Source organism: Micromys minutus (genome assembly GCF_963924665.1).
Source record: "Micromys minutus genome assembly, chromosome: 1".
Lineage (NCBI taxonomy): Eukaryota > Metazoa > Chordata > Mammalia > Rodentia > Muridae > Micromys > Micromys minutus.
In genome coordinates, this window is record NC_137969.1 from 25732004 (window position 1) to 25853899 (window position 121896).

Here is a 121896-nt window from a genome sequence, read left to right on the forward strand (position 1 = left end):
GACAGCATCTATCTTCATGCTGGCCGGTCCCCACGGCTGTTCCTGTGCCAAACTCCCAGTCACTAAACCACTGGCAAGCTGAGCCCCACTCAGGAGCAATTACTGAACAAAATATTTTCCCCCCTTAAAAAAAAGTTATACAGAGCCACATAATGGCCATTTTTATTGCCATTCTGCAAGCCAGGGTGACAGCTGATATTTAGTGATGTGAGTCACGGGGATGTTTCTGCATCCATCAGAAAATCAATCGTCTTCCTGGGGACAGAGAATCCGTCAAAAACAGCATCTGACAGACAGTGTTTGTCAAAGTCTGCCTCATGTCCTCTCAGTAGAGTCTGCACCGTGTCTCAAAATCACCATATGCAGAAGATCTTGGTGGCTTCAAACTATGTATAAATTCATAAAAATGATCTAGAAAGGCTTCCTGCCTAGTCAGCTTGTGTTGCTGAAATAAAGTGTCTGGGATCAGTGTCTTAAGGCCAAAATTGTTTATTTTGGCTCACAGATTCAGAGGTGTCAGCCTGTGACTGGTGGCCCCTCACTGTGCATCTGTGATTAGCAGTCCAAATCTGCAAGTCTTGGTGGCCAAGGAACAGGAGAGACAATTCTGTGCCAGGGCACACCTTCAGTGACCTGTTTCCCCAACTAGGCCCCACCTGCCAATAATACCACGGTTTTATGATCTCATCAAAGGATTAATCCATTGATTGTCGAGGGCCCCCAGAATCTATTCACTTCTGAAAAAGACAATGGCCTGCAGTGATTCCTACACAGTAGAGGATTTGCCCTTTTCCTCCCCATCTTCCTTCCTCCACACCTGCCTTACATCCCTTTCCCTCTCTTCCTCTCCCTCCCCCAAGTCCTCTCTCTTTCTGTCTCTCCCTCTCTTTTCTGTGGTTTTCATGTGTGTGTCTTTGTCTACTCTGGTGCCTAAAATAGCTCAGTCTGGGGCTAATCGACCTCAGACACTGACTTCTCGGGGTCTGGTGTCTGCCATTAAGACATTGGCAGATCCAGTCCCTGGCAAAGGTCTTGTCATGCCCAACCCTCTCCCCACTGTATCTTCATGGCAGCTCTGAGGCTCCTTATGAGGACACTGATCCCATCCAGACAGTTCTGCTTCATGGCCTAATTGTTCATGGTAAAGGATTTTACCATGTAGGTCTCCCTGCACTGGCTCTCAACAGCTCTCTCTCTCTCTCTCTCTCTCTCTCTCTCTCTCTCTCTCTCTCTCTCTCTGTCTCTCTCTCTCTCTCTCTCTCTCTCTCTGTGTGTGTGTGTGTGTGTGTGTGTGTGTGTGTAAAACAAGAAATCTGTTCCATTCCACCTGAGCTAGCCATGATGGAACACACAGTAGGCAGGTTTCTGAGGGGGATGAGTTTAAGGGGGATGAGTTTAAGGAAGAAAGGGGGACATGATGTAAATGCTGAGCCACAGCTGTGCCTGTTTGGTGGTGGACACCTACAATTAGTACTCATCATTCCAGTGACTGAGGCAGGGGAATTGTGCTGGGATTACATGGTGGTTGTAAGGAAATGAAGTCATCCAGTCAGGACTGGAGACAGGATGGCCACATTTTCATGGATCTGAGAAACTTCATCTGCAGTGTCTGGGCTGGTCCTAACAAGTCCAGCTGCAGTTTGCAGTAGCTCCTGGAGCCAATGACACCTTTACCACCTGGTTCCCACCGAATCGTCTGTCTGCACTTAGCTTTGGTTTAACAAGCACCGTTAGTTCTAGCCTTTTCAGTGTATAGTGAATTCATGGCAGAGCTAAGTTCTAGTGCAAAGCGGACCCAAGTGGTTACAGCAAAGAAAGGACAGGGTTTCAAAAATAGCAGTGGGTGAGAAGACTGGCAGATGCTGCACATTTGACAGGGTGAATCATTCAGTGGCAGCTTGGTCCCCCAGGATGAGTGTGAGTCACATGCAAGAGGGGCTGCCTGCGCCTAGTCTCAGGGGACAAGGTGGACACAGGTTGGCTTCAAGAGTGAGAGAAGGCCATGGGAATTGGCCTGGACAGACCTGGATTCAGTCAGACCTTAGGGGACAGGCAGGGCCCAGGTAACATCAAGGGGATCAAAGGGTTTTAATCATGACCAGGTTTGTACACTATGGGAGTGAGCCTCTCTGTGGGAAGACAGACACCATCAAAGAACAAGGCAAGCAAAACAGAGCTAGCTGTGGTTCACAAACAGTCTTATTCAGGGACATGAACTTCATCAGCTCTGCAGGGAAGGTCAGAGCCTCAGAGAACATGGGACCCGAGTCCCAAGAGCTCCTGGACCCCAGAAAGATGCTGACTAGTTCCTGAGACCTGGGATGATGGACAGCAGCAATCAGACAGGACCAGCTTGTGGGAAGATAGTGGAGACCAGCATGAGCAGGTACTGTTTAACCAATCCCAGGGGCTCCCGAGAACCCAGCCTACCACATCCCACATATAGCTGGGCAGGACCAGGTCCTAGCTGGGCCAATCCATTTCTTGGCTCCATGGACAAAAACTTCAAAGAAGAATTCAACCTCACAGTAGTTGGAGTAGTCTAGATTGACATGGAGTGACAGACAGCCATCTCCTTTCCAAGGCTTTAAAGGACTTTTCTGCTTCTTCAGATCCTGGCTTCCTGCTGGACCTTGGCTAAAGGCTGGTTACCTCAGATTTGCTGACCATAACCTCAATGAGAAATATAGGCATAATTTTTTCCTAACCTACTTTAATAAGGATCCAAGCTCTCCTCTAGCTCAACACCCACCAGAAGAAGTGAAAAAGAGAGGTTATTCAGACACGGGGGAAGTAAGCCTGCTTAGAAATAGTTCTTTGGGGTGATTCCAATCTTTGCTGCTCTCAGTCCAGTCCACTAGCAAACACCAAACACAAATCAGCAGCTGTGGACTGGTCCACTCAGCAGACACCACACACGAACCAGCAAGGGTGGTTCAATTCAGAAATCCAGATTAACTCGCCAAGTGGCCAGAGTCTGAGGAAGCAGCAAGAGGCAGCAGGAACCTCACTAGAAGTGTTTTGGTGAGTTTCTATGATGTCACCACAAGCAACGCTCAGCAACTCAATGTAAGATGAACCAATACATGTATGTTGTCAGTGAAGAGTAGTGAGGCAGAGCAAAGCGAACCAATGCTCCAGCTCCCACTGTGTGGGGTCATATTTATGTTCCTTATAAACACCACACATCCTTTCACGTGTGTGCCCCAGCAAAACATCTTTTTCATATAACTGACAGAAGTTTCCACTTCATAGGAGAAAGGCTTCTGATCGCATAGCCTCCTCTATCTTCTTGCTTGCCATGGGACATAGGACCCACCCAAGTGATCCAGGGACAGCTCATCTTGAGATTTTTATGGGTTACTAAAGACCTTTTATCTCCAGTGAGGTCAGTGAAGCTTCAAGGCTTGTGAACATGTCTTTGGGGGGGCTACAATTCAGACCTTTCCCAAGTCCTGGTTTTCTCAACCATCTGAGTTCTCCCAACACCATATCTGGCCCAAATTTGTCAGACAAGTACCTTATAGTCTGTTTTGAGCCACTACCCAGCACTCCTTCGGGCCTGCATGGACCTTCTGCATATCAAGCTTTATAAGGTTTCAAGTCACAATGACAAATGTCCCAAAGAGCATTGGGTTCCTTCCCAGATGTACAATGTTAAGGTAGTGTCTGCCCCTTTCTGAGTCAGTTTGCCCCTCCATAAATTGGCCATGGTACTATGCAATCCCCTGTGGTAGGCAAGAGGTTGAATAAGGTGTAAAATGCCTGAAGAGCAAACTAGGGAGAGACTGGGCTCAGGGTAAGGTCTGGAGAGACCTTGGAACTATGGTCCAGCTGTAGCAATGCTAAGCTCACCTGGGAAGAGGAGGTTGTTTCCTGTGATTCAGGGAGGGGTCTAAGTGTTGGACAGAGATAACGATAACAGAGAAGGATGGATATCCTCTGGGGTGATTGAGCTCATGTGTGTATGTGTTCATGTATACACACACACACACACACACACACACAGATGGAGAGAGACAGAGACAGAGAGAAAACACAGACTCACTCATAAAAACACACACAAGCATGCATACATAACAGACACACCTAGTATATACATAGAGAGAAAACAAATTCACACATAGTACATACACAGAGAGAAAACACAGTCGTACATATACATGTACATGTACACACACATGACTTCACCTATGTGTTCATGTACACACACACACACACACACACACAGACACACACACACACACCACTCCCTCTGTGTATAAGAACTCAGATCTTCTCAGTCAGGCTTGTTCTTGAAGCTGAGGAAAGAAAGTGAGGACTGGCTTTCAGAGTCCAATTCAGCCTTGGGTGGGGCGTGTCCTGGGAGGAGATGATGGCTGGTTCTGACAGAAACTCCAACCTTGAGGTGCACATTTTAGAAGGAAGTAGAGGAGTGTGTTGAAGGCTCATCCTCACCCACCACAGGAGAATGTCAAATATCTCCACAAAATCTCCTCCCTCCAGAGCTGACAGGATAATTGTGTGGTCTAGAGATGAGTAGCTATGAGAGGTGCAGACAAGAAAGGCGGGTCAGCTGCTCATCTCGTCGCTGTGACAGGCCACCTGACAGAAACGGCTGTGGGGGAGATGGGTTTATTTTTGGCTCTCAGTTCGAAGAAGGTCTCACTTCATCGTGATGCATGACACGGAGGCAGGAGTGTGGGGTCATATGATGGCAGTCAGGAAACTGATCCGTGGAGCCTGGGCGGGGCTATAACCACAACTGTAGCACGTGGGTCCTCCAGTTAGGCCCCATGCTCAGAGTTCCCCACAACCTCCCAAAACAGCTCCGTGAGCTGGGAACCAATGTCTGCATTCGAGGCCTTCAGGGGATGCTCTACATTTAAACTAGATGAAAGGATGTAGCTGTTCTGAGAATGGGCTACAGAGGTTCAGCCCTGGTAACATCTTGACCTTCAAATTGAGAAATGAGTTGCTCTTGGATAAAAATCAAAATGTTTTGTAACAGGAACACTGTCCATCCACTCCCCAGGGTTTCCCTAGGACCATAAAGGGGCTACACTTTCTCCCTCTCTCCATCTGTATCCCCCCCATCCCATGCCTACTGACTTCCTCCCTGTGGAAGGTGAGGCTACGAGCTGAGGCAGGACCACAGCTCAGTCAGGTGGCCCTTCTCATCAGTCTGTTCTCATCAGCTCAACTCTTCTCCCAGGCTGCCCTAGAGCCACCCAGCATCGCAGCTGCTGGGGAAACTGAGGCTCAGGAAAGTGGATCCAACCCAACACAGCAAAGCCCTTTCAAAAATGGCTGACATACCCTGACTTGGAGAATGACCAAACAAGACCCTCTTCAGAGACTCCCAGCCCCACTTTGCCAGTCAGACCCCTCCAGGCTGGTGCCATCTTCCCAACCCTCAGCTTCTTCCAAGCCCCTCAGTTTTTTCACCATCCCTTGGCTTCTCCCCAGCTCCAAAGCTTCTTCCTATACCCCCAGATTCTCCCCTGGGGCTGAAGAGAGGTGGCTCCTCTCCCAAAGCCTTTACTCATACCCCTCCGCTTCCTAGATCCACATGCTCCTGGCATCAGGCCCTGTCCAACCAGGCCTTATAGGTGCCTTTCCCTTACCCCAGGCTACCCTCAGGAGCCACTCTGACCTCCTCAATTTCTTTCCCAGTACCCTGCTCCTGAGATATGTAGGTGGATGTATGTCCCCGCAGTCCTCCCTACCACACCTTGTCTTCCTCCCAGGTCTTCTTAGCCATGCCAACTATAACCCAGAGTCTCAGCAGGCTCACCATGACCTCCTAATCCATTGGGACCTGAGCTGCACCTAATACCTCCTGTGGTGAATCCTATTATACCAAGCTTCCCATTCTGTGCCTCACTAAGTTATGTCCTAACAGCTTCCTTGTGTTCCTACCTGACTCTTGGCCACAGCTTTCCTTATCTCTCCTAAGCCAATATGTCACAGAACTCAAAGACCCTCAGCAAACCCCACAACCGCTGTCACAAGGAGCATGATGGGCTTAAACAACATGCTGGGAATCCTGCCTCACCTACGCGCTGAGGATCAATGTCTGAGTCACTTCAGATTTCTGTACCTGGGTCTCTCTATCTCTAAAGTCAAGAAAAATTTTTTCAAAAGACAGGCTGGTTCTGAAGACTCAGGAAGGTTCGTAAGCCTCACCTGGAACAGAGGTTGGGACAAAATGGAGCTCACTGAAGGGAATTTCCTAACTTTATAACCAATCCAACAGTGAATGAAGACCTCGAAAGCTTCTGCAAGAACCTTGACTCTTCGTCACTTTGTGAACGCCTTGAGGATGGTCACTATGCCTTTCCTGGCCACCGCTCTCCAAAGCTTCATGCAGTTTAATACACGGCAGAGTCCCAGGACACATGGAAACTGTTTCTCCCTATTTGGTTTCCTAAAAAACAGTGAGTGGATTTGGTTGTCCCCCCTCCTTCAGTGTTTTCTGGAAATCACTGTGGAAGTCCCTCCAGACCTGGGGGTGACTCTGTGTTTTCATTTCTATCACTGAGAATGGCTGCGCAGAGGTTCCACTTCTGAGAATGTCTTTTGTGAACTGTGTCCATGTCCCCCTGAGTTGTATTTATCACCTGAACTTGTCCATAATCGATCTTCCCTCATTAAGACACCGGTATTTGTGGGATTCCCACAGGGGCCCCTTGTTCCTAATTCTGGCACTTAGCATCTCCCTCCTCCTTATGACCTAACCAGAGACACGGATTTCATCTCCCTTCCAAAGAGCCATCTGGGGCTTTGGTAGCACATGGCTTTAATCCCAGAGACCAGCACTCAGGAAGCAGGGCAGGCAGATCTCTGAGTTCAGGACAGCCTGGTCTACAGAGTGAGTTCCAGGACAGCCACAGCTTCCCAGAGAAACCCTGTCTTGAAAATCAAACCAAAGAGCTATCTGATGAGTTTGGTGGTTTTCTCTGTTGTTTCTGTTTTTCTTTCCTTTCTATCATGGTTCTGGGTCTTCTGATCACTCAGGACGCAGCCTGTTCATCTCTCTTCCTGCTCATCAAGGAGGATGATAATGCATAGAGACCCATCTCCTTTCTGTTTTTTTTTTTTACTTTCACTACATTATTTTACTCATGTATATAAGTGTGTATGTGTGCATGCACATGTTCCTAGGAATGTGCATGCACCTGTGGAAGTCAAAGGACAATTTTCATGAATACATTCTCTCATATGTGTCCTGGGGAATCTAACTCTGGTCATGTGCCAACCTCTAGTTTATTTCTTATTTATGTCTCGTGTGTGTCAGTATACCATGAGCATGCAGGTACCTGCAGACACCAGAAGAAGAGGTCATTGTCTCAGTCATGAACTACCTGGCTTGGGCACTGAGAACCAAATCCAGTTCCTCTGAAGAATGGCAAGTGCTCTGGCCCACTGAGCCATCGCTCCGCCCCCATCCCCTTTTCTAATCCAAAGGTTCTAATGCTGCAGAATTCCAGTTTGTACATTTCTAGCTTTTATTAAGTCCAAACCCCATTCTAATTTTCCTCTCCCTGACTCCAGTATGGAAATGTGTTGGTAGATTAACAAATCTCTAAGGATTCCTCCAACATCCTGTGCTGGCATAACAGATTCCTCATCTAATCCCACTGAGGACAGAGAACACACGTGACTGTGGACCTGGTCTGTCATGAACAGGTCTCTGCACAGCTGCTGAGCAAAGCACCTTCAAAGTCACCAGGATTCTGTCCTTGCTGATTTCCTGTTACTCGGTTTCCTAGTGTTTTAGGGGATGATTATAACCGTATGTTTCTTTGTCTCTCTTGAACACCTCTCACTCCCCAAGTCGCTGGAGGCTCTGGCTGAACAAAGGCACATCGGGTCAGGACAGTTCCACTCTTTGTTAAGCCGGCCTGGGTGTCATTATGAGGTGACCCCAGTCTCTGCAGATGCTCTGCAGTCTGAGACCTTTGCTGCCTGGTCCCGAGTCACCTGTCAGCAGTCCTTGGATCACAGATCCACTCTCTGCCACTGTAATCCTTGGTGACTGCCACCACTTGGACAGCCTCTCCCACTCGTTCACACATAACAGTAACCAGTGGCAGGTGGCAGACAGCCGCCATTTTGCCAGCCCTTGACTGCGTCCATGCCTTCTTTGGGGTGAATTGAGCTGTGGTTGGATCCTGTCTTATATCTTCTTCTGGTCTACAGGCAAGCACATCTTGGTTGGTTCCTGGGCAGTGACCTGGTTCTCACTGGTCCCTGCCCTCCATGGTAGCTCTCCATGCTGAGTGATACTTTTGCCCTGAAAAACATGGGCTTGTTCGTATGCTTCACTAGAATTGTAGTGTTGTTGGTTGTTCCCTGAGATGCTTCACCATCAAGGCTGGAAGTGGAAAGCCCCTTAAAGCCTTTCTTAAAACTGAACTTGAGTGAACTGCCCACCATCCATATCCTTTAAAGAACACACACACACACACACACACACACACACACACACACACCTCTTCATCCACCACCCTCTTCCAGTCTTCCTTTAGACCTCAGCTGCTTGTGGGCACCTCCATGCTCCATCTAAGTGTGATAGCTTTTTACTTTATGAGCAGCTCACCATCTGTTCCCCGACCACACCAGACTTGGGCTTCACCAAGAGTGTAGCAGTGCCCACCACCTGGTGCAGGACACGGTGAGCGCTGAGAATACGTGGGCTTGTTTTGACAGGTTGGCTGATCCATGTGACCTGGGACCTTTCCTTCCTGGTGGAAAAGGAAGTGCATGGGAAGCAGAGTCCCCTGGGCTAAACAGGCTCATAAGCCAGTGCTGGTGTCACAAGGTCCCAGCTATGGAGGCAGGAAGACACAGTGTGAGTGCAGGTGGGCAGGATGATCCATATGGGCCCCAGTCAAGTGACATGAGAAGCTTCGTTATCTGTGTTATCTTCACATCACTAGGGGCCACATCCCTGGATTTCTCTGCAGAACCAATAAGCTGGTGTGTGTGTTGGGTTCCCTCCCTGTTCCCCTTGACTGTAGCTCACTCATATCCTGCTCTGGGCTCAGTGACTAGGCATCTGACACAATCAAGCAGTAAGTGATTGGACGGGAGAAGTAACAGGTTATTTGGGTTTGGGAAGGATAGGAGAGCCGATCTAAGCAACTATATAGCCTGCCCCACAGGGCCTTGGGCACAGAGCTAAGGAAGTAGCTATGGTTACACTTGCATGTCAGAAAAGGTGCCTATGAAGAGGGGATGGGGGCACTACTTGGGGCAATGGTGGGGGAAGGAAATATATATATATATTTCCCAGTATCAAATATACTTCATTTAATATGTTTCATATATAATACATATACTCTCTTCCTTAAAAGGAAGTATTACATATATATCACATATATTACATATATTACAGTATTACATATATATTTCACATAATATATATTATACATAATATATTATGCATATGTAAATAATATATTTTCACATGAATAGGGGCTCTCAGACCCTATTTCCTTAGAGTTTGGGACTTGCTCTAGAAAATTAATCCTGGAAAAAAGCCTGGGAGCCCCAATATGTACATAATATATTTTTTATATAATATAATGTATAATATAATATATGTGACCTTTTGCCTTTGGCACAACCCTTCTAAAGTCTTTGCAATCTCCAGAGAGGCAAGAATGCCTTGAGTGACAGGGAGGTGACTGGGGGCTGAATTTAAAGTAGTGTTGGGATGGGGCTGGTAATGAGAAAGACCAAGACAGGAGCACAGGACTGCATGTTGAACCCCTCTTCCTCCTAGAGGGTCAGGAGCAGGATGGGTGGATCTCCCAGGTCACTAATATAATCCTTGAAATGAAGCCATAGGAAAACCCAAAGCACCGGTTCCTGTGAGCATTAGGCTGGCTGAACAGCTGGAGGTGTCTGCAGTGGGGCCCAGGTGGGCGTGGCCTTACTCTGTCTCCTTTGCCAGGTCCTTAGCAGCCAACTGGTGAAGATAGCTAAAGTGTTTCCCTGGAGTTTGGGGCCTGCTCTAGAAAAATAAACCTGGGAAAGGGCCTGGGGACCCGTTTGTTTGTTATATGTGCTGCAGGAGAAACTGACGCTCACCCTGTGATGCTTGGCATTATCTCAAGCGGGTGGTGCTGGGCGCTGATGGACAGCGGCTAGACACCGTGGTTTGGTGGCCAGGCAAAAATGGGAGCAACAGCTTGGTTTTTATCTTCACCATCTGAAGGGCCTGCGGTTCATCATTCTAGGAAAAGTCTAGCCTCTCCCATCGGCTTCTGCATCTCAGGTAGTTCCTTGGCCTCTTCCTTCATTGTAAGGTTAAGAACCTGGGCTTTGCATATGTTTTGTTTGGGCCTTGGTTGAACATGCCTTTCAGATTTATAGAGGCAGATTTATAGAATTTTACAGCTTGTTCCTAGAAATGATTGTATTTTGTTACATAACACAGAGTCAGCATCTTTAGACAAAGGCGGCAGCCTGCACCTCACTCTGGGCCTACACACCTACCTCCTAAACCCTCTCTGTCTAGACCCCATCTCTAGCTTCTAAAGCGGCTCCAGGTACACACCTCAGTCAGAACTCAGAGATGAATGTGAGGACCCCAGAGGATGCAGAGAACAGCCCCTTCGCCTCCTCAACAGATGAGCCAGACGGAGGCAGAGGGTCTGCACACAGCCCTCATCAGCATAGCACCCCTGGAGGAGGGGTCCTGCCTTGCCACTGGAGACTCCTTAGAGTTCCCTGCAGCAGCTGCAGCCTCTGAGAGGGCCAAGTCTGCAGAAAGGACCCTATGGGAACAAAGTAAGAGTGACCAGAGAAGTGCCTGGAAGCCCCCAGTGTGCCACCAAAGGCCTGCCCCAAGTGTTTCCTTGTCCAGCTCTCTGCCTCTGACCCCCCAGGAAGTCCTCTAAAGTCTCTTTAACCCTTTGAGTCCATTCCATAACCTACACATGCATACATAAATTCCTTTTGTGCGTGTGTGGCCTGTCACGTGTGATGAGAGAGTTCATATTAGAAATGAAGGTTGGACTAAAAGAAACTCACGTTCTCCTCAGCCAGTAATCAAGGAAAATTGAGACGACTTGGCGCCTTGCCACAGTGGAAACCTGGAAGCCTGTGAACTTATTGTTGCTCAATTAATGTTGACACCGTGGAAACAAACAGATGTGTCTTTATTTCTGCCACTGTGCACTCAACAAATTTGCTCGTTGGTCTTAACACCCTTTCCTGGGGTGTTTTTAGGAAAGTGAACATTGCCTCTATCAGCAGTCTTGGCCTTAATTGGCCATGTTGAAATTCCTTGGCTTTCAGTCAACAGCAAAGGCTGCCCATGTCCCTGCCCCCCAAGGCTGGTTTTTCTGCTCTGCCTAAAGAGCACACCTGTACCACATCAGGGTCACCTCTGCTCACAGAGCTGGCCAGGGTGAAGAGAGCCTTGGAGAAATCACATACTGCATGGCTGACCACACAGAAGCAGCAGCCTAATCTAAATCTGGCCAGGACAGTACAGTCACCTGACACATGGCATGGACTAACACAGATGGCCGGTACCCGATTCTAACTTCAAGAAACAAACCCCACTTGGCAAGGACAGAGCTGATAACCAGAGCCAGGTGAGCCAGTTCCTGCCTAGAGCTTCGTAGTGACATCTGCTGGGGTTGACACAAGCTTCTTCCCCTGCTGTTCTAGAAGTTGAAAATTCAAAATCAAGGTGTCTGGCAGGACTGCCTGCCTTCTGGAGATCTGAGGAGCCCCCCCCCCACAGCCCTGAGGAGCTCCAGGTGTTCCTGGCTCCCCGCCACACTCCTCCTATCTCTACCTCTGTCTGCACATGGCCTCCTGCTTCTCTGTGACTCTTGTCTAATTCCCCCTCCTGTGAGGACATCTGTCACTGGATCTAGAGCCAGCACAGGCTGATTTCTCATTTTTACTCATCTCATCTGAAAAGACTAAATAAGGTCCAGTGTGTTTGAGGGATACACGAATCTAAGGCCAAGTTGGCTTCCATCTTTCTCTAGTTCTTATGTAGCCTGGGAGCTATAGGGTGCCACCTAATGCCCTGCTAAGCGGGAACCCTGGGCAGAGGTCCTGGCAGGACAGACAGAGGCTGGGGGCAGAGGCTATCTTCTCCTCCACCCTTCCTCTTCCTCCTCCTCCTATGGAAAGTTCCAGGTGGGTTTCATTTATAGGTGAGCCAAGACACCTTGGGGAAGCTTCTCCTGGAAATGAAGGCCAGGGAAGGAGCCTGCAACCCACTCTGTGCCCTCAAGAGATTCGCAGGAGTGAGGATGTCTGGGAGGAGAAAGAGACTATTTCCAAAACAGTAGAACCCTCCAAGGACTTGTTGTTAAAGAACAGCCACTTTCCTCCAGCTCCAGACTCAGCCTGAGGAGGCCAGACACTCGGAGCCATGTTTATTTTCTCTCTCTGGGCCATAGAGTCTAGAAGCATGGGTAATGTTGGGGCTCATGGCCGCTATGCCCGGGCCAGCTGTGTAGGGTGCATGGGGCAAGGCTCAGGGACCTTACATCACCGCACAAAGGAAGCTTTGATCTCAGTGAGTTATTTCACTGCGAGACTGGATCCCCCATCAGGAAATGCCAGTGCCAATGACTTGCTGTGAAAATTAACCTCTTGGTCTTATTGGTTTCTGCCCTAAATAAACAGTGACCACTGGCTTGGACCACAGTCAGGTTATGATCCAGGTTTGTGTGGGACCAGGACAAATGTCCCTACCCTTCACAGAGGAGGCAATCTCACCTTACACAACCCAGCTTACCCTATTTCCCGTATGATCACCCTGTCTTGGGGTCCAGCTCCTCTCACATTCACCTAGTCACCCTCTAGGTCCTGGCCTGTCTCATCTCTCCTTGGGACAGAGTTGCCTGTGTGCCTGTGATGGGTGGGGCAGGAACCAACTGCTGGCTAAGGAAACAGTCTCTATTCCCAGGACCCACCTTTGCCCCCAGATGGTTGCCCACTCCAGATACCCAGCATTCTCCAGGCTCCAGGGAAAACCATGCTCCCTAAAAGTCTGGCCACCTCTGATAATGTGATAGAAATGCCCGCTCAATGCTTCAGAGGGCAGGGAAGGGGAACACCTACACAGCGAAGACAAAGCCAGGATGGGTAGCTAGTGCACCCAGCTGCTGCCCCTACCCTCTTAGGGAGAGACAGCTAGGCAGCCTGCCTCCCACTCCCTCTGCCCCAGTGGTTTCAAGACTCCTGCCCCATGGCAGAGAAGCAACCCCACCCCTGGCCAGAGCTCCAGCAAATGAGGCAACCCAACAACTCCATGCTGGAGAGTTTACCCTCAGCCCTATCCTACTCCAAGACTTCCCATGAGATCCACCCCACTTTGCTCTACCCCGCCAACCCCCAGAGGATTTTAAACACCCACAGATAAAAACATGGCTGTCACTTAGTGCATCCAACTTGGGCAAAGACTGTTCTCTCTAGATCCAGGAGCTGTGTGACAGGAAACCCTCATCCCTTCCCATCACCCACCTTCACCCTTTACTCTGCCTCCTTTGCACCTCAGTTCCGTCCCTACGAGGGTCCTGCCCTGAACCACTGCCTAGAACAATCCATACATCCCCATAGGGGTGCCTCTGCAATCCGGGACTCCCAGGCCTGTAAAGGACAATCCACACACAAGCAGAGTAAGGCAGGGCAGCCAGGGCCAGTGCTCTCTAAGGGCCATGACCTAGGATGACCCTCTCCTTGGGCTTGTCTGTCTAGGCCATAGAAGCTCACCTGCCACTAATCGTGTTAGGTCTGGGAACACCAAGCCTTTATTAAGAAGACAGTTGAGACATTTCCGTAGGGCCTTGGTGAGTGTAAGGGTTTTGTCCTGATTTCATGGCCACTTGCATTTTGGTGGGATCCCTGCTCTTTGCACCTCTGCATGTGTTAGATGTGTCCTTTGCCGACGATGGGTCCTCGAAGGCTTCTGTGGGCAATTCCAAACCTGCTGTCCTATGCGCAGGAGCAGCTGGCTGGTATTTTCAATCTCTACACACATATACACAGAGACAGGTTTTTTTTCCCTTACAGCCCACAAACTCTTCTTTGACAGTTCTGACCTCCCAGAGTTGCCATGCCCACAGCTGGGTCTATTTTTCTCTCCCAGCAGACTGGGGGCTCTTGGGAAGTGGGGAACAGCCTTCACCGCAGTCCTGAAGAAGGCCTAGGCCAGGACAGGCTCCGGGAAGGAATGCTATGGAGCCCCACTCAAAGCTGCGTGGTTGAGTCAGCACAGCTTCTGGGACTCCGAAGTTTAAACTCCATCTGGGGAATAATTCTCTTTCTGCTCTGGCCCAGTTACGTCTCTGGTTCCTGGGCAAAGCTGCTGACTGATGTTCTGAAGGCTGTGTTAACAGGCTGATAGCTGGCAAGATGTAGGAGCCTCCACATGCTGCCTGGCAACACCTCCAAGTCTTCTCTTCATACTCCTCTGCCTCTGCCTGAGCCACCTCTGCTGCCTGGGGCAAGAGACCAGCCTGGCGGAACCCCTGTGTCTTAAAGACAGGACCGGTGTTGAGGTCATAAGATTGTGCTTCTATGAGAGCACGCCAGACCCAAGTAGGGATCTCAGAAGTGGACTCTCTGGATCCAGACAGATGGACACAGGTCGGCTGCTTCTACCTACTAGGTGTTTTGTCTGAAGACAACAATGTCCCCAAGCCGAACCTTGGCTTCCCCAGCTGAGAAGATTCAAAACCACAGCTCAAGAACCATCGAGAAACTCAGAGGGCTGGAGTAGCTGAGAGGTTGCTCCTGGAGCACAGGTTGTGTCTGTCCTTCAGACACTTCAAGCCTCATGAGTTCCAAGACAGACAGACATAAGAGGCACATGAGTAGTCATGTACACAGGCACATGATGCACACACACATGCGCACGCACACACATGCACACCCGCACAAGCCTCACCTAGACCTAATAGGTGAGAGCCAGCCTCCCACCAGCCTTGCTTGGCCAGCCTGGAGGAATATGTGAAAACAAGCTGAGAGGACCCAGCCTCTCTAGGAGTCAGGTACTTAAAGCCCAGAGCATTGTCTGGGACTAGGCCAACACACTCTGGTCAAAAGGGGATACAACAGGGGCTGAACAAAGTCTCTATGATCTAGGCGAGGTGGCAGCTCAGAGACAGCCACACACAGGAAGACGGGCCTCCAACACCCCAAAACTCTCTGACTGCCAGAGAGAATCATTTAAGAGCCCCCGAGAGCAGGTACTGGACCCTCAGGCCACTGTGCAGTAAGATGACTTTAGTTTCACTCCTGAGTTCTCAGGCAGACCTAGGATCACTACTTCTGGGTAACCAGCAGTCACCTAACCTAGCCACAGCTGTCTACATAGGTCCGCTCCCTGGAATGCATGCTGGGTCACACTCTCTTGGGTCAGGACCCTGCTGGAAGATAAGGAAAGGGAGCAGGAGGCAAAATGTCCCATCCAGATCCTGTAAGGCCTGAAGTGCAGCAGCCAGGTAGACTCCCAGGCAGCCATCTCCACAGCCGTCTCTCTGACTACCATCCACCCCCTCCAATATCTTCCTCTACACTTCCTCCTACCACTACAGCCCCTAGCCAGCTCCCCACATATCCACTTAAAGCCTACATACTGAGCTTTACCTGACAGACACCCTCCATCAGCCCTGCTTCTGCCACCTATATGGTTACATTTTTCTCCAAGCATTCCCATGCATACACACACACACACACACACACACACACACACACACACACACACACAGCCTTACATTTTAGTATGCTTTAAGCAGCTCAATAGCTGGGCCACTCCAAACCTCCATGAAGCTAGCACCTTCTCCCCTCTGATGTCCCTGAATTATTACTTACTAAAATCTACACCTATCTTTCCTGTCCTAGGCTCAATTTGGAGGGCAGGGGTGCTGGGGCCACTCTTCCCCGGCTCTTACATGATTACTATGCTCTCTTTTCTGTAGCTCTCAAGCTTGGGTCTGATTCTCTTCCCAGCATAGTGATTCTAAACCTTCCTTCCTCTCTCGGTCCCCTTGCCAGAGAATTCTAAAGTCCCACCTCTGTCTCTCTGCCCAGCCATTGGCCACTGGCAATCAACCAAAGCCAACTGGGAGCAATTGGCCTCAATGTCTTATATGTGGATTCTCATTGGGAACCCAATTAACATAATGCAAGTGTTAAACCAAATCCACAACATGCACCTAAAACAGTCACTAGACACAGCACCCACCAAGGGACAGTACATCAATCCCACCATCAAATCACCTGCTGGTTTGCGCACCCCAGTTCTGACCACCAGCCAACCATCTACTGAAGAATACAGTGGCACACCAATCAGTGCACCCCACCATTGGCCAAGCTGGTACTCCATCCTCTCGCCCACACCCATTCAGACACGTATTCATCCATCAATCTGTGTCTTTCCTATACTGGGCCATTCATTCATCCATTGTTTGTCCACCTTCCAGGACCTGCTCTCCTTATTCCCCACTGAACTGTCTCTCAGAACAAAATGACCTGCTTTCCTCTGTTAAATTCTGTGTTGGATTATGTCAGTACAAGGCGAGTTCTAAAGCATAAACAAAGAAATGTGACTGATCTCATGAAGACTTCAGAAGCAGTAAACATTAGACTTTAGCTTCAGAAATGAAAAACTGAAAGAGAGAGGGGGGAGGGAGGGAGGGAGGAAAGGAAGAGAGAGAGAGAAAGAGAGAGAGAGAGAGAGAGAGAGAGAGAGAGAGAGAGAACAGTTCTAACTACAGAAGATGGGCTTGGTGGTACATCTCCTGTCAGCCCAGCATTCAGGAGGCTGAGGTAAGAGGATTCAAAATTTGAGTTCAACCTGGGCTATATAGAGCAAACCCTGTCTTCGAGGCAGTGAAGGAGGAAAAAGGATGGGAAAGTGTAAGAGGGGGAGGAAGGAAGAGAGAAAAGGAGAGAGGGACGGAGGGAGGGAAGGAGGAAGGGAAGGAAGGAAAAAAGAAAGGGAGGGAGGGAAGGAGAAGGGAGGGTGGGAGGGAGGGAGGAAGGAGAGACAGATGAAACAGAAACTGGGGCAGACAAGACCAAGTAGAACAAAAACAATGACCACAGACATAATAGAAGAAAACTTTCTAATTCGTAGCACTGAAATCCTGAGAAGAATAATGCAAAAGGCAATGCTCAGAGAAGCACTGTGTGGCACAGTGCTTCCATTTCATGAAAAAGATCTGTGAACAATTTGAAAGCAAAGAGAAACAGATTATCTTAAAAACAGATAAAATCAAGCCTACATCATATGTCCTCCACTGAAAGGTGTCTGGAGACTGGGAGATAAATGGCCCTGGTACATCGATCCTAAAGCCTTCTAGCAGTCTATGAAGGCTCCAGAATGATGCTCGTAACCTCATTCTACAGGAGCTGTGAGACCAAGGCATCCATTTACAGGAACCCCTGGGGTGGTCACTAAAACCCCTGGGGATCCTGGAGCTGGAGAGAAAGGAGAGAATACAGCAACAGGGACCAGTAGGAGGAAGCTTGCAGCTGACACAAATTTAAATAAAATTACAACAGTAGCAAAATAGGGTTCATTTCCAAAGAGCAGGGGATTTAAATCTGAGGCAGGTTGGTTTGTAGTTCTGTGGAAATTAATGCACCTAGAAAAGGAAGGGTGGGGACAGAACAAAGAGGCGTTGACTCCCTGTTTCTTATAAAAATGGAACCCAAAATAGCTGCTTAGGTTTTGATTATTAACTAAATAAAGCTTTTAAGACTATTTTAAAAAACAAGAGTAGAGTCGTGAACAGGGAGGGGAAAGACAGGAGCTGTGAATTTGCAGGGTGTAAAGAAGGGTGGGGGAGGAAGAAGATACACACCATTGGGACAGTTTCCATCCAAATCCAACCCAAGAGCTCCCACCTGTGAGAGACACCTCAAAACAAAAGAGCTCAACGAAAAGCTGGGAAACTGAGAAGGCTGGTCAGGGAACTCATGCTGCGGAGCTGATTGACAGCAAGGGGAGCCTTGGATATTGAGGGTCCTTCTGTATGCGCCAGATAAAGGGGACAACTAACATTTGTGAGTTAATTAAGTAAGAAAAGCATACAAGTAAAGGAAGAAGGAGTGGGGAGGAAGAGGGTGATAGGGAGAGGGAGAGAGAGAGAGAAAGAGAGAGAGAGAGAGAATGTAATTATTACAGACACAGCTCCTGTCTTTCCCCTTCCTAGTCAGGATTCTACTCTTATTTTACTCTGAAGGCCGAGATAAATAAAGCAGGCGTGTGATAAGAGAGGCAGAGGCACCTCAGCGCCAACACTGCAGCGAAGAGGCCCGGGCGCTGCAGCGTACTCACACAGCCATTTAGATGCAAAGGGAATAAATATTTAAAATGAAATTTTACACAGCCCCTGCCTTCTTAATAGGACAAAGCTACAAATAACAAACATGAAAACAACACACACACACACACACACACACACACACACACACACAAAGATCCAGGCACTTAGAAAAGTAGGCCTCTCAGAGCAGGACTGACATAGAATAATACATTTGTGATAAAATAAACATAAGGATGTCCCTCAGGGAGGCATAAGAAAGGGAAGCCAAGGCTGTAACCAGGCCCCATCCGGATTTCCAGCAGCTAATGTACTTTTCAAAAGTAACATCAAAGAGACAAAACATCTTTGCTTGGTGCTGACCTTGGGAGCACAAGGAACACTTCTGGTTTAAAGGGAGTCTGGCAAGAAGGAGATCGTGACAGAGATGCCACCAGCTCCTCACAGGACCTCTGTCATCCTCAGGAATACAAATGACATGAAAAGAAACATCTAGATTCAGCAAACAGGTCCTCCATGATTACATACCACAGACAAGGGCAGAGAGCAAAATCCCCTTGACAGGGATGCTGAACAAGCCAACCAAAAGTTTTAAAGCGGGGGTGGGGGGGTTGTGGGGTAGGGGGGTGGAGAGATGGGGGTGGGAAGGGGTGGGTTTGAGGCCAGTCTGGTTTAGAGAGCCAGGGTTACACACACACACACACACACACACACACACACACACACACATGGATCCATTGCCCCTCTACTGGCCTCCATGGGCACCTGCACTCATATGCTCAGACCCACACTCAGACACATATATACACAAAAATAAAATAAAGCTTTTTAAAATACACATGGCAAAGACCTGTGAGGCTCCAGGGCCTGGGTCCCTTCCAGTGACAGATTCCTTCATTGGGCAGCAAAGTACATGACTCCCATGGTAGTTTCAACATGCAGGAGGGACAGGCGCTACAGCTGGAAGCCAGTTCCAACGGGAAGGCAGAGGGAGCACTTCCACGGGGCTTGCCAGTCCAGCTCTTGGATTAAGGGAGTCAGGACCTAGGAAGGTTAACTGATGCAGGAAGGTTATGGCACAGTGCCTTGTATCAGTCAGCTCTGCTGCGTAACAAGTACATGCAACTCCTCCCACAGTACCAGTCAAGGACTGTGCTTGCCTGGAGGCCAACTAATGCCAGCAGGTGAGGCTGAGTCCATTCCCATTTCTTCTTTTTGCAGACAATGGCCAGATGAAAAATGCTTCTCACAAGGTTTTTTAGGGTTTCTATTGCTGTCACACACACACACACACACACACACACACACAAAGAAGATCAAAAAGAAAGTTGGGAAGAAAAGGGTTTATTTGGCTTATACTTCCACATTGCTGTTCAGCAGTAAAGGAAGTCAGGACAGGAACTCAAATAGGGCAGATCCTGGAGGGTGATGCAGAGGCCACAGAGAGGTGCTGCTTACTGGCTCAATTCATAAGGCTTGTTCAACCTGCTTTCTTATAGAACCCAGGCCCACCAACTCAGAGATGGCACCACCTACAATAAGCTGGGTCCTCCTCTACCAATCAGTAATTAAGAAAATTCTCAGGCTGGAGAGATGGCTCAGCGGTTAAGAGCACTGACTGTTCTTCCAGAAGGTCCTGAGTTCAATTCCCAGCAACCACATGGGGGCTCACAACCATCTGTAATGGAATCCAGTGCCCTCTTCTGGTGTGTCTGAAGACAGCTACAGAACCCACAAACCTAAAACAAATAAATAAATCTTTAAGAAAAGAAAAAAGAGCTGAGCAAGCCAGGGGAAGCAATCCAGTAAGCAGCACCCCTCCATGGCCTCTGCATTAGTTCCTGCCCTGTATGAGTTCCTGTCCTGACTTCCTTCGGTGAGGAACAGGAATATGGAAGTGTAAGCTGAATAAACCCTTTCCTCCCCAGCTTGCTTCTTGATCATGATGCTTTGTGCAGGAATACAAACCCTGACTAAGACAATATGTCGACTGCCACACCAGCCTGGGTAAAGTTGGGTTTGATCCTAGGGGTAAGCATTAGCAGATGCCACGGGGAAAGAGTGGCAAAGCAGAAAGCTGGGGGGCAGGGCATCATCCTGAAGGAAGATAAAAGAAGCCTGAATTGGGGTAATGAGCTGAGTGAAGGACATAAGGTGAGGTGCTTAGGAGGTGGGGGCCTCTGTATTCAAGAGTTGTTGGAGGCCAACTGGTGCAGGCGGAGCCAGACACCGGCTGTGTTGTGGCACAAGGGGACAGGGCACATACAAGAACGGCAGGAGAGGTGAACAGCCCCGTTTTCTGGTGCCGGCCTTGAGGTACCCAGTTCTGCAGTGGTGCCTGCACTATGTGTAGAAAGAGGGCAGAGGTAGTGTTCCCTACCCAGGACATCATTCCAGAGCCTGCTGGGTCTCAGAGGAACCCCATCCCTAACTACCTCCTCAGAGACATATCTGGAAAATCAACAGTGGGTTTCCACAGCAACCTGAAAGCCAGCTCCTACCCACCCAGCAGCCTGTCTGCCACATCCTAGGTGAGCAGGGGAAGGCGCACACAGGTCCCCATCACTAGGGAACATACAGTGTGTGTGCCTTGCCAAGCTCTGATAACAACTGGGTCTCCAGAGCTACTCAGTCTCATAGAGAAACAGAGCCCCAGAGTCCCCTGCATCCATAGCCAAGGGCAACTCTCTGCCCTGGTCACCTGTACACACCCAAGGTCCTGCCCTCTGTTCATATTCCCAACCCACAGAGCCAGTGCATGCATGAACATACACACACACACACACACACACACACACACACACACACACACACACACAACTTTAAAGTAACTCAAAAAGTCTTTATGGTTATTTGTGGCAAAACAACCCTAGGTCTTGAGTGGTCTATGGGACCCTGGGGTTCCCTACATGTAAAATATGACACTGAGGAGCCCAATGTCCCCTAGAGCATCCCCTTCCACCAAAAAAGGTCCCTTTCTCCAAGTCCATGTAGACCCAGTGTTTCCATAGCTACAAGGTCCTTTTTTGACCAGGCAGTCTCCTTGCCAGATCTCTGCCTTGGTTTGCTTTCTATCGCTGTGACAAAGCAATGACCAAGTTGGGGGTGGATATATTTTCTTACATTTGTCTTACAAGATCTATCACTGAAGGAAGTCAGAGCAGGGACTCAAAAGGACCCTGGAGGCAGGAACTGAAGCAGAGGACATGGAGGGGTGCTGCTTACTGGCTTGCTCTCCACAGCTTGCACAACCAGCTTTCTTATACAGCTCAGGATCACCTGCCCAGGGATGCTGCTATTCATTGTGGTTTGGACCTTCCCACTCCAACCACTAATCAAGAAAATGTCTCCATTGATGCGCCCCCAGACCAATCTAATGGAGGCTACTCCTCAACCGAGTCTTGCTCTTCTCAGGAGATGCGTTCTTGTCAAATTGACAAAAACTAACCAGCACACCCCTAGCACTGAGGACCCCTCTCACTACCTCAGCCTCCATTTCTCCAATCTGCATTCTGACCTGTCTGCCTCTTCAGGCCCTGGGTCTGGTGCCTGAATCAGCCCCATGGGAAATGCCTCAACACAAAAGAGGACCCAACGCCTCCCGTTCTCTTCCTGGCTTTCACACCCTGCAGATTTTCCAATCCTGCCCACGCCCCTTCTCCATCATGTCCAACCCTTGGTGCAGTAGCACAGTGCCAAGAGGGCTCTGCAGAGCAGCTCTAGACTTGGCTCTGATTTGGAAAGGCCATCAAGAGACCTGCCTAAGAGCCAGCACAGCAAGCTCAATATGGACTCCTTCCAGACCCACGTGGGGTCATTCCTGGTAGTGGAATTTAAAAAATAGGTAGTGGTAGTTAGCGGGGGATTGGTGTGAGGGAGGATGAAATGTGTAAATGGCGGGGAATGGACAGACGGATGGATGTATAGTGAGTGGACAGAAGTAGACAGATTGAATGATGAACGAATAGTGAATGGGAGGGTAGATAGACAGGAGGGCAGGAGGGGGTGGAGACTGAATAGACCATGCATAAGTGATAAATGGTTCATGTGTAAGGACACACTTGGCAATGATTCCTTCAAATGCCCAGACTGAAGCTGAGATCCATCTGCCCATGTTATCTGTTTGGTCAATGAGCAGGGCCAAGTCCCGAAAGCTCTGAAGGGCTGGCTGGCTGTCAGAAACCCTCCAGAGAGAGAGAGAGTTGCGGGCTAAAGGAATCCGGATGAATGGCTGAATTTCACCTGCTAGAGTGTTTCTGTGCTTCCACGTGGGGTGTGTGAATGGGTGAGTGTGTCTTCGTGTGCACATGAGCATATCTGTGTGTCTTGCCCATGTGCGTACCTATATCTGCAAGGGTATATGTGTGTGTGCTTGTGTGTGTCTCCCTGTGTCTAGATGTCTCTGTGGGAATTTGTGCATCTTGGTGAATCTGTGTCTGCATATGTCTGTCTGTCTGTGTCTATTTGTGTTGCTGTCATTGTCACACCCTATAGCTGTGATATCTGCTGTGTTTCTTGCTGGTTCCTGCCAGTACTCAGTGCTGATAAATGTTTGACAATTGGCTCTCAGAGTGAGGGCTGAGGATCCCTGAGCCTTCTGTCTGCTGATTTCCATGAGTCACCACCCTCCACCAAGCTGCGGTCACTGCACCCAGAAGGCAGTGTTGGCGGTCAGAGCAGGTCCTGCCTGGCTCCTGGGTATTTTGGCCTAGTTTGGCTCCCTGTTTGACAAGCCTCCATCATCCCAGTCTCCCCTGCTCACTCCATTCTCCATTGGCTCTCTGCCCAAGCAGATCCTCCTGTAGTCTCTGGCAGCTCCTAACTGTGCGGTCAAAACCAGTCTAGACAATTCTTCCCAGCCTGTCTGATGTAGTAGGCTGCAGAACCCTGCGTGAGTGCCCGGCGACAGGCTGCAGCTCGGCAGTCAAACCAGAGGCTCCCGGAGGCCTGCATCTGCTGACTCTATGTGGCCATAGAGGAGGGTGTCACCCTGGCCATTCCCCCACTGGCTCCAGAAGCCCTCCCTGCTGCTCCACCTCTTGTCAGATAGCAGAACTTCCTGTGGAGCACGTGCAGGAAGGGGCATCCTGAGTTGGTGCCTCCTCTCACCCAAGTCTCCTCCCTGATCCCACAGGCTGTCCTGGATGCAGAGATGCAGAGACAGCTAAACAGATGCACACCGGCACACGGGCACACAGAAGACAGCCTTGGCTCAGACCAGCCCACCCACATGGGAACAGGGACATTAGGCTCTCTGTCCCCTGACCACACTGATCAGGAGCATGCCCACTCTCAGCATGGAGACAGGAGGACCAGACACGAATGGAGGAGAGCCCTCTTGCTCCTCCCCTTTCGGGCTAGTTTCTCACCATCTGCACTCTGTTGGCTGCCAGATCTGCTGCCTTAGCCTACCCGGGTGAGCTAGGTCCTGTCCTCCCTCTCCAGCCACCTTCAGTAGCCACCTTTTACACTGGGGGTGGCCTTATGTGCCTTCCCATAGCCCTCCATGGCTCCCCAGGCCCAGAAACTCACGGCTTCTCTCCTGAGCCCAGGCAACGCTACCCACCCTGCCCAGGCTCTGACTCTTCATTCTTTGGTCTCCTTATTCCTTCACTCATTCACTCACTCACTCATTCACTCACTCATTCCTTCACTCATTCACTCACTCATTCCTTCACTCATTCACTCACTCATTCCTTCACTCATTTCTTCACTCACTCATTTATTCATTCATTCATTCACTCACTCACTCATTCACTCACTCATTCCTTCACTCATTTCTTCACTCACTCACTCATTTATTCATTCATTCACTCACTCACTCATTCCTTCATTCACTCATTCCTTTACTTACTCCTTCCTTCACTCAGTCATTCATTCATTCACTCATTCATCCTTTAATTCACTCACTCATTCCATCACTTCCTCCCTCCCTTACTTATTCAGCCCCTGCCTCATTCTCTCCATCCACTTACTTGCTTGTGCCTCATGATCCTGTCTCCTTGCCTCTGGGCCCCTATTCTTCATTGTCCTTGATGAGTGGTCACATGTCCCTTGTCCCTAGAGGGACTGGGCCATGAGGGGTTTGGAGATGATAGGCTGCTCTGAGCTGTAATCTCAATGTATGAGTCCTGAAGAGTCCTGAGCTGTGAGTCTAAGGATCGAAGTGGCAACTTGCAGTCAGGAGGTCAAGGTGTTCAGTCCCCACTTCAGACACACCTTGTCACAGAACTGCTGCTGCTACCCCGAATAGCACTGTGCAAGGAAGGCTCCCTCTGCCTTCAGCTTCTGGCCTGCCTGGTGTCTAGAGCCCTTAGTGCCTTGGTGAGATAAACTTAACTGTGGCCCAGCTGATTTCCACCTTTGCTTTCCTGTTGAGTGGAGGCCAGGTCACCTGCCCCCTTCCCATGCCCAGTTGTCCTGACTGTGAGGTTGGCTCAGTCCCTGCCTGAGATCTGACCTAACCAGACCCTGCCCTCGGGGATCTATCCAGGGTCTGCCAGGGCTCGGGGATCTATCCAGGGTCTGCCAGGCCCTCCTGGACCTACCTGTGCTTGGATTCAGCGATTAGCAAATATCTGGTGCACAGGGACTAGATGCTATCACCGTATGTGGTGGCTGTGTGGGGCCAGACTAGGGACATGGAGGAGAATGCATTTGAGGCCTCAGGTGGCCTCAGAGTCTCTAGTATGCCTTAGACACTGGAAGGAGAAATGGAAGGTCTGGAACTAAAGATGGGGAAGGTACCCACTCCACACATCAGGGCCGTGCTCTTTGAACTCTGTCTGGAGGAGAGTCTCCTCTTGTAGATTGTCCTGAAGCTGTTTGTATTTTAATGTTAATTCCACTACCCCAAGAAGGGTTGCCTAGCCACATACTCATGAGGTGACTTCATCTGAACCTTCCCATTTTAATTGATAAAATAAAGGAAAGCCAGTGGCTGTGTGGGGTGGGGGAGGTGGAGAGAGAAGATCAGGGAGAGAGGTCAGAGGATGAGGGAGGAGGTCGTAACATAGATGTCCGAAAAGACCAGCTAGACCCAGGTGGAATTGATTGGGGTTAAATAGCTATAAACATCAAGGATTTTACAGGTCTAATATCTCATATAGAAGGGTAGTTTGTATCTTTGTCTATTTGATGTAATCTTGTTGTGCAGAGGGTTTTTGGATTGAGAATTGAATACATAAACCTGTATGAAAAGCTATGGGGCTGTAGAAATGATGTGTTTGTATTGGTTTTGGAATGAAAACAGGTGGTGGAAAACCACCAAGGGACCAGGCAACAGAGGTGTGTGCAGCTCCTTACTAAAATCGAGCCCTCAGAGTGAGGCCTCAGGGCCGGTAGAGATAAACCCTTTTATTATTTTTTTTAATTTTACTGCAACATCCTCTGACTTAGCAACATCATCTGAACTTTCCTTCCAGTTGTCCTTGTCTGATGTCACCAGACTGGGGACAAGAATGATGTACCCCAGTGTCCTCTGCTAACCCCAGAAATGGATTAGGCCAGGATGGGCTAGAAGAATGAAAGATGAGCAAGTGAGTGAGTGAGTGAGTGAGTGAGTGAGTGAGTGAGTGAATGAATTAATGATTGAGAAAGTGAATGGGTGAATGAGTACATGAGCAAATGAGTAAGTGAATGAATAAATGATAAAGTGGATAAGTGAATGTATAAATGATAAAGTGGATAAGTGAATGGGAGAATGAATGAATGAGTACAAGAGTGAACAAGTGAGTGAGTGAATGAATGAATGAGTACATGAGCAAGTGATTGAATCAGTAAGTGAATGAATGAATGAGAAAGTGAATAAGTGAATGGGTGAACGAATGAATGAGTACAAGAACGAGCGAGTGAGACAACCAGTTGGCATGAGAAAACAGATCGTCTGTTCAGAGATGCAGAACCAGCTCTGGGTGACCCACCAGGCTCCAGGCAGGCAGCTGTGCATGTTCTGCCCACGAACCCTTCATCACTGGCCTGGTGCCAGCTGGGGGCTTTGGCCCAGGGTCCCTCCTCCTACTGTTATTTTGTACAGATCACCAAAGAATTGGGGGTGTAGGAGACCACAGCTCTGAGAAAACACAGCAGGCTCTGACCTAGGGGCCCTAGCCTTGGAAATACCAATTTGATTTTATGCACACGTCCCTGTTCACGCTCTGGCTCCTTCTCCCACAGCATCCTCCCTCTGCCTGGAGGGACTTCAGACTTCAGTCCAGGGGGCCACCTCTCCCAGGAAACCTCCCCTGACCTCCTGTCCACACGGGGCTGCTTGGGCAGCAGTGTCTCACGCCCAACCCAGAAAAGGCCTTTCCAATGACAGTTTCTGGTTTGTTGGACACAGTGTACACCATGCATGCCTCTGCTTCCTGGACACCTCCTGTGCACAACCCGCTGGCACCCTGCTGGTGGCCCTGTCTGATTTGTCCTGGTCTGGATAGCTCCCATCTTTGGATGGCTGTAAGTTTCCGAACCCAGTTTTCAGCCAAAAACCTTTCATTAGCTCTGTTTGTTTGGGCTGTTTTTGCCCTTTTAAAGTGAAAATAGTTTATTTTTAACATATGGATGCTTTTGCTTTCTTTTTAAGATAGTGGGGGGGAGCTTTTCTTGGCCAGCTTGTCTGAGCAGCCCTCTTCATGAGACACCCTGTGCTCTTTTAGCCCCACCCTCACCCCTGCTCCACCTCCACCCACGGCACCCACTGCTCCTCAGAGAGGAACTACAGAGGTGCAGAAAGAGGTGGGATTAAGTTCTGGAAACAAACCAAAGGGGGCCAGCAGATGACCCAGGGACAGAGGCCTACGAGCAAAACTAAGTATGGGAGCTGTTGAGTGACTACCACAGCTCAGAGTCCAAGGGAACAGCCCTGTCTCTGCCCTCCAAACCACAGGGCAGAGGGCAGAGGGGACAGCAAAGAAGAGAATAAGAAGAGGAAACAGAAGAGACAAGAGGGTGAAGGGGGCAGCTTCTGAGCTGAGCCCTGAAGGTTTAGTGGTGTAAGTGGACCTGCCAGGCTCAGAGCCAGCCCAGAGGGAAAACATTGCCCTGACACGGTGGAGCATGATTGTAGTGCCAACCTTTGGGAGGCAGAGGCTGGAGTTTGATGCCAGCTGGGTTATGTACATACATACATACATACATACATACATACATACATACACGCATACATACATACATGGTAACAAAACAGAAGGACACAGATGGGGGTGGAAGACAAAAGACAGAAACATCCAGAGAAAGGACCGTGACCATGCACACATGTGCCCCTCGTAGCCAACAGGGTTCACCTGGTTTCTAGGGTGGCACTCACCTGACAGCGTAGGGAGGGGATGCTACAGGGACAATCAGCCATGTGTGACTGAAGCACAGTCACAGAGACCCCTGCTCCTGCCCTCCCCAGATGCGTGGCTTCAGTAGGGAGAGCCAAGAATAGCCATGGCCATGTTATTAGTGACAGCGCAATGAATATCCCTTCGCTGTCCTTCAGCAGGTGATCAAGATCAGACACACGAGGCTCTGGGCATTCATGACAGAGGGAACATCAGCCCTCTGTGAGTCCTCCAGCTGTTTTCCCTGGGATGTTCAGAGACATGCAGAATGCCGCCAGCTGAGAAGGGGAACACACCTGGCTTTCAGCTTCTGCTGTGACAGATAGTGGTGGCTCCCCCCAAACACAGTCATAAAACGCGACAGTCAGTTACAGGCGCTGGAGACCATGCTCACATCCTACCCAGAACACTTTCTGAAACATCAGAAGGGAAGGTGACCCCACGGAGGCAGGGTGGCACTAGTAGATAGAACAGGGAAGAAGAAACACAGCTGGAATCCACGTGTAGAAACCCCCAAAGGGGAGATGAATAGGTTGGGGATTTTGATATATGCACGAAGGCCCCAAAGTCCTCTACACAAAGCTGCCTGAGCAAGGGGACATGGAGTGGGTCTCCCCATGTGTTCTGGGAGCAGGGGGCAGTCTGGAGGCTGCACGGTGCTGGCTGGGAGGCCAGGCATGAGGAAAAGGCCACTGGGTCCCAGAGCAAGAAACAACTTCAGTTCATCCACGGAAGAAGCTGCAAAACAAGCCTCCAAGGGGCCAATGCTGACAGAAGGGCAAACAGCCACCTGCGGGACTTGCTGCAGGCAAATCAGTACCATAAGGCATCACCCAGCAGCCCGGCCACAGGAAAGACCAACTGTGAAGACCCAGAAACCGTGAGCATTCCAGGGAGGATCACTGCCCAAGAGGGGCACTCAGAGATGTGGGGAGGAGCGACTTGACGTGGAACATTTTTTCAAAGAATTCAGAAAACCAGATGGTCACAATGAGTAAGCAGATGGAGGCTGTCAGCGGAGACTCGCAAGGCCCCATGGAACAAAACAGGAATTCTAACCTGCAAAGTTCAGTAACTGGAATGGAAATATCACTGGGTGGGCTGCAAGCAACAGACAGTACGGCTGGGGCTCGGCGGCAGCAGAGGGCAAGCTTAGAGGGCGGGAAGCCACCAAGTCATGGGCTGAATCCACGACAATGGAAAAGGAAAAGAGAAAAGTCAGTCAGTGAACTGAGTGGCAGAGCAAAGCCCACCATCCCGTCTTAGAGATTCAGAGTGTGCTGGGGGCTGACTTTGGCAGCACTTTGTGGTCCCAGACTGACCCTGTTAGCATCCCCTCGTGGAAAATGAAGGAGGGGGCTTAGCAGGTGCCACTCAAGACTGTGCATGAGGGCTTCTCTTCCTAGCGAAACATACAATCCGTTGGGAATTGCTAGTGGGGAGACATTTCGTCAGTGGCAGAGCCTCCTGTAAGTAACTCATTGCCCGTGTCCCACAAGTAAATCCCCACCCAAGTCCCGATAACTAATTCCAATTAAATTCATTGGTTTGTTAAGCCGGACTATGGTGGGACGGTTTCTTTTCTGTTATTGATTCTCTATCTGGGATGAAGAGATTTTCATTCACACCTCCCCAGGCAAAGTCATGCAAACCTTGGCACTCAAACAGGAGTGCTGAAGCACCGGAGAATCAATTCCCACGTGTCCTCCCATGCGGAGTGGAACGGCATGTTTTCTTGCTGCAGGAATAACAGTAGTATCCCTGCAGAGTATCTGTGGAGAGAACCCCAGGAGTGGCCATCTTCCTCTTTGTCAGTGTGGGGTGGCACACCCCCTTGTGAACAGGGTTCACGCCATGTGAGCGTGGAGGTGCTCCACACTTGCTAATGGAGCAGAGACGATCGTGTATGAAGAGGTTATTAGGTCAGCCATGGAGTCGATTACATCGTTTGCTCTGAGTGCGAAGATGCAGCTGAGACTCAGCTGCTGGCCAGGTAAGAACATGCCAAGAAAAGGAGGGGTTGTGACAAGAATAGGGATGCAGGTGCCATCCTCCATTCCAGCCTCTGAGATGGTGGACAGAGGAGGATGAGATGGGGGAGGGGAGGGAGGGACACTTGCCCGGGCAGCCTGTGGAAATAAGGGGAACCTGCAGAACTCGACTCTCACCTGCCTCTGAGTGGGTCCTGGGATCAGGCCGGCAGAAAAGTTATAATGAACTGAAGCCTTGAGGACAGGAAAGAGGCCAGTGGAGACCAATGGTCGGTCATTCAGAGGGAGAAGCAACCCTGGGGTCGGGACCTGGGACAGGTGCTAACTTCTAGCCAGGGCCATACCTTTCTTCTGGCTGAACTGGGAGAGTTCCTGGAGCTTCTGTAGTTTGGTTTGCAGACACCCAGTCCCTAAGTGGTGTCAATTAGTTCTCGCCCGACACTCTTGAACTGACCACGCCCCACTTAGCAATAGCCAACTGCAAGCCAAAAGAAAAGGAAACTTTTCACTGTCCTTCCTCGCACCCCACTTCTGCCCCCCAAAACTTGTAACAACCCCCTTGCAAGTTTGTCCCCAAATAATAACCAGCACTGTCCTAAGTCACTCATTACTTCATCTCTTTCCTGCTTGGTGCCTTTTATCAATGGGCACCATGCCATACTGGAAAGGAAGCCCAGCAGCATCTGAGCAACTGTTAAAGGCTGAGAGGGGACTGTGAAGAGGTGAAATCCCTGGGGTAAGAGCCTCACCTTCTGCATCAGTTTCATTTCTTCTTGAATTGGCCGAATACCTGAACAGAAACAACCTCTGGGAAGAGTTTATTTTGGCTCTTGATTTGAGGACCACTGTGGTAGAGAAAGCGTGGTGGCAGAAGCCAGTCACAGCTACAGCAGTGGCATCTGGGCAGGTCAGGAAGCAGAAAGGGAAAATGCAGCCACTCAGCTGGCTTTCTCTTTCCCTTTGTATCCAGTCCAGGATCCTCACCCACAGGATGATGCCAGCCATATTCAGGGCAAACCTCCCTCCCCCCAAAACAGCCTCCTGGGCATTTCTTTTGTAAATATTTATTTATTTTACAGGGGCCAGGGGAGCACGTGCAAGCCATAGCACACATGTGAAGGTCAGCGGTTAAGTTTCAAGAGTTGACTTTTCTCCTTTCTGCCGTGTGAATCCTGGGGGTTGAACCCAGGTCATCAGGCTTGGCAGCAAGTAAGTGCCTTATTAACTCCCCAAGCTATCTCGCTCCCTTCACCCAGGTGATTCTTAACCCAATGAAGCTGACATCCCACTTACTTCCAGGGACCTCCCCGACTGACCCTAGGGCATAGGTAACAGCCCTGAGGACTTGGGCAACAGGAGGCACACACTGCAGCCAGGAAAGAGGTGCTGTCACACCTGAGGAGGCACACTTCTCAATACAGAATAGCCTAACGTGTGTGCCACTGGTGTCCCAGAAGGAGAATAAATAGAGAAAGGAACAGAAGAACTATCCTAAGGAGCCACGCCTAACATTTGCCAAGCTGGTGACAGACACCAGATCACAGAGCCAAGAAACCCGGAGAGCCCCAACAAGGAGAAAATACCAAGAAAATGATGGCGTGACTGCACATATTTTCAAAGCAGTGAAAACCAGACAGAAAACCTTGAGGCAGATGACAGGAAAGACCAGACTATGTACAGAGAAGCCAATACAAGACTTTTACAGATTTCTCGTTACCAACTGTGCAAGCAAACTCAAACGATGAACCCAGACTTCCCCAACAAAAGCCGGGGTGGCCATTCTCCTAAGACCCACTCCATGGGAAATGCTTCCGTCCTCCAGACGGAGTGGAAACACTGAGAACTGAAAGTAGACATGAAAGTAGAAGGTTGTCTGCTTGGGAGAAGGGGTAAGAAGAGCAGGCATGACATACATCACATAGATGCATGATTGTCATGGTGACGGCCATTGCTGTGAATAATTAATATATGCTAATAAAAACATTGTAAGTAAGCATCAAGGAAGAAAAGAGGCTGATTTTAACCTGGAGCTTTCAGTCTGGAGAAAACGGAGCTATTCTTGACTAAGACACTAGTACGACATAGCAGTGGCTAGTTTATCACTCTTGACCACATAGGACATGAAAGACTTGACCTTGTTTCTTTTTTTTAAGATTTATTTATTTATTGTATATGAGTACACTATAGCTGTCTTCGGACACACCAGAAGAGGGCATCAGATCTCATTACAGATGGCTGTGAGCCACCATGTGGTTGCTGGGAATTGAACTCAGGACCTCTGGAAGAGCAGTCAGTGCTCTTAACGGCTGAGCCATCTCTCCAGCCCCCTTTCAGGGACTTGTAATCTAGAAGGATATCGTATGAGCTTAAATAATGTATTGTTAGCCTGCTTGGATGTGGAAATGGGTCTGGGTTCTGACAGAGGTGAACTGAAAAGTTACCAAGTGTCTGAAACCGGAAGGATGCTCCACAAGAATCCGGGGAAGGACAAGGATGCTTCCTACCCCTAGTGCAACCTGGGGAGAGAGGACAATTGGTGCTGCTGTGTTACTCTTCCACAGTGTTCCAACAGCATGACAATTTTTATAATTAAGAAAAATCCTGATTTTCCATAGATCATATTTCCAGGAGGCTCAGCCATCTGGCACATAGGCATATGCCCAAAAGCAAGCAAGCGGACTGCTGAGCAGCCAACCATGCCGCCACAGTGCCCGGCAGGCTGCGAGCCTGTGATGGGTACTTACTGACGGAACCCAGCATCCGCTCATCTTCCATCTGCTCTGACTTCCATGAAGAGGTCTGTGTGGCTTGGGAGAGGCTGACTCCACCCCACCTGGAACATTCTGTGCCCCCGACCAAAGACTCAAGGACATTGTGTACTCTGAGCTAGCCCAGTCATCTCAGTCTGAGCATGAATGAAGCCCTAGTCACCTCGGCAGGTGCTGGCAAAGAGTCAGGAAGCACACGCACTTGATAAAGCCAACCCCCATACCAAAAAAAAAAAAAAAAAAAAAAAAAATAGGAGCCCAAGGGCACAAGGTTGGTCTTTGGGCTCCTTGGGAGCTCTGAGCACGCTTCACCTAAAACCAGCATCAAGTCACTTATTACTCTGTGGCAGAAGTTGACAGAGTCACAAAATGATGACATGAGGCCCTCTGAGTCTGTAGAATGTGCCTGGCAACCCTCACTGGCAGGCACAGAGCAGAAGACTGTGTCACGTGTCACACACAGACACACACACACGCACACGTACGCACGCACGGCTACTCTGAAATAACTTCCTAAGATTCAGGAGAGTCAATTCTGCAAATGAAGAGTTGAAAGGGCAGCTGCAGGCAGGCACGCCACCGCCACCGCCAGCATCCACCGGCACTGACGGCACGCGAGCAGATGGACTCCTGGCGAGGGAGGAAGCCCAGATGCCCAGCCACATGCAGAACTGGGGAAATGCAAATTAAAGCCACAACAAGACGCCTCTTTACGCCCACTGGCTGGCAGAACCCCCAAACTAGGATAATATCAAAGCGCTGGCAAAGACATCCAGCCCCACGAATGTTTCCATGCCGCTACGGTGGGGAGGGGTGTGTAGAACACACTAAGACAACAACAGTGCACGTGTAGGGGCATGTGCATCCATGTGCACGTGGGTAAGGATCTGCACATGGGTTTATACACGCTTGTGTAAATCTGTGTCATGTGTATGTGTGCATCTGTAAACATGCTGATTATGCATGATTATGGTGTATATATGAATGTGTCTGCACTTGTGTCTATTAACACATGGTATGTAAGTATCATGAGTGTGGGGATACTAGGAGATATAGGCATGTGTGTGTGCATGTATGTGTCACGAGCATGTGTAAAGAAGCAGACAAAGGCATGTGCATGTACAAGTGTAGTCATAGGCATACATATGTGTGTATATATGGTCATGTCTCTCTACAAATGTGGCAAAGCTCCAGCAATGTACACACACAGAGAGATGCACAGACATGCACACATACATACATGCACATGCATATACACCGATAGACAGACACACACACACACACACACACACAGGAGTGCACTAATAATTTTTAAGGCTGTCCTAAGGCAGGTTCAATGGGTAAAGATGCTTGCAGTGCTAGCCTAGCTGAATTCCACTGCAGAACCCATGCAAAAGTGGGAGGCAAGCCAGGCAAGGGGGCACAGGCCTTTAATCCCAAAGGGCAGAGGTAGGATGAGCACTGTACTGTGTACCAGTCTGGTGTACACAGTAAGAAACCCTGTCTCAAAACAAACAAACAAAGCTGATGGAGAGACAACCCAGCCCCACAAAATCGCCCTTTAACCTCCACACATATTTTATGGCATGCCCCCACCACACACATCACACACAGGTGCTCAAAAACATGTACACGCACTCGTACACGTACACAATATACACACTAACAAAAATAAGTAAGATAAAGTTGTTTTTAAGAAGGGTGGATGTGGTCCTCTGCAGCTGTCAGGGACATGTGCACTAGTGGGCAGACTCCTCCCAGGTGGGCATGTTTGGGACAGTTTGCTCAACTGTGACTAAAGCTTCAAAGCCAGTGAGTTCAGAAACCATGGCACCTACAGAAATTACTCCTTACTGACTCTGGACAAGCCTAACTCCTAAAACAGTCACCTAGTCAAAAAGAAGGGGTCACACCTGCATGATGCAGACACCTGGGAGTTCGAGTGCACCTGGAATAACACCTGAGATGTCAGGTGTTATTCCAGGGAGTGTCAGCTGGGAGTGCAGGTGCACCAGGGGTTGTCAGCAGGTGATATGGGCACACCCTCACGTGTGCCCTGGAGAGTGGATACACCAGGGACTCTCACTGGGAAGTTAACACACCTCACTGGAGTCATTTCTGAACCCTTTTTTACATTGTTCAGCCTGCCATGCACCACAGAGGCTCTCGCTCCACCCCTAGTCTGACCTAGAAGCACAAAGGTGCAAGCGCTCCTCCCTGCCACTCCCTGGAAAAGAACGCATGGGGTTTAATGGACACAGTACAGGGACATGGGCTTCACAACAAAGAAATTCACATGGAAAGTAAGCAGAAGCAGACGCGGAAGCTCGGTAGTTCTTGAGAATAAGCAAGCCAGAGCCACAGCCACAGGATAACAGCAGTGCTTTAACAGTTCTTCTGCCTGTGCTCAGAGGCAGAGCACGGGCTGAGCATATGTGACAGTGTGCACTTGAGCCCCGACACAAAAAAAGAAATTTTAAAAGGAATTGTAAGCATTGTAGTAGTTTATGATAACTTCAGTGTCCAGCTTCACACTATGGAAGTGAAACCTTTACATTTTTCAATATTATTTTTATTATTCTTTTAGTTGTGTGTGTGTGCACGAGAGAGTACCTACAGAGACTGAAGGCATCAGATCACTGGAGCCTGAGGCACAGGCAGTGACACGTGACATGCATTTTGGAAACTCGGGTTCTCTTTACCAACTGAGCAGCCTCTAAGCCTAAGAAGTGAAACCTTTCAGATTTTGTTCCAAATATAATTTTTGGATCCACACCTATTCACCAAAAACAACTAAGAATGGAAGAAGCATCCTGTTGGTTTGGTTTTTTTTTTTTTAAGATTTATTTATTTATTGTATATAAGTACACTGTAGCTGTCTTTAGACACACCAGAAGAGGGCATCAGATCTTATTATAGATGGATGTGAGCCACCATGTGGGTGCTAGGATTTGAACTCAGGACCTCTGGAAGAGCAGTTAGTGCTCTTAACTGCTGAGCCATCTCTCCAGCCCCCTGTTGGTTCTCTAAGGTTGCAAAATTCCACTGTCACTATCTGGGGGTTGGTATCATTCCTACCCAGTTGCATTACAGGGGCTTCATACCATGGAACTGGGTCTGGTGCCTTCTGCCCCATTGCCCCAAGAACATTGTCCTGTTCCTTCCACATGCACTGCAAGCCTTTCCCAGAATTCCAACTGGCCTTCATAATTAAGCAAAGTTCTCCATGGCTGTAATGTTCTTTTTGGTGAGACCATAGGCTAGAGATGGAAAGATAGTATCTATTGACACTACACATCTCAGAGCTCAGTTAGAATCTGTGGATGAATCATCTAAGACCGTACTACTGATGTGTGGTGCTCAGGTAGAGGAGTGGAGGGGGTAGGTGGGACGTAGGGAGGCAAATGGTGTGTAGAGAGAGGAGGGTGGATGGATAGATGGACATATTGGCTTTGCAGGGTGGGGGAGATGGATGGATGGATGGATCAATCAACTGATTGATTGGAAAATGGTTGGATAAAGATGGTGGGTGAGTGGAGAGATGAATGGATAGGTAGATGGGTGGGCAGATGCACTGGTGGGAAGGTGTGGAGGTAGATTGGTTGGTGGGTGATGAATGAGTTGGCAGCAGGTGAGTAGAGAAGTGGGTAGATGAAGGGACAGCTTAGTGTCTGGGGGATGGGTAAAATAATCAAAGTTTATAGTTTAGGAAACTAGCATCCTCAAAGAACTCTCCCAGGGACCCTGGGTACCACGAAACCATGAAGTTTGCTTTCTGACTTTTCTCCCTCTGGACTCAGTTTCTCCATCTGCTGCCCCAGGATGCCAAATCATTTGGACTGGTTAACTGGGCCCGTTCCTATTCTCCGGCCCAAGCTTAGGTGTCTGGAGTCACACTCCAAGACACTTAGCTCCTACTACTTGATGCCAAGGTCACCAGCCTCTGGCCAGCACTGTCCTCTTGGGACAGGCTCAGACTGAGAAAGCCTGGGTCCTGCTGCTGGTTGCTATAGGAACCCTTCATTTCTTGTTTTTGTCCCTGACTGATTAAGGAAGGAGACTTGTAAAATGACAGCAAGTCACCGGGCCTTGTCTCAAGCCAGCTCAGATTTATCCCTGACATTTCCCAAGAGCCAGCTAACCTTTTTGCCACAAATAGATGTAGGTTCCTCAAGGCAGCCTAACAGAGACTGGGTCCTGTCTCAGAGGAGTTGTGGACCCAGGGGACAGAGAAAAAGGGAACTACATAAGGATAATAGCCAGGCCAGAGAACAGGCTGTTCTGTGGGAGGCAGGCCACTGCTCTGCTGAACTGATGAGAAACCCATACTGGACATGTGCAAGACCATGAGACGGCCAGTCAGGGGCTGGAATACAGCTCTCAGTATGTCTGTGTCTGTGAACCTAACTTTCTCACAGAATTCTAGAGCTCTTTGGTTTTCCAATTGGAAATCGAGAATCGGACATCCACCGTCTTGTCAAGGGATGAGATTCTATTAGCTGGAGTATTCGGAGAGGTCATCCAGCAAGAGATGACATGTCAGCTAATTCCTGAAAATGTGGGGAGCCAACCAAGAGATGGGATGAGCTAATAGGTTGAGCATCGTAGGAAGAGAAAACAGTGTTTGCAAAGGCGTGTGTGGCCTGAGAGATGTCTGCCTGGGGTCTAATGGTCTGGCTCACATGGGAGCCCAAGGTGTGCTTTAGGTAGCTGTCTAGCAGTGAGCAGGAGAGAGACAGCCAGCAGCTCCTTGCCAGCTTCCTCTTGATCTGAGGATCCTCATAGGCCACAGATGTCTGCCCTCATCTGTTTTTCTTGACTGGAGGTTTGGAGTCAGAAAGCTGGAGCCTGTCCAACCCCATGTTAAGATCTGATGCCTGCTCCGTCCTGACATACAGTAAATGGGGCTCCTCCACAAGGGCTCACACCTACCACTCCCAGGGCTGTGGGGGAAGGGCTGAGCAGGGAGGGCCTCTCCTCAGAACCTTGTCCTCCAGCCCAACTTCTCTCATGACCACACCTCAGTGAGGGGGCAGACGGACATCTCTCTCCAGTGCGAGGCAAGTTGAGGATGAATTGTCCTGGGAGCTAGAGTCATTTGGGAAGAGGGAACCTCGACTGAGAAGATGCCCTGCCTGTATCAGATTGGCCTGTGGACAGGACTTTGGTAACATTTTCTTGATTGATGATTGACGTGAGGGCCCAGCTCACCAGGGGTGGTACCACCTTGGGACGGTGACCCCAGGTGCTATAGAGAAGCAGGCTGAGCAAGCTATGAGTACCTCTCCACGGCTCCTGCTTCAGTTCCTGCCTCCAGGACACTGGGCTGACCTTGCTCAGATATGCCGTGATCAGGCTTAACACCTGGTGCAGGCTCACTGGGGTGAGGGCAACATGGAAGGCAACAGCGGCCAGAAGAAAGGAAGTCCCCAGAAGGAAGTGGGTAGCGCTGCAGTCACAGCTATCTCCCAGCCTGAGGTCACAGACAATCTAAGGATGTCCAAAGGTGACAGGGACACTATAGAATCTGTGGTGACACTAGGAACTATCTCATCCAGAGATTTCTCCAGAAAATGGCCATGCTGTGATTTTGTTTAAAAGATCAGAAAACCAGACATGATCCCAGCTAGCCCAATTGCTCCTTTGACACCTTCTCTGCTCTGCCAGTCCAAATTGGGCATTTGTCATGGAAATGAAAGAGTGAGTCAGATCTGAGCCTCCCTCATAGACCCTGGCATCCAGATAAGATACTGTAACCCTGAAAGGCCTCCCTCACCATCTGCTAAGCAGATAGCCTTCAGATGGGCCTGCTGGGGGAAACAGAGCCCGAGGTCTCAAACGGGACGCCACAGGCCTCTGCCAGAAGAGGGCAGCACTGAGACAGAAGTCGGAACCCACAGAAGTCAGGACTGTGGTCAAGCTTGCCTGGGCCAGCAGAGGCTGAATCCAGGCAGGGACTAAAGTGAGGAAGTGATGGGCGTGGGGGGAGGGTCCCAAGTAGTGAGTGAGTGAACAAGGAAAAAAGAAAGACAGAATCATTCCAAAGCCAGCCAGCCAGCCCTGCAACTCTCCTGGCTGAATCCAACATTTCCTCTCACCAGATGCAAGCTTCCGTTCTGGAGGGGGTCTCGGACCACCTCGTCTGGGCCTTTGGTTTGTCCTGTAAGAAAGCAAGGCTTAGAGTCCCCACAGAAACAGAGATGCCAGCCCCTCTTGATATCCTTAGCCAGAACCACCTCTAGTGCCCACCCAGCATCCCCTGCAACCAAGTTCTAAGAGGCCATGACCCCAGCACCTGGGATTCTCAGCTCTCAGGTGCAGGTAGACTTCCTGACAAGCCTCTGAAAGGGCCTGTCACGCTTGCCTTCAGATGGGGAACATCCTAACCCTACCCGGTCCAAGGAAGGCTGCTGGGTATCTAGAGTCACCAGCAGATGGGTTCAGAGCATCCCAGGAAAGGCCCACTTCAGTATGACAAGCATTGGTGTCCCTTAGCCTCATAAGCTTTCTGCAGCTGGAGGTCCACAAGGTGGATCCCTAGGGGTGGACTGTCTTCCCTCCAAAATGGGCCCTGTGTTGGTTAGGTCCTCGTCATCACAAAGACCCACCTGCACTAGGAAGGGGACACAGTAAAGTGTTTGCTGCACAACCACAAGGACCTGAGTTTAAATCCCCAGAATCCACACAAAACTAGGCCCAGGAGTAGCAGGAGTGTGTATGATCCCAGAACTCCTGCAAGGAGATGAGAGGTAACCAGGAGAGCTCCTGAGCCCAGAGACCCTGTCTCAAACAAGGTAGGAAGCACAGAACGACGTCGGAGGCAGTCCTCTGACCTCCATAGGCATGTGCTGCGGTGTGCACGCACACGGGGTAGAGTAGTGACTTTTTTTTAAAGAAAAAAAATCACTTGAGATAACCAACTTAAAAGTAGAAACATTTCCATTGGTTCAGCTTTAGGGCTTCAGGGTGGCCTTGCGTTCCCCTCAGGACCAGCATACTATTCACTGTTCTTTTTTCTGTGAGTAAAATACTCAGAGGCTGCTCCAAGATAACACATTGCAACCAGAAAAGGGGGCTGGGTCCCAGTGCCCTCTCCATGGGATACCCAGTGAGCTAACTTCCCGCAGACCCACCTCAGAAAATTTCTACTTCCTCAGAGGACTATGACTTTGACACGGGGCCTCTGAGAGAGAGTTATCATCCAATATCACACTTCTTGGCCTGGAGCCTAGGACCAACCTGGCATGCAGGTAGAGTAGCAGGTGTGGCCCAGGAGGTCCCCATTCGATGACAGCTGCACCTTGGCTGAGTGTGGTGATGCAGACTGGTCATGCCAGGAGTGTGAGGCAGGAGGATCTCATGCTCCAGGCCTGAGGTATATGTGAGAGGCTTATTTCAGAAAAGCCTGGATGGGGTGCAACATGTGTGAGGTTCTGGGTCTCAACCCCACCACCAAACAGAACGAAGAACCTGAGTCTTTTCTTCCTCCTGGATGAAGGCTCAGCCTGTGATCACTTCGGCTAAAGGTGATACAACTGTAGTAGCAGAGCCATGGGAAGCACCTGTGCCCAGGGCAGGCTCTTCTTTGCTCCTGCCCATCCTGGGACAGCTCTCTCCATGTGAAGGTGCCTAGGACCCTCCAGCCAAGTGGTCCTCTTCTTGACAGCTGACACAGGGCCTAGGGACATGGAATTATGGACAGCAACCATCTCTAGCTGAGCCACCAGCTGACTATGGAAACCAGTGAGCCAGACTCTGCTTCTCCCACGATGCCCACACAGAGAACTGGGATGAGCGGCAAAGCAAACCACTCATCTCCCCACTCACGCAACTCCCTTCCACGACTGCGCGACAGAGAAGCCTCTCCGCGCCTTGTCTCCATTCTTCCCTTCCTCGTCTCACCTCCACACCTCTCCTTCTTTTCTCCCCTCTCTACTCCTCTTCTATTTAACCTCCCTTCCTCATCTTCCCTCTTCCCGGCTTCCCCTCCAGGACAAAATGGCCACCCCCCACTCTGCTGCCACACCCCCTCCCCTAGAGAGCTCAGTTGACAGGTTACTCAACAGTAGAGTCCCACGCTATGAGATAAACATGCTGCCACTTGATGTCCGCCATGTCTTCCCAACCGAGGACAGATGGTGTAGCGATTTCTCATTTCCCCGCTCTTCGGTGAAAGAACTGAAGAGGAAGGCAGCAGGAACAGCAGGTGGAGAGGGAAGGGCACCCCACTCAGCCATACTGGCATGCTGCGCTTGCAGAAGAGGCGAGAGGCAGCCACGGCCAAGAGAAGCACGCACACGTGGAGACAGGGTTTTTCGACAGGCAAACTTGGGCTGCTGTTTGTCTTACTAGGGTGTGGTCCACACACACACCTATCACTCAGGTTACCAGCCCTGACTGTTCTGACTAGACCTTGATCAGGTAGAGTGAACACATTAGAGACCCCTGACATGAGGGAGCCTCCTCTCCCCCTCTGCACCACCACCACCACCACAAAACATGTAGTACCCCTATGCACACCCCAACGCCTCCCTGAGTCCTCACAGCAGAGATTCTGTCCCTAGGCCTCCCAGGCTCAGGCCATTAACTATTCAGGGCCAAGCCAGAACAGAGAGGACAACTCCCAGAAAGCAGAGAGAGGCTCCAGAGAACAGCAAAAATCCACAGCAGGTTCAAGTTGGAGGAATAACCCCCAGGTCAGCACTGGGCATGAAGACCTCTACAGTGTCAAATGTCTAAACACTGGCCCATACATTACAGACAAGGCAGGAGCAGAGAATGGGGCTGTAAGCAACTTTCCACCTGTGCTCTAGTATACACCTAACACAACTGGCCCTTCATGCCTTAAGATTTCATTGCTGTGAAGAGACCCCCTGACCTGACCATGGCAACTTGTAAAGCATTTAGTGGGGGCTGGCTGACAGTTTCAGAGGTTCAGTCCATTTTCATGGCGGGAAGCATGGCGGCGTGCAGGCTGATGTGGTGCTGACAGAGCTGAGAGTCCATCTTGATCGGCAGGCGACAGAAGCAGACTGTGTGCCACACAGTGACACACTTCCTCCAGCAAGGCCACACCTCTTAATAGTGCCATTTCCTACGGGCCAAGCATTAAAACATGAGTCTGGGGGGAGGGGCATATCTATTCAAGCAGCCACACTCCCAGACACAAGTTTTGAATCTGCGGATTCAGTCAGCTAAAATCAAAAATGTAAATTAAAGATTATTAATATTCGGTATATATTAATTGATAATAGATATTAATACGATGGCAATATTCCTTAGCCAGCTTTTTCCCATATAACACATGCAGAGACCTTTTAATATTTCAAAGCCTAAGGCCTTAGCTGGGAAAACTCTCAAGTACCTCATCTAAGTTAGTCCAATACCCTAGCCCCTTCCAGATAAATGGCTAGCTATTCCTTCTAGGCCTGTGATCACATCTGTCTCCTCCTATGTCTCCTGGCCAAAAGGCCTTCCTCCTTCTCTTTCTCTTTCTCCTCCTCCTCTCCCCCTCCTCTTCCTTCTTCTCCTTCTTCCCAGAGTTCCTTTCTCCCTCCAAGGAAGTTCCACCTTCCACTTCTTGCCTGGCTAATTGGCCATCAGATTTCTTTTGAATGATTTATTTATTATATATAAGCACACGGTAGCTGTCTTTAGACACACCAGAAGAGGGCATCACAGATGGTTGTGAGCCACCCTGTGGTTGCTGGGAATTGAACTCAGGACCTCTGGAAGAGCAGTCGGTACTTTTAACCGCTGAGCCATCTCTCCAGCCCCTGCCATCAGATTTTTATTAAAGCCATCAGAAAATGCCTTAGGTAGGTGAGGAAGGACAAAGACACAACTTCAGACAGTGTACCCTAGTCTAAAAACCTTATAAAAATAAGATGTACTTCCAGGTCAAACAGGACGTCCCCACTTGTCACTAAATTGCAGCACCACTGCTTACAGGTCCCCTGTTGAGATGGCTTAGAATCTATGGGAGATGAATACAGGCTCATACAAACATGACACTTTTATTAGAGTTCTCTAGAGCCACAGAACTTATGGAATGTCCCTATATATTAAGGGAAATTATCGGAATGACTTACAGTCTACAGTCCAGCTAACCCAACAATGGGCAGCTGTGATTGGAAAGTCCAAGAATCTAGTGGTTGCTCAGTCCCATGAGGTTAGACATTTCAGCTGGTCTTCTGCATAAGCTGGAATACCAGTGCAGTAGGTTCCAAAGCAGTGCTGGCAAGTAAGTGCCAACAGGCAAAGAAGAGTGAGCCTCCCTTCTTCCTCTAGCAGAAGGTGTGGCCCAGATTAAAGATGTGTACCACCATGCCTGGACCTAAACTATTCTTTACTTGGAACTTGCTCTGTCCTAGGCTGGTCTTGAACTCAGAGATCTGCTTGTCTCTGTCTCCTGGGATTCAAGGAATATACCACCTTGCCTGGGCCTAAGCTTTTCATGGCCACCGTGCCTCAAGATCTGGATCAAAAGCCTGTTTCTTCCTGCCTCAAGATCTGGATCACAGTATGCCCTCCATTTCTGGATTATATTTCCATTCCAGATACTGTCAGGCAGACAACTGGAAATGGCCGTCACAGACACCATCTCTAGAGAGGGCTTCATTAGGTCTATGGGGTTTGGTCTCTGTGGAGGGTCCTGGACTTGTAGATTCTGAGGCATGGCTCTTCAGATTTGCAGACACACGTGAAGCTGCTAAGTCAGTGCAACACAGATGTAAGAACACCACATCTAACAGGCATTCTAACGTCTCAAGTGTCCCTTCAGCTGCAAGTGTGTATTCACAATGTGTGCGTGTATGTATGCATATTATACACAAATGTAAGTGCTTGTGTGCACATTCATGTGTGTGCTGGTGTACATGGTATGTGCATGTTTATAGAATGCACTAGTGTGTGTGTGTGTGTGTGTGTGTGTGTGTGTGTGTGTGTTTTGATCCAGATCCATCAAAGAACACTAACTGCTTGTTGGGTTACCTCAACAAGTAAGTTGAGTAACCTCAGTAAACACCTCTTCTCCTCAATTGATAGCTTCTATAGGACCAGTTCTAGAGGACTCTAGTCCACATGGGATTCAAGTTAGACATTTGGGGAGCCAACGCCTGTGAGAGCCACTGTTTCCATGGTAGCTCATCACACAGGAACACTTGACACCTCTGTGGCCTTGCAGAGAATACTAAATAGACTCCCCCAGGTGTGTGTACTCTCACTGGAGAGGTTCCTGTGCCCTCCACCATTGTCATGATTTTCTAACCTGATGGCTGTCGCTGAACTGCCCCTGTCCCTTAGCTACCCCTGCAGTTTCTAGGTTTTCTAGAGGTTGTTCTTAATTTCTATGGTCCCCAGATGGAGCCAAATGGGAGGCAAAGAGATTCCAGAAGAGCCCACAGAAAAGCAATATCTCCCTCACAGAGAATAACAAGAGTGGGGTGTGTCTCTTTGGCTCTGAAAACACTAGAAGAAGAAAAAAGACACTCTGAAGAGTTCTAGCCTCATGCTTGGGTCTATGGAGTGGGCACAATTTATACTTGCTGAGTGACCCCAAACACCAGGACACAAAGCCCAGCCTAGAGAATCCTTGACAACACAGATTTCTGGCAGAAGTGATAGCAGAGAAAAATATTTGAGACTTCAATCTTTAAAACTTCCACAGATGGGCTGGAGAGATGGCTCAGTGGTTAAGAGCACTGACTGCTCTTCCAGAGGTCCTGAGTTCAAATCCCAGCAATCACATGGTGGCTCACAACCATCTGTAATGAGACCTGATGCCCTCTTATGGTATGTCTGAAGACAGCTATAGTGTACTTATATATAATAAATAAATAAATAAATAAATCTTTTTAAAAATTTTCCATAAACTTAATTAAGTCCAAGGGATAGACTTACTATAAAAATCCATAAGCAAAAATATGAACAAGATCATAGAACCAGACCCACAGATGAAGGATGCACAGAATAAGAAAATTAGTCTGTTTGATATGTTTAAAGAACAAGAAAAGAATATTAAATATAAAGACTGTTCAAAACTCCTGAGCAGATTTAAAGGGACACAGAAGCCAAAACTAGAAACTCAAATGAGTAAAGTAGAAGATAAAAGCTAGCTGTAGAGAGAACTCGAGAACTGGAGGTTAGAACTGAGGAAATCACTCAAAAGGCAGAAGAAAAAGGCAGAGGGGTGAAAAAATAAGACCTGCCAAGGACTGATCTGAAAAGACTCTCCCTCAGGAGTTCTGACTGGGGTGATCCTTCATGGGCAGGCCTCTGTAAGGAGATTCTCTGGGTAGTTTAATTATGAAATATCTCCCATAGGCCCCAATGTTCTGGAAAACTCCCCAGTGAGTGGAAAGATAAGCGTGAGACAAACTCCTTCAATGAAAACCTTCCTGAAAACAAATGTGTGGTGTCTCTAGTGGAGGAGAGTTCCCTGAAGCTATCCTTTGGGGAATATCTTCCCAAGGAAAAGTCCCTGAAGAAATTACCCTCCATGGTACGACCGACCGCCTCCTAAGTCCCCACTCTTACCCACCCCCGTCTCCCTCCCCCTCCTCCAACCCAAGAAGCTTCCCAGATGACACCCTCTCCCAGGAGTTCCGCCTGAAGAAATATGCCTCAGGCAACCTAACTAGAATTTCCAGTGAGATAAGACCTCCCACAGGATATCATTTCTGAGGAGACTCTGGGCTCATCTCCTTGAGGAGATCCTCTCTGAATGGACATCACAGGTGGGGGTCTCTCCTGAGAATTCCCTGATAAGTCTACCCAAAGAAGACAGACATGCCTTAGGAGATCCGTTTTGAGGAGACCTGCCTGTGAGAAGCCAAACCTCCTCTATCTTGGGACCAGACTCCATCTTCAAAGAAAAGCCTGAGAACTTGACCTGCAGCTGAACCCAAACTGCACCCAAGTACCAGAAAGGACCCCATGGCTTATTCTTGGCCCATCCCCAGAGTTACTCCCTAGCTACGTCCTAGCAACAGCCAATTCAGATAAGTCTGATTGTTTCAGACGTTTTGTGATTGTTCATGGTTTTGCTTCAGAGCACCCACCTGTTGGTTTACAATAGCCATTCAATTAGAGGCTTTGCCAGGCTGGACACCCCCTCCATTGCTTGCCATTTCCTATTAAAAGAAAAAACAAAAACTTGTCCTGCTAAGGGTTCAGGGGCTGCTTCACCAAACGTCGATCCTGCTGCACCGGGGTCGGCAGTGGGCAAGCCCAAGGTTCAGCTTATAAATTAAAGACCCAAGTGTGAGTCCATCAGAGTCAGCTTCTGGGTGGTCTTTTGGGGCTCTCTAATGCTAAACGGGCACAACACCTGAAATGGTTTCTCCTTAGGGTATCTCCCTGAGGCCTCTCCCTAAGGAGGCCCTTCAGAGGCCTGCCGTCTCCATGAGGTCTCCCTTAAGGAGACCTGTCTGAGAGACTTTCTAAGGTGTCCTCGCAGAGGAAAATCAGAGGACAGCTTCAGAGGACCCTTCCCTGAGGAGACTTGTCTAAACACATCTTGGGGAGGAAGAGCTGCTTTTAGAAGGGCTGCGCAACTCCTACCTGTAGAGCCCTATGAGTAGACCCTCCATGACAAGACAACCCGAAGGGACTTACGACGTGAGCACATAATGCCCTTCATGGGCTCATGTATTGAATGCTTGGTGCCCAACTTGTGCCACTGTTTTGAACAGTCTAAAAACTTTACAAGATGAGATCTAGTCAAGGAAAGTAGGTCAGTGAGGTATGCCATTTAGGTTATATTGTATCTTCTCTCCCTCTCCTCCTCCCCCTCTCTCCTCTTCCCCTTCCCTCTCCCCCTCCCTCCCCTCCCATCTCTGGTGTGTTGTCATTCTGTATGTATGTGTCTGTCTCTAATCTCTGTATACGTCTCTCTCTTTCTCTTTTTCTCTCTTTCCTTCCCACCCACCATGAGATAAACATATTTCTTCTTTATACACTACATGATGTTCTGCTACAAAGGAAATCTCTGGAACGATGAGGCAAAATACATCTTCCCTTCTTTTAAGTGCTTCTGTCTGGTGTTTGTGTCTCACTGATAAGAAAAGCTAACACTGGAAACAGAATTGAGATCATTTCTGTGACTAAACCTGAACATGTGGCTTGTAAGCCTTTGGGGATGATGTCTGGGGGGAATATGGGACTGTTTGGAGATGCAGACTAAAAAAAACCCTGCAATAGAGCAAGTTGGTGAGTCTATTGGGAGCTCAGAAGAGAAGATGCTGATAGAAACAGGCATGACACAGAGAACCTACACGGCAGCTCACAATTGTCTGTAACTCCAGTTCTGGGATTCAATGTCCTCTTTTGGCTTCCACAGGCACAGGCACACATGTGGTGGACATATATATGCATATATGCAGGCAAAGTACTCGTACATGCAAAATAAAATGGTAAAAAAAGAATTTACCTACATTTTCCTGTGTCTTGAGTTTTTTTTAAAGATTTATTTATTTATATATTAAGTATATCTTTAGACATACCAGAAGAGGGTATCAGATATCACTAACTATGGTTGTAAGCCACCATGTGGTTGCTGGGATTTAAACCCAAGATCTCTGGAAGGGCAGTCAGTGCTTTTAACCACTGAGCCATCTCTCCAGCCGGTGTCTTGAGATCTTGAGCGAGTGAGACAGAGTTTAAAAGTCATTGACTCTTGGCTGGAGTATATTTTAACATAAAGCTCTTCTCTGTTTGTTTGTTTGATTGATTGATTGATTTTAGCCACCAATGTGTAAGAGTTTTCGGAACATGTAAACCTAGATTTCAGATGCCTGGGACACCTGGCAATGAGGAAGAGCCAGGTCAGGATTCCTACAGGCATCCCCTGAGGGCACTGCACCAAGTCCCAAGGGTAAACTCCTAAACTGCAGTGGAAACTCCAGTCAGGAACATGGAATGTCTGTTGAGAGCCAGGGCAACTAGTGGAGCCAGCCCAGGAGCTGCTGTGTGGGTGAGCAGGGCTGTCTATGCTTCTGATACCCCATGACAACACTGCTGAGAAACTGGGCTCAGAAAAAATGACAAGGGTGACATTTACCCTGTTAGGTTTTGATGTTGTTTTGGCTCTTTTGTAACAGGGAACATTTACTTTATCATGTATTGAAAATGTGCAACTTGTATACTTTTTAAAATTATAATTATAGGCATTCACAGTGTCCTTGAACTCAAACAATGGAACAGAGCCAGAAACAATGGGAAAAGCTGCTTAGTGACTTGCTCCTGGGCTTTGTTCAGCTGCTTTCCTAATACCATCTAGGATCATCTGCCTAGGGCCGACGCTGACCACAGTATCAAGCCCTCCCTCCCACATCAATCATTAATCAATAAAATGCCCCCAAAGACTTCCCTGTAAGACCAATCTAATGGAGGAAATTCTTCATTTGACATTCTGTCTTTCTTGATGACTTACTCCAGCTTGTATCAAAATGACAGAAATGAGGCTGGAGAGATGGCTCAGCAGTTAAGGAGCATGGACCGTTCTTCCAGAGGTCCTGAATTCAAATTCTAGCAACCATATGGTGGCTCACAGCCCTCTTTAATGAGATCTGATGCCCTCTTCTGGTGTGTCTGAAGACAGCTACAGTGTGCTTATATATAATAAATAAACACATCTTTTTTAAAATGACAGAAAACAAATTGGCACACATAGTTTGCCTTGATTCCGGGAGGAAACTTTGAACTTAAGCTTTTCTACAATGTCAAAACTATTAAGACAGGGGTCCAGAATGATGCTCCAGTGGTTAAGAACACTTGCTGCTCTCCCAAAGGATACCTAGTTTAGTTCCCAGCACCCACATCTGGTGACTTACAGCCTCCTGTCACTACAGCTCCAGGGGAACTCCATCCAGACAAGACATGGCCATCATCCCACCCCCGTTAGAGCTGAGAGTCACTCCTGAGTTCCTACCACAGTCAGTGTGGCCTCTCTGTGATGTCATGCAGACAGGGCCTCACAGCGCTGGCTTGTCCTGGCATCCGGCTAGCTGATATTGTACAGCAACACACCACAGCTGTAACTCAGGGGATGTGGCACGAAATTGGTCCTTTCAGTTTCCTGGTATAAGACAGGCTCCTAGACCTTAGCATAACCGACTCCATGCTAGAGACACCAAAGAGCCCACCCAGCATGTAGAGCATAGTCCATGCTCCTAGGAAAGTCCCTAAATGTACTAACCTTGCTTTTTGGCTTCTGTAGCTTTTTTTATTGATAACTGTTCTTGATAATAAAGCGGGTCCACCAGGATGTGAGGGTTTTTTTCCTCTGTGTAATAAAATCTGTGAACAGTAAGGCCCATGGCTATCTGACTTGTCCAAATAATAATTAATAAATAATTTTAAAACATTGTCTTACCTTACAACAGGTAATAAACTACAGTTGCACACCACCTTCCCTGGGCACACAAAGATATACACACCAGGAACTTGAGGTATTGGTACAGAATGATCGGTCTGGCACATGCCACGGCACAACTGCCGAGTTTTAAATGCCAAAGGCACAATCCTTTGCACAAACACACCCCATCATGTAAGGAGAGAAGACCAAATCAGACTCCTGCTCATCAGCATTCAAAACTGGAAAGAAAAGAAGCAACGCCATGAGTAGAATCCCACCCCCTATTATCTGCCCACAAAATATGCTTGAGCCCTAACCTCCAGCCCTGAGCATGTGGCCTTATTTAGAAGTGGGATCGCTGCAGATGTAATCAGGTTAAGACACAATCACACTCTATATGGTGAGTCCTGGCCTTTTACACCTGTTGTCCTTATAAGAAGAAAAAGGAGAGGCACAGGGAGACAAGCATGTGACAACTAAGTAGGTTAGAGTTTTAACCAGTAGGACCTAAATTGGGTACATATGGCGTTCAGCACCTCCAGCAAGAGATCAGAGAACAGAGCCCTGCTGGTATTTGGTGATAGATCTGTAGCCTCCAGAAGGATGAGAGGGGACAGTTCTGTGGCTTAAAACCCCTGTTGTAGGACTTGATTAAGGCAGTTCTAGAAAATCAGCACAGTTCTTATGGGAAGAAGGTGGGGGGTTCACCTGTCTCCCCTGCTACACTGTCCTCTGGCACCAGGGCTGCTGTGAGGGTGTCCTGTTTGAGGGCATGCAAGAAATAAAGCCCCAGTGCACACGCCTGCTCCTTGGGATCAAGCTGAAGAGGAGACCTCCTGCTACCTGGAGCACGGTGGGGAATTTTAGCAAATGGTCATCAGAAACCATTAAATGTAATTAATTATAGACCAAAACAAAACAAAACAAAACAAAAAACCACAAAGTAGGGATATGGGCTGCTGTGGTAACTTGGTGATAGAGCGCTTGCCTAGCATACATGAGACCCTGGGTTTAATCTTCTGCACGAGGGTGGGTTGGGGGTTGGGGAGAGGGGTGGTGGAAATAAAGAGTAGAAATGGAATAAAAGAGCATAGCAGAAACTGAGTTAAAATGTTGCATAGTCCAATGGTACCAGAATCAGTAGCAACACAGCAAAATGCAGAAGGAGGTGAACCACATTTAGCTGCCGGGCCTCCTTGAGGAGGCGACCAGATGGTCAGTTTACAGCCCAGACAGAGCACTCCAAACAGAACTGACTAATGCAGGGGAAGGGCTCAGTCTCAACTGAGTCTCCCCCACAATGCACATCAACATACACACAATGCCCAGATGGGTGAGCTTCGGACAGAATGAAATCACTGCTCAGAGAACAGCTGGGGAGGTGCAGCCAGCACAGGAGATGCACTTGGCATCCTGGGGCCTTCACCTACAAGAATGCACACAGCCCCCCTCTAACAGTGCACCAGCAACCTAGGACTACCCCTGCATCAAATTACACACACACATACACACACACACACATACACACACACACACACACACACAGACACACACACACACACACACACAGACACACACACACACAGACACACACACACACAGACACACACACACAGACACACACACACAGACACACACACACACACAGACACACACACACAGACACACACACACACAGACACACACACACACATACACACACACATACATACACACACACACACAGACACACACACACACAGACACACACACAGACACACACACACACACAGACACACACACACAGACACACACAGACACACACACACACAGAGACACACACAGACACACACAGACACACACACACACCACACACATGTGCACAGCTCTCTAAACAATGGAGAATGTCTCTCTCTTTCCTAATAACCATCACACCTGGACAGTTCTTAAACTAGCATGTCCAGTAAGAATGTAGCAGGGCCAATCTGGCCTGAACTAGTTTTGGGCATACCTGCAGCAAGACAAACTGCTTCTTTCAAGTAAACTTTTAGAAGTCCGCTGTTTGCCATCTTGTGTGTGCCCAAAGCCAGATGAATTATGGGAAAAGATATGAGCAGTGAGCAAGATCAAAACAGAGAACTGCCCACCCTAAACTCCTCAGCAGCCCACGCCCCCTTCTCCTGAGCCCCATGAGAGAAAGCCCCAAAGCAATAGCCAGCGACCTGAATACTGTCTCCCACGAGGCCTTTGTCCCTCTTGACAGAAAAAACACTTCTTTTCCGCATTTTACTTTTGTGTATGTCCGTGTGAGTGTGTTCCATGGTATGCAATACCTGAGAAGACCCCAGAGGGAGTCAGATTCCCTAGGGGTGGAGTCACAGGCGGCTGTGGGCAGCCTAGTGTTGGGACTGGGAATTTTAACTTCTGTCCTCTGCAAGAGTGGCAAAGTCTATTAACCACTGAGTCAGCTCGTTAGCCCAAGAATTCTGAATAAAGCCACTTTACTCAGCTTTTCCTTAAGGATTTTCATCGTGTGTGTGTGTGTGTGTGTGTGTGTGTGTGTGTGTGTGTGTGTGTGTGTGCATTTGTTACTTCTTTCTGATCTATATTGCTTTTATGTGAATAAAGTTTCCTTGCTACTTTGTAGTCTGTATGAGCTTTTGTTTCAGTTCCTTGACTAAGAGCACAAACCCCTGGAAACAGAGGCTCAAACCCAGATACCAGTAACATGGTAGTGGGTGAGGACCTACAGAAGACAGCGCACAGCCCCAGTTCCAACCGATGACATCTCTCCCCAGACACATTTGAATTCCAGGCTCTCTTGGCCCCATCTCTCTACATATCATCCTCAGACAAGTAATGTTGAGGGACCCATTGGGTCTCTCTTGCATAGAACCCTAACACCCTATACCTTCAGGACCCTATACTTCTAGAGTCACAGACCTTAGATGAACCAGGCATCCTCCCTGCCTGCAAGCTGGCTCTGCCACGCCAGCTGGATAACCTCATAGCCAACTCTTCTTCTTCCTCTCCAGGGGTGGTATGCTATGAGGCCCGAGAAGGAACTTGAGGTCTAAGGCCTGAGGCCTGGGGTGAAAGGTCCTGATGTGGGTAGGACTCTGTACCCCTACCCACCAGGTCCCAGGGACTGGACTTGTACTAATGAGTAGACGATGTTATGGCATGCATCCAGCTGGCACACCACACTGAGTCCCTCCAAGGACGACAACAGTTCCCAGCTCATTTCCAGAGTAGCCACTCAGGAAATCCTTGATGACAGAATGCTGGCTGGCCGTCCCAAAGCACCAGAAGGGATGGATGGCAGGGAGGGGGTGCAGATTCCAGATCCGGGTTTCCTGAGATGCACACGCTGCCTATACCCAGCTGCCTTCGCTTTAGATCAGACCATAGGAAAGGCATGAACCCCTTGAACTACAGCTCAGCCTGGGGATTAACAAACACCAAGTAGAGAGATCTGGACGCTTAAAGCAACACAGGTAGGGGACTGGAGAGAGGGCTCAGTGGTTAAGATCACTGGCTGCTTTTCCAGAGGACCTGGGTTTGATTCCCAGCAGACACATGGTGGCTCACTCTGTAACTCAAGTTCCAGCAGATGCAACAGTCAAAGGAAGACAGCTGGAGGAAAGAGCTAGGTTCTGATGCTTGAGAAGGATCCAGCCCCTCTTCTTGCCCAGCTCCTAGGGGTGTTTGAGGGCAGGCCTCTGAACTCTGTCCTGTGGAATTCTGGTCCTATGTCTTTGTCCCTGTCCCACAGGTTGACTATGCCCTACCAGAGCCACAAGGACTCTGGCAGTCAGCTTATGTGGCTATCTCAGTAGATAAGGAGGGTATCTGATAAAACTCAGGTTTGGTTGAAAAAGTCTTAGCCATCCAGAAAGAAAAAGACTCACTGTCCCTCTGATGAAGTCTATCTGCTAAAAAGCCACCGGCAATAATCACAGCTAATGAGAAAATGCTGAAAGCTCACAGGGTGAGATTGGCAAGCAAAGATGCCTGAGTCTACTGCTGCCTGGTGTGAGCCGGGATGTGGCTCACAGCTCAGGGAGTGAGCCAGGGAGAGCCTGTAAAGAAAGCAACAAAAAGCCCTTTATCCAAAGCGCGTGTCGCTGTAACAGCACAAGACCCAAAGGAATCCATGGGAGACTAAGAGGGGTTCCAGTGCCAAGGTCGTAGACAAGGTGGGGCAGTGGGTTCTCTCTGCTCATCAAGCTTGGCTGGCCCAGACTCTACTACCCTACTCCCCAGCACGGTCAGACTGTACATGGAGTCCAGCCATGCAGTTACCTAAAACCCCAAACAAAGAAAGAGGAAGAAGAGGAAGGGTGAACAGGGGGGATTGAGGGAGCGCTGGCAGAAGCCATGGAAGGAAGCACAGAAGGAGGGCGTCCTGTTCTCCATCACTCCAGGGTGAATAAAGCTTCCTTATCGTGGGAAGAGGTGCGTTTGCTGGGGGTCTTGTGAAAACTCATTAGGAGTTTAGCAAACCTATTGGATTTAAGAAACCATATGCTTGATTTTATTCACTGCTCTAATAATCGCAACAATGTTAGAAAAATAACCTTTTGGAATCTCCAGCTGCAGAGATGGCTCCATTAGCAAAGCATGTACCTCACAAGAATGAGAGGGTTTGAGTTTGAACCCCAGAACCTGAATTAAAAGAGCTGGGAGTGGTGGCATGAGCTTGGGGGTACTGTGGAGGTGGCAGGCTCTGGGGCTTACTGGCCACTCCAGACACCCTACTTTATAAATTCCAGACCAGTGAGAGACTCTGTCTCAAAAACACAAGGTGGATGGATCCCAAAGAACAACACCCTATTCAGGACTCAGTGGGGCACACCTTTAATCCCAACATTCAGAGGCAGAGGCAGGCATATAGCTGAGTTTGAGGCCAGCCGGGTGAGCATAGTGAGACAGTTTGTAAATAAATAGATACATTTTAACTAGAAAATAATCGGTGAGACACCCTGAATAGCAGAAGGCAGTAGATACTTTGGAAAAACTAGCAGTTTTGTTACTATTTTACTGCAATAAATACTTCCGAGATACGGCAGGGTGGGGCAGTTTGCAGAATGAGCCAATGAACAGGGAGATCAGATTTAGGAGTCTGGAGAGCAACTAAGACATTCTAGAAGCCATAATGGAGGGGTGTGATCTGTCAGATATCAAAGTGTATTTACGGACCTTCAGTACAGAACTGGATGGAGAAGCCTGCGACACCAAAGGAGGAGTGGCCCATCCCTGCCAGTGTGGAGGCTTGCTCAGGACAACTCAGCAGGCACAAGATTGGAAAGAACAGACTCAGCAGGGAGTGACTGGGTACAGCAGGCCACTGTATGAGGGAAGAGTGAAGCCATTCTCTGGCCTCAGAAGCCAACATTGGGGACATTAAGACTGCATCAAAGGCAGGACCATAGTATGTCTAAAAGATACAGAAGTATAGAAAATGTGCTCTCAGAAATTTCTTAAAGGTGAAAGAGCTGGGCTCGGTGATACGCACCTTTAATTCCAGAACTCAATAGGCAGAAGCAGGTGGATTCTGAGAGTTCAAGGCCAGCCTGATTTACATAGTGAATTCCAGGACAGTCAGGGTTATTTAGAGAGAACCTGTCTCAAAAAGCCATGAATACAAAATTAAATAAATAAATAAATAAATAAATGCAAGGAACAGGAACAACTCGTGGGGAAATTGCTGATAACATCAAGTGTATTAAAATATCTAGGCTAAGAGTAAAGCCCCTCACTTGTTTGGGGCTCAAGGCCCAATCTGCTGCATTGCAGAGAAAGAGAGACAAAGGTGGTTGTCTATTTATCCTAGAGAATCATAATGCAAGTGAGCCTCCTCTGGGATGGGAGTAGATATTTGCAATAAATAAAACTGCACCAACACCAGTGCCCACCAAGAGACCAACTTCCCTGAGTCAAAACAAGAGGCAGGAGCATTGCCTGGACCATTACAAGCCAGCAACCTAAGCAGCTGACATACCACAGGGTTACATTACTGTCATGGTCAATTTGAAAATCAACAGCTACAGATGAAACCTGCAGGAGGTGTGACTGTAGACAGCCAGGAAGAGACAGTCAGCCAACATCAGGGTGGAAAATAGGTCATCCATGCTCCCTACACCCGGCTGGAAGACAGCTCTGAACTATCTCTCCAGGCTGAGAAGATGCAAGCTCATGACCCAGAAATTCCATTCCTAGGTCAACAAATATTCCAGAGGAATGCAAACTCCTGCACACTGTCCTTGGGTGCATAGCGGACAACTGCTAAAGGGCCCAAAGATCCAGGGAGTGATTTGTGCCAAAGGGAAGGGAGGGAGTGTGGTTAGGGAGGTACCACAGGCATTGATAATGTTCTGATAGTCACATGCCCTAGTGACCCAACTGTATGTACACGTGTCAGATTTTACTCTACATGTTTTCCATGTCCTAGACAGGCCTGTTCTGTGTTAGTCCTTTGGTCCAGGAGCTAGGCTACCTCTCCAGTGCCCTGCATTTGATCTTAATCTAGAAGGGGCCCTGATTGAGGCCTCAAAGTTGCCTTTACCCTTTCCCTTGTAGAGTGAGTGAAAGACTCAGGATAGATGGAGGGCTGGGCCCAGGCAGGGGAAGTGACTTCTTATTGTTGCCTGTTAGGAAGCCTGCCTTGGCTGCCTGGTGCCAGTTATCCAGATGTGAAAGTAGTTCTCTGATTGTCAAACCCAGGCTCTCTGTAACCTTACTGAGGAGACCCCACCCCAGCATGTCTTGTGTACCCCAGGACAGGAAGCCGACTCTAACAGCCTCAGACCTCTTGGTAGTTCCTCCGCATTCTCAAACCTGACCCTCTAAGTGGTCAACACCTGCTCAACTCCCTATCCAGATGTAATCCACCTCATTCCTGCCTAAAATTTCTGCTATGCATAAGAGTCCTAGGACAGGCCACGCAGGCCAAAAGGAGTTCGGCCAATGACCTACGTCCCACTGTACCTCAGCATTTATGGGCCCTTAATGTTCTCTAGGAACCACCCTAGAAGTACATTCTGTTAATGTTACATTGTGTCTCCTCATTTCTCCCCGGGAGCCTTTTCGTACAGCCCTGCCTCTGCTAGAAGGTAGCAGTGTTCTGTTAATGAAGGCTCAGTCCATAGCCAAGTCATACCCACATGCCCATCACTGTCTGTAAGCTGCATTCACATCCACGGCTTGCAGATGACCGCAGACCTGGAAGTGACCTCGGAGCCAATCTGTGAGGCAGGTCCACCCATTTGAGAAGCGAGGCGTGAGATGCCACAGGATGGTCAGTGTGCTAGTGGGCCAGCACTTCCAATACTGGATTCAGGATTCCCCCATAGAGCAGCAGATACGATCATCCATGCCAAAATCAGCCCCTTAGCAGGCTTTCTGTATTTCCATACCCTGACCTTGCCAATGAGCATGCCAAGCACAAGACTGTCCTCCCTGCTTACTGCCTGACACACAGGAATGTTTGTCTAATCCAAACGTGACCCATAGAGGGGCCACAGAAATGGAGATCTTGGCACAGCTGCTGAGGTGCTTTGCGGGGCAAGCCTGGAGACATTTGTCCAATCCCTGGAATCCATGGATAACTTCCTGAGTTATCCTCTGGTCTGTATAGGGGCACCCTGGCACACAGAGGCCCACACATGCACATTGTGCACATGCACAGATAATAATAATAATAATAATAATAATAATAATAATAATAATAATAATAATAATACAAATTTAAAACTAAAAGAAATGGGACTCTCGAGCTGGGACGTGGCTCAGTTGGTAGAGGACTTGACCAGCACAGGTGAAACCCTGGGCCCCATGCACAGGAGCACATAACACTAAAATGGTGTATGCCTATGATCCCAGGATTCCAGAAGTTCAAGGTCATCCTTGGCTACATGGAGAAGTCTAGGCCAGTTTGGGTAAGAGTTGTTATCCAAAACAAAAGGGAGGGGTGTGAGAATCCACGTGGAATAGGAGGCAGGAAATGGATGAGAGAACCTATAGAGTATTCAGCCTCTAGTCTGAAAAATATCTGGCTGTTGTGGGTTCAAATCCTGTCTGACCCTGGAGGAGGGGCCTCCCCTCTCCTTCCTGTCTTTAATTTTGTCTATAAATCTGTAAAATGGGGTGAGGGCAAGCTCTTAGCAGATTCTCCTGAGCCAGCACCCCACATTGCTGCCTCTTTGAGCTGTTGCAGCCCCCGCCTGTGCAAGCAGCAAGCTCCTGCAGGTATCCACTGTAGTGTGACCTTCCTAGGGTCTTATAAAGTGATTCTTGTCATCTGAAAAGGAGCCTGCGGCGTCCATCTTAGGTACTGAAACCCTGGCTGCTTGGGATGAGAAGGCAGCCCTGGTGTAGGACAAGTTTCCCAAAGAAGCAGTGGGGAGTAACTGGGCTCCCCTCCCACCTGAGGCCCTGGCAGGGAGCAACAGCCAGAGCCTATATAACTGCAACTTTGGAAGGCAGACTCACACGGAGAAGACCTAAATAGCTGCCTCCTGGGGGAGGCTGTGAGCGGGGGAGGGCGAGCTCTCACAGACACGTCAACTTTTTTAAAAATATGTTTTCAGTAATTGCTGTTCTGTGTCAAGTTTCAGCCTGGTGGGAGTTTCCTGTCAGAATTACTAAGTAGGTGTTCCTAACAGACAAGATAATCACCCCTGTGTAGGGGTGAGATGCTCAGCACTGATCCCTGATCCCTATGCCCAGGTGAGGTGCCTCCTGGGTCTGCTAAAACAGGCAGCTCTGGGCAGGGGGAGGTGCCTGTGTGGGGCAGAGGAGGCAAGGACTCTGAGGGCAGCTACACACCACAGTGGAGGGTGCAGTCCACACCAGTCCCTTCAGGACTGCAATGCCATGTCTGCAGAATACTAGAGGGGGAGGGCTGTCTGTTCTGAGAGGCCTGGAGGGGTCTTCTCTCCCTGGCCTCAACCCTAGACTCTTTCAGCCTCAGCAGAGCAAAGCTAGCTGACCTCTGGTGTTTAAGGAGACACTGTTTTCTTTTCTCTCACTGTTACTGGGGGCCTTGGGGTTTTATTCTTTCATTTTGTTTAGATTTATTTTTATGTGTATAAATGTTTTGTGTGTGTGTGTGTGTGTGTGTGTGTGTGTGTGTGTATGTATGTATGTATGTATGTATGTATGTATGTATACTTGCCTGGTACTCAAAGAAGTCAGAAGAGGTCATTGGACATCCTAGAACCTGAGTTTCAGATGGTTGGGAGCTACCACATAGATGCTGGGAATTGAACCCAAGTCCTTTTCAAGAGCAGCCAGTGTTCTTGACCACTAAGCCATCTCTCCAGCCTCAGAATATTTTGGGGGGGGGCTTGTTCTTTTGTTTTTGAGACTGGGTCTCACTGTGTAGTCCTGGTTGTCTAGAAGCTCACTATGTAAATCATGCTGGCCACAATCACCTCCCTCTGGAGTGCTGGTATTAAAGGCATGTACCACCATGCCCAGCATGGCAAGTTATTTTTGAATCAAGGCAGCATACTCTGTGACAGAAGTGGGAACAAGAGAGAAATTGATCATTCATCTGCCATCTGTCCATATACCTATCTATCCACCCACCCACCAAACTACCTACCCACCCCTCATGGATCCATTATCTAGTCATCTATTATCTATTCCTCCATCTATTCAACTACATATCATTCACCAAACCATCCACCTACCCACTATCCATCTACCCATGCACCCATCCACTCACTCATGCATGCATCCATCGATTCACCCATGTATCCACCCATGCATTCATTCACCTACTCATCTATCTACCCATGCATGCATCCATCCATGCATGCATCCATCCATCTATTCATCCATCCATCTATCCATCATCTATTCATTCATCCATCTACCCATCCATCCATACATCTATTCATTCATCCATTTATTCATCCATCTATTTATCCATCCATCCATCCATCCATCTATTCATACATACATGCATACATCTATGAATCAACCCATGTATTAATCTTTCTAGTCCTCTCTCAACCAGCTCTTAATCTATGTACTTATTTATCTACTCATCCATCTGTCCATCCACCCACTCATCTATGCCTCATATCCCTTTCTGAGCAGCAGAAAACATAATCCCTGCTCTCAGAGAACACAAGCAGGAGGAGGAAGACACAGACAGAACCCACAGAGGAAGATGCATAAGAAATGATCACAAAGTCGATGATGTGGCTGTTGGAGAGAACTGAGTAGCTTGCAGTTCAAAACTATCAAAGGAGAGTAGGTGAGGGTTTTAGAAGCATCAACCAAGTGGACTTGAAATCAAGGGTCGTAAAGGTGTTGGAGAGAGTGACACTGTCTTTTGTATTTAGGTTTTAGGTTGTTTGAATGCTTTTTTGTTGGTGGTTTTTGTTTTGATTTTAGTTTCTTTGAGTCATGGTTTGACTCTTTAGCCCAGACTGGCTTGAAACTCACTCAGTAGTATCCAGGCTGGCCTCAAATTGATGAGCCTACCACTTCAGCCTCCCAAGAGCTGGGGCTCCAGTTACAGATGTGCGTCTCTATGCCTAGCTTGTCTTTGAAAGGTAAGATAGTACCAATTTCCAGGTATAACAGGGTCAAGGGAGGGCCCAGGGTTGAGGATATAGGAGAGCGTGGCTGGCCATGAAGAATGTGGAAATTATAGAGTACCACAGTGTCACACATTATTATAAAGGGGCCTATGATGTCTACCTGGAGTGGGGTGATCAACAGTCAAAAGGGACATACGGAGCTGTGTGAGATGGGGCAGAGGTAACCTTGAAGACCTTTACTTGACACACAGAGGGAGAAACGTCACAGAAGGGTTAGTCCCAGGGTCTAGAATGGTAAGGGGTAAGAAGCAGTGAGGGTCCTGGGTTGCCCTTGGAGGAGGTCAAGCAAGGATAGCCATATTTCAAGGATACTCTGGGGTCCTGATGGAAGGATGGAAGCTGGAAAAAGGGTAGTCAAGGCGAGAGTCTTGCATATCTCCAGATGGTAGAAATGGCTCTATGCATGTCTGGATGCTTCTGCCAGCCAGAGTTCTACCCCCAGCTGCTCACAGCTGTCCCTCTGAGGAACCTTGGCCAATGGTCTAGTCCTTCCCCATAACCCAGTAGAACAGCCGCATACAATACCTTAAGGTGCGGGCCTCCAGGTCGGGGAGGGGCAAGTGGATTTGAATTTCCTGGGCTCCTATTTGATTAGACTGAAGCTGGGTGGGTCACAACCTGGAAGGAATTTGAAGTCCTTTTTACTTCCACAAATCCTCACTCCTCCCTCTCTTTCTCCCTTCCTTACCCTCTCTCCCTTACCCCACTCCCACTTTCTTCTTGGGGAGAAATGGGCTTTGCGGTAAGGAGCTACAGGCTAACTCGGGTATTCTTTCTCAAGGTTTGGGAATTCAGCCTGACGGCAATGGCAGTATTTGATCTGTTTATCCCTTGAGTCAACTCTCTGTTGGGCCACCTTCTCACGACTACCCTCTTAAGGATTTCTTCTACCCATCTCCTCAATCCTTTCTACCTTGGGCCCTGTACTTGTCTGCTCCTTTTTTTTATTATTTATTTTTCTACTTTGGGTGAGCACTTGTGCCTGGAGTTTATTAACCTTCTCTCATGATATTCTCTCCCATTTTCTCAATAGTTTGGCTGGGTATAGAATTCTAGGTCAGAAGTCATTTTCCTTCTCATATGCACCTGTTGTTCTGCGAATCTTTTTTTTTTCTTATTAATACAAAGTTTCACTTTGCCCAGGCTATCCTCAAACTCACTATGTAGCTGAGGATATCCCTGAATTAATGATCCTCTTGTCTATAATCTTCAAGTGCTGAGATTACAGCTTCTGCATGCCTTGATACATGCCAGGCAAGCACCTTAACCACTGAGCCCCTGCCCCTCACCCACTGCCTTTCTATCTCAAGTATTATTGTTGGGAAACCTAAAGACAGTTTATGACCTTCCCGTTATTTATTTTTCTCTTTTAAAGGGGGCTGGTAAAATCTTTTTGCCTCCTGCATTATATACTTTTACAGTAATGTATGTGGCTATAAGATTTATTTTCATTCATTCTAAGAGTTGCCCCACGGAGGACTCTTCTAATCTGACAATTGTTCATCCCTTTGGGCATAGAAATTGTCTTAAATTATTAATTTTGTGGTGTACTAGCTTCCATTTCTCCTGTCCCTTCTTGCGGGGCAGGTAGGTGCGAACACTCTGGAGGGCAGGCACGCAGAGGACAACTCATGGCTAGTTCCTTTCCTCCTCTCACCCTGTGGATCCCCAGGTTTGAACTCGGGTAGTCTGGCTTGGCAGGAAGCACCCACACCTCCTGAGTCACCTCTGTGCTATCTGAAACCTCTGGTAATCAAACACTCGGTCTCTTGAGTTGGAGTTCATCTTTTCCCTCTCTGCTGACCTCCTTGTAACTTCTCAGAGTTTTCAATCGTCCTATCTTGCCTCCCACCATGTTTTATATGTTCCACATCATTGTGTGTTATTTATGTCCATCACTGTGTGTCTATGTCCGTGACTATGTGCACGGATTCATTCTACGGTTTGACGGTCTCTGTAAGGATAGCATCTCTTGCCGTTTTCTTTCACTGTGTGTATCTTAGCTCCTATTTCCACTTGTGTTTGTTTGTTTGTACCCCTGAGGACCAAAACCCCGACATGCAAGCCCCCTGCTTTGACCTTGCCACAGTCTTGCCACATCCCTCCTTTCTGTTTTTCTCCCAGTACCTTCTCTGCAGTCAGCTGTTTGTCTCTTTCTTTCCCACCAGGAGCATCCCTTGGGTTTGGGAATCCTTATCTGACAGCACATGGTAAGGAGTGTAACGTATAGGGGCTGACAGGAAGCTACTTCCATGTTACCCATGCACTGTGGGTTCTCTTCAGACTAAGAAAAGGACTGGAATCCCTCCATTCTCTCACGCCCTCTCTCTTCAGGACTGCTACAGCATTCCCAGTCTCAACCACCTCCCTCTGCCTGTGGGAGGCAGTCTTGGAACCTGTAGTGAAGGCGAGGCAGCCTGGCTTCAGCCCACACCTGGAGCGCATCTATGGGAAGGCTGGAGAAGGGTCAAGGTGAACCTCTGTCCTCTGCGGCCTTCATGCAGTGTTAGGTTTGTTATAGTTACACTAATTTGAGCAAATAAGTAAGGCTAGTGCATTAAACATTAACAGCCACGCAGCTAGGAGCTTGTGCTTCTGGAGAAGAGAGGATCCCTGGATTCCTAGAGCACCAGGCTGTCACCAGGCCACACCCCCAAGAGGCAGGCTGCGGATAAGATAGGGCTTCTATCCTTCTGTTCATTGGATAGGGCTGCAGGTGGAAAGAGACTAGGCAGGTGCACAAAGTCTTTCAAACAGAAGCCGTGCGGAAGGGAAGTGTCTAGGATGTGTCTTAAAGACGGAGCTGAGATAGCTGCTCCTGGGTTTAATGGCAAAGCCATCTCCCACCGCGCTTCTTGCGTGATTACAAGAGTGGGGCGGCGCGTAAATGCTCAGATGAGACCAAGTAGCTCCATTCGGCTGCAAGTCCCGGCTTTCCCAGCTTCGTCTCCTTAAAGTAACCCAGGAGCCGGGCTGGTGCTTTGAAGGTTGCAGCAGCCCCAGCGTGAAAACGCCTTGGCATCATTGCGGTAGGCAGGGCGGTAGGCAGGGCGGAGCAAGAGACCGAAAAGTGGGCAGTCATTTGGGCGGGGCCTGTGGTGGGCGGGATCGGGTGGGAAGGAGGCGGGGCCTGGAGGGCCTATTTGGTGGGCGGGACCGTATGTGGGCGGTCTTACGGGACGCAGGCCTGTCAGTCGACAAGCTCTGCAGAGGAAGATGGCGCCTCGGAGAGAGGGGGTTTCTAAGCTATCCCGGCTTCAGCTGCTGGTGCTGTTGTTACTGCAGCTGCTGCTTGTGCCCCAGCCTATAGCGGGCCATGGCGGCAAGTACTCACGGGAGAAGAACGAGCCCGAGATGGCAGCCAAGCGCGAATCCGGGGAGGAGTTCCGCATGGAGAAGCTGAACCAGCTATGGGAGAAGGCCAAGCGGGTGAGCTGGGGGATTGGGGGGGAGGAGATAAGGAACTGCGTGTGAAACGAAGGAGAGCAGGCCCCTGATCAAGAAGCCAGCATAGCCGATGGGACGGAGGACGGCTTACCCTTTCTACTGCCTCCCTTTAAGTGTCAGGTGGACCATCTTGATCTCACTTGCAAGAGACCCAAAAACCCAAAAGGAATTTGGTGCTGGTTGTAAGGGGCTGTGGTGCCTTTAGTGCAATCAGGGACCCCAAATAATGAGTGATACCTACCCTTCCTAGCTGTGCACACCTCTGCCCAAAAAGCCAATTTTCCAAAGAGCCAATTATTCAGTTGGAGGTAGCTGGGTGCTTTCTACATGGGGTCTGGCTTGCAAGTCTTTTATCTTTATTTACCCCTATGGAAGAAGAAAAACAGGCGACCTGAGATGAGACAGCACAGAAACAACAGAAACCTGGCTGCTGGTGAAGCTGGTTAATTTGGGTAAAGCATTTCCCAAGGGAGTTGGAATTCCTTAGTATAGGTAGACACTACACCAGACCTGGGGAAGGCTGAAGTCAGATTTAGCCCCTATGCTAATCTCTTCCTTTTGGATTGGAGATATCCTGAGCCTGAGTGCTGGCCTGGAACTTGAGTCCCTTCCCTAATTACAGCCGTAGGCCAGTACTTGGGCCTTTTGTTTAGGTATTTATTCATAAACAGACTGTCAGGGCCACTGTATCTTCCTCACCAGCTTGAAGAAGGCACCCTTTAGCTCTCCACCTTAAACATTCCTGAGTTTGGGAGGAGAGTAAATAATTTGCAGACTATGAGCAAGCTTTACAAGAAAACCCGAGGAGAACTTTGGCCCTGGAGGGTTAGGATGGAGAGGTAGTTGGGAAGTTGGCTTCTGTGGAAGGGGAGTGGCACCTCACAGACAGCTCTGCAGCACAGTGCCCAACCAGTAACTTTGACAGGCTGCTGCAAGAGAGGGACAGTGTCCAGCCTGCACAGGTTTGGGACAGCCCTGTGGAGTGGAAAAGCAATTCTGCTTTCTGGAGAAAGGGGCCAGGAGCACAGCTGGGCGTGGGTGTGTGGAGAGCGCTGGGGCAGTGGGAACCATCTAGAGTAAAAGGCTTGCTGTCCCTGACGCTGTCTCCAGGTGCCCGCTGTGATGAGTGTGCTTCCCCTGGGATTACCCAATAAGACGAGGATGGGGCCATGAGGACATTAGCAGATACTGTGTTGGAGAAAGGTAGTCTGGTGTTCATAGATCCTGGGACCCCTTTTGTTCTGAAGGTAGCCCCAAGTCCTCCACATGTAGGTGACGTTTGCAGACCTACTGTGGCAGGTCGCCTGTCCTCACTCTGTGCCTTCATGGTTCCTAGGTCCTCCACCATATCCACTGATTTGTGGCAGCATCAGCTTGTGTTTCTGATTGTCCATAGTTCCATGTCACTATTAGGATGGCTGCTCTCCTCATCCTGTCTAAGCCTTGGGCTGCATGTCCTTCCAACCCTCTAGCCCTAAAGTTCTGCAGGAGATGTGTTCACTTTTTCTGCTGAACCGAGCGGGACCTTCTTCCAGTGGCTTCCCTTATAAGATGTCTTGTCCCTCCACTTCCAAGCCTAGTCCTTGAGGACACAGGTTGAGTTCCGCTGCTTTTCCTTCTAGATGGCGTGGCTTCCAGCTTCCTACCTGCTCAGTCACCTGAGCTCCGGGGGAGAGCTCCCGGTTCTTATCTTTCATGTAAACCTCTGGGGTGGGCCTTCTGTCCTTCAGGGTGGGGTCATTATCTATGCAGTCAGCCCCCACCTGTACTGCTTTAGGTAGATAAGGTGCTTTTCCTGGGTTGTAGCCTCTTGGTTCTCAGTGGACTTCCTTCCCCATCCAGGGGAGGTGTTATGGTCTGTTTCTTTGTTTTCCAAACACAAAACTCACCACAGAGAATGGAATGTAGCTTATCAAATGTGGGGAATGTGGGGCGGAAGTAAGAGTTTGGCAGAGCTGTTTGCCTCACCCAATTCCCAATCCACCTTTAGAAGAACTGAGGTCTGTCTTGATATGCCAGGGAGTGGAGTATCACATTAGGATATGGGGGAACTCTGCAAAGGCATTGCCCATCTTGTGAGATTGGGCAATCTGAGATTTGGGGGGAGAGGAACATTGCTTCATGCCAGTCTAACCCTTCATGCCCTTACTCTGGCACTACCCAGTTCCTGTTTCATAGACATGCTTAGGATGATGAGCTGTGAGCCATTCAGTGGGGGACTTAACTCAGACTTGACATACCAATGTGGGCAATGTGGGGAGCAAAGGACTCTCCTTGAAGTTGGGGTACGGAAACCTCTGCAGGTTACCACATACTCCCAGAGACCCAGCTTCATCCCCTAACACAGAATGTACTCAGATTACAGGAGCTGACTCCCCAGGTCCCCTAGGAGCATGTCCTCCTGACTGATTTTGAGATAGGATCTCCCTGTGGTAAGTGTGCCTACTATGTACAGGGCCCTGGATCTGGTCCTAGTACCTCAGGAAGAAAAAAAAGTAAGATTATATTGGCAAGTTTTTGTAAATTTAATTTTCTACTATGTGGTAATTCTTTTATCTTCTACTTATTGTGAAAGTTACTCATTTCTTCAGCCCTTCTCTGGTGTATCCTTTACCTGTTCCATAGCTCCAGTCGTCAGAGGGGAAAAGATGTAGTACCCTGCTGCAGGAGGCTACTGACAGCCCTGGCTTCCTCCTGGATCTGGGATTTCTAGACCTTGCCTCAGCTGTGTCTCTAGCTGGCTCCTGACATAGGGTGTCAGTCTTTGAAGTTCTTGTGTGCCTTGTCAGTGACTTCCAGCCCTGTCCACTCTGAACTCCTAGTTCCCCCTCCCCCAGGTCAGCCTTGTTGCCCATGGTCTGTCACACAGTGCCTTATCGAATGTTGCTTCTTTCTTCTTGGGCAGCTTCATCTGTCTCCCGTGAGGCTGGCCGAGCTGCATTCTGACCTGAAGATACAAGAAAGGGACGAACTCAACTGGAAGAAGCTGAAGGTGGAAGGCTTAGACGAAGATGGGGAGAAAGAAGCCAAACTGGTCCACAACCTCAATGGTACCTTCTTATTCTCACATTGTGTGCAGCCACCAGCCCCCAGGCCAAGTTGAGGGATGGGAGACTTTGTGACAGACAGCAAGTGCAGCCTGTGAGGTAGCTCATCTGAGAACAGACGCCCTGGGGCATGCTCAAAGCTCCTGTGCTGTTTTATGAATGTTGGGAGGGAGTCAGGGCTACGGACTTGGTACATTGATGCCCAGGCAACCAAAGGCTCTGGAGCTGTTTGGCTAGGAAAGAGACATAGGATGCTGTCCGCCAGATGAGGAAGTAGCCAGATCTCAGAACAAACGGACAGTGCTGGCAAGGCAGGTTGTGAGCATTTCCTTGTGTGGACATTGAAGATGGGCAGAGTCTCACATGCCCTATGCATTATGCGTACTCAGTGCACACATGGATCCTTAGGTCTAGAGGATGGGTATGTACTTCACTTAGATTATCTCCTCACACCCTCAGTCCACAGTCAGGCATCTTGTGCCACCCTGTGGCATTCAGGACATAGCCCATAGACTGGCCACCAACCCTCCTGTGAGAGAGAACTAGCCCTCAGTGCTAAGGTCTCTGCTGTAACCGGAGTCGCCCTTTATAGAGAGTCCTTTCCTCAGACTTGATGCTGAATGTAGAGTTGGTCCCCCAGGAGAGGAGGCCAGGAAATGGAGGAATGCAGAAGGCCAGGAAAAAGCTAGTGACCACCATTCTCTGGCTAGCCAGTGTTTTAGGTGGGGTTTAGCTTCTTCCAGCTTGACAGGGTCTGGCCTCCATAGAGCAAGGTTTTCTGTTTGGGTGATGCTGGTGGCCTGGCTGGGGACCTAACAGGATTAGGAGCTGACACATGAAGTTGACTCTTCTAAGCACTTGGTGGCGCTCTTGCTGCTGGAGATGGGTGCCTACTGATACACTTACCTTCTGGTTGTGGTCCATGTGGGCCCTCCCTCCACTGCTCAAGTCATTGTCAATACTGGCCCCACATCTGGGGGACCAAAATGCAGAGTTCAGACCCAGATCCTGGGTGTAAGAAACAGATGCTTGAGCAGTTTGCCTATGGGCCCAAGTCTGATGGAGCTTGTGTTCCCTTCCTAAGCTCTCCTTCCCTGACATAGCTCAGGCACCAGTGCTACCCAGGTTGGGGGTGATGGTGACAGCTCTTTCCTATGGTAACAAGCAATGAGCAGGCTCCGGCTGGGCAGCAAAGCTTCAGAGGCAGTGCCAGGCACTGGCTCTGAGGCTAAGAGGTATCTGAGCATACTGATTTTACTGTGTTGCCCAGGCTCAAAGTGCAAACTCCCAAACTCCAAGACTCAAGCATTCCTCCTGCTTGAGCCTCCCAAGTATCATACATTATAGGCCCAAGCCACTGTCCACTTTTAAAATAGTTTTGTAAGATCTAAATTAGATCTGATGGAGTCCAGATCAAGTCACAGTGTATGCACCCGTGCTGCCTGCCCAGATACCTCCTGACCTGTCTATGGTCATCAGGAATGCTAGAGACCTGTCTGGGAACACATGTAGAGCAGCAGGAATGCATGCCTTGCAGCACATTATTCCAACTCCAGAGGATAAAGGGGTGTTCAAGCTTCCAGGCAAAATGAGGCACCATCATTCTTAGGCCCGGGAAAAGGGTAGACAACCCCCAAAGATGGGTGCAAACTGAGCAACAGGGACACTTGCAGGGTTGCTATGGCTGAAAGCAGAGCCCATCAGAAGGAACTGTGGGGAGGCTGCATTGTGAGCCAGGTGGCCCCTGATCCACTAGGACATGGAGACAGGGGTGCCATGTGGACCTGCCCAATGAGAATTGTTGGATGAAGGCCCCAAGAAAATGCTGGGGGATCAGTGAGTCACCAGCTTAGCTATGACAAAGTAACACAACAGAAATTCTGTGCCCTTTCTGAAGAAGATAGGGTCGCAGTTAAAGGTCAGATCCCTAGCAGATAAGCAGAAGCTTAGGCCTCTCTGCCCTTGAGAGCAGTCACCCTGATACCCCGGAGTCTGTTCAGTCCTGTCTTTTTGTTTTTGTCTTATTGTTGTTGGTTTGGTTTGGTTTTTGTTTTTTGGTGGGGTTTGGGCATATTCCAGAAATGGGAGCATCAAGATACAGTCCAAACATTAGGCCATACCCTCGCTGCCCATGAGCACCTGATTCAGGAGGGCTCACGCAGGGAGTGTCTGCGGGGAGCCCCCAGGATGCCTTGCAAGCCTCTGGCCTTGAGCACCCAAGCTAAGCTGGTGCATGCCCTCTCCAGATTTTGTGCGGCCATTCGTGAAAGGGGTGAAAGGAATCTTCTAGAAAATGAGAAACAGGCTCATATAGGCTCCTGTGGCAGCTTCTGCCGACTAAGGGAGACAGTGTCCAGTAAAAATCAAATGCCCTCTCTCTAGTCATCCTGGCCAGGTACGGACTGGATGGGAGGAAGGACACCCAGATGGCGCATAGCAACGCACTCAATGAAGACATCCAAGATGAGCTGGGGGACCCCAGGCTGGAAAAGCTGTGGCACAAGGTATCACTTGCCATTTTCCCTTCTCTTCTGACACTTGTGCGGACCTGTGGAGAGCTACCATGTGGGGCTCTGTCTCTGCTGTCACCTTGATGCCTCTTCTGTACCAGTCCAGCTTCACCGTGAGACATGACTTATACGCATATTCTCCTTTCTGTGAAGCCCGAGCTGTCCTGGTTGGTTACTCTTGCTTATCAGAACTGTTCCTAGCTATCAGGACTACAGTCTTAGATGTGCTCTTCACAGTGTGTGGTTAAATCACACAGGTGTCAGGTCAGGTAGCTGTGCGTCCTGTATTTTGTCTGGCCTGTGGTCCTGCTTCTGGGCTTAGGAAAGGGGCCCTCAGCTGTGTGCACATGTTGGTGTGGGCTCTTGATAGTGTGATTGGGAACGTGGGCAGTACTGGGTCTGGCCCATCTTTGCTTTGTGGTGCAGACCTAAGCAGAGAGCACAGGTGTGGGGTGGGCATTGGCATATGGCAGGGGTTCAGTGCCACAGGCTCACTTGGTCCAGCTCCTGGGATGGCCTGTTTGGGTTACACTGATCTGGTGCCTGCTGGACCATGGAGATGGCCCTGCTGTTCTCAATGTCTACACAGCCAGAAGAGTTAAGCAGATGTAGGCACCTTCCTCAGCATCCTTCCCTTTCCTTCTCTGGCCAGCCCTGTCAAATCTGGGGACATCGGGGAAAAGAGACACTGCCCATTCCAAGTTGATTTTTCTTTTCTGGAGCACACACCTAGTCGAGGGTCACAAGGCTTGCAGGGCATGAGAACAGCCCCAAGTTCTTTGTCCTGGAGCAAGGATGCAGCTGACAAACTCCTTGGAGTGTGCCGGTGACGGGATAGACATGGTCATCCAGGCTGTTTTCTCTTAGGCAAAGACATCAGGGAAGTTCTCCAGTGAAGAACTGGACAAGCTGTGGCGGGAGTTTCTGCACTACAAAGAGAAGATCCATGAGTACAATGTGCTGCTAGACACGTTGAGCAGAGCTGAAGGTCTGCCCATACCCGCGCCTTCTGGGCCCAGTGGAACACGGTTGTGGGGAGGAGAGGGGGATGCTTCTCTTGGGTTTCTACCCATGTTCGTGAATGCATCTGGGTTCTAGATCAGCTGTGTTTTGTCAGTACAGCTATTGGATTGCTTCTGAGGTACCCTGATGTTGCAGGCCACCACCCTAACCTAAGCCAGCCATCATGCATTCTGACTAGTGTGACCTTGCCAAGTAGGGGGCCTCAGAAAGTTGGAGCCATTAGGGACCACGGAGGACCCCGGGGCAGGCCTCTGGGTACAGATACTGAGACTCCACACTTAGGTGTTTGTAAGAGAAAAAGCACATCTATCAGCTAGCTCTGAGGGCTGCAGAGTCATGCCCTGTGGATGGACGTGGGGCCATCTTGGCCACTAGGGTGCCAATTCTTGTTAATAATTCTGTGTCTTATTCCACAGAAGGGTATGAGAACCTTCTAAGCCCTGCTGACATGACTCACATCAAGAGCGACACCCTGACCAGCAAGCACAGTGAGTTGAAGAACAGACTGCGTAGTATCAACCAGGGCCTAGACCGTCTGAGGAAGGTCAGCCACCAGGGCTATGGCTCCACCACTGGTAAGCCCTGGGGACAAGGGTATGGACCCAGAAGTACCTAGGAGACTTGTCACACTCAGGAAGAGTGGCCTGTCTTAGGCCCCACTTCCTAGAGCTGCAACATAAGTATCTGGGACAGGAACTAGGGAGCCGGCTCAGTGATTCAGAGTACTGACATATTGCAGAGGACCTGGGTTCTATCCCCAGCACATACATAGCAGCTCACAGCTAGCTGTAACTCCAGGCCCAGGTGATCCAATGTTCTCTAACGGCCTCTGTGGGCACTGTATGCCTGTGGTACACATACCTTCAGCCAAAACATTCACACACATAAAATACAGGTTAATTAAAAAAAAAAAAAATGCTCTGGGCCGGCCATCAGTCCTGTCACCAAAATTATTTTGAAGTAGCAACAGAGTGGCTATCTTTTCAGCCTTGGTAATCTCACACAGGAGTTCTCTTGGCAGTAGAGGCCAACTTTGCCATTGATCCTATGCTGGCCCATGGCCCTTGTATCAAGAAGGTGGCAGCTTCTGCTGCAAGTGATAGGGCCAGGCTTGTTGTCCATCCCTGGGGCAGCAGGGTGTGGGATTGGGGGTAGTGGTGCCTAGTTTTGTGTCTAGCAGTGGACAAAGTCCTACATGCACAGCCTTAAACAGCATGGGCCCAGGCAGAACCTCCTTCTGGGGAGCACCTGCCAGGCCATGGTATGCTCTTGTGGCGCTGGGCTTCAGGACTGCTCGAAAGTTATTGCTCCCTCTCCAGAGACTGCTTGCTGTGGAGATGACCAATCTATCACATAGATCAGCTCTGAGGACTTACTGTTGTTGGGTTAATGGGGCTATGCAAGGGGGTCTGGCCATGGTCAATGGGTTGGGTGTCACCTCTTTCTCTAACCATCATCCTGCCCTCCGTGGGCCATCTCCCAGGGAGCTACATCCAAACAGTCCCTTGGCTTTTCCTACTGGTCTGCCTATAGGAATATATAGGCCTAACTCCTATATTTTGTGGAAAATCAGGGTTCTCTTGGGTCATAGGTAGGAAGAGCCCTGTGGACAACAGAATTTTCTGCTGTGGCTCAGAGGTGGCCAGAGGCCAGGGAACCTTGCTCGGTGGCTCTCTGCTTATCCCAGTCCAGGGATCATGAGAGCTATAATGTGAATGGGCAAGCCTCAGCCTTGACTTAGTGCCAAACCTCCCCAGTGCCCAGCTGGATCTTCATGGTCCTATCTCACCGCTGCTTTTACTCAGACCCACCTTGAGACAGCCAGGAGCAGGCTGATGGTCCTGGGCAGGGGTAGCAGGTGATTCCAGGTCTAGAGGATGCTATCCCTTCACGGCCTCAGCCAGGTTTCAACCATGCTTCATCTAAGCTGGTGCTGTGAGCGCAGACCAGGTACTTAGTGCTCCCAAGATGCAACACACACTATTCCTTCAGGATGACGGGCCATTTGCTCCCCGCCCCCACACACGCCACACCAAGGTGTTTCCTGACATGCTTCCTACCTAGACAGATCGCCCTTGCTTTCTTGCAGAGTTTGAAGAGCCCCGAGTGATAGATCTGTGGGACCTGGCTCAGTCTGCCAACTTCACCGAAAAGGAACTGGAGTCGTTCAGGGTAAGGAAACTGGGAGGCAAAGCTGTGTTGCCGTCTATCGTGGTCTCCATGGGATCGTGTTCTCTGTTCCTTTTCCTCATCCCACAAAGTGTTTCTGTCCTGGCCCCTTTCCTTCCCGCCCCTGGCCTCTGCAGTCCTTGTTATCCTGGATGGCAGTCAAGTGGTAGCAGGTGGTCACACACCACTCAGGTAAACAGTCTCAGGGACTCCTGTGTGTGGCACGGCTCTGTGCTGTGAGGTGCTGAGAGGGATGTACGGCCGCACACACCTACTCAAGGGTGTGTGGTGGGGCAGAGTTCTGGAAGCTGGTGGGTGGAATATCTTCTCAACAAGATTGTTGAGAGTTGCTTGCTGTTTAGAGTAAGATAGGATCTGCTTGGGATCTGTATGGTTTGAGGTCCCCAAGTCATCCAAGGCTTCTCCAGAGTGTCTGTGACCAAGGAGTTCCAGGGGTGGCTTTCCGAAGGCTGCCCCTGACCTTCCGGTGATCACTGGATCCATGAGGTAAAAGAGAGCAGGAAGCCTGTGAGAAACAAAGGAGCCCTAAGGGGTAGGGGCAATGAGGTAGACATGAGGTCATCCTCATGGGGGGGTTAGCTTTGGGGCCCTGGGAAGAGATCTGAGATCCCAAAATCCAGCCTGCCTTAGTCATGATCTCCTGAAGGTGTAAGATGACGCGACTCTCTGGAGTCTGTGAGAAAGAAGGTGTCCAGGGATGGGAGTGCAAAGGTCCCTGCTGCTGCCACATTCTGGTGGACAATCCTGTGTAGAGACTCAGTAAGCAAGTGCCAGTTCTCAGGTGTGCAGCCGGGTAGCTGACGGCAGTGGTCAGGACCGTTGCTGAAGAGACAGGCACCTCGGGGCTCTGTGCTGGGGGAAACCGAGTTCCGGATGTCCCCTAGGAGGAGCTCAAGCACTTCGAGGCCAAGATTGAAAAGCACAACCATTACCAGAAGCAGCTGGAGATTTCCCACCAGAAGCTGAAGCACGTGGAGAGCATCGGTGACCCCGAACACATCAGCCGCAACAAGGAGAAGTACGTGCTGCTGGAGGAGAAGACCAAGGAGCTGGGCTACAAGGTGAGGCACGCCGCCTTCACTCCTCTGTCCTTGCACCCAGTCCTGGTCAGCTTACACGTGGGCCTTAGACATGGCCTCCTGACTCAGGGTAGCACAAATGTAGTCCATTGGAACCGTGAGAGGCCGGGCACTTAGTGTGGGAGATGCCGGCACTGCCAGCAGACATCATGCCTGTAGACAACGACATGTAAGATGTACATGCTTGTAGACATGTAAGACAGTAAGCATTGTAGCATGCAGGGAGCCTCTGGACGAGGAATTGTTTCCTGGCCTGCTGAGGTATATGGGCTTGAATCCCAGGCTGGCCACACTGGGATGTGACATAGGTGACCTGCAGAGGCAGGGGGGTCACCAGAAGCCTTTTAGGGAATAACCTCTGGGTTAGTTGAGGCAGAACAATATGAACAAGCAAAGGCACTCCAGCTGTCTGACCAGCCCCGAGGACCCTTGCCTCTGGAAGGATCTGGGGCTGTAGACAGCATGGGAGATTCCCTCCTGTACCTTTCCAAGTCGAGCACACAGAGTGTTAACTATGCAAAAATAAGTAAACTCTGAGAAGTGGAGTAGTATGGAGATGTTCTCACGGGGCTGAAGTTCAAGCATATTTTTGGCTGCCCCTGGCCACCAAGAGATTTGTTGCAGTGAGGGGCCCTGTGAATCTGGACAATAAACTAGGGGAGCCAGGACCACATGGTATGCTTTGAGACCTGCCAGCCACTGATGTCAAGTCACAGGTCTCATATGAAGGTTAGTGCTAGCAGCTGTTACTTTGAGAGAACTCATAAAAAACACAGATCAAGCCTGGTCCAGGTCTGATAGGGTCCAGTATGGCTCTTTATGTCCTTGTGGTATTAAGGGGTCAGAAGTGGAGTTCTCTGCAACCCCCTGCTGGCATCCAATGCTATGAGGAAGAGTCACCACCTTCATGGGCCACCATAGGGTCTTACAGTGTCATTGTCCTTTGGGGTGATCTGCTTCCTGCTGTTTGTTTTGTAGTATTCCTTTGGTTTTTAAGTCTGCACTGAGCTCTGTCCTTAATTATGACATGTTCTGGGTGGCTGTATAGTGGAAGATGAGCCAGACTGTTTAGTCCTAGTTTTCAGCTGTCTCTTGATAGCAGGCTTGCCATGTTGTCCCCACTGACAGGTGTCCCTCTTAAACAGGTGAAGAAGCATCTGCAGGACCTGTCCAGCAGGGTCTCAAGGGCTCGGCACAATGAGCTCTGAGGACCAGAAGCCACCAGCAGCAGCAGCAGCCTAGAGAGACTCTTGGAGACACGGGGAGCTGTCAGCATGTCATCAGCTTGCATACTCGTGTGGCTGACCACAGTGGCAGGGAGGATTCTTTGAAATACCAGTCTGATCCTGCTGTGGCTGGCAAGGACTTCTTTTCTTTCAAGCAAGTATAGCTGTCACCACCCTGGTTAAGGGCCTTGGCCAGTGAGAGATGACTGGTCTCCATGCTGTAGCAAAACTGTTTGCACTGAAATGACATAAATCTGCCACTGGAAATGTTATGTACAGAGTCCTTAAATACATGGCAGGATTTTGAGCCATCTAGTCCTTGCCTGGTATCTCGAGGGATGGGTCCACTTGAGCCAAAGGTGGCACCATGGCAAACTAAGTTACAGAGGAAAGAGGGATGGGGAAAACTGGTCTACCCCCTGGAAGCATTGCCCTCCCCCGACTTCACTCACCCTTCCCTCCTCCCCACCCCACCCCCGGGGGCCTGACCCCAGACAGTTTTAAATCAAGAGACTTCAGAACAAAGATGGCAGAAGTGAAAGCCTTCAGATCTTGTAGGGGGAACATTTTCTGCCTCCCAAAAGACCCTGATTGGCTTCCATATCCAGATTCAGTATCTGATCCCTCACACAGAGAAGCCAAAAGTTCATCTGACCCCAGCAGCTGATCCTTTAAGATCAGGTCACTGAGTTTATTAGCTGCTGGATCTCAGCTCAAAACAGATCTGCCGATCAGGAGTACGTAGCTAACCATGTTTATAAGAATATCAAAGCTGGAAAGATGCTCAGGGAATAAAATGCTCACCCGGCAAGCTTGAGGTCTATAGTTGGGATCTGTAGTGCCATGTAAATGTCTTGCTGTGTTTACTTGCCTGTTGTCCCAGCACTTGAGAGGAAGAGAAAGGACGGCCAGGGTAAGCTGGGTAGCTATCCCAGAAATATAAGCAAAAGTGGAGTATAATGGGAGGAGGCATTCTCATTCTGATGTGTGCACACACTTACACATATACCTATACACAAGTGAACACTCATACACACTCATATATGGGCAAAACCTCCAGGGCATTATGCAAGAAGCCTGTGGGTTAAGCATCAGCAGCAAAGAGCAGCAGGCAGTGTGTTTCCTTACCCACGCTGTCTGCCACCATCCCGGCCGGCTGGGATGTGTCCCTCCCAGCACTAGTAAATGTCTTCCCAGAGCCCGCCATAGTGTCTGAGACCCAGAGAAATTCTTATTGCTAGGGTCGCAGCTCTGCCTTTCTGGTTCAACCCAACACATGTACATCTGGCTCAGAGTCAACTGCAGAGGGAACGCCTGGCTATCAGATGTACCTTCTCTAATGTTTGTCTGCATCCCTAGAGCCAGAGGCTGTGACTGCATTCTAGGGCTTAGAAATGGGCATGCTGAAGTAAAATGTGATTGTAGTGGTACCTAGCCCAGTGAACCATCTCAGTGTGAGTGGTATACAGCCCCCAGCTAACTAGGAAGCAGGTATGACCTGCTTCTGGAGCTGCCCTCAGTCAGGAGGCTACTCCTGATGCTCTTGGAGGTCAGACCCTGCAAACATCCCTGGGTGAATGTGACTCCTATGGCAAGGGAACCTCAAGCTACAAACCTAGCTGAGGTCCTGGCTAGCAATGCTCTGTCACCTAGCAATGGTGATTGAAAGTCCTCAGGCTGGCAGGTCAAGGTATTTGCTTAAGCCTAACTTAACTATATGGTGAAGAAGAGGTTCATGCAAGTGGTCCTCTGACCCCGTGTGCTGTGGCACGTGAGTTCACACAATGAAATAAAATGTCTTTGATAAAGCGTTCTTTCTGGAAAAAATGACCTGTGTTCTATTTTTTTCCAATCCAAAGGTAAGTTCCCATGAGCAGCTCACAGTTCAAAGATTAACAGCATGCTGGTAGATAGGTAGATGGTATGGAAGCTGAGTGACCTGTGGTGGCCGACAGGGATGTAGGGATCTGAGTGCACTTGTAGATGCAAGAGAAGTATCTGGGTTGAGAAAAGAATGTCTTCATAGTAAAAGGAGCTGGATGGAGCCACTTGGCTCATTGGGGAATGATTAAGGTCCCCTTGCATTAGACACAATGCAAAATGGGTCATAAGCTAAGTATGCAAAACTACGCCAGTAAGAACTAGAACCTGATTTGGGGGTGGGGGAGGGGTGTGTGCATGTCTTTGATCCCCAGGAAGCAAAGGTAGCCTGAGTTCAAGGTCAGCCTGGTCTAAAGAGGGAGTTCCAGAAAACCTGTCTCTAACAAGAACAAACAAACAAACAAACAAAACATACAGGACAGCCCAGGGAAATGGTTTTCCTAAAGTAAGGACAAGCTTTTAAATGAGCTAAAGGGTTTACTTGAGGAAAGTTTGTTGGACTTCATGAGAGGTTGAGATCTGCTCAATAAAGGGTCCACTGAGAAAGATGGCAGAAAATGAAGGGCTAGGGCTCAGTTGCCAGAGCTGTAGTGAGTCCCCAGCACCTCGTGAATGGGATGTAGCACACACACCTGTAGTCCCAGCACTGGGGAAGCAGAAGCAAGAAGGTCAAGTTATCCTGAGCATATGAGCACATGGTTGACCAAAACTGCAAGGCTCTTCCCTCTCCAGGGAAGATACCACATGAGAAGGGGCAGCCGGCTTGTGTGGATGCTGGGAAGTGCAGTCTTCCAGTGAGATGGCTGAGTGCAGAGTCCCCAGCTATGTATGACTCTGTGTGCAGTCACGCTCGTGCAAGCACAGTGGGGTGTGCAGTGGTGAAGCCACACCACTCCACGGTACAACCTGTCCCGAGACAAGAATATCCTAGCAAGTTCGCTCCTAGCTGTAAGCAACCTGCCTGAGCAGAACTGTTGGAGTCATAACGTATGGTGTGCTGACACGCCGGGACAGTATCTGAACGTGTGAATCTCAGCACTGTGCTGAGCTAACACAGCTGAATGCAAGACCGAATTAATCTCTAGACATGGCTGCCAAAGCATCAGTTATGCACCGTTTCTTCAGTTGCTGGTGCTCCTGAAGATGAAGGCTTAAGGAAGAAAACATGGGACCCAGCCCAGGAGAGGAGCCTGTAGGCAGTGACACCAACCAATGACACTAACATTTCTTGACTGGGAACGTTCAGAAGCTTAGAGAAGAGACTCACCACCACCACCACCAACACCAACAAAAAAAAAAAAAAAAAAGGTTGTCGCAGACTGATTTGGGACATTCTAAGATGAGACCACACAACAGCTTGGGACATCTGTAAATGCCAATCTGGCAGCAGCAGACATACCCATTCCTGAACCCCTTGGCTCAGCAGCAAGATGTTCCCACCCAGTCCAGGGCACAAATCACGTGTGGAAAGCCTCACAGCTTTGGAAAAAAATATAAATTGTTGAAAATATAACAGTAGGGATTTAAAACTATTTACCCGACTGCTGGAGTAAGTCCCGACAAGATGACAAGTGGGAACGGTCCTGTCCTACCATGGCCTTCAAGGTACAGGACCTAGCTCAAGAGAGACACTGTAGGGGAAGGTAAGGGAGGCTGCAGTGTCCCAGCAGAAGAGCTGGTCAGTGGTACAGCAGTGGCATGTCACAGGTCCCTCTGAGTGCAGAACCACTTCAGAGTGCTCCGCCCTCATCATGGTTTCCGCGTCCGCCATGGGTAGTACAGCTTGCATTCCAGGCCTGAGGGACTTCCATTTCCCCTGGGTGGCTTAGCAGTGCTGTTGTGGCAGACACTGAGGCTACCGATACCTGAGATGAGCCTGTCGGTGGCCCCACGGCCTAGCAGAACTTGTTCAGGTCAAGTCTTGGGCGAGAGCCCCCACTGGCAAAGAGGGGGCTGCTACACTGCTTTCACACATTGGAATGAACTGATATGGTGTGGGCCCAGAACCTATGACCACTCATTCCAAAGTGCAGACCAACCACAGCCTTCCTGGCCATGTTGGACAGTCCAGCTGGCCAGGGGCTCAGCCAGCCCCGGGCCTGAGCTGCAACCTCAGGGCCCCTTTTTCCGCTGCTCCAGCTCAGTCAGTCGTTCCTCCCGGGTCTGCGCGTGCTGGGTCCCGACGCGATGTGCGATCTCCGTAGCTGTGATGTTGATCTGGGCGTAGCGGGAGGCAGTGGCCCCTGAAAGCAGCCCACAGTGAGTGGAGCTAGCAGCAGGCACAGCCCGCAGCCCGCCTGCCCCTGCCGGGCCCTCTGCAGATGCCTCCGGTGAACTAGTGAGCACTCTTGATCCATCTCCATCCCCATCCCAGTAATCCTGGCAGGACTTGGGCAGCAGCTCTAGGTGGGCAGGAGCTGAAGGTCTTGGCTGTTTGGGAAGGTCACTAACAGGCTCTGAGGAAGGGCTCTCTAGCCAGGGCTGATGCACCCGGGGCTCAGGTCCAAAGCTAAGGTCACAACTACCCTGTGAGGCCCCCGGTTGTAACCCACCTCGCACACCCCCGATGGCCCCTGAGAGCTCCAGGTCCATGTAGTGCAGCTGCAGTCTGGAGGTGGGGCTGATGGGGATATTCACATACGTGGACGTCTCCATGTGTGGCCGTTCAGGCCCGGGGCTGTCAGCAGTCATGAGCCCTGGAGAGCCTGTGGAGAGAAGATCCTTGAGATACAAGGGAGGTATAAGGTCTCCCAAAAGCCACTAAACAGAGCTTCCCCACTCCTCACAGGTCATTCCTGCCTCCCACCTTCCACCTCACCATGGAGACCCTACCCAGTTCTCCCATTCTCACTGGTGCCTAAGTTCCCACTGGATTTTAGAACTCAAACACTGCCCCCTACCTGGTCCAGGCACCCACCCCTATGGACCCCACAAGGTATGTTCTCTGTCCCTTCAAACCTCATCTTACACCCTCCCAGGCGCCCTTTTAGTACAATGTCTCCTCTCCTGCCTCTCCAGGACCAGCATATCCCTTCTGTCTCTGCCTGACCCTCTTCTCTGTCCTGCTGCAGGCTGCTGTTGCAGTAACTCCCAATAGATTGGGTAATTCCCACCAGGACCCCTCTGTGGGCAGAGCATAACCAACATCTCTATGTGTCCAGCAAAATGGACACCCCGCCCCCAGTTTGAATTCTCTTTTAAGAATCCACCCCTACCCCTGTCCTAGGAGTTGATGGGCCGTGTGCACATAGTCCAAGGAGCAAGGGACCCTCCCTGCCCAGCAGGCGGGGCTCTTGGTAGGCTTGCTGCTAAGTGAACTGTTTGGATGGACCCCAGCCCCTTCCCTGCAGGACCCTGCACACAGTTGGCAAAGCCAAGACCTTTCTCTGGTGGCATTCTTGTAATTCTGTCCCTATGGGGTGGGGGACAGCCATGTAGAATGGGGCACAAAGCACCATTTAGGAGCACTAGGAAAGAGCAGTCACTCCTTCTGTTCCAAACACTAGCAGCCGAGACACAGAGAGGTTGGTGAAGTCCCTGCCCCGTAGAACATGCCAAGACTGCAGGATCCAATTCAGGGCTGGGACTCAGATTGAGGACATTGAGAGTCCCTCAGATAAGCTTGTTTCTGCACCCCATGTTCAGAGAGAGAGAGAGGCCTGACTCTGCCTGTCTCCCACAGATCCTGACCACCCTGCCATGACCACCCTGACATAGCTCTGCCTGAAGGTTTCAGTCAGGACCTCCCACCTTCCTCCCCATTCCTGCTGCTGACATGGCTATGGTAGTAGGTGGCAACAGTTTGCTCTTCACGGAGAGACCGAGGCAGAGGCCCCAAGTTCCCAAGTCACATATCCATCAGCCAGTACAGCCAGATGAGACCCCAGGGTTGTGGGGGTGCATGCTCTGACCAGTCGCTGAAGCAAGTGAGCAGTTCTGGCTGGACCAGTTCCCCAGCCTAGGGGGACTCCAGGGCAGACCCCCTACTACACAGTGTGCATCTTTGGAGATCTTAAAGTCCTGTACTGTCCAAGCTACGGTGAGGTTCATCTACTGCACAGGGTCACGTGGGCCTCCAATCAGGGAGCTAGCTTTGCTTGCTCACAGAACGTTCTGTCTTAGCCCTTGGCAAGCGAAGGCAGGCTCAGCAGTTTCAATCCCCAGGAAATCTCTGATCTAAGGCGAAGGATTTCTGAGAATCTGGTGCATCTGTAGCACCGAGAATCCATCACCACAGGAGAAAACCTCCCAAAGGAGGCTCAGCCAGCAGGGTGGAGGGCCAGCTAGTACCAGTCTGCACTGCCAGTCAGGCAGCAAGAAAGTGCCCCCCCCAAGGACTGAGTTGGCAGGCTGGAGAAGGGGCATGGCTAAGGGAAGGAGGAGAGGGCATCACAGGTGAACTCTGGCCGCGGTCTGGGTGGAGCCATTGCGTCTAGAGGGCAGAAGAGGGAGAGCTTGGGTCTGGCTCCATGCTTCAGTGGGCTTGAATATGTTACCCAAGTCTGGGCACCCCCCAAGATTGTCTGGACAGGTGAGTTAAAGAGGAACAAGGAAAAGCAGGAGAAACCTGAAGCCTAAACTCAGGGAGATAGATAGTTCTGAACCAACCGACATCAAAGTCATAGGCCAGAGGGGTGCTGTTTAGACTCCGTGAGGTGCCACTTCTCCAGCTAAACTCACTGTCTTCCCAAGGGAGCATGGCCAGCTGCTCAGGAAGGTGTGGTTCTCCTTGTCCCATGTCCTTCCTGGTACTTTAATTCTGCTTTAGCTTTGGCCAGCATCGTTTTAACACTCAAATACTTAAGTAGAGCACAACAGACAACGAGACAGCATTGCCTGACCGTCTCCCTTCCCACAACTGCAGGGTGATCACCTGCTATAACCTGGCACATCTCTGGTCCTAGTCCTCCAAGAAAACCCACATGTCCCTTGTCAGAGTCAAGGTCCTACGTCCCATGTAACCCCGCCTTTGCCCTCAGAGGGAGAGGACCCTATCCTCAAGAGGTGCTTCCTCTATTTCTGCCCCTTTTGATCCTGGGATGGGGAATCCACCATATCAAAGTAAAATACCACCAGCCTTAGGTGGTAAACAGAGGTATGTGCCTGAATGGTGAGGGCCAACCCTGATATTCCATGATGTCAGGGAGGACTCTGGACCATAGACACCATATGACCCAGAATTCAGGCTGAGCAATAGAGATGTGAAACCCCAACCACAGAGGGGATTAGGACTCTCCTATTGGCCAGTATGCTGAGGCTGCCTGCCTGTGGCCCCACCCACTGCTTCCTTACATTGCCTTCTTGGGTCTGACTGGGCCCTATCTTACCTACAGGACCTTACCTACTTGACCTTCCAAAGGCAACACTCAGCTCTGAAAGAGACCCAGGGATCTGCTGTATCCACTGATGAGACAAGGGTATCTTTGGCCTCCAGCCACCCAGGACTTAGAGCCTCTCCCAATCCTCCAGGGTTGCCCTTGTCAGGGACGTATCCTCTGCTGACAGCCAGGCCTCTTCCAAGGACTCTCCGGTCCTGGTTGAGTCCTTTGAGACAGTCCCACCTCTTCCGCAAACTCGTCCTGAAAAGCTGGAACCCCTGGGCTGGTTTCCTTGTCCTGTGTACCTTCCTATCTGGTACACACTTAGAGCTAGGACCTAACCCTTCAAATCACTCCTGAGCCACAGACCATGATCTGACTGTCCACTGTCCACTCCTGTCCACAGTCATGCCCCAGAGCCATTCATTTATCTGCAGGTTGCCACCTACCCCTGGGCATCTCTTCTAGGCTCCCCAAATGCCACTGTCACTCCACTGCCCTCCCCCATCTAACAGGGGTCTCCCCTTAACTCTAAACCCTTCATCCCTACACTGAGTCCTGGGGTCCAAAGCCATGCCTACCTGGATGTGTCACAGTGAGTCCAGGGGATGAAGTAGCCATGACCTAGACCAAAGACAACAGGGGTCAGTGTGTACATCCTGCTCACCCTTTGCCCCACCCCCTGAGCCCCAAGAAATAGAATGGTAACTCCAAAAATGACTTAGGTCTGAGGATCTGGACCACCTGTAACCCGGAGGGACACAGCAGCCTCCTCTAGAGCCCTCTGTTCTTAGACACCATAGTCCAGAAGACAGATGAGCCAGGGGTCTTCTGAGGAAGTCTATAAACAAGGGTCCCTAATCTACTCCCTTCTAGCTCATGGTTCAGCTACACCCCACTTCTCCTTACCTAAGCAGCCTGTGATTGTGAAACAAAATGACCACATGGCCCACAGTGACCACAGTGTTCACTGTCCCTGGCCTGCTGTCCCATACCTTACAGAGCCCTCCTGGGAGCCCACAGGTGAGACACAGGTGAGAGTGAGTCCCAGACCTCTGTTTCAGGCAGAGCCAGACTGGGAGTAGACGGAACATGAGAGGAAACAGCCTAGAGTCAGCTGCACAGGAGGATGTGGGGAGGATAAAGGCCAGGGCTGGGCACACTCACTCTCTCATGCATAGACCTCCCCATTCCAGCTGGGGAGAAAGTAGAGGCTGACAGCCTAGGGCTTCAAACATCCCAAGCACCTGCTACGTAAGGACCTGTCAGAGCAGGTAGCTGCAGAGTCACCCAATCCCAGTAACCCTGAAGGAGAAACTTAGTAGTGGGACCTCATGATGGGAGGAAAGAAGGGAGAACTTGACAGCCAGCACTATTCAGGCCAGCCTTGAGAGGGATGGTCACATGCCCAGGGTGCAGGTGGGGATGCCCCTGGACAGAGCACACAGATCTAACTGCATCACCATTTATAACGCTCTGGTGCAGCCCTGGAAATCAAGAAGGTATAAGAGTCCCCAGGATGAGAGTTGGACACCCTAGAGCCAACCACATACAGGCCTCTGAGGGTATGCTTTGTCACTAAGCTAAAGGCTAAATCCTCAACAGTCCCCACATAGGGAGGGCATCTGCTCAGGAAGGGCCATGGCTACAGGATCAATACTAGACCCTAGGCATGGGTGGATCACAATGGGACAAGAAAAACATGTGATCAGCTTAGCCCTCTGGTGGGCTGTGTGTGAGGAGAAAGGTCTGAGACCAGTGTCAACCCATCTGCAGGCCCCTGACCTGAGGGAAGTCTCTACCCCATCTCATGAAGAAGGGTCATGGCTGGGGACTCTGGGTTCCACATGGAGCCCTAACTACCTATGTCTTTGCAAACCGCTGGGGCATATTTATATGTCTCAAGGGATGGGCTGGACAGAAGAGCCTGGAATGGCCTTCCCCTGGGGACTTTCCACCTTTTCTCAGTGTCTCACAGTGCTTCCTTTCTTCTTACCCCCATGCCAATCCCCAGCTACCCAGGCTCAGGGCCCAGGCCAGCTTTCCTCAGGTGGCAGGTGGATATCCAAGCTGCAACAGCATGGATTCCACCTTACCAGGACTACCCACCTGGGTGCCCCTCCTCCTGCTGCAGGAAGGACCTTTGGAAGTACAGAGAGCCACGTATAGAGAAAAGGGCTTGGGCCCAAGCAGTGCCTGCCTCCCTGGCTGACCAGCCCGCCCGCTGGATCCCTGGTCCAGGGATCTGCAATCTCAGACCTTTTGCAGGAAGAATACTTGGCTCCCTCTAGTAAACACACATCAGCTGGATGCTTATATAGGGATCCAATCAGACCCTCAGGCCAGCCCATGAGGTGAGACGATTACCCATCAACCGAGGAGGAAACTGAGGCTCCCAGAGGTACCCAGTCAGTGGGTAGTGAATGTGGCCAAGCCCCAAACCCTGCTCTTCCCTACACAGAAGCTTGGGGGGAAGGGGGGAGCCAGGCTTCCAATTTCCACCAGGGCTGCCAGCAAGAATGGAACTGGGCAGGTGGGGAGGGAGGGGCTGCTCCTTGGAGTACTCTCTGCACAGGGAAAATGAAATGAGTTGGGTTGGGTTTGGGGTTGGGTGAGTCTGAGCTCAGAGCAAGCTCTGCATGGGAAGATAAAATACTATATGGCTATATGCCCCTCCCCCCTCCACACCATGTCTCCAGCCCCGGACTACTCAAAGCCACTTGTCCTCTTTTCCCCATCCACTACACCCCAACCTCAGGCTGAGGGCTAGGCCCCTGGAGTTTCCTCAGTCCCAGGCCTGGTGGGGGGGGGGGTGGGCCAAATGGAACAAGGCAAGGCAGTAAGAAAAGATAACTTTATTTCCAGTCTGAGAATGTATTACAAACAGATTTTTAAAAACGCGATAGAGCAACATGATTGGCCGCAGTGCAGGTACAGTTCGAGGCATATACAGGTGAGTTGGCCTGCCAGATTGGAACTGTAGGTGCCAACGGAGGGATGCGTGAGGGGTGGGCACAGCCACACCGATCTACATGGGGAAGAGGAGCACCTCTGTTCTGTGCAAGGGAGCACACAGCCCGGGGCGGTAGACACCCAAGCACAGAGCCAGGGTGACCTGTGGGCAGAGCCAGAGCCCTCCTTATTTCTTCCACCTGGTCCTGGCCACCAGCTTCCTGGTCCCAGCAAGGAGGCACACAGGGGAACACTATTGGAAGGTTCTACAGGAGACCTTCCAGCAAACAGATCTGGGGGCCCTGGGCAAACTCAGCCTCTGGGGGTGATGCATACTCCTGTCAGGCAGCCCTGTTCTCAGAGCCCTCCAGGGGCCCAGGAACAGACCAATCTGCAGTGTGCAGGTTGGGGGGGGTGCTGTCAATGTCACAGACCCCGCAAGTCATGAGCCTCCTGAGCGTCAGTTTCCTCCCCATGGGATGGGACACCGATCCCACCTGTGGGTGCCACAGGGTGATGTGTAAAGCAGATCACATGTAGACTGTGCCCCATCTATGGGCTGCACACACAGAGCTTCGGGCTCACAGACTAGGGAGTCTAGAGAAGCCGTGGTAGATTGGATTTTGGATAGGAAGTGTGCCTGTATACTGCAGAAATGACCAGTGACAGAGGGTCATTTATCCAGGAAGAGGGCAGTGGACTAGGCCAAGCCTTGTCACTAAGAAGTGACTCCAGCCACCGAGGTCTTCTGCCCCCAGCAGTGTACTAGGTAGCAGGAGCCCATGGGCATGGCGGCCTTCTGCCTCATCCAGGGGCGAGAAGATCCTGAAAAGGCTGGATCAGGGGCTCTCCTGACCTCAACCTGACTTGCCTCCAGCACTGGTAGCCATGGAGCCCACCTAGGAGAAGACAGCCCGGTGTTTGTTACCCTGCCCCTGAGGCCCTTGCTACAGGTCTGGTGGCTTCTCAAAGCAGCAGAGAGTACCCCCTCTGCTAAGAGGCTAGGGGCCCCTCCTCCCCTGTCTGGAAGGGCGTATCCAGCTCTTGGCAGCAGCGGCCAGCCTGCTATCTCAGGGAGGGGGCTTTACCTTGAGTCCGCCACAGACTGAACATGACAAAAAGAAAGCTGGAGACGGCCCTGCATGGGGGCTGCCTGCTTCCCAGCACTCGCCAGGGGACGGACCCGGCAACACAGTTTCACTGCTTGGGCCTTCTGACGCCTGTCCCCGTCTTCGAGCTCCCAGCCAACTGGAGGGACACCCCGTGGGTGCCTGACCACCCAAGTCTGTGGCTGAACTGTGGTCAGAGCTGCCCTGAGAAGCTGGGCTTGGGTCTCTGGGGGCCTGGCGCAGGCTTCGAGGTGTGTCGTAGTGATGTCGCAATGAAGTGGGCACCTGGTATTCGGCCGCCCCAGGTGGGCAGGCACACAGTCTGGGCTCAGGTGCGCTGGCTCCAGGGGGCAGGCTGAGTAGCGAACCGAATTCCTCTCCAGCCCGCCAGACGTCCAGGTTGCTGCCAGCGTAGGACGAGAAGCTGCCGGAGTAGGAGGAGTGGCTGCCTGTGGCGATGCCACTGTCAGATGAGCTCTGGCGGCCAACCTCCTGTAACTGCCGAGGCCGCAGTGGCTTGAGGGGTGGCCTTGAGGCTCCCAGCATGGCTTCTCCTGGGCCCTGGGCAGCCACCAGCCCTGGTCCTTCTTGGGATGTGCTGGCTGAGGACGAGGTCTGCTCTGGCCATGTGGTGAGCCGGCTGCTGGCGCTGATGTCGGAGTGGCTGGCCTCAGAAGAGGAACTGGATAGACTTCGATCATCCCCTGAGACAAAGCAGAAACTGAGGCTGCTGTGGGGTCCAAGCAGGTGAAATGGATGGATGGGTAAATGGATGGATTAGTGGATGTATGTATATGTATGTATGTACGTATGGATGTATGGATGGATGAGTGGATAGATGGATGGATGGGTGGATGGATGGAGGGATAGATGGATGGGTGGATGGGTGGATGGATGGATGGATGGATGGATGGATGGATGGATGGGTGGGTGGATGGATGGATGGATGGATGGATGAGTGGATGGATGAATGGATGGATAGATGGATGGATGGATGGATAGATGAAGGGGTAGATGGATGGATGAGTGGATGGATAGGTGGATGAGTGGATGGGTGAATGAAGAATGAGTGAACAAGAGGAAAAAGGCATGCTTGAGATAAACTACGGCTACCTACACAGGTCAGAAGGGTCATGAGTGTGGACACAAGGGGACCCCAACAGTCCATGCAGACAGATTGCTGTGCAGCCCAGAGTGGAGAGGGGAGGACAGTACTTGGAGAGAGGTCCCTGCAGCCCACACAAGACCAGCCACTGACTCTACCTCCACTGCCTGGCCGGCCAGAGTGTGAGAGCAGACTGAGCCTCTTCTCTAGCTGCAGGGCTTCCAGTGCTTCCTGAGCAACACGCTCTTCTGAGGCTGAGGGTCCCCCAGAACTTGGGTCTGTGCAGAGAAAAGGATCAGTGAGGCAATAGTCACCCCTGCATGTCACCCCAGCATGTCACCCCTGCATGTCACCCTACACCACTCCTGCATCACCCCTGCATTCCACCCCTGCACCACCAGGGCACCTGGTGAGTACAGAACCTTCAGAGCCAAGGCATCCTGAGCTAGCCCCTAGCTGGCCCAGCCCTGTTCCATGCCTTTACCCAGTTAGACATCAAATACAGTATTCCTAAACCAGCCATTCTGGCCTCCTAAATGCCAAGCCCAGGTCTCTGTGTCTGCCCAGCCTATGTTCTTGCTCCTGTGGAAATGCCCTTGAACTTCCCAGCCTGAGTTTCTATCCCTGCAGTGGGTTCCCTATCTGCCCAGCAGGACATGTAAGTACAACTCCTGCAGACCCAGGCCCTGGCAGAATCCCAGCCCATCTGACCCTGTGGAGCAGGTCTGGAATGCATCTGCCCAGTGCTGTGTCCAATGCTCCTTTCACCCAGAACCATTCATGAAACCAACAGGAGAGTGGGTACCCCAAAAATCCAGGTCCTGCTCCCAGGCACCTCAGCAGTGGCACACACACCAGGGTGAGTTGTGGGGTGAATATGCTTCGGGGAACCTCTAAAATGTGTGCCTTTTGGGAGAAAAGCATGGTCCGTGACACCCGGACAATCTGGTGGCCCACTAGTGTAGCCCCTTCACATTGCACATCTGCAGCGACAATGTAAAAAGTTACCAGCAGGGGGCGATGTCGCGTCGTCTAGACTACTGGGCAGCAGGAGCTCTCTGACCACAGGGAAGGCCTCAGGCTTTCTAGCAGCTCTCTCACTGGCTGCTCTAGGGACGGGCAGCAGACATGGAGGGTCTGGTGCCCATGGACCTATCTCAGCATTTGAAACTGTATCCCTGCCCTGGCAGGATGACCCATATAAGGACACAGCAGATGGGAGCTTTGACCATCAATGTGTGGCCACACCTGGACACTGTCCTTATGGAGAATCGGCCACATTAGACCCCCAACTCATGGCCTGCCATAATCTGGGAAAGGCCATTCTGCTCAGGGTCCCTCAGTGTCAAGCTTTTATCTCTAGCAGTATACCTGGCTAAGATGCCCTTGGTCACTGCAGGGATAGGGGGTGGGACAAGAGGCATGTTCAGTGGAGCCCACGCCAAAAACACCTTGAAACCCCCACACATACCAGATAACCTCCAGGCTCAGACACCCTGGTCCTGAACCCTAGCTGCAGAGACAGATCAGCTGCCCACATGCCAGTGACCTAGGGCCAGCCTCTCTCTGCTCTGTCTCCAAGGTCCTGAGCCTCTGCAGCTGTGGCTCACTTGGATCAACCAAAGGCTGTAGACCCTGGTGTCCTGATTGTTCATGTCCACGGAGGAAGGACAACTACATGAGAGCCAGGCCTGAGACCTGCCAGCTGACCCCCTTAGGCTGGATTGCTAAGGTCCCAGCCCAGTGGATTCTCAGATTCTTGGTCGTAGATAGAAAAGAGCACACCTGATAAAGCAGGTTACCCCTCCCTGGACCTTCCCTGCCACATTCCCACACACACCTGGGAGTACTGGCCGAAGCCCAAATGGGCCTTTGGTTGGGGAGATGCCTCTGACAATGCAGTCAAACAGGAAGCTGATCTGCTCTCCCTCAGCTGAGGACAAGAAGAAGACTCCAGCCCCTGAAGAGAAAGGACAGAGAGACACAGGGGTCAGCCAGCTCCGGCAGGGGTTGGAGAGATACCTAGAGTAGGCCTGGAGATCTGGGATGGATACATAAAATCCCCAGTCCAAATCCAAGTGATGAATACAACTCCATAAAGCCACACCCCCAGAAGCCCAGAGCCCCAGAGCCGTTGCATCTTTTCTGTGCTTAAACCCATCAATGCTTCCACACAGAGCCAGCCTTGGGCACCAGGTCTGTACCAGCCTAGCCTCCCTGGAACTGGGTGTCTTAGTCTGGGTTTCTATTCCTGCACAAAACATCATGACCAAGAAGCAAGTTGGGGAGGAAAGGGTTTATTCAGCTTACACTAACACATTGCTGTTCATCACTACAGGAAGTAAGGACTGGAACTCAAGCAGGTCAGGAAGCAGGAGCTGATGCAGAGGCCATGGAGGGATGTTACTAACTGGCTTGCTTCCCCTGGCTTGCTCAGCTTGCTTTCTTATAGAACCCAGGACCACCAGTCCAGGGATGGCTCCCCCTTTGATCACTAGTTGAAAAAATGCCTTACAGCTGGATCTCTTGGGGGCATTTCCTCAAGGGAGACTCCATTCTCTGTGATAACTCCAGCTTGTGTCAAGTTGACACACAAAACCAGCCAGTAGACTGGGCCAAGGCAGCAATCTTCTATACCTGCAACCATTTATGCCCAGGGTGGTGAGTTGGGTGTTGTCTCTCTATTGATGCCTAGAGACTGTTTGTGCCAAAATGCCAGCTGGGTGTCCTTCAGAGACAGTGCTGCATGGCCCAAGCACAGTGGCCCCACATCATGAGGGCATCCTGTCCTGACTGGCCAAGACTGCTCTCCTAAAAGGATGTTGACCAACCCACTGCATGCACCTCCTGTGGGTAGACACTCAGGCCAGACAAGCCTCTGACCTCCAGGCTCCTTGCAGGCTTCTTGAGGTTCTTCCCCCATCCCCATGCTAATAACAAGGAAAGCACTTCTGGGAGTTCTCCTTGTGTCTCCAGCTCCTCGGCCTGTCACCTCAATATGGTCATCACTGACTCTGACCCTCACTCGGGGCTGTGCCAAGTCACCTGTGGGTGTTTGTCCCATTGTAGCACAGTGTGGGGTACCCACCCCACAAATGATCAGCTGTCATTCTGAGCAATATCCCTGACACTGAGTGACTTATCCCCTTTCTGGAGGTCAAAGGGTAAAGATGAACTCCCAAGGTAGCACTTGAGTCCCAGGGCTGACTCTGCCCCACCTGTCCACTCAGCAGAAGGAAAGAATGGCACGCAATCAGCTCAGGGTCACTTGGCAGAGGGACCACATAGGTGCTCAGAGCCTCTGTGCCCAGGGAAGCCCAGAGCAATGAGTCAGCATAGAGGACACCCCCAGGCCATCTGCCATCAGGCATCAGGCCGGCCCTCCTGCTGGGCCCTACCTTCACCAAGGGTGAATGAAGTCCGCCCCTGGCTGAGTGAATGAAAGCCCAGCCAGGCTGGCTGCACCCACCCGCTGAGCCAAGGCCATGGGCCTGGACACTCTTGTGTGTCACCACACAAGAATCTCTGTCTGCTCCGGGCCTCTGCCATTGCCCAAAGAAAGGCAGGCAGGGTCCATGCAGGAGGACTCTCAGGAACAGAAGGCAGGGACAGCTCTGTATGGCTGAGTAAGGGCTGAGAAGTCCCCTCTCTAGAAATCCTGCATCCAGGCTCCAGGTCACACTCTGTCTTTGCTGTGGTTATCAGGAAGGAACTCAGCTAGTCCCAAGACACGCAGGCTGCTGTGCATGACCACCCCAGGGACAGCATCTACAAAGCTTCGTGACATCTTAAAGCATTCTTGTTTTAGACATAAGCAAGTACAACCCACAGCAAGCAAGAGACAGACTCAAGTCTAGGGTGGAGGCCACTGGGACACTGCCCAGCACCACCAGAGCCAGAGTGCTGTGGACCAAGAGAAAAAGGTAAGACATAGAGCAGAAGTGGGCAGCTACCCTGATGCCTGCCCAGGAGGCCACCTCTGGAGCTCACTGGCTTAGAAAGGTCCTGGTGGGGCTGGTGGGTAGGCTTACAAACCATAAACTGTGGCTGGGCCTTGACTAATAGAAGTATGCTGACCATCATTTGCTGGCCAGTTCACACAGAGCATCCTGTGCCTGCTCCTGTCCCCATCTACGACCCCACCCACTGCAGGGCTCAGCCAGTCTGGCCCCAGCTCTCATGGAAGGCCAATCCTCTAATCCTGAGCTTACAGGCAGCTGGCAGAAGCCACAGGACAATCAGTCCCTCGACTATAAAAAACCACATTACCGAAGGGAGTGGAGCCGGCCCTGCATTCCACCACGGCCGCATCTACGGAGTATCAGGCTCCTCCAGGAGATGCAACAAGACAGACAAGGCCCAGGAACCTAGCAGCTACCAACCTGGGCCCCAAATGCCCATAGGGCATCCCTATTAGCCACCCCATCTACAGCCCTGAAGGACATACCTCTTCCAGGGTTCATCAACCTGGTCCCTCAGAATCTAGGGATAAGACCTCCCCAGGACACATTTCTACCTCCTACCCTTTTCCCTCTGTCCTCCCTACCTGCCCAAGGCTCTCAGAATCACCCAGGGCTCCCTAAACATGCCTGCCCCACCTGGCATGCCTCCACATGGGAGATGCCCATTCATACTCCTTAGCATGAAGCAACGACCTTTAAAACAGTATCACAGTGCTTCTGAACCTTCCTAATGCTGTGGCCCTTTAATACAGTTCCTCATGTTGTGGTGATGCCCCAACCATAAAAGTATGTCGTTACTACTTCATAGCTGTAGTTTTGCTACTGTTATTACTTGTGATGTAAATATCTGTGTTTTCCAAAGGTCTTAAGCAACTTCCCAAAGGGGTTCATGGCCACAGGTTGAGAAACCTTTTATTGGTTCCAAACTCTGACCTTTATCCCCATCCCAGGAAGCCAGATGTCCACCCTTAGGCACTTCCACCTCTGCCACTGTCCCTGTGATGCCTACTCTCTTACATTCCTTTAGCTGTTTGTTACACCAGTCCCCAGACCAAACACTGTGTGACAGTGACCCTGGTGACTTCCTGGGACTTGATGCCAGGTCCCTTAGGTAAGAATAAAGACACCTACAAGGATCTTTGCTGCTTGCTAGCTTGCATGTTCCAAGAAAGGACAAAGCCCAGGTCCCCTGTCCACACAATTGCCCACCTATGAGGCTAGGTCCCATTTCCTCTCCTCTGGCCAGCCTGAGCCTCCTCGGAATAGGCTAAAGCGGCAGAGGTAATACTCTGCTCTTCCAGTTCTGGGATGAGATCACTGTGCCTGCAGCTACCCACTGTGCCCTCTTGGAACTGCCCACCATGCAGAAAAGCCCAACTGTGCCACTAGAAGAATTGTGACCTCCGTACCAACCACAGGCCCTACCATCAGCCTGGCTTTCGCTGTTCGAGTGACCCAGTCTGTGTCTCCAAGGACAGAGATGCGCTATCTCAGAACTCTGACCCAGAACTGTAAGCAGGAGAACAGATTCTGCAGTCAGTGTGTTTACCACAAGGACCCAAAGATTGGGTGCCAGAAGCTCCTAGGATCTACTGGGTTTTGCTCTAGCAGAGTGTGTCCTTGAAATCACTGTGACAATGACCTCTAGATATACACACACTCACAAATGTCTTAGGCTTGGACCAGCAAGGACCAGCACTTCCTTAGTGGAGTAGAGACATTAGCCAAAGACCCTGTCAGCTTGTCCCTGGGCACTCTCGAGAGCACCTTTATAGACCCGTAGAACCCTCTCTGCAGGCCCAGATGAGGCCATTCCTTTGTTCCTCTGCCCGTTTCTGTTCTCTTGCACCTGCTTTGGGCCTCAGGGTTCCTGTTCATTCATACAGCCTACACCCGTATGGGCCTCCTCGTAGGTCCTGACTCTTGTTTCTTGTAGACCAAGTTGAGGTCCTGGTTCTCGGGAAGAGAGCAGGCACCCAGGCTCAGAGTAGGCACGGGGGTCCATTCCAGACCCCAGGAAGGGGGACCCCAAATCCAACCTCAGGCACACTGCAGGCGCACAGGCCACCTCAGGAGGGAGTGGCATGGTGTGAGGTGACACTCCAGTACAGATGAGGAAGCCAAGGCCTTGTATTCTATCACAAGCATTCTGAAGAACCGCAGTCAGTCAGTTACACAGTGTCACCGACCTTCCCAAACAGTGAGGCTTCAGTCTAGGAACCTGATTCCTCTTATGTAGCAGCCTCAGCTGAGGCACGAAGATGCCATGTACCGCAGGAGGTCACATGGCCTGTCTCAGAGGTCAGAGGACACTGTGCCTTTCCTCTCTCTTCTGTCCCATGCGAACAGCTTGCAGCAAATCAGCCTCAGAGGACACAGATGGTAGTTGTTGACAGCTGGCAGGGTCTGAATTACCTAGCAGCTGGTCCTGCTCCCTGGCTCCCAGCTTGGTGCCCATTCTGCCCAAGAAAGCCCTTTGTTCCTCAAGAGGAAGGAGGGCTGGCACGTGCCAGATGGAGGCCTGGAGTAAGCAGCCAGCCCCACCCTGCCTCAGGAACAGCTGCACAGACAAACAGCAATACATGAACTGGGCTGTTTCTGCCACTGTTCCCACCTGGCCACAGGCAGCCATAGCAGCCCCTGCCTCAGTCTCTACTTCTTCAAAATAGAGCCAGGGTGAAGCCCCAGGTGGTGAGGCCTTAAGAGGTAAGTCACGGGAGCACTTAGATGTATCCTTCTCTGTGTCCAGTAGGGTAGTTCTCAGAAATTCTACTGTGGCCAACCTGGGCCTTGTGTGACAACAGGTTCCACACTGATGGGGCCTGGCCTCACTCTGTATGCAGATGTCACTACGTGACTACATAAGGGGGAGGAGTCCACTCCAGTCCAGGCTGATGGAACCGGCAAAGCCAGCAGAGAGGCGACCACAGGCCTGGAGAATCCTGTCAGGGACCTGACTCAGTACCAGCTGCTGACTGCAGAATCGTCTCTGGAGACCACAAAGAAGTCCCCACAAATGGCCACATCTCTTGAATGTCATTCCACGACTACTGAGTCAAAGGGCTTTGTACCGCATGTCTCCTGTCTGGGATGCCTGTGTCACTATCCCTGCAGCCTATGAACAAGGCATGAGAAAGGCACGGAGCTAGTGCCACTGAGAACCAGTCCTCGTCCTGCTCTGATCCTCCTGCCCCACCTCAGGAAGGACCCCTGCCTCTCCAACAGTCAACCTCCATCCAGATGGCAGTCCTGAAAGCCACTGCAAAGGCTTCCTGTTATTGTCTAGAGAAAACCCAGAACCTGCTAGGTTCTAGGTTCTTCTAGGCCTTCATTTCCCAGTCTACCATCTCCTTGGTTGCCTTTTTGCTGGTTGCCACTGAGCCAGTCCCAAAGCAAGTGGCCCCACCAGACAAGCTTAGTGACAGGACACTCAACTAAACCAACAAATTTTATTAGGTGAAAAGCAACCTTGGGACAGGGTCATCTCTGTAGTGTCTGGGGAGCAGGTTAGGGCAGAGCCATAGGGTGTGGGGACCATGGGCTGTGAAAGGTATCCTGAGGTCCTCTCATGTAGCTATACTCCTCCACAGCCCCCTGTAGAGAGGTTTGGGTTGTGTAGGACAACGCCCCAAGTCCCTCCTCCACAGATGAGAATGTGACCACACTTCATGTAAGCTCAAGACAGACCAGTCATGTAGAAGCATGACCACACCCCCAAATATGTAGATGAGGTGTTCCCAAGCTCTCAGGCCAAGCCAATAGAAAGTACCTGCTGTCAGACCCTGAACCATCCCAAAACTGGGCTGGAGAGATAGCTTGGTGGTTAAGAGCACTGACTGCTCTTCCAGAAGACCTGAGTTCAAATCCCAGCAACCACATGGTGGCTCACAACCATCAGTAATGAGATCTGATGCCCCCTTCTGGTGTGTCTGAAAACAGCTACAGTGTACTCATATATAATAAATAAACGAATCTTTAAAAAAAAAACTGTATATAAGAATCCTATCCAGAAAGGATTAAAGGAATTACTCCATCGTCCGAGAGCTTCTGTCATAAGAGTTGTAACACTGCCACTTGGGAAGAGGTCTCCTCTCCCGAAATCGTGACTCCCTGCCTGAGCTCTCACCCCTTCACCTGAATCCACACACCTAGCCAGACCAGAGATCTCTGTGTGAGGCCTCCAGCACAAAGGCCCATAATAGGGCATGGCTCTGGAGGGGCAGGGCCAGGCTGAGGTCTTTCCTTGGATTAGGAGGATATTAATTCTATATACTCAAGATCTTCCAAGGCTTTCTGATACTGCCCACCAAACTAGACATGGCCAAGCCATATGCACCATGACTCAAACTTTATAACCACTATGGTTAAATGTTGGCTCCCAAAAGACCCGTCCACAGGTATACGTGAATGGGTCTTTGCAGATGGGCTGGGTTAGATTGTGAACACAACACTCTCCTCGCTGATCCAGGAGGCCCTACAGCCAGTGACAGTCCTCATCATAGACAGAGGAGACACCAGCTGGGACACCAGGAGTACAGTTGATGAGGAAATCAGAAATAATCCCAGGGGCCTAAGAGGAAGGCCATATTGACCCTCACTGAGGACTGTTGGCCCCAAACTGTAAAGGAGCCAATTTCTGTTGCCTTAACAACCCTGTTCCAGTTGTGGTGACTCCAGACGCCTGCTGCTCCTTGGGCCAACTGGACTGCAGCTCCTCTCCTATGGCTGCCCACATGTAGGGCAGATGCACGGGCTCCTTCTGCCCACCTGCCTTGTGCTCCGTGTTGTGTCAGGGAGTCGCAGCTTGGCTGCAGCAGTCTCTCTGACCAGCTGGAGCAGGGCCAAGTGTATCTGTCTCTATTGGGCTTGCCTAGTCGGTCTCTCCGTACTGGCCTCCCAGAGAGAGGGAGCCCTCCCTCTCAGAACCCTATGGTTACACATCCAACCATGCCACACTGAGCCTGGCTATGCAGTACAGGGGCTAAGCCTCACCCTTTGATATCTTACACCCTCCTCACACCCCAGCATAGGTGGGGGGTACACTCCTGATAAGGGGAGGAAAGGTGAACAGGTTGCAGGAGTGTCGGTTGCCTGTCCTAGGAATTCTGCTACTCAAGGTCTGGGCCTCTCGACAACAGGGGTCCCCCCTCCATGCAGCATCTAACCATGGTCACCACACAGACTTTTCCAGCAGCCAGTGACCTGTAGGCCACTGTAGGATTTGGGCCAAGTAGGATTTGAGCTGGAGAAAGAGAATTGGCAGCAGTGCCAGGGTTATGAAGCAGGACCCAGACTAGCCGGCTCCAGGCACAGTGGTTCCAGGCAGCCTCCTGCAGATGATGAGCTAATTCAGGATCTTGTTCAGAAGCCTCTGGGAAAACACAACCGCCCAGGTCAGGCGCCCGCTTTCTCAGTAGAGCTAACTAACATACAACGCCCAGGATGATGACAAGCAGAATACACTGGGACCCAGACAAAGCAAACATGTTTCATAAAAATGGGTCCCCTGGCCCAGCCTGGTCTGGAGAGCATGCTGGCTAGCACCTCCCCTGACCTGCACCTGGGATTCCACAGACCTTGAAGCAAAGATTCTTCCCTGATGGATCAGAGTGATTCCAAGAACTCCCAAATCGAGAGGTTCCTAGGAAGGAGAAGCCACGGTGTGACTGACTGGCCTGAGGTTCCCAACTATCAAATGACTGAGGGGACCAACTGGCTATCCCACCACCTCAGCTGCAGACCATCCTGGAATCCTCTGCTCTTGAGACCTGCCAAGGAAGAAGGCTGAGCACCACTGGAAATGGTGACGTCACACTGCCTCTGTCTGGGGAGGATGCTGCCCTGCTCATCTCTCCGTGTATCCCCTTACTAAGCACCACTGTAGATCACACCTCAAAGGTCCCTATGGGACTCCCTCCCACTCAGAGCCCCACTGTGTGCTTCCAGTATCCAGCAGAGACTGAGGCATGGTACCCACTCCCACTCAGCCCTTTGCAGAACGTGAGGTCCAGGCAGTCAGTGACCAGCACGACACATCTATGCCATCTAGGGAGAGGGAAATATCACTCCAGGAGCCCTGTGGCTACACATCCAATCAGGCCACGCAGAGCTATGCTATCTATGTATGGGCTAAGCCCAACCTCTTACATCTCACACTTCAGCATAGGTCAGAGGTACAAGGGGAGGATGGGTGGGCAGGTTGCAAGAGTCTCCATTGCCTGATCTAGGAATTCTACTACTCAAGATCTTGGCCTCCAGACAACAGGGGTTTGCTGGTCTATGGTACAGTGACTATTCACAGTCATCTCAGGCCTATGCAGGGTTACCAGGAAGATAAGTACCTTAGACATCAGCACACTTCACAGTGCATGCAGCTGGCCTCTCCAGGAAAGGGGCTCTGTCCCTTCAGTGACTGCAAGTCTGAACTCCACAACCATGTATGCAGCCACTTAGAGAGCAGCGTAGGGAGAGGTCCACCCACCGAGCTCCCGTCCTGGCTACCAGACACCACCTCATCATGGCTGTCACATGGTAACCTTTGCATTCAACCTTCCCTTAGTCACTCTGAGTGCGTGGCATGACCCTGGGGACTCGGGGTAGAACCTTTACACCTCCCTGGGTCAGATCCACTTCCCATCCTGGCTCAGTGCTGACATTCAGGGCTGGGCAGCACAGCAGTCAAGGTAGCTGTTATGTCAAGGGTAATGGTTGTCAACCTGAGGGTTTCGACCCTGTTGGGGGTTGAATGACCCTTTCACGGGGTCACACATTATATATCCTGCATATCAGATATTTACATGATGATTCATAACAGTAGCAAAGTTACAGTTATGAAGAAGCAACAAGATTAATTTTATGGTAGAGGGTCACCACAACATAAGGAACTGTACTAAAGGGTCGCAGCATTAGGAAGTTGGGAACCACTGGGCTGGAGGAATTTTGGGTCGATGAATAAATACACTTCTCTAACTCTGGTATCCACGGGACCCTCTCAGGTACATTTTTTTTTTTTAATTCAACAGAAGGAACTCCCACACTGATCTCATCCACAAGCCACCCAGAGACACGGAGCTGCTCTCTGGAGTTTCCCAGGATCCTTCAAGCTCCCCCTCCCCCCAACCTCAGAAACAGCCAGAGTGCAGGTTCAAAACCCGGCTTAAGCAACTGCAGCCCTGTTGCTTGGGGAAACAGCCCACAGCCTCTGGTCAGGTCCCCAAGCCAACATGCCTAGGCCAAACAGTGCAAGTGTCCCCAGTGTTTCCCCCCCCACACACATACACACAGTGTACTTACAGTACCCACACCTGGTCCCGCCTTCAAAGATGAATCCATTAGGCACAGCCCCATAACGCCGGAGATCAGACAGCTTCCACTGTCCTGTGACGGTTGGAGGGATGTCTCTGGCCAGGACCAGGATGTCATTGCAGAGGTGAAGAGTGGCTGGCCCACTCTCCAGTTTGGTGCCAGGAGCTACTGTCACATGGAACCGATGCACTGAGGATTGGACAGCAGAGAAAAAAGCATTACCTGGGGGGGGTGGGGGGGGCTGAGGTGGGAGGAGATGGCGGTCAGATAGCAATGCTCTCACGGCCACTCAACCAAGACCAAGTGGCACATGACAGGAAGCGCTAAGACGCCAGTGGACCCCACTTCTATTCCAGGGTCTTCCCTAGACAGAAACAAGCAAGTTCTCTGAGGGGGCAGCCCACTGCCCACCACTGAGAACACTGCTTGTGGACTCTTCCTATCAAGGCAGCCAATGTGGACCCATTTCAGAGATGGGAAAGCAAAGTTTAGGAGTGGAGTATGTCTCATCCTGTGTCTAGACTAGAAGGCACTGACTGGGACTAGCATGGCTCGGAGGGAGCTAGAGGCTGCCATGGTCCTGCTGGTGCAGCTCTTTGTCTGGAAAGCCCTTAGGGAGCACAGTGCGGGTTTCAGTCCCTTCCTCCCCATCTCCTAGAGCACCCCACTTCACAAGTCCTTCCCTGTGAACCACAGCAGCCTCTACCTGCACTACCCACGTGCCAGTCCCCTGCCCACTTCATACCCAGACCCCAGAGCCAGAGGGACCCTAGCAATGATGTCACTCTGTCCTCTTTCAAGTTGCAGCCAGTCTGTCAAACCACATCAGCTCTCTCTTGACATCTACAGAGAGACCTGGGAAGCCCACCACCTTCGTGGGATGACCCTTGTCCTGCCTGAATTGGGGGCGGGGGTGGAACCAAGCTATGAACCAGCACCAGAGAACTCTCTAGAAAGATGAGAGTCTCTAGTAGCAAATATTGTCTGTGCTGTACTTTTACTGCACTGGCTACACCACAAGTCTAGGCTAACAGTCCACCAGGCTCTGCTGTTCTTGGATGGATGAAAGCAAAGCCCCCCCCCCCAGCTGCCTTTTATCTCAGCATGGGCAGGCCTGTTCATTTGTCACCATCACCCTCATCACATCATTACATCATCATCGTGTATGTATGTGTGTGTGTGAGAGAGAGAGAGAGAGAGAGAGAGAGAGAGACAGAGACAGAGAGACAGAGAGAGATGTGTGGGAATGCATATGCACACATGCCACAGTGTGCCAGTGGAGGTCAGGGAACAATTTTCTGGAGTTGGTTCTCTCCCTTTACCCTGAGGCCCTGCAGGTCAATCCCCACAGCTCCCATGGCTCCCTCAGCATGGGCTCTGGGATGGTTCAGAACAGGTGCCACACAAAGGATGGGGTTAGGGATCGCCCTTCCTTAAATGGCTTGGGGCCAGCTTGGTTAGCTAAGGGTTCTAGTTCTAACAGGGTCATTTTAGGGACTTCAAAGGGTCATGGCACCGATTTCATTTCTAGTTCCTGGCCCAAGCACCCATAAGGGCCAGCCTGGCTCTTACTCTGAGACATCTACCCATTTGCACCATTTCTACAAGATCCCTTGGGGTCCCATTCATCTCTGTAGCCCACATTGGCGATGGACCCTGGGGCCTCACCTCAAACCCCACCCTTGTGGTACTCACCCTCGCCCAATGCATAGCGGATACGAGTATCCCAGGCACACATGGCCTCGTGGCTGTCGAAGCCCAGCATGATGGCCTGAGACAGACAGATGATGGCCAGAGTGTGGGCCAGGCCCTCGTAGGGCAGGCCAGGCTCCAGGCCACAGATGTCCTCCAGGGTGAGGCTGCTGCGCTCCCGCAGGCCCTTAGAGCGTTCACACCTGTCCTTGTAGACCAGCATCAGTAGGCAGTCTGTTCAGACAGGCAAGAGGTCATCAGGATGCTGCCTGTCCTGTTCACTGCCCACTCCCTTACCACTGTTCCTAGAAGGCCTCAGCACTGCTGGACAGAGACTGGGGTTCAAGGCTGGTGCTGAAGGAATGACTTACCCATCCCACAGGATGAGAACAAGCCCTGTCTACTCCTGCTCTGGGCATGTGGAGTTTATCAGGTATCCATCCCATCAAGACCCTGGGCCCACTCTGAACCCCGTGCTTCTGGCCCCTTTCCGCCCAGTCTGTAGTGTGGTGATGGAGTCTAATCTGACTGCAACAGAGATGACTGAGACTTCACTCCCAGTCCCTCCAAAGAAAAGGGATCTTGGAATTCCACCCAAGTACATTGCTCATCTGCTTTGGCGTTGTTAACACCACCACAGCACTGCACCCCAGGGGTGCCACTCCCTGTGAGGCAATCTTCCTGGGGAAGAGCTGGGTAGGCTAGTGCAAGCCCTCCACAGTCACTGTCAGCCTTAGTCCAAGGGTCCCCCACCCCCGCCCCGGGAGTCAGGCCTTCACACCAGCAGCACCTGGACCTAAGGGCCTACCTGTGGGGGAGGGTGTAGGCTCATGCACCCAATATAAACACCTAAACACTTTTCATGGGAGGCAACCCCAAATAGCAGGTGGCGCTTGGATGGATACGCTGGGCTATACCGAGGGGAGACTGGAGAAAGCCCCATAAGGACCTCAGAGCAAAGCCAGACATTCCTGCAAACAGCCTCAGCAAACCTACACAAGGACCCAAATCCCAACCATGACTCCCAAAGCCTCTGTGGGTTTTCCTTCCTTCCCTAACCAGAGCCTGAGAGCTGGGATCATGGAGGTGGATACCCCTATGTGGGTCAGAGCCTTTGGGGGTGGGGCACAAACTCTCCTCCTCTGGGGCCCAACTGAGTGGGCAAGCAGCCAGACAGTGTGTTTACCAGTAAGCCCAGCCGTGTGCCATGTACAAAGCCAAGGGGAGATAAAAGCAGGAGGGCCAGGAGCACTACATCGCAAGTAGCTACAGACTGCATGAGACCCTATCTCCCAAAGAAGCTAGGCTCTCTGTTTGCTGTTTGGGGACCAAATTTGAGCCCTCACCATGCCTGCCTACCTGACATGCTCCCCACCGTTCTGGTGATGAACTCTTATCCCCCTGAAAGTGGGGGTACAGTTGGTAGACTATGTCGAGTCTCAAGTGAACTGTTGGACTTCAGAGTTTTGAACAATGGGGACTGAGTCGGACCAAATGCATTTTGTATCACAACATGACCACAGGTCTGTGGGGGTCAGAGAGTGGGGTGTGCTGGTTTGAATGAGAATGCCCCCTAATACACACCATAGGCCCAGACAATTTCAAACTTGGTCTCCAGTTGGTGGGGCTATTTGTGTTCCCGTTAGGAGGTGTGGTCTTGCTGGAAAGTATATCACTGGCGGTGGACTTGGAGGTTTCAAAAGACACCTGCCCACCATTTTGAGTGTGGTGCAGTTGTGAGCTCTCGGCTTCTGCTCCAGCACCATGCCTGCCTGCCTGCCTGCCTGCCTGCCTGCCTGCCTGCCCACCACGCTCCCCGCCATGATGGGGATGGACTGCTGGCACAGTAAGCCCAAAAGAAACCCTTCCTTGTACAAAAACAAACAAACAGAGTCGGGGACCTCCACTTCCTGTTTGGGAGCCTGATCACCGCTTATAACCATTTTTTAAGATGGGGAAATCATTCTCCGTCAGGGGGTTGGGGGGATGGGGAATTCTAGCTCAGTTTCTCTCAGACACTGGCAAGAAGGGTCTGAATGACAGATCTACTGACACAAAGCAAGAAACTAGGCCCAGAAGCAAGTAAATAACAAGATAACAAGAAGCGTCCACAAAGGAAATCATGGGGACCATGGAGCTGAGCGTAGCTGAGGCCCTAATGTCAGGTCCCCAGTGTCAAGGTGACAGGGACAGAAGACACTCCTCTCTCCAGTGGTCAGCTCCAGTGTCCTCACACACAACAGCCCGAGAACTGAACGTGGGAAGGTATAAGAGCCCACGTGTGGCGCCTGCTTATCATGTGCTCACACATTCCCACACCACTTCCAGCTGCAGCCTACATGGCTGTCTGCCAATCTTTGTGCGGTGTGGCCAGGATGTACCAATGACTGGGCCCACTGGGGCCAAATAGCCCTGGCTCCTTTCACCTTTCAAGTCCCTGCCAGGCAGGACTCAAAAGGCCCAGGCCCTTCCTCCCCTGAGAACCTACCACGACAGCGGAGCATATGAGCCAATGTCCTGCTTCTGCTGCTACCTGTTGAGGCTGCTATGGCTGCCCACCTAATAGACACACGGGCCACGTCTGGTCCATAAACCTGCCTGTCCTTCAGCCCTCAACATCACCATCCTGGAGGACTGCCCAGCCTCCTCCCATGTTCACTTGCAGTCTACCCTCAGGCTAGAGTCTCCAATCATCTCCTCACATCCCATTCCACCTCTGCAAGTCCAGCATCCCTCAGCACAGCTATCAGGATCTACATCTACACGTTTGTCTAGTTCCTTAAGCTCTTAGTGGCCCAACCTCAATGTGTGCTTACATAGAGAGTCAGATGCTCAGGCCGGAACAGCCTGCTTCTTCAGGGACCACAGATTGTCACCCCTTCATTCAGAAAGTTAATATTCCCAGCGATAGGATCAAGAATGACGACAATAAACTTGTCCTTTGAACACCAGCCAGTAAATACCTAAGTTTTGCAGGGACGGCAGCTTCTGTCATTACCACTCAACTAAGCGCAGTATGGGAAGGCTTTGGGGCTTCCTTCCAGTGATGCCTCAGAAGCAGGCAGTGGACTCAGATGGTCCGTGGCTACCCTAGAGTAGAATTTGTTTGCTTCTGGTGCAAAGCCTGATGTTTGACTGGTTTAAAGAGCCATAAGAAGAACCCTGTATTTGATCTGAGACCTTATCCCTGATAAGGTCTGATGCTACCCCTAAGTTTATCTGATCTCTGGGGACACAGAACTGTGCCTCAGGACACTGAGTATCAGTGATCCCTTCGTGCAACTACAGGAGATAAATGGTGGCCACTTTCAGCCTTAGGAACCAAAAGGAGAGGAGAACGGAGTCACAGGAAAGCTTGGTGCTGAGAAATTCGCTCTAAGAGTACTGAGCACGGAAGGCTGGCCCAGCCTTGGCTACTGGATAGAGAAGAGACTCCCGGGACAGCATGGCTTTCAGACACTCCTGTCCAATCCCATTAAGGAATGCTGTTGGCCTGGGCTGGATGGGTAGCACGGGAAGGAACAGCCTCAGCACCGCTATCTGAATCTGCCCCAATCCAGGGAGGAGCCAGAGGAATGTCTGTAGGTTGGCAGGGGCCAGTGAAGACAATGGCTTCTGGGATGGGAGCAGGAAAAGGATGTCTGGGGAGGACTTTCAGGAATGCAGCTGAGACTGGGGTCTTTCCTAGATGGATGGAGCTAGGAAGCCCATTGGACATTGAATGGCCATGTGGGCAGGCAGCTGGAAGGCATCTAAAGATGTAAAAATAACCACAGAGTTGTCATGAGCTCACTGAGGCCTTTTAGCCACAGCCCAGGGCCACACAGAGGGCAGGAGGGACAGGCAGAGCTGAAGCCTCTGGGTGGAGGGTCAGACCACTAGGAAGACAGAGTGACCAGGGCCTGGAGGGGGACAGAAGGGTGGAGTTGGGAGGAGGTAGAAGAGAACCCTAGCAGCTTTGGGGCAGGTCTAGCCCTAGAGGTCACAGTGACCTTGAGGCACTAAGTACCCTCAGAAATGCTGTGGATAAAAGCAAGCAGCAGCCTGAGATCACCCTGAGACTGGGGGCAGAATGGAGTGTGAGGCCCCAGGCCCAAAGTTTATCTTAGGAAAGATACCATGTTTACTGTTCCATACAAGTGAGGGAGACAGAAACATGAATGTGCTCAAGAGTATGTGGCCAGGGCTCGGCACGGAGGCCCAGGCAGGACAAGGCCCCACTGTGTCCTCTTCAGCCATCTTCCTGACAGATGTGGGAATAGCCCAGGCCAGGACCAACCTATAGCAATCAGCTAAGTACAAATACTCAGGGAAGATGTGGCTGCCAGGACCACATAGTCCAGAAGCTGAATCAAGCCTTGAGCCAGGTATTCCTGTTCCCTGTGATGTTCTCATGAAAAGAGATGTCTAGTTGCCATCCTGACCTGTCCTTGGCCTTGGGCTGAGGTGTCAATGGGAAGGAGGCAGAGATCTAGATAAGCCAAAGCCAGAGGTGCCAACACAGAAAGTATTAGGTCACCAACCATGGGTCTTACTGCCATTACCAGAGCTACCAACGTGGAGGTTAGGGTTGCTTGAGCAATGGCTGGCATGGGACTCCAGCTTCAAGGCCCTGTCCCCATGTGTGGGCTTGAGACCTCTGCTGTCCTCATAAGCAGCGGGTGGGGCATTCTCCTGCAGGTAGGGTTATTGCATCTCTCTGGGACAGTTGTCCCACAGCCGCCCAAGGCTGGTGCCGAGCTAGAAATCTCTAGCCCTTAGGAATAAAGGGCAAGGCCCTGGAGAGAGACAGTGTATAAAACCTCCCTCACCCCTATGTCTGGACCTTGGCTTCCCTGCCAGGTTCAGAAGGTGGGTCCCTCCTAGTGGATTTCCCAAGCTAGATGAAGCCCCTGAATAGCCCACATCGGAAGCGACAGATTAGCACCCTCTGAGAATACTGTCCAGCTGTCTATAACCACAGACAAGGACCCTCCATGGGCTGCTGTCTGGAGCTCTCCATCAAGAGACCATACCACAAAAAAGACCAAAGTTCTGGTCTCAGTGAGCCACTGGCCAGGACAGAACCAGAGCACCCCTCTCCTGAATGTCTGCCCAGAGAGGGGACCCAGATGTACATCCTTCACCACGCACACAGCCCCATTCTAAGATCCCACACTGAGACAGGCCTGGTGAGAAGTATTTCCCATCAGCGGGCCCTTTGAGGCACTATGGCTCAGCAGCTGGGGGGGGGGGCAATGCTTTCCTATTTGTGTGTGTGTGTGTGTGTGTGTGTGTGTGTGTTTAAACACTTCTTTCCAGAAGAGTTCATACTGCCTACCAGGAATCTAGCTGTGAAACACACCTCTGATCAAAAGTTCTCTTCTTTTCTGCCAGCTGAATCCTTCCTACAGGACAGCTGCCAGTGTTGGTGGTAAATACATGAGATGGGGCATGCTGACAAAGAACCGTGCTCCTGGTCCCTCTCAACTACCTCCCATGAGCCTCCACAAAGGAAGTCAGAATTTTAAAGCCAAGGACCCATTTGTTTCTCAGGACAAGAAAACAGAGCTGCCCTCTCGCTTCCATACCAGATCAACAGAGTCCACAGGTTCTCAAGGACACAAGTGTCCATCTTGGGGGGGGGGGGGCTGGGTAGAGAAGAACCAGTCTCCTGTGGTTTAAGACAGCAGGTGGGAGGAGAAAGCCACAGTGGGGGTGGGGGCTATGGGCCATGTAGCTCAGGAAGAGGTATTGGGACAGCAAGCAGGCTCGGGATGGACAGGCCCAGAGAGGCAGGGCCACACCCTCTACTCTTGACTCAATCACCCCTAATACATTCCAGCTCAACTTCAGAGCCCCATCTGGGAACAGCATGTAATCTAGGCTCCTTTGCCAGTCCCACCCCTGAGGACCTCTGGCTAGCTCACCACCTAGAATACAGGATCCACGATCCCAACAGAGTTGGTAAGGACACTTTAGGATGCTCTCTGGGATAGACCTAACGCTGTAGCCTTTGCTAAGACCCCCTCACCAGCCAGACTGGTGCACATAGACCACAGCTGATCAAAGCCGCTTAAATTTACTGTGGACTTTACTTCTCTACTGCTCCATCCAGTCCCCAAGCCTGGCAGTGTCCAGGGTCCCTTCCCCTCCCCAGTCTCTAATCGTCATCCCCCAGATATCCTGGAATGCCAAGGACAAGGACCCACAGGTTTTGAGACACGGAGAGTGGGTGCTTAAAGGACTTCGTGAAGACACCGTAGAACCAGGGCCCCTGGGGAGCAAGCTTAGACCCAAGCAAAAGGACTGTCCACAAAAGCAGTTAGTGAATTGTGCCACCCCTCCTGAGAGCTGACAAGCACCAGCATCCTGGAAGTCACTCTGGCTGCTGGCACATGTGTGAGGCTGCCACGCACACACCCCCACCCAACTTCCCCTACAGACCCCTGGGTGCCTGGGCCAGCTCCAAGGCACCTGTCTCCTAAAACAGCTGCAGTCCCAGGCTGGAGCTGCAGAGCTGCCCTGGCTCCTTGCTGGCTCTCCCCATTCTGAGGGGAGCGGACCCTGGTACCACTTTCTCTTCCCAGAACTGTGTCTCCCCCAAAGTAAAGGTCCTGGGACACAGAAGCAGGACTCTTCCTACCTGGCAACCCATCTTTTCCCTACCCGAGTGTGCGGGGTTGGGAAGGAGTGGTACTGCCTGGGATGCAGCTTGAGAATTCCTGTTACATTTTCACCAGGACACCTATGTCGCCGTGGTCATTCTGCCTGCTCCTCCATGGGAAGGTTACAGCCCCTCTGGACTTCTGCTGGTCCAGGAAAGGGGTTGGCCCACACAGAGCTGGGACCCTCCCCCATCCCCCCAACACCACACTCAGGGACAGGTTAGGGCTATGTTTCGGGTGGCCAGGTCCCAGGGTCCGGGCGCCGGAGCGGCTGTGAATCTCCGGTTACCGCCGTGAGGCCGGGTTTCAGCGGCTCCCCCGCGGCTATTTCGGGCGAGCTGGCACCTCAGCCACGCGTTGCAAGGCCCACAGGGTCCCGATGGTTCGCCGAAACCCGCCGCCCTGCGCCCTGCCCGCGGCCCGACCGCTCACCTGCCACCGGCGACGGCTTGCGCAGCACCAGCCACCTATTCTTCCACTGCGGAGACAGGACAGCGTGAGAAGCCGCCCGCGAACGCCCGCCCTGCGCCCCCGCCCCCACCCGAGCGCGCCCCCGCCCCGCGCCCCCGCGGCGCCCCAACCTTCTTGCTGTCCCGCAGCTTGACCTGGCCCTCCACCAGCGCTGCCTCGGTCATCTTCTGTCATGGTTCCCGCCGCCCGCTGCGCCCTCTCCGCGCGTCCTGGGCGCCCAAGCCCAGGGTCACTTTCAAAATAGCTCCGGGAGGGCCTTGGGCTGAGCCAGGAGGGCGGGCCCGGCGCGGCGGGCGGGGCGCAGCGACTCGGGACCTGGATGCGGGAGAGACTGGGCGGGGCACCCCAGGGACACGGTCTTTAAGACCCTAGCAAAGTGCAAGCCAGTAGATGGCAGTGGCCTTGTGCAGCCTTTGCACTCAGGACCACTGCTTAAGACCACCTGAAGCAGACTGGGAGAAACTCAGCCTGGGGGCCTGGGGGAGGGGACTGGGACGGGGCGATTTCCCAAAGGGTAGAAACCTGTCCCAAGACAACCCCACAGGAGGCTTTGTGGCCGGTGTGCCTTCAATGGCTTTATCCTTTGCCCCTACCCTTCCTCCATCTCATAGAGCCACAGACCAACTAGAACAGCCCAGGCCCAGTACATTCCCCAGTCCCTAACCCTACCCTATCACCGGAGGTGGCCACTCTCCAGGCAGGTAGAGGAGGTGGGCATATCCACTCTGTAGGTCACAGTCCCTCCCATTCAGCTGTGTATCTGGCAGAGCGGACCTCAGTGGCTGCCAGGACCAGGGCCCACTATGCCATCTCATTCCCCAGGACTCCCTGGCTGGTCTCTCCTACTTTTGCACCAGCCTTATAGCATGGAGGGCCGCAGGGGCTGTGCTGCCTGGTAAACAGCCTTGCCTAGATTCTCCCCGACCAGCCAAATGCTCTCTAAGCCTCTGGATTTCTCTACCTCAGCCCGGTGCTCCGGTTAAGGTTGCTTAAGGCCTGTGCTGAGTTTTCCACGACCACGCCAGGTTACTGTGGAGCTTCGTGCTTTGTTAGACCTATGTCATAGACTCCCCAGACACATGGCTTAGCATCCCAGGAAACAGAGAATGCCTACAATGGGCAACCAACTGCATCTAGCAAAATAAACTCAGATAAGCAACGAAGTCCTGTGTATTTGGCCATCCTGATCCCCAACCCCAAGGAGCTCTGGTCCAGGTAGAGAGGGGCTACGTGTCAAACTGCATTCTGTTCATGCAATGTGTGCGAGTCTTCATTCTATCCTGCACAGACTCTTCAGGCTGCTTCCTATCTACCCCGTACAGAGAAACTGAGGGTGGTAAGAGTGGTATCAGAACTCATGGCCAAGACTCACCCACATGCACTGACCCCAGAGCAATACTCAACCTGAGAGTCCTTGCCGCAGCCTCTCTAGGGGATCTGGAAGGCAAACCTTCAACCGTACCAGGTCCAGGAAGGAGCTCTGTATGTTCCTCACTCTCTACCCTGCATCACCTGTGTGGCACAGCAGTGCCTCCCACTGAACAGTTGCTGCCCATAGAACCCCATTCATACTCCACACACATCGAAGGCCCCTGGGGACTGGCTCAGGACAGCCGGTGTGGAGTCGGTTGGGGGTTGTGGCCATGACCGCATCCTCCAGCTCAGGCGCCTGGCACTTGCTCTTCCCTTCAGGGAGGGGCCACGTCCTGCTGCATTCCAAGCGCTGGCCTTGGCCCAAACTCCAGCCACGCCTGGCAGCTGCACCTGCTCCCTCACTGGCCCCGGAAATGCGGGCGCCACAGGGATAGACAGCTTTCTTCTCCCACTCCACATGGCCTAGAGGACAGCACTGTGGTCACCGAGTCTGCCAAAAGTCTGCCAATGGATGGCCCTCTTTGTGCCCCAGTTTCCCCAGATGTTACAACCAGAGTTGCTGGGACCCTACATGACAAAACTCTCTCTGACCAGAAGCAGCTGACCAGAAGGATGTTAAGCCTCTTGAAGGTGACAGCTGGAAGGAGTGGGATGGCAGGAAGGCCCAGTCACATGTGACACAGGATGACACTTAGCCCTACACCCCTGCCTGGCCACCACGGGAAGCTTCCAGCTGTGGGCACAGCTGCACCACTGAGCTCACAGCCACAACGCTGTTGCTACACACCGTGGCTAGCCAAACAGCCGACACCACACCCACGATCTCAGGATGCTGCTGTCCCGTCAGTGGCTCTGCAGGCTCGGACCTCTGTGAGATGCTGTGCTTGCCACCTACCATCACACGGCCTCAGCTTCCTGCTGCAGCCTGGCTTTGTTACCAGGGACAGGGGTGATTGATTGCATATGCAAGAGGCTTCCAAATGATCTGTTTGCACACACAGGGGAGGGCGGAACTTGGGGGCATGCCTGCCTCGGCATCTCTAGGTAATTGGAGCTGGACAGACACACTCCAGCGGGCTGTGGCGGGCATCAAGCCCCACGTGTACTGATTCACGTCCCCTTATCCCCTCCACTGAGGGAAACGGTACAGATGACTCTTAAGTAGTGCTAAGTGGGCAGAGCCGACCGCCACTTCTGAACCCAGCCATTATGCAAACTATACTATCATGCAAACATCAGTCACTAGTCACCTCGATGAGAGGAAGAATATTATGGACTGGATCCTCTGCCCCGCCCCCGCTACTCCCATCTCCATGGGCATTTGCTGATGTTCTCACCCCCATGTGACCATGAAGACATGGGGCCTCTAAGAGAGTATATATGGTAAATGAGGTCATACATGAGGGCCCTAATCTGTTAGGACAGGTGTCCTTATAAAATGACAAAGAGATCCCTAAGAGCACTCTCTCTTCTGCACACAGAAAAAGCCACAGAAGGGTCCATCAAAGAGACAGCTGTCTACAGGCTGGGAGGACCTGGGGGGTGAATTTGACAAACCCTTGATTATGAACCTCCGGCCTCTTAAATTGCTAAATAATATTTTTTTTTATTCTAAGAAAATAGGTTTACTTAGTGTGCTGCAAAGAAACCAGACATGGCTGTAGCAGGAAAGCGGCCTGCTTAAATGCCTGTTCTTGTCTGGGCTGTTCTGCCCAGGCAACTGCTATCCTTTAGACCTGGAGTCCCAGATCCTATTGCTGTTGGAAGTAGTGGGACCCTTAAGAGGAGGGGCCTGAGAAGGGTCTTCAGGGCATGGCTGGGCACACCAGGAAGTCACCCCAGTTCTTCCTCTTTCTCTTTTGTGTCTTAGCCTTCAAGTGAGAGCATTGCTTTGCTGCAGAGGGCTGGCTGCTTCAGGCTCAAAGCAAATGAGGACACTCTTCGAAGCTCTGAATCCAGGAGCCTGAGAACTTCTCTAGACGCTAATGAGTTCAGATAGGCTAATGATTGTCCTACAGCAACTAATGCCACAGGGGGCAGAGGAAGAAAGTGGCCTTGCTGGGGTCTGAATGTGCCCCCCGTGACCATCCATTGGAAACTTAATACTCAAATTCCTAAATTAATAGAATTTGGAGGTTTGGGGTTCGGGACTATTGTGGTCATGGGAGTGGGGCCCTTAATGGATTTAATGGCTTTACAAGAAGGGGAAAAGCTCTGTCTCAAGCTGGGACATCCTATGCCACATCACACTGCAGCATAAGGCCTCAGCAGACCTCTAGCAGATGCCAGAGCCACACTCTTGGAACCCCAGAACTAGCCAAATGAACTTCTTCATAAATTATCCAGCCTCAGGTGTTCAGTGATAGCAACACAAAATGACCTAAGACACCTGCAAAAAATTCCTTCCCTACACGTACCCCCCCTTAAAATGTGGTCATGTACCCCCCTCACAGTAAGAGATGAAGGTCTCCACCCTCTAAACCTGGCTTACTTTGATTAAAGAAAGGCCAAGGAAAGTTCGTCCCCACTTTTCTTTTTGTAATATTGCCCCTGTCTGGGAACAAGCCCAGGTGAGCCCACTAGGTGATGAGATTCATATGGTCCTCCCACTCTGGGCTCCAGTCAACAGCTATCCATTCCTGAGGTATAAAAACCTACAACCCACTGATAACTCCAAAGCCTGCACTATGGAGATTCTAGTTCAACACAGAAAAACCACCTTGCAGAGTTTAGCCCATTCCCTAAAAAGCGTGAACTTAATAAATGATGGTTGTTTCATGTCTCTGAGCTCTAAGTTCACTTATGATACAGAAAAGACTTCCTGAAATAACCAGTTTGGGGTTGACTGAGCATCAAGGCCTGTGGATCTCTGGGATCACAGGAGAGATGAAACACAAACCCCTGAGTCACCATGGGAACCCTAGGGGAACGGGAACCTAGCACACAGAAACAGGATGTAATGATCTCACCTGCATACTGTGCCTTCAGCTTCATGCCCAGATCGGGCAGCGTGGAACCCACTGAGGTAGGGGATAATCTACAAAACAGTAATGGTCATAGCAGATTTCCCAATGGGAGCAATGCAACGCAGGAGCCAGTGGTCTAGGTCCTAAATGGTGACAGAGAATCACTTCAGATTCAGAGTAACAACTGCAGTTTGGTGGTAAAAGAGTCCCATTGTCATAGTCAAATAGGTACCTCAGTGTCCATGCGTTAGAACCTAATCCTCAAATTCCCACGGTTCTGGTATCTAGAGGTAGAAGACGATTAGGGCTAAATGAGGTCACAAGGATAGGGCCATTTAGTGGTATTAATGGCCTACAAGAAGAGGAGAGACCTGAGCCAGGAGCTTGCTGCCTCACCAAGCGATGTCCTGTTTCACGTTGTGATGCTGTACAAGCCCTCGGCAGATGCTTGAGTCACCGTTTTGAACTTCCAGCCTCTGTTCTTTAGAATTTAGCTCCTGTCAACTTGACACAACTTGGGAAGAAGAAACCCCAAGGAATCTCAAGCTGGCTTGTGACTGTGTCTGTGAGGCATTTTCATAATTTCCAATTGATATAGGAGGGCCCAGCCCACAGTGGGTGGTGTCAACCCTAGGAAGATGGGCCTGAGCTGCATAAGAAAGCTCGGTTGAAGAAGCAAGGGAGGCAAGCCAGTAAACAGAGTTTCTCCACAATCTCTGGCCTTGACATCCTACACTAGGTTATCTCAATAACAGACAGCTACTTGTAAAATGAAATAAATCCATTCTCTCCCAAGTTGGCTTTGGTCAGTGTTTTGTCCAGCAGCAGAAAGCAATGAGGGAAGCTTAGCTCGATGCTTAGTTATAGCAACAGAAAACGAACCGAATCAGCCATGTACAACGTTGTGGTAATAAAAGCGAGATTTCTTCAGCTCTTAGTTGATGCAGGGTTCATCTTCACTGTTGCCTGGATTGGGAATCACCTAAGGAGCTGCACTAGTTCTGGCCATGTCCGTGAGTCCATTTCCGGAGAAATTTAACTTAGGAAGGAAGACCACTGTGGTGACTATTCTTGGTTGTTAACTTGATATATCTGGAAGTAACTGGAATCAAAAGAGGGAGGGAACATTTGTGAGGGATTTCTGCTTGGTTTGAAGTGGGCAGATCCACTTCTAGTCTGGATGTTGAGGTAGGAAGACACATGCCTTTGATCTGGATCTCAAGGCAAGAAGAGACGCCTTTCATCCGGACCACACCTTTTGCTGGAAGCCCACATAAAGGCATGGAAGACAGAAGGATTGCTCTTTACCTGCTTGCTCTCACCTTGCTGGCATGTCCATTCCCTCACTGGCGTTAGAGCCTACTTCTTCTAGATTCCAGCATCTACTGAACACCAGCTGAGACATCCAGCCTTGTGGACTGAGCAGCTTCTAGATTCTTGGACTTTCCATTCACAGCTGCTCATTGTTGGATTAGCTGGACCACAGTCTCTAAGTCATTGTAATAAATTCCCTTTCTATAGATGAGATTCATTCTGTAAGTTCTGTTCCTCTAGAGAACCCTGACCAATACACCTGTCCTGAGTGTGGGCAGCACCAGTCCATGGACTGAGGTTCTAGAATGAATAAAAAGGAAAAATGGAGGGGCTGGAAAGATGGCTCAGCAGTTAAGAGTGGAGGCTGCTCTCCCAGCAGATCCAGATTAAACTCCAATTCCAGGGGCTCCAATGCCATCTTCTGGCCTCTCTAGGCACCAGGCATATACATGGTGCAAAAACATATGTGCAGGAAAAAAAAATACACATAAAATAAAACAATAATAAAATAAGTACCTAAAAGGAGAGAACAGGCTAAAGACCGTCACCCCTTCTGCTTCCTGATTGTGGACACAGTGCAACCAGCTGCCTCAGCTCCCACTCCTGCACCTTCCCGCCAAGACGGCCTATGCATGAATGAACTGTGAGCCTATGCATCTTCCCGTCTTTCCTTGATTCTACCAGGCTCATTGTCACAGATACAAAAAAAAATGGGACAGTCAACTTAAAGTCTAAATTTTGGAGGACACCTGCTTCAGAAGAAATAACATCCACAACTAGAAGTATTTAAAACCATGACTCAGGAGACACCACCCTAAAGAAAAGTCCAGGCCAAATAAGATTATAGACAGATTCTATCAACTTCCTGAGAGAGCAGAGCAGCCCAATCTTGTCTAGAATCTCAGAGAAACTTGAAGAAAGAAGGACTCTTCTAGAGTTCGTTATCTGAGTCTATAGAACAGTCACTTAAAGGACAGAGAAAGAGTGACAAGTAGATTACACACATACACATAAATAAATTCCAAACACTAAAACTGAAGCACATGTCACTGCCACATGCCAGCCGGCCGGTACCCTGGTAGGGCCAACCCAACATGTGGTCAAGATGAGGGGATCAGGGATGGCTCAGCAGTCCCTGGTGGTTATGGAAGGGAATTCGTTCATACTCCTGGGGCCACTGTCCTTGATTTATAGCCTCATTTTCTCCCTAAGTTCAAATAGACTCACCCATCTGCGTGTACCTGTATGCTAACCTTCTCCTTCTGTGCTGTCTCCAGTCGTACTGGGCTATGCCCATCCTAATTGCCACCCAGGAAAACCCACCAGCTCTACCAGCTCTTAGTTGACTTAAAAGTCCCTATCTTGGGGAATCACACAATCGGGACTTGCTATCCCCACGCTTCCGTGGAACAAACTGGACCAGTAGACCAATGTGAGCAAGCAGCTAGCCACCTGATTCCTGCTGCCTGGGTAGAGCACACCAGTCTTGTCTGGCTTACACTAGCCAGGTTTCTGGCTGCAGTTCTCCAGGATTGAGAGCCACACAGGGTCCTTCTGATCAGGAAGAATGCATTGGAAGCAGGCCCTGCTGGGCCAGTCCCTCCCAGAGTCTCACAGGATGTCATAAGAGTAGGATGAGGGGATAATGGTCATCCACAAAGAACCTCCTGGTACTTCAGGTAGTAGTAGAAGAGTTCATGGGTGGGTAGTAAGGCCTGAGCATTTGATGACTTCTGGGTGGGTTGGGGCAAAAGCATTACCCAGTGATGAACAGATTCTAGGTGGGGCATGGCAAGATCCGGCTGCCCTGTGATGAACACTCAGTGGGTGAAGCTGCAGAGGGCACAGCAAGGAACACCTTAGGCTAAATGAGGACAGACGTGGGAAAACCTGGTCCCAGCTAGAGATACTGAACAAGGTGTCATCTGCTGGCCCCATTCAGGCCACAGGGTCAGGAACCACGGACTTTCCTTGGTCTCTGTCTCCCAGTCTTGAATGTGCTAGCTTTGAGCACCCACAGGAATGGCTGGCCTCTACCCTATCATATCCTGTCTGGACTGAGGCAAGCCTGGCTCCTGTGTGCTTAGGACCAGCGGTAGTCAGTTACTACACCCCAGACATGGGCCCTGCTCCTCAGGTCTCCTTCAGAGCTGAGACAGCCGACAGCAACTTTTGGAAGGCTGCTTACTATCTTGAAGCTATCTTCATTAGCTCTGTTTGGTGTAGGTCCTTGTTCATGCCTGAGGAACTTGACTTGGTTTTAATGGTTTGCCCTAGTAACTTAGGGTGCCTGGACCCTGGACTGTCTGGGGTAGGGCCTAGAGGAGTCAGACTTTGACATCCAACCTGGCCCCCTGGGGCCATTTTTGTGAAGTGAGAGCCTCCTAACCACACCCAGGAGCTACACTAGCTTCAGGTCCCACCCCAGAAACCACACTATCTACATTGAAGGCCCAGGTCATAGCTTGGGGAGGCGAGACACAAAGAGCTGCCTGGCTGGAGGTAGTGCCACTGTGAAGTCAGGTCCTAGGAAACATTTTTATTAGTAGTAGTAGACAGGGAAATATGAGCATCCCCTCCTTGGGGACTGGGGCTCAGGAGGCAGCCGCAGGCCGCTTGGGTGGTCGGATGCGGTCGTTGATCCAGTCCACATAATTGGACACACGGGTGTAGACTCCAGGCTTGTTGACCCGCCCACAGCCATCACCCCAGCTGATGATGCCATACAGATAAGCCACACCATTCTTCTCACAGACCAAGGGCCCACCTGAGTCCCCCTGGAACAGAGACTAAACTCAGCCGCCTGTGTGCCAGCAACCAAGGTCCTGACTCAGGAGCATCTAGGCTTCAACCCTGCAAATGTCTTGAAGTAATAAGCACAACCCACAGCTCTGGTCCTACTCCGGGAATGCACGGCCACACTTAGTCCTGGTGTGCTAGGCCACCACCTGAAACTCCTCCTCATGTTTAGCATACCTTCTCCACATCTCTTAGAACAAGTGTAACTGCTCTCTTCCCCAGGAGGCCCCGACTGCCCCAGAATCAAGTCTTGTCCATTTTACTCTGTCTCTCCTGTACCACCTCAGAAAAGGGATTCAACCTCTCTAAGACTGTTTCCTTGCCTGTCTAAAGCAGCCCTTCCATGCTAAAGCAGGTTGACATGTAATTATGACCATGGCCTGGTCTATAACACCCTTGGCAAACATTCACTATTGATTGATTGCCAAAGACTCAAGAGAAATCTAGACAAAGCACTGTAGCCTCTGAGGTCCGATGTCATGTGGATGGCCCTGACTGTTGCCTAGGTAGTGAGGCTTTATCTGGACTCTGAGTGATGCTGGGCCTGTCTTTGACTTTCCCGTCTGTTTAGACAGTTCTTCTACTGCAAGGATGCACTACAGGAAGTGCCAAGTGCTCCACAGAGAGTGGACTTTCTGCCTTAGGACTCCCTGAGGGCCAGAAAATTCCAGTTATACCCCATCTGTGTCATCCCAGTGGGAGCCTGGCAGTAGCCTACCTGGCAGGCATCAGACTTGCAATCGAAGTAGCCGGCACAAAGCATGTTGGGGCTGATGTCGGCACCATACACCTCAGGGCTGCTACACTTGTGGTCAGCAACAAGGGGGACCAGTGCCTCCTGTAGGAAGCTGGAATAGCTGCTCACATCTGTGGAGTACTGCACTTTCAGGGCAGGCAGATGTGTTGCCTGTTTTCCCCCACCCCCGGCTGCCCACTGGTGGGGACTGCCTTCCACTCACTCTCATCCCTGTGGCCCCAGCCTGCAATCTGACACTTGTGCCCAGTAGTGAAGGAGCTGCCAGCCTCAGGGAGGCAGATGGGCTGAACAAACTGGGAGCGAACGGCACAGCGCTCCCCTTTCTTCTTCAACCGGATCAAGACTGGGAGGGAGAGAGGTCAGGGGTCAGCCTGGGGAATGAAGCCCACTCTAGACAGAAATCCAGAGCAGACAGTCTCATGAAACGGACAGAGAGGCCAGTGGCCTGAGAGACCAGAGGAAGGAAAACAAGATTCCTCTAGCTGCTTGTCTGGAGCCTAACCCTTGTCTGGGCTCTGGCTTGGGGTACATAACCCATGCCCCCACCTTGCCAAGGCTCTGAACTCACCAAGGTCATGGTCGCTGGGGTTGAACACGGAATACAGGGTGTAGGGCACATACTTCTCAATGCCAAACGTCTGTGTCACGTCCGTTGTGCGGTTGAAGAAGTGCTGACCCAGTACCACTGTGATGCTGTCCCTGGGGGGGCTGCACAGGAAGCTGGCAGGAGTGGAACCCAGCCCTCTCCTCGGCACTATCGGGTCTCCCCAACCTTGACCCCTGTACTTGTTGTTTATGGCCAAGCAAGAGGGTCACAGCCTTGGGGCAGGCAGACATTTTTAACCCGTGTAACAGAAGAATCAAGACTGACAAGGGTGGTGGAGCCACGGCGAACCTGGTCCAGGAGCCCTAGCTTCATGAACGTCCTTCGTAAGCCAGTGGAGCCTTCAGGTGAGATCTGCCCTGAGACTGCGCCCCATGAGTCGGGATTTGATCTGCCTATAGGCCCTGCCCCAGCCTGGCCTGACCTGTAGGGTCCTCAGGTGCAACTGCTTTACCCCCAGGACATGGGGCTAGGAGGGGTTGCTGGGGTTTTTCTATTCAGCTCAGGCCGTCTCAGTGTCTCGGGGCTGCAGCCTTGCTGGGTGGAGACATGAGTGGACCTCAGACTCTCTTAGAAGCCCATTCAGCGAGCTGGGCCTCAGTTTCCCTGGCTGTGCAGTAACCCTAGAGGTTCTACTACATGTTGTAACTGAGCCCACTGGATTCCTTACCCAGGTAAGTACCCCTTAAACACTTAGGCATAGGGTGGTTCATGGGGCATGTCTCCAACTCTGGCACCTTCTCGGTACCCCACTACTAGGCTCTGGGAGAGGCAGGGTCTATGCAGATGACAGGATGATGCCTCCCCCACACCCTTTGCACAGGAATATAAGGTAGTTAGGACATGCCCGGCTCTGACACTCCATGACTACCTCGGTGCCCAGGACAAGCGTTAGGCCACAGTGGGACAAAATGGCGTGTTAGGGGAATAGGAAAAATGGTCAGCAGTCGAAGGATGGAAGTGTGCTGATGCTGGAGAGGAGTGTGTGTCACACGTAGGGACCCACAGGATAGAATGAGGGTAGGGACATGACATGTGGATGGCCCCTGAGGACGGATGGACACCTGGGGATTCGGCCAATTGCTCACCTGTTGGAGAAGCAGTGGGCTGCGGACACGACCCAGCAGGTGTGGACAAGGCTCCCAGCACAGAAGTTATTCCCAATGTAGATGGCAGCCAGCCAGGGGTGTGAGCCAGGCAAAGATGACGAGCCACCAATGATGCGTGGCCTCAAGAACGTCCTCTTCTTGTGCCTCTTACCACAGGTTGGACGTGCAGTTGGGGTTGACTCAGGCAGGGTCACTAGGACTTCCGGGGTTCGGGAATAGACTCTGGCCAAGGATTCTGGGAGTGGAGGTCATCAGTTCATACCCCTGGGTTTCCCTGGAGACAGGGAAGAGCCAGAGGGGTCCTACCTGGACCCATAGCCCACTTCCTCAAGCCTGAGGCTCTGAGCAGTTACCCTGGGAGTCTCTGTTTCCTACCCTACAGTATAGTGCAGACTGCAGGCCTTGGCAAGGTCAGATTACCTGCTATGGAGTAAGCTCTGTCTCTCCTACAGTCTGAGACTCCACTTCACATCTAAAATGGCTAGATACTCCCAGCATGAGAGCCTTGGGGCACAGCCTCTGAGAGCTGACCACCCCAGAGTATACCTACAGGGCACCACTAAGTCCCTTCCACTGACCTGTCTGAGGGTCCTCAGGGAGCACCACCCCTCCTCTGCCCCCAACCTATCAGGGTGCCCGCACCACAGGCTGCCAGGCGGCAATACTCCCATGACAGCGCGTTGTCTTTCACCACATAGCACCAAGGCCTCTCGTCCTTGTCTGGGTTCCTGCAAGCAGATCGGGGGGGGGGGTCACACCATCCTCCCTAGAGGACAATCCTGACCCCCAGAAGGGTGAATACCCACACCAACACTTGAGCTATGTGCTTCCTCTGCAGACCACAGTGGGCACACTTGAACCCACCATCCCAAGAGGCAGAGGCTAACAACCACCTTGGCAGTGTTGGGCCCCTGTTGAGTCTGGGAAGCTACTCTGTCCAGTCCGTTGCCTATGCAGAAAGAGGTATAGTGGCCTTTAGATGCTGACCGGCAGTAAGCATGAGGGCCCAGGCCAAGCAGGGCAGCAGCACCCACTGAGTCCACATGCAGCTCCTGGTAGAGCAGGTCGGAATTCCAGGCCAGGCAGCTCAGGCCTGAGGCAGCGGTGCTGGCCACGCCCCGGTACTCTGTACCGTTTCCCAGGAAGCAGCGCTCGGTGGGAACTGTGAGCACAGTGGTTGCCATGAGGCCAGGCCACAGCAAGACCCTCTGACACTACTCCCCAGGGCTGCCCCCAACACCAGAAAGAAGAGGCTCACCAATGTTGCAGAACCGCCCAGCATAGCCCAACTGGCAGGAACAGATGCTGGTCCCTGTGCCCACAATCAGGTGGCAGGTTCCTCCATTCAGACATGGGCTGCTCAGACAAGCTAGGGGAGAGCGCAGAAGCCAAACCAGGAACTCATGGAGGGGAACATGGAGCTGAGATCTTTCCCCGTGCCGTGCTGCTGTTGTGAGGAAGGAGCTCATTCACCATGGAACCTAGACCTCCCGGAAGTTGGCCATGACGTACCTGTGTGGTGGGTGTCTTCACACCGGGCCTGGCCCTCGATACAGCTGCACTGCTCCACGCGTCCCTCGCTCACACGGGCCCAGTGGTCGCCCACCTCAAAATACTCGTAGCGTGTTTCATCAAAGCATTTCTCTGTGAGTCACACAGTGCTCCCACAGCACCCATGCAGGTCCCCTCCCCCAGGCAGGCACCACCCAGCCCGGGCTGGACTCAGCGGCTGATCTCCCAGCCTCCCAGAAAGGTTCCTCTCACCTGTACCGCAGTCCTTGCCTGTGAAGGCCAGCGGGCAGGCGCAGTGGTAGGACACATGGTCATGGCTACTGGAACATGTGCCCCCATTGAGGCAGGGCTCAGAGGCGCAAGGATCAAGGACAGCTGGGTACACACCGGAGGGGTTAGAAAGGCTAGTGGCAAGAGTCTTTGGAGTCCCTCCATACCCCCTTGGTATGAATGCTCACACTGCCCTCTCTGGGTTGCTGAGTGAGCAAGTTCCCACCTTCCAGGATCAGAGAAGGTAGCCCATGACTCTGCATTCCAAACCCTACACATCTATACAAGCTCGGCCAGGCAACAGGGTTCCCTCTCCCCACAGGCTTCATGGTTTGTTCTTTAGGGCCTGTTCAAAGGACCATATTCAGCAGCATGGATGGATGGATCTTACCACAAGAGGGTGCCCTAGTATCACCAATGACCACCAAAGCCATCCAGGGTCTAGACAGGCTAGGTCCTGTCTGGATGAAGCACTCTACGGTGCCCTCTGACCCGACAGCAATTTTATCCCTAGATATTGCTGAGCTCAGGAGGATCGAACTCACAGACCACTCCCAACTCCATACAGACTCAGGTCACTAGTGCCCCCACCCTGCACATATACCCTAGACTCCCAACCCAAGCACCCTGTCAAAGCCCTTCCTGGGGGCTCAGGTTGGCCCCTCCACATACCCACCTGGGCCTTCCACAGGCAGGGTGGCCTCTGCACAGTAGTCCCAGGCCCGGTCTCTGTCATAGTTGTGTGTTGTAGCACACCTGGAGGGGCGATAAAATTGAGTCCCTGCCCAGAGCCCCACCCATCTCTGCCTGGGCACCCTGGAGCTTCCTGTCCACTGAGACCTACTAGCTTCAGGGCTCATCAGGGCCCACAATGGGAACCTGTATGGATCCCCCAGCCCCTACCCCTCTCTGGGACTCACCACTTCTTGTAGGCACTTCCCTCAGAGGTACAGGAGTACAGCATGCGGCCACCATAGCGGAAAGGGAACCTGCATGGCTGCCCAGACTCGGTGAGCACTGTAAAGGTGATGAGGTGTTCCACTGGGAACTCCACCCCTACCCAGGCCCCACGCCTCTTTAACTGCCTTCCCATTGCAGTGTCTGACCTACCTTGGCCCCCAGGGGGGCTGTTGCTGGAGGGAGGAAGGTACCTCTCACTTTGGGGTCCCTCAGTCTCTGCCTCTGCTTCTGGATCATTTCCTGTTGAGGTGTTGAAGTTCCCAGAGGTGGCAGGGATCGTGGGAGTCATGGGGGTGGCTGTAACATTAGGTCCTGGGGGCTCTGTGTGGTTCTAGGAACCCAAAGAGCCACAATGGTGTCAGCATGGGACAGTCCTTCACACTTGGACTCTACCAGTCAAATACACCTCCTTAGGGCAGGTCCAAGAGACAATGGATGTCCCCAGCACCTCCTCTGGACTTTCCTCCCAAAGCTGAGTGATTCAACATGCTAGCTTAAGAGTCACAGGCCCCCAAGTCACCCTGCTCTTGAGATTCAACCCTGGGGTTAGTTCTGGGGTGGACAGGAACAGCTGGAGCACTCATAGGTCTCCTACACTGCATTTCAGACACTTAAATGCAACAGAAGCCCCAGGGCCCTCACGCTCACAGAGCCTGGGCTACATACAACAGGGCCCCAACAAGTTCAAGCCCAAGCACGACAGACCAGCCTAGCCCAGCACCCCACCTTTCTGTGCGAATGACAATTTTCACTCCACTAGGCCACCACACCGGGCCCCCAGCTCAGTCCTCACCCCTTCTCTGGGTCCCTCTCTCTGGCCTCTTCCCAGGAACCCTTCGTGTGCGTAGGGAACCCTTGGCCACAAGCAAGGGAATGGGTTGGTCGGTGCTCACCCTGCCAGCCTGGGGCTGGGCCCCCCGAGGCACCAGCAGCAGCAACAGGAGCGGCAGGAAGGGACATGGCCTGGGTAAGGAACAGAGGCTAGGGAGCCAGGCTTGTTGCCCCATGGCTCCTCCTGAGCAGGCGTGAGGTGTAGCAGGATCAGAGTAGCCAGGGAATGTGGCCAGGGCAGGTGGGGTCAAGGCCACATGATAATGATTAACCCTGCCTCCCACGTGCATCCTGTCAGGATCCTCCATGGCCGGGGCTCCACCCTGCTGCCTCCGCTCTGCCCGCTCTGCTGGGACAGTTGTTCTCTGGCAAAGGCTCTACTGCTGCTGGGCCCAACACCACCCTCAAGTCAGCCTCTTCCAGGAAGTCTTTCAGTGTGACTTGGGGCAGGTCAGAGCCAGGCCTCCCAGGCACAGTTGCCTGGCCATACTGCTGGCCATTCCTGTCCATGAGCCCTTTACAGGACCTGCTGCATGCAGGGGCCTGGGGGTTCCAGTTCTTCCCAGCCAGCTACTGACTCACGGTGGGGATGGTACTGTCCCTAATCCACAGATGTCAACACAGGGTAGAGGGTATCTCCTTCACCCATTGCCACATAACTAAAGAGAGGAGAGGGTGGCTCCCTGTGCCAAGAGTTCTGTGACCAATGGCCTTAGAATAGGAACTCTCTTTGCTGGTTTGTCTACTTGTCCTAAGCCTGGGGGTACCCATGACCCCCAGAATTGTATCCTTACCAGACAGCCTGGGTATCTCCCCCTACTATGCTTTCCCATCCTGGTTACCCGTGAGCATAGCCTACATGCTGTGAGTTGGGCAGGCTATACAGAGAGCATCCCTGTGGCTTCCAGGCACTGGGGGCCCTAGTCAAACTGGAGTGGCCACCTCACACCCATGGTTCTGGCTGTCTTAGGATCTCCTCTCCAGTTCCTGAGCAGACACCAAGAAGCACCCATGCTTGCCAAAGTAGGTGCTTGAAGCATGGTGGGGCATGGTGGGTACTAAGGACACGGTAGTTC

The 121896-nt window shown here is 51.0% G+C and overlaps 3 protein-coding genes across 5 annotated transcripts; 1 reads left to right on the forward strand and 2 right to left on the reverse strand.

Moving 5' to 3' along the window:
* Nucleotides 1-62554: 62554 nt before the first annotated feature.
* LRPAP1 (LDL receptor related protein associated protein 1) lies at nt 62555-75657 on the forward strand. Its single transcript, XM_080927453.1, has 8 exons — nt 62555-62789; nt 65713-65857; nt 68237-68358; nt 69232-69352; nt 69804-69962; nt 71477-71559; nt 72462-72638; nt 73802-75657. The coding sequence occupies exons 1-8, from the start codon at nt 62577-62579 to the stop codon at nt 73862-73864; spliced, it is 1083 nt and encodes a 360-aa protein (XP_080783579.1). The 5' UTR covers nt 62555-62576; the 3' UTR covers nt 73865-75657.
* Nucleotides 75658-77332: 1675 nt separating this feature from the next.
* DOK7 (docking protein 7) lies at nt 77333-106552 on the reverse strand. Of its 3 annotated transcripts, none has more exons than XM_080927405.1 (10): nt 106435-106552; nt 106286-106331; nt 99210-99440; nt 97503-97703; nt 88088-88207; nt 86406-86525; nt 85122-85846; nt 81663-81705; nt 78316-78468; nt 77333-78006 (listed from the first exon to the last, which is right to left on the reverse strand). In XM_080927405.1, the coding sequence occupies exons 1-10, from the start codon at nt 106486-106488 to the stop codon at nt 77876-77878; spliced, it is 1824 nt and encodes a 607-aa protein (XP_080783531.1). In that variant the 5' UTR covers nt 106489-106552; the 3' UTR covers nt 77333-77875. The 3 variants fall into 3 exon arrangements, with proteins under 3 accessions (XP_080783531.1, XP_080783532.1, XP_080783533.1); XM_080927406.1 differs by having other exon boundaries at nt 106459-106549; XM_080927407.1 differs by lacking the exons at nt 77333-78006; nt 78316-78468; nt 81663-81705 and having other exon boundaries at nt 83921-85846; nt 88088-88288; nt 97490-97609.
* An 8020-nt stretch (nt 106553-114572) lies between these two features.
* Nucleotides 114573-120996, reverse strand: HGFAC (HGF activator; the record flags this gene model as incomplete). Its single annotated transcript, XM_080927432.1, has 14 exons — nt 114573-114755; nt 115496-115644; nt 115737-115877; nt 116103-116242; nt 117227-117482; nt 117890-117975; nt 118235-118409; nt 118506-118616; nt 118760-118891; nt 119012-119134; nt 119706-119785; nt 119950-120046; nt 120140-120320; nt 120883-120996. The coding sequence occupies 14 exons, from the start codon at nt 120994-120996 to the stop codon at nt 114573-114575; spliced, it is 1968 nt and encodes a 655-aa protein (XP_080783558.1).
* Between the last annotated feature and the right edge of the window lie 900 nt (nt 120997-121896).

Bases quoted from the DNA above. Each gene is read 5' to 3' on its own strand.
- DOK7 (XM_080927405.1), bottom strand. From the start codon at position 106,488: ATGACCGAGGCAGCGCTGGTGGAGGGCCAGGTCAAGCTGCGGGACAGC. The intron at 78,469-81,662 runs GTAGGCATGGCT...TTCTCTCCACAG, and splicing joins ACTCACTGTGACACATCCAG to GCTCTCCAGGGCTCATGACT. The intron at 78,007-78,315 runs GTGGGTTACAAC...GGCTGCTTTCAG, and splicing joins GGCCATCGGGGGTGTGCGAG to GGGCCACTGCCTCCCGCTAC.
- LRPAP1 (XM_080927453.1), top strand. From the start codon at position 62,577: ATGGCGCCTCGGAGAGAGGGGGTTTCTAAGCTATCCCGGCTTCAGCTG. The intron at 69,353-69,803 runs GTCTGCCCATAC...CTTATTCCACAG, and splicing joins CACGTTGAGCAGAGCTGAAG to AAGGGTATGAGAACCTTCTA. The intron at 69,963-71,476 runs GTAAGCCCTGGG...GCTTTCTTGCAG, and splicing joins GGGCTATGGCTCCACCACTG to AGTTTGAAGAGCCCCGAGTG.